At 42.8% G+C, this 110,394-nt stretch overlaps 33 protein-coding genes across 33 annotated transcripts; 15 read left to right on the forward strand and 18 right to left on the reverse strand.

Moving 5' to 3' along the window:
• Positions 1-621: 621 nt before the first annotated feature.
• EAF01_005684 (uncharacterized protein) lies at positions 622-1,849 on the forward strand (the record flags this gene model as incomplete). The annotated part of the gene is made up of 2 exons (XM_038913938.1): positions 622-637; positions 687-1,849. 2 exons carry the CDS (start codon positions 622-624, stop codon positions 1,847-1,849), a joined length of 1,179 nt encoding a protein of 392 aa, XP_038770387.1.
• A 3,351-nt stretch (positions 1,850-5,200) lies between these two features.
• EAF01_005685 (uncharacterized protein) lies at positions 5,201-5,957 on the forward strand (the record flags this gene model as incomplete). The annotated part of the gene is made up of 2 exons (XM_038913939.1): positions 5,201-5,308; positions 5,367-5,957. The coding sequence occupies 2 exons, from the start codon at positions 5,201-5,203 to the stop codon at positions 5,955-5,957; spliced, it is 699 nt and encodes a 232-aa protein (XP_038770388.1).
• A 4,333-nt stretch (positions 5,958-10,290) lies between these two features.
• On the forward strand, positions 10,291-10,608 carry EAF01_005686 (uncharacterized protein; the record flags this gene model as incomplete). Its single annotated transcript, XM_038913940.1, has 1 exon — positions 10,291-10,608. One exon carries the CDS (start codon positions 10,291-10,293, stop codon positions 10,606-10,608), a length of 318 nt encoding a protein of 105 aa, XP_038770389.1.
• A 60-nt stretch (positions 10,609-10,668) lies between these two features.
• Positions 10,669-11,253, forward strand: EAF01_005687 (uncharacterized protein; the record flags this gene model as incomplete). Its single annotated transcript, XM_038913941.1, has 1 exon — positions 10,669-11,253. The coding sequence occupies one exon, from the start codon at positions 10,669-10,671 to the stop codon at positions 11,251-11,253; it is 585 nt and encodes a 194-aa protein (XP_038770390.1).
• A 1,495-nt stretch (positions 11,254-12,748) lies between these two features.
• EAF01_005688 (uncharacterized protein) lies at positions 12,749-15,117 on the reverse strand (the record flags this gene model as incomplete). The annotated part of the gene is made up of 4 exons (XM_038913942.1): positions 12,749-12,948; positions 13,028-13,279; positions 13,402-14,673; positions 14,739-15,117. 4 exons carry the CDS (start codon positions 15,115-15,117, stop codon positions 12,749-12,751), a joined length of 2,103 nt encoding a protein of 700 aa, XP_038770391.1.
• Positions 15,118-16,905: 1,788 nt separating this feature from the next.
• EAF01_005689 (uncharacterized protein) lies at positions 16,906-21,159 on the reverse strand (the record flags this gene model as incomplete). Its single annotated transcript, XM_038913943.1, has 3 exons — positions 16,906-17,960; positions 18,007-20,861; positions 20,915-21,159. 3 exons carry the CDS (start codon positions 21,157-21,159, stop codon positions 16,906-16,908), a joined length of 4,155 nt encoding a protein of 1,384 aa, XP_038770392.1.
• A 9,510-nt stretch (positions 21,160-30,669) lies between these two features.
• On the reverse strand, positions 30,670-36,329 carry EAF01_005690 (uncharacterized protein; the record flags this gene model as incomplete). The annotated part of the gene is made up of 2 exons (XM_038913944.1): positions 30,670-30,722; positions 30,776-36,329. The coding sequence occupies 2 exons, from the start codon at positions 36,327-36,329 to the stop codon at positions 30,670-30,672; spliced, it is 5,607 nt and encodes a 1,868-aa protein (XP_038770393.1).
• Positions 36,330-43,209: 6,880 nt separating this feature from the next.
• On the reverse strand, positions 43,210-43,818 carry EAF01_005691 (uncharacterized protein; the record flags this gene model as incomplete). The annotated part of the gene is made up of 2 exons (XM_038913945.1): positions 43,210-43,502; positions 43,574-43,818. 2 exons carry the CDS (start codon positions 43,816-43,818, stop codon positions 43,229-43,231), a joined length of 519 nt encoding a protein of 172 aa, XP_038770394.1. The 3' UTR covers positions 43,210-43,228.
• A 416-nt stretch (positions 43,819-44,234) lies between these two features.
• On the reverse strand, positions 44,235-45,082 carry EAF01_005692 (uncharacterized protein; the record flags this gene model as incomplete). The annotated part of the gene is made up of 2 exons (XM_038913946.1): positions 44,235-44,645; positions 44,876-45,082. The coding sequence occupies 2 exons, from the start codon at positions 45,080-45,082 to the stop codon at positions 44,235-44,237; spliced, it is 618 nt and encodes a 205-aa protein (XP_038770395.1).
• An 820-nt stretch (positions 45,083-45,902) lies between these two features.
• EAF01_005693 (uncharacterized protein) lies at positions 45,903-47,024 on the reverse strand (the record flags this gene model as incomplete). The annotated part of the gene is made up of 1 exon (XM_038913947.1): positions 45,903-47,024. One exon carries the CDS (start codon positions 47,022-47,024, stop codon positions 45,903-45,905), a length of 1,122 nt encoding a protein of 373 aa, XP_038770396.1.
• Positions 47,025-47,027: 3 nt separating this feature from the next.
• Positions 47,028-47,501, reverse strand: EAF01_005694 (uncharacterized protein; the record flags this gene model as incomplete). The annotated part of the gene is made up of 1 exon (XM_038913948.1): positions 47,028-47,501. One exon carries the CDS (start codon positions 47,499-47,501, stop codon positions 47,028-47,030), a length of 474 nt encoding a protein of 157 aa, XP_038770397.1.
• Positions 47,502-47,673: 172 nt separating this feature from the next.
• Positions 47,674-48,345, forward strand: EAF01_005695 (uncharacterized protein; the record flags this gene model as incomplete). Its single annotated transcript, XM_038913949.1, has 4 exons — positions 47,674-47,717; positions 47,762-47,784; positions 47,834-47,923; positions 47,978-48,345. 4 exons carry the CDS (start codon positions 47,674-47,676, stop codon positions 48,343-48,345), a joined length of 525 nt encoding a protein of 174 aa, XP_038770398.1.
• Positions 48,346-49,272: 927 nt separating this feature from the next.
• EAF01_005696 (uncharacterized protein) lies at positions 49,273-50,171 on the reverse strand (the record flags this gene model as incomplete). The annotated part of the gene is made up of 3 exons (XM_038913950.1): positions 49,273-49,886; positions 49,945-50,089; positions 50,142-50,171. 3 exons carry the CDS (start codon positions 50,169-50,171, stop codon positions 49,273-49,275), a joined length of 789 nt encoding a protein of 262 aa, XP_038770399.1.
• A 384-nt stretch (positions 50,172-50,555) lies between these two features.
• EAF01_005697 (uncharacterized protein) lies at positions 50,556-51,485 on the forward strand (the record flags this gene model as incomplete). Its single annotated transcript, XM_038913951.1, has 3 exons — positions 50,556-50,580; positions 50,631-51,082; positions 51,135-51,485. 3 exons carry the CDS (start codon positions 50,556-50,558, stop codon positions 51,483-51,485), a joined length of 828 nt encoding a protein of 275 aa, XP_038770400.1.
• Positions 51,486-51,542: 57 nt separating this feature from the next.
• EAF01_005698 (uncharacterized protein) lies at positions 51,543-52,454 on the reverse strand (the record flags this gene model as incomplete). The annotated part of the gene is made up of 1 exon (XM_038913952.1): positions 51,543-52,454. The coding sequence occupies one exon, from the start codon at positions 52,452-52,454 to the stop codon at positions 51,543-51,545; it is 912 nt and encodes a 303-aa protein (XP_038770401.1).
• Positions 52,455-53,213: 759 nt separating this feature from the next.
• On the reverse strand, positions 53,214-53,738 carry EAF01_005699 (uncharacterized protein; the record flags this gene model as incomplete). Its single annotated transcript, XM_038913953.1, has 1 exon — positions 53,214-53,738. The coding sequence occupies one exon, from the start codon at positions 53,736-53,738 to the stop codon at positions 53,214-53,216; it is 525 nt and encodes a 174-aa protein (XP_038770402.1).
• Positions 53,739-57,635: 3,897 nt separating this feature from the next.
• Positions 57,636-58,621, reverse strand: EAF01_005700 (uncharacterized protein; the record flags this gene model as incomplete). The annotated part of the gene is made up of 2 exons (XM_038913954.1): positions 57,636-58,399; positions 58,453-58,621. The coding sequence occupies 2 exons, from the start codon at positions 58,619-58,621 to the stop codon at positions 57,636-57,638; spliced, it is 933 nt and encodes a 310-aa protein (XP_038770403.1).
• A 2,234-nt stretch (positions 58,622-60,855) lies between these two features.
• On the reverse strand, positions 60,856-62,157 carry EAF01_005701 (uncharacterized protein; the record flags this gene model as incomplete). The annotated part of the gene is made up of 3 exons (XM_038913955.1): positions 61,407-62,157; positions 61,213-61,325; positions 60,856-61,149 (listed from the first exon to the last, which is right to left on the reverse strand). Exons 1-3 carry the CDS (start codon positions 61,537-61,539, stop codon positions 60,856-60,858), a joined length of 540 nt encoding a protein of 179 aa, XP_038770404.1. The 5' UTR covers positions 61,540-62,157.
• A 1,539-nt stretch (positions 62,158-63,696) lies between these two features.
• Positions 63,697-65,971, forward strand: EAF01_005702 (uncharacterized protein; the record flags this gene model as incomplete). The annotated part of the gene is made up of 3 exons (XM_038913956.1): positions 63,697-63,844; positions 63,900-64,964; positions 65,102-65,971. 3 exons carry the CDS (start codon positions 63,697-63,699, stop codon positions 65,560-65,562), a joined length of 1,674 nt encoding a protein of 557 aa, XP_038770405.1. The 3' UTR covers positions 65,563-65,971.
• A 1,786-nt stretch (positions 65,972-67,757) lies between these two features.
• On the reverse strand, positions 67,758-70,103 carry EAF01_005703 (uncharacterized protein; the record flags this gene model as incomplete). The annotated part of the gene is made up of 10 exons (XM_038913957.1): positions 67,758-67,975; positions 68,026-68,052; positions 68,403-68,515; positions 68,570-68,676; positions 68,736-68,838; positions 68,895-69,147; positions 69,206-69,320; positions 69,367-69,602; positions 69,700-69,945; positions 69,992-70,103. The coding sequence occupies 10 exons, from the start codon at positions 70,101-70,103 to the stop codon at positions 67,758-67,760; spliced, it is 1,530 nt and encodes a 509-aa protein (XP_038770406.1).
• A 473-nt stretch (positions 70,104-70,576) lies between these two features.
• EAF01_005704 (uncharacterized protein) lies at positions 70,577-72,142 on the forward strand (the record flags this gene model as incomplete). Its single annotated transcript, XM_038913958.1, has 3 exons — positions 70,577-70,715; positions 70,770-71,585; positions 71,637-72,142. The coding sequence occupies 3 exons, from the start codon at positions 70,577-70,579 to the stop codon at positions 72,140-72,142; spliced, it is 1,461 nt and encodes a 486-aa protein (XP_038770407.1).
• Positions 72,143-72,650: 508 nt separating this feature from the next.
• EAF01_005705 (uncharacterized protein) lies at positions 72,651-75,048 on the reverse strand. Its single transcript, XM_038913959.1, has 4 exons — positions 74,914-75,048; positions 74,436-74,797; positions 73,127-74,347; positions 72,651-73,022 (listed from the first exon to the last, which is right to left on the reverse strand). The coding sequence occupies exons 1-3, from the start codon at positions 74,936-74,938 to the stop codon at positions 73,724-73,726; spliced, it is 1,011 nt and encodes a 336-aa protein (XP_038770408.1). The 5' UTR covers positions 74,939-75,048; the 3' UTR covers positions 72,651-73,022; positions 73,127-73,723.
• A 1,586-nt stretch (positions 75,049-76,634) lies between these two features.
• EAF01_005706 (uncharacterized protein) lies at positions 76,635-77,610 on the reverse strand (the record flags this gene model as incomplete). The annotated part of the gene is made up of 3 exons (XM_038913960.1): positions 76,635-77,183; positions 77,254-77,359; positions 77,468-77,610. 3 exons carry the CDS (start codon positions 77,608-77,610, stop codon positions 76,635-76,637), a joined length of 798 nt encoding a protein of 265 aa, XP_038770409.1.
• A 603-nt stretch (positions 77,611-78,213) lies between these two features.
• On the forward strand, positions 78,214-79,774 carry EAF01_005707 (uncharacterized protein; the record flags this gene model as incomplete). Its single annotated transcript, XM_038913961.1, has 5 exons — positions 78,214-78,330; positions 78,456-78,465; positions 78,521-78,571; positions 78,622-79,619; positions 79,673-79,774. The coding sequence occupies 5 exons, from the start codon at positions 78,214-78,216 to the stop codon at positions 79,772-79,774; spliced, it is 1,278 nt and encodes a 425-aa protein (XP_038770410.1).
• A 370-nt stretch (positions 79,775-80,144) lies between these two features.
• On the reverse strand, positions 80,145-81,230 carry EAF01_005708 (uncharacterized protein; the record flags this gene model as incomplete). The annotated part of the gene is made up of 2 exons (XM_038913962.1): positions 80,145-81,035; positions 81,087-81,230. The coding sequence occupies 2 exons, from the start codon at positions 81,228-81,230 to the stop codon at positions 80,145-80,147; spliced, it is 1,035 nt and encodes a 344-aa protein (XP_038770411.1).
• A 902-nt stretch (positions 81,231-82,132) lies between these two features.
• EAF01_005709 (uncharacterized protein) lies at positions 82,133-82,315 on the forward strand (the record flags this gene model as incomplete). The annotated part of the gene is made up of 1 exon (XM_038913963.1): positions 82,133-82,315. One exon carries the CDS (start codon positions 82,133-82,135, stop codon positions 82,313-82,315), a length of 183 nt encoding a protein of 60 aa, XP_038770412.1.
• Positions 82,316-84,292: 1,977 nt separating this feature from the next.
• Positions 84,293-85,213, forward strand: EAF01_005710 (uncharacterized protein; the record flags this gene model as incomplete). Its single annotated transcript, XM_038913964.1, has 2 exons — positions 84,293-84,393; positions 84,445-85,213. 2 exons carry the CDS (start codon positions 84,293-84,295, stop codon positions 85,211-85,213), a joined length of 870 nt encoding a protein of 289 aa, XP_038770413.1.
• A 516-nt stretch (positions 85,214-85,729) lies between these two features.
• Positions 85,730-87,844, forward strand: EAF01_005711 (uncharacterized protein; the record flags this gene model as incomplete). Its single annotated transcript, XM_038913965.1, has 1 exon — positions 85,730-87,844. One exon carries the CDS (start codon positions 85,730-85,732, stop codon positions 87,842-87,844), a length of 2,115 nt encoding a protein of 704 aa, XP_038770414.1.
• A 1,248-nt stretch (positions 87,845-89,092) lies between these two features.
• On the forward strand, positions 89,093-90,601 carry EAF01_005712 (uncharacterized protein; the record flags this gene model as incomplete). Its single annotated transcript, XM_038913966.1, has 1 exon — positions 89,093-90,601. One exon carries the CDS (start codon positions 89,093-89,095, stop codon positions 90,599-90,601), a length of 1,509 nt encoding a protein of 502 aa, XP_038770415.1.
• A 2,120-nt stretch (positions 90,602-92,721) lies between these two features.
• Positions 92,722-95,716, reverse strand: EAF01_005713 (uncharacterized protein). Its single transcript, XM_038913967.1, has 4 exons — positions 94,872-95,716; positions 94,581-94,781; positions 94,319-94,515; positions 92,722-94,263 (listed from the first exon to the last, which is right to left on the reverse strand). Exons 1-4 carry the CDS (start codon positions 94,921-94,923, stop codon positions 93,361-93,363), a joined length of 1,353 nt encoding a protein of 450 aa, XP_038770416.1. The 5' UTR covers positions 94,924-95,716; the 3' UTR covers positions 92,722-93,360.
• Positions 95,717-98,044: 2,328 nt separating this feature from the next.
• Positions 98,045-100,294, forward strand: EAF01_005714 (uncharacterized protein; the record flags this gene model as incomplete). Its single annotated transcript, XM_038913968.1, has 1 exon — positions 98,045-100,294. One exon carries the CDS (start codon positions 98,045-98,047, stop codon positions 100,292-100,294), a length of 2,250 nt encoding a protein of 749 aa, XP_038770417.1.
• A 199-nt stretch (positions 100,295-100,493) lies between these two features.
• Positions 100,494-102,551, reverse strand: EAF01_005715 (uncharacterized protein; the record flags this gene model as incomplete). Its single annotated transcript, XM_038913969.1, has 1 exon — positions 100,494-102,551. One exon carries the CDS (start codon positions 102,549-102,551, stop codon positions 100,494-100,496), a length of 2,058 nt encoding a protein of 685 aa, XP_038770418.1.
• Positions 102,552-103,535: 984 nt separating this feature from the next.
• On the forward strand, positions 103,536-107,901 carry EAF01_005716 (uncharacterized protein; the record flags this gene model as incomplete). The annotated part of the gene is made up of 4 exons (XM_038913970.1): positions 103,536-103,847; positions 103,913-103,982; positions 104,037-107,381; positions 107,438-107,901. 4 exons carry the CDS (start codon positions 103,536-103,538, stop codon positions 107,899-107,901), a joined length of 4,191 nt encoding a protein of 1,396 aa, XP_038770419.1.
• Positions 107,902-110,394: the final 2,493 nt, after the last annotated feature.

The following is a 110,394-nucleotide window of genomic DNA, read 5'->3' on the forward strand; positions in this document are numbered from 1 at the left end:
TCTTTGATTCCTAACCAACTACTCGTCGAACATGCAATGTGCTACTTATTACTAATGATAGATTGATCTCCATCAATTCAACCCAATCTCATCTACACCATCACTTTTCATCGCAAATGATCATCACGACTACCAGTTCGACCGTTCAATTCCCCTCATCGTCGGTCTAGATTCCAGTCGTCAATGTAGATGGAGTCGTAATCGACCTTGTTTACGACCGCAATAATAAGAGTTCGCTCAAACCAACATTCGTTTTAAATCTTGCCTGCTTTACTTTCCAGCTTCATTCATATCGCGACCGTATCGTATCGTCTCACCTCGTTCTTTCAGCGCCGGCCATCACCATTGGAGTATCGATCAATTCATCTTTACTTTTACGATTTTTTATTCCATTGCTCTCATAGCTTATACCCAATTCGACATTTTATTTTATTTTCCCACCACTCGCCTTTCTCGAGCCGGTTCTCTTCTGTTGTCTTTAACCAGCAACTATATACAAGCCAAGCCTTCAATTACCAACATCTTTCGATTTCCTCGATTTGTCCCAGACCAACCTTGACTGTTTCACTCTCAATTCATTCAACACGGCACGACAATTTATCGCAATTGGTATTGAAAGAGATGGCGTATTACGAATGTAGGTGAAATTCTTCGGGAGGTAACAATTTGTTGCTAATCAATTGCAGCATCCTTCCCTACTCTTTTTCGACGATGTGTTGAATGCGATGGAGCCAGTCCAGCATGTCCGAGCTGTGCCGAAAATGAGATTTGTTCTCTCGTCCCACCAACTTGTACAGCATGTCAACAGACAGTGTGTGTCGCTTCTTCTGCTGCACCTTCGACGACTGTTAGTTCGTCTTCATCATCGAAATCCAGTCCAAATGTAGGCGCTATTGCAGGAGGAGTTATCGGAGGAGTCTTAGCTGTCGCAGCGGTTACTTATCTCGTATGGAGGTTCTGCATCAAGACGAAGCGACAACAATTCGAGCAAGATGATTGGATAGAGAACCAAGAGCAAGCCAATGTAGAGAAAGATTTCGCGATGCGAAGAGATGCAAGGGCGTCTACTCATACCGTTGGATCAATTGCATCCACAGTGCTTACACGAGCATCGAACATCATTCAAATCGCATACATTCCAGGTGTCACCAACAGATCCAATCCATCCACTCCAGGTCTTCTTGTTCCTCCAGTTCCTCCGATCCCAATTGCTTTATCAAACTCATCTGGATCGCCAAGATATGAGCAAGAGCATTTCTTCATGCCAGGAGATCTACGTGACTCAACATACAGTGGAATTAGTGGTATTGGTGAACGAAACTCGTACGCACGAAATAGTGTGGCATCTACTATATATGGAAAACAAGCTATCGTCTCACCAGTTCCAGCTCAGACGGTCATTCGAGGAAAAGCAGCTGTTGTCAGTGTCAACAAAGCGGGAGGAAGTTCATCTGGTGGTAGCATCACACCTCCAGTTCCAAGCGTCGACTTTAAAAAATACTCTGAAAACCCACCTAGTCCAGCATTCTCTGTAGGTAGTACATTCTTGAATGCTGCTAGTGCTGCGACCATGACAAAACCACAAGTCATTCGAGTGAATTCTAGCTTGTCAAAAGCAACTTCACCCGAGCCTACAAAAGCGACAGGAGTCCCGTCATCATTATTTCCCCGAGACTCTAATGCTATCACTCTAATCGAAGATGGCACACCAATCACACCTCAAGGACCTTTTAGTGATCCTCCCGGCACAGGTCGAAAATCAGACACTAGTTTATCAGCCATGACACAAGATGCAACGAAAAAGTCGCCAGGGGATGTATTCTCAGACCAACATGAAGTAAAGGAATAGAGGGTCATCTTTGACAAGATGTATTTCATTTGGGAAGCGATTTTGACATAGGAGGTTACCTGTCTGGTTACGATTTGGTTTACTTGGTTTCTTTCACACCTCTATAAACTTGGAGGAGGGGCGGATCCCCATTTTGATGGTTCACAACTGGTGTGGTAGGGTGTTCAAGGGGGGTATTTTATGATTGGCAATGATCTTTTTTTTTTTTCTAGGGATATGTTCTTATATCATCCTATCTTGGTACCTGGTTACCTATTCTTAAAGATTTCATAGACGATCTCAATACCAATGAATCTATTCAACAATGTTATTGGATGTTACATGAGTGGGATAGCAGAATTTGTGCATGTGATAATGTATTGTAGTATGTACGAATAGTATATTCTTAAGAGAAAAGCGAGGGGTGGCTTGTATGTTGAGAATGATCTCTGGTGGCACTGCAGGAGGGGAAGAAGATGAAATGGTAATTCCTCAAAGAAGTCTGGGGATTTTAAAGCGGCAGATAGATAAATAGATGATTTGTTATGAATTCGCACCTACCTACCTACCTACCTACCTACCTACCTACCTACCTACCTACCTAGGTACCTAGGTACCTATATCAAATCATTGATAAAAGCATAGTATAGTATGGCATGGCATAACATCTTTATCTTGGTAACTAGGTTTACCTAGTAAACTGTAGAGTGCCTAGGTGATCAAATCCAAGGCATTGGGAAATGTTAATCTATGCGTGTGTTCATGCCATTCATCCGTCCCATTCTTTTATTCTTTGTGGAATTTCTAAGTTTAATTCGGCTTAGAAATTCAGCGATTCGCATTTCGCAATTCGCAAGATTGATGAGGGAGGGTTCTTTGGGATTTGGAAATTGGGGTTCTCGCTACCGGAGTTTTTTGGAGGAGAGGCAGAAAGAGAGAAAGAAAGGAACTAAATAAATACCGACAGTTGTAGGTTAAAAAATTGGGGGGGGATGGGTCAGTATGGTACTAAGTAAATGTTGTATTAGTATTGATCAGTACAATTATACCTAGGTATTAAGTGATTGGATACCTAACTAAATGACCGACGGAATGAATTGATCAATCAATGGAGGATTTAGATCAACATCAACCTCAACCTCAACCAGATCAACCCACATCAATCAATACCTAAATGATCAGAATAGGAAATGAGCTCTAGATGATCGCTGCCGTAATCTACGTATTCCTTCTCTGCGTGTGGAGGATATAGGAGGGGGAGGAGGGGGTGTAGTTGGAATCTGGAAGGTTTTTAGGAACTCGAGGATATAGTATGATAATATTGAATCTCTTCTCTGCCCGAGACTTGTATTCTATATTCTCCAGTAATGATATGATAGGATATCAGTAATCAAAACAGCATGTATCCAAAGTCGTATATAGGCTACCTATTAGACCTCTACTTTCTTCATCCCATCCCATCCCATCCTCTACACTTGCATATTCGACTTCATTCAGTTGTTGGGGTTGGGATTGGGATACTCGAGGATACCTTGGATTTTATGCTGAGAAATCCAATCCATCCATCCAATCCATCCATTCTCTGGTACCGGCAAGCAACAAGATTGCCTACCCAGTAATCAGATCATATCATATCGGCTTTTCCCACATATTCCCTACCTACTACCTAACTGTCTGCAGATCCGAATCGAAGTCCAAGTCGATTCGTCGGCAAATCAATAGACACGTACAGATTGATACATAGCTATTACCTACAGAGTATCTGGTACAGAGGATGAGAAATTCTAGAGCGTGGCTCAGTATTCACCTAGGTAGGTACCTAGCTTCATTGTGCATTATTGTCGGTAATAGTGGGGGGTGTGGAAGGGAAATGGGTTTGTGATGAGGATGGCGGAGTGAGTGAGGATCTACTGGGTAGGTATATATATGGATCTTTTAATGGGAGGGGATTATGATTCCGGTGGAATGAGAAGGAGAATTCTTTAGTGAGCTATAGTTATAACTAGCTAAGGGGAGTAAGGGGAGCGAGGAAGTCGTGAATAGCAGCAGTAAGAAAAGTACCTAGGTAGGAAAATAAAATGAAATCTAATGTCTAATATCTAATATCATCCCAACCCATCAATCTCGCAGTCTCGCAGTCTCGGCCATTATAAGTAGGTATCTCCAGCTACCTAGGTATCTGCAGACTCCAGACTCCAGACTACCTACATACATAATACAGTCTACATACCTACTCTCGAGCTACTCTTACGATGATCACTCCACTTCATTCAAAACGGAAGAGAACCCTTGATCAAAATCCAAACCAAAAACCAGCAATAAGAAAAACACCCATTGGCATTGGGAACAAAAGCACTGGAATTAGATAATTCCCTTCATTTTTATTCATCCAAGCAAAAGGAAACATACCCTATTCCTGTTCCCTTGATACGACCCGTAGCTTCCTATTCAACAAGAGAAATCAAAAGCAATCCTGTAAAAAAATAACGGTAGCGGCAAAAGAGGTCAACTAAGCTCAGCCTTCATATACCATCATCGTCGTCGTCAATGAATCAACCTGTGAAATTGTATGATTGAGTGTGTACTAGAGTGAAGTGTAAGAGTGTAAATATAATAGGATTGATTCGGGCCTCTTTCTCTACCTTGGCAGCTTGTGATTACTGCTTCTTACCTACTAGAGGGGGAGTGATAATATAAGATCTTAGGTACCTACTTCGTACTCTGTACTTCTCTTCATCTACTTAGGTCCCTGGCTGGTTTTCGACCCGATCAAAATCCATCAATCTATCAGACCCCATCACACCGGCGGTATTTGATATATACCCGAATAGGTATATATTGCACATAAACGCACATACATAATAAATACATCATATATTCCCACATAATACCATCCATGGTAATAAAGCGGAAAGACGTCCGAGCTTCTCTTTTTATGCCCAGTACCTACCAGACCAGACCAGAAAGGAATCTCCACTTGCAGCCCAGGACCAAAGTAAACCCATACCTACCCAAATCTATCTTTCCCACCGACAGTCAGACAGCACAGCACAGCAAAAAGAATTAAGGATCTTGCATCTTTTGACGAATAGTTTTCTTCTAAACTACACTCAACATACCAACAACCCACTTACCTTGCCTCCCTCATTTATTACTTCAACAGATCTAGTCTATGGTCCACAGTCTAACGTCCAAGGTCGAAATTCTACTGTCTACCGTCTACATCCTATTGTCTTTCACTCGATACCACTCAATAGTTCATAGTCCATAGTTCATAGTCTTGTCTCCTTCCCAATTCATACTTTGTTCTCGATATAACCTCGATACGTCACAAACGAAGGTCACAAAGAAGCCAAAGCTCCGTCTTCAGAGATGTCTTCCAAACAAATGGTCTTGTACAAATTGGTGGTACTTGGTGATGGAGGTGTGGGTAAAACTGCTTTGACAATCCAATTAACATTACAACATTTCGTCGAGACTGTAAGTTATCCCACCTGCCATTTCGTTTGATTGTTATCACATGCTTACTTTGCCATAGTACGATCCTACAATCGAAGATTCATACCGAAAACAAGTCGCAATAGACGGTCAATCATGCATGTTGGAAGTCCTCGATACGGCCGGTCAAGAAGAATATACTGCCTTGAGAGATCAATGGATTCGTGATGGTGAAGGTTTCGTTTTGGTTTACAGCATTTCATCGAGGTCATCCTTTACGCGCATTCAAAGATTTCACAATCAAATTCAACGAGTGAAGGAATCATCATCCTCCTCTCCCATATATCCCGGTTCCCCCATATCACCTATCTCGCCTTCGGAACCCGTACCGATCATGCTTGTGGGAAACAAATGCGACAGAGTTACGGAACGAGAGGTATCTACACAAGAAGGTCATGCATTGGCGCGAGAGTTGGGCTGCGAATTCGTTGAAGCATCAGCGAAGAATTGTGTTAATGTCGAAAAAGCATTCTATGATGTAGTACGACAACTTCGCAGACAACGTCAGCAGAGATCTTCAGCTTCAGGTACTGGAAAGAGTCCCCGTGCTAACACCATGGACAATGGAATGGTTCGAGATGAATCCAGAAAATATCGCCCCAAGAAGAAGGGACCTTGTGTTATTCTATGAGAAATTCCATCTCCTTACACTTCAAGATGTGTTTTGAGCTCAAAGCTTTTTTATTTTCGCATGGATTATCAACGACATTTACGACATTCCTTTGGCTCAATGCCTCTTTTTTTTTAACACCCGCAATTTATGAACCTCACTCTTCCCCCCTTTACGTTTTCAGCAAGACCTCTCTACCATCTTCCCTCGACAGCGTTTGCTCAATCAAATTCCTAGCTGGGTCGGCGAATGGAGTACCAAAAAGAGTGGCATACGGCGTTTTCATGAATATTTTTTTCTTGGAAAATAACCCCATTCGATCTCAATATCGACACCTTAGTCACATACGTCACTTCATATTATATTAGGAAAGAATTTCCTCTCGAATTTGTTAAATACGCTTTAAAACGATAACTTTACTTTTGGTGTCTATGGCGCAACGAAATCGAGATGGCGATTTATTTCCAAATGAGACGATCATCTTTTCCCCTAAATGCCATGTGCTTCTTTTGGATTTTGATCTTGATATGACCTTTTTTTACTCTTCTTACTCTTCTTCTTTCTGCTTTTTCACTCTCATCATTTATGACGAAAATGTTCCCCTTTTCCAATTTCAGTCATGTAACATGGAATTGTCATCTGTGCATATTTCAAAGGCTGGGCTTTCATGACGTTCATGTTATACTTGATGGTTTTGGTAGTTTTGGTTGTGATGGGAGTAAGCATTGATATTGCAATGTTTACGAAATCATGCTTGCTAACTAAAACTTTGGTTGCCTTGATTTCACTTTTTGGGAGCTGGGTGGTTGGTTTTTTGTCTTTTCAAAGGGATTGGGGTATTACTTGAGTCATTTATGTAATTTATTTTTCATGCTTCACTCAATCCTGGCAGATGCGAGGGATGTTGAAAGGAAGAGGGGATGAGATGGGGAGGAAATGAATTTGTGAATTGGTTGAGAGTGGATGGAGGGTGGAGAAATGGAGGATTGGAGCTGACAAATATACCGTACTGGGTGCGTGGGAAGATTCTTGAGTAGGATAGGGTTGGGTGGTGGAGTGTATTGTCTACACTAAACCTAGGATGGACTTGAGAATGGAATTCACTAATTAGTTACTGGCTACGTACAATGCGAATTGTGTAGTTGGGAATGATGGAATGGACAGATGGGATAGGATGGAGAATCAATGGAATTGAAATATTGAAAAAATTTAATAAGTTTAGTTGGTTTTTTTGGGTGATTTTGTGTGTTGTCGTGAGTGAGTGAGTATGAGTGTGAGTGTGAGTGAGAGGGCCTTCTTTCCTTCTTTCTTCCTTTGGAAAGTGGCTCTGTATTTGCTACTAGTATTAAATAAAGGATATATGCTAGTTAGTATAGTATATACCTATATATCTCTAGAATCTCCTCTAGGTTTCGTACTAGGGAGTTAAGTTAAGTCAAGGCGAATGTAGCGTGGCAGGAAGCAGGGTTGTGGGTAGTGTGGTAGTGTGTAAGTAAAGGGGTTATGAAGAGTGTTGTAGTGTGGTAGTGTGGTAGTATGGTAGGAAGTAGGGGTTATTTTGATATTTTATTATCATGTTTTTATTTTTATTTTGGTGGTGGTGAGAAAGTATGGGATTGGGGGTGAGGGGTGAGGGGTGAGGGGTGAGGGAGTAGGAGATTTGGGGATGTGAGAAGGTGGGAATTGAGAAATAAGGGAAAGGGAGATGGGATGAGGGAAATCATAGGAGTGGGAGTGGAAGTGAGAGTGGAAGTAGAAGTTGTGGGATCAGGAAGGGAAAGGATTTGGGAGATTATGGGAGTGGAAGATGGGATTATAGAAGTGGGAGTAGGAGATTTGGGGATGTGAGAAGGGTGGGAATTGAGGAATAAGGGAAAGGGAGATGGGATTGTAGGAGTGGGAGTGAGAGATGAGAGATAAGGTGGTTGATTGGTTTCTTGGGACGTGGATTTGGAGGCCAGGGAGTCTTTGAGGGGTTGGTATAGGGAAGATGGAAGAGGGATGTGGATGGAGTGGTATAGGGAGGTTAAGAAACTGGGAAGATAAACTAATTAGACGAAAGGGAGAAGGGATGAGGGAGAAGGTGGAAAATAGAAAGAAAAAGAGAGGGGTATGGATATGGATATGGTATTTAAGTAGTATGAGGAAGTTGGGGCATGGAGAAGTTGAAATATTGGAAAGTTATCGATGGGAGAAGGGTGGGTGCGATTTGAATATGGATATGATGTTTAGGTAGTATATGAAAGTTGAATCATTATGAAACTGAAAAATTTGGAGGTGGTAAGAAAAGAAGAGGGAGAGTGATATGATTGTGGATGTATAGGGAAGTTGGGATATTGGGAGGTGGGTTGTTGGAAGAGGGGGGAGGAGAAAGGGATGTGGTGGTTTACGGAACTTGAGATGCTGGGAAGAGGGAAGGGCATTAGGAAAGGGAAAAGAGAGATGAGATATATATATATATATATTATAGAGGGAAGTCCAGGGAGTGGGGGAGGAAAAGGAGAAGCGAGAAGAGATGTATGTATTTAGAGGAAAGTCCAAGGAGTGAGGAAGAAAAGGGATTAGGATATGATGGGTTAGGATTGGTCAGGATGGGGTGGAGTAAACCAGGGGAGAATGGGAAATTGAGAGAAGCGAGGTATAGAATGGTTTTGGGGGTCAAAAACGAGGAGTTATACATACACTCACTTGTGCGTTAGATTGGTACGTGTGGGAATGAAGGAGAAGAAGAGGGGATGAGAAGAGAGATGGGGAAGGAGGGGTAGGAAAGGTGATTTGTTCTATTGCATGGAGATGTATGTATCTATTTGGGTGTTTGGGTATTTGAGTGTTTGGGTATATTAAGCTGAACTGAGGCGAGTCGATTTGGATTGGATTAAACTTATCGATTATCAAACCCATCTGATCTGAACTGATCGGAACTGATCGGAACTGATCGGAACTGGTCTGAACTGAACTGAACTCCACAAGATGAGATTGTACTTTATAAAACAAAACCGAAGTAATTCGAGATCGATTGATCCAAAACAAATCAAATAAAAACGAATCGAATAGCATTACAGAGAGAGGTAGTTGTATAGTATATCAAAAAGAAGAGAGAAGAGATGAGGGGGGGGAAGATTTATTTATGATTTGATGTGTTCAATGTGTGGGTTTAAAGATTCAGGTTTGAGAGTAAAAGGTAGGGTCAGGATGAGGATGAGGATCGGTATATGATATGATATATATGAAAACAGTGGCTATGTATATGTATCTAGTCATATCCTTGGGAGATTGAATACAGCGGTAAAAGGGGACGAGAAATGAAGCATAGGCGTATGATGGAAAAGAGGGGAGAGAAGGGAAGCGAAGAGAGGAAAGAGCATTCGGTAGACTTCAGGAGAGATACTTCATTGTAATATAAAATAATAAAATGTAGTAGATTGATTAATAGGTATATGTATAAGGTGTTTGAGGCCTACTTACTATTACTATTGCTGTGTTGTATATATAGGTGTGTGAGAAGTGGAAAGTTATAATGGATGGTAAATAATGATTGCGGAATTTTAGACGATATGAATCTATACATCCACAAACTATATAGACACGAAAACCCGACCGCACTCCTCACTATCCCCAAAATCGACCGCGGGGTAATATTCACAATTCAGCTAGTTGAGTCTAGTTATTTTATGCTATTGAATATATCAATATCCGATATATCCAGGGATGTTTAGATTAGGTGTGTAGTAGCCATGCAAACAGCACTTTATCTAGATTTCTTGGACTCTCTCCATCCGTGCCGTGCCTTATGCGGTAGGGTTGTAGGACATCCACGGATGTATAGATATATACCTAATACGTGTTTCATAGAGTAAAACAGAATTTGCCGTGCCTCTTTCTTTTAGCCTCAATACGTTGTAATATGGTTTTTTCCCGCTTATGTTACACGTAGAAGACTCGGTACAATGTCTTCAAGAATCTTAGTTAAGACGCTAATACCAATCAAATAGGATATGATAGGAGAAGGGTATCATTCTTTCCTACCACGTAGAATCTATACCTCGCCTTTCGATTCTTACAAACGGTACCAATAGACCTATCATTTCTGCAAATTACTCAACAATTATAACAGTTTACAACTGTTGGCTTGTCTGAACCTTCAAGGGTCTTCCCGCTGAATGAAATGTCTCTTCCCTTCATCATCTTTGTTCACACTGTTCCATTCTTTGTCATTGCAAAGGTGAACAACATCGCCGAATCACTTTTATCAGAGTTCCCCAAGAATGTCTCTGATGCCATTCAATAATAACACTCTCTATGGGCCCACAGCGCTGAAGAAGATGCCGCATTTTACTCAGTATCTGGAATTGACATGACATCTGCTCAACCGGGGACACCGATCAAAGTGCAAGAAGATGTAAACTTGTCACAAAACTATACTCTTCCACCTAGTACTGCGGTATCACGATTCATCTATGTATCAGAGAGTCTGTCTGGAGAACATCGTCCTGTTTCTGGCTATGTCTTGTGGCCTTATTTGCCTGGTCTAGATGCGAACGGCGGAGACCAGATTGTCGCCTGGGCTCATAGTACATCAGGAACACAGTCTCGACTGCTCCATCCAGATTCAAAAATCTCTGGAACTATTCTATTGCTCCCTACCAATTGGTTCTTCAAGGTCAAGTCTTAGTAGCCACGGATTATGCAGGTTTGGGTGTAGACAAAGACCAGAATAACCAGTCGATTGCCCATGATTTTTTCGCTTCTTCTAGTGTATGAGTCGTTCGTTGTGCTTGGACATAGTCAAGGAGGGGTCGCTCCTTGGTGTGTCGCTCAAAAACATGCTGTATCGAACATTCCGGGTTATCTCGGTGCCATTGCCATCTCTCCCGCCACAAGTGTTCTCGATAACCCCGAGCCTTTTGGAAGCCTGATAGCTGCAAATATGGCTCCTGGAATTGCGGTGTTATACCCCGAATTCGATTACAATGAATTCTTTACATCTGAAGGCCTAGAGCTATTCAACAATATCATTAAGCTTGATTGCGCTTCCTCAATAACCATACCAATATTACTCACGCTTGATGGCAAGTTACTAAAACCAGACTGGGCATCCAATGAATGGCTTTTGGAATACGACAATCTGACAGCAAACGGAGGACGCAGGATTTCTGGACCTCTTCTCGTAATCCAAGGCGATAAGGATCCAATGGTCAACTCTAACAACACGATGAAAAACTTGAGGCTGCACTTGATCTCTCTCCCACATCTCACGTCCAACTTTTCCGTCTCCCAGGAACCTCACATACCCCTGCTATCACAGGCTCTCAAATAATATGGATGGATTGGATTGCAGATCGATTTGCGGGAGTTCAACTTCAACTTTGTGATGAGAGTTCAAGTTTTGCTAGTGTAGTTACTTCGGCTAGAAATTTGTCAAGCTACGTATCAGAACTTAATTGGTTTGCTGGGCTTGCAACAGAATCTTATCAAACGCCATAATTTTGCTCTTTATTCATCATTTCACTCTATTTATCGGTGTTCCTTTCTAATAACGAAATGTCTCAGCATTGATTTGCTGATATTCTCGGTAATGAGACTCATATAGTCGTCGATGTCTTGACTTGAGGCTTGAGTATTGAGGAATTCTTGATTGTGTTAGAAGTGTGGATGAAGGATTAATTATGTTTACTTTATAAAGCGACAATCACCGTGGCTAGGAAACGGGATAGAAGAAAATTTAATTATAATTTTATCAACTGCTCACAACTTCCAAAAGCAATATTTGAAATCCTAGGAATCTCCTCGTACTCGGCGCTTTATAACAAGATTTAGACCCTCTTTTTAGATAAAATGTTTGTCATTAGATCTATATTGAGTTCTGAATAACATCTACACACGAGGTGCACTAGCGCACTAGCATATTGTACATAACCCTCGTAGCTCTGAACCTAAGATAGGATGGACACAATAACAATCAATGCATTAGACCTAGTATGGAAACGGCATAATCACCACCGGGGTGATAACAGCCTTGATAGAACAGACCCTTCCTACCCTTTACAAAAACTTCTTCTGTAGGCGAAACCCCCCAAAAGGTTAAAAGAACTGAACTCCCAGCCGATAAATCTATCTAAAAACTAGTCCAAGGAAGGAAGGCGGATAAAAGAATCATTCTTCAACTGCAAGTGGTGAGATGGGATGGAAGAGAAGGAGTATAGAAACGATCTATATACAATCCTTTCTTCTACTACAGAAGGTACTGTAGAAACGTATGGGAGTTGTATCTTTCTTCGCTTTATAAAAATCTTTCTATTGTAGGCTAGGCTGTCATGTATACTATTTGTTATGTCTCCTCATAACTAAACATTGAACATCGAGTATTAATTACCTCCATCCATTCCATCAACTCTATCCCATCTCTCTCCCAATTCTCCACTTCCACATATTTATTATATAAACCCCCCAAATAAAGAGATGAATATTCCCCTCTCATCCTCTCTCATTTCATCGCATCCCCTCTCATACCTCCCTTAGATCAGTCTGTAAAGAGCCGAAGATTCGCTTAGGATTTGGTTTTAGGTTAGGGTTTCTCCTATTTTGTTTGCTGTGCTGTTAAGCATGTTTCTTCTAGATGAGAATGTTAATTAGTCACTATAGATAAATTTAGTAACTATACCATATCATACTATGCATAGTTCCCAGTAGCCATATAAACAGTTTCGTGAATTACATCTTGTATCCCCGATAAAAACGCCTATTAAAAACTACTCTCACTGTATCTCATCAATAAATACAACAATACAATAACACAACCATCAAGCCCAACTCTACAACTTCGCCCTCTCAATTTCCTTCTGTACCCCTCCATCCCCCCTCCCCTTCCTCTCAAAATACTGTCTAACCTTTCCCCTCGCAATCTCAATAACACTCTCATCTTCAATCGTCGCCGGAACATTAATACTCTTTCCTCCCTCCCCGCGATATTCATTTTCCAACAATTCTCTCAGAACTCTCCTTAAAGTTTTACCTAAAAACCCATCTCATTAGTCCCATCTCAAACCCACAACCCATCTTCTTTCCAAATTCAAGAACAAAAAAAAACTCACCACTCCTCGTCTTAGGAATCATATTTCTCCCCTGAATAATTCCCCCCAAATTAGCAATAGCTCCGATTTGTTTCCTCACTAGTCCCTGAATTTCTTTCTCCAGATCTGCATGAGGGATTGCGGATGCAGGATGTGTAGGCGTGGAAAGTGTGATGAATGCAAATGGCATATGGCCTTTGAGAGGATCAGGGATACCGACTACGCAGCATTCTGTTATCAGGGGATGAGTTGAGATTGCTTGTTCGATTGCACCTTTGTGGTATTAGCTTTGTTGATAGAAACATTTTAGGAGGAAGCGAATCAGATAATATGAAAGCAAAAAGAAAACAATTGAAAGAAGCAAGACGAACGATCGAAAGAAAAAAGAGACGAACCAGTACTGAATCGATGAGCTGCCACATTAATAATGTCATCACTGCGACTCATAACACTCACCCAGCCCCCTTCATCTATAACACCCGCATCTCCCGTATCAATCCATTTTCCATCAAACCGCTTCATATATCCCTTATAGAATCGCTCTTCATCATTCCACAGTGTTCTGAATCCCGTAGGCGCTAGGGGAATCCCAAGAACTATATTCCCCATCGTCCCACGGGGAACTTCCTTGCCAGTATCATCTACGATGCGGACATCGAATCCTGGGAGAGGTTTCCCAGCACTCCCAGGCTTAATGGGCAGAATCAGTGTGATTTCATGAGTAGAAGTACGTGATGATGCGCTTTGAGGTGACAGAGCAATTCCAGTCATAGGACTTCCTGATTCAGATGACCACCAATTATCAATTACACTAGCACCCTTTACCGCGTATTTTGTGAGAAGCTCTTGATACATGGTGACGATACTCAGTTCACTTCTTTCACCAGCAAGGAATAACGCACGGAAATTCTTGAGTCCACCTTTTTCTCCAATTTCCTTGAACAACTTATTTTCCGGATCATCGTGACGGATAGCTCGAAGTGCTGTTGGTGCCGTAAAGAGAGTATTGACTTTATATTCATCAATGATTCTCCAAAAAGTTCCCGCGTTTGGTGTTCCTACTGGTTTTCCTTCGAAAAGAACAGTCGTGGCACCAGCTAAGAGTGGTGCGTATAAGATATATGAGTGGCCAACTACCCACCCAATATCCGATGCGCAAAACATTACATCTCCAGGTCCATGAATACCAAATACATAACGTATAGATAGATTTAGTCCGACCGCGTGACCACCCGCTTCTCGTAATACACCTTTAGGTAAACCTGTTGTTCCAGATGTATAGATGATGTAGAGACCATCTGTACTCTTTATAGGTACACAATCTGCTTTCACTCCTCTGGAACCAGCACTTTTGACTAATCTTTGCCAATTCCTCTCTCCATTTTCCTTATTGGGATTATCCCATCGTAATTGTTCGCGTTGCCATATAATAGTTTTATTGGGTTTATGGGATGAGAGAGCAATGGCTTCTCGGATGAACGGTTGATATGATAGAGGAGGTTTGGTTCCATCGATTCCACAAGAGGCTGTGAGAATAGCTACTGGTTTAGAGGCTTCCATCCGTTGTGCTAAGCTTGCTGGAGCAAATCCCCCAAAAACGACAGCATGAATGGCACCGAGACGAGATATTGCGAGGGTACCAATGAGAGCTGCGGGAATCATGGGCACTGTAAATGATTAGCTACTGTTTCTTCAAATAATTCAATTCCATATGTATGTCCTTGAAACTTACTATAAACCAAAACAACATCCCCCACCCCCACCCCCTCCTCTCTCAAAACCCCCGCGAAAACTTCCACCTCCTTCAACAACTGTTTATAGCTAATTTTCTCCTTACATCCTGTGACAGGACTATCCCATATAATCGCCGTTTCATCTCCATTTCCCGCCAAAAAATGTCTATCCACACAATTATAACAAGTATTTATTTCTCCATCCCCAAACCATTCCCAATGTTTATGCGAAGTACCTGATTTGAGCGTCTTAGTTTTCTCAGTTATGATTTGAGTTGGTGGTTTATGCCAGTGTAATTGGGAAGCTTGTTTTGCCCAGAAGGTTTGAGGATCGGAGAGAGATTGATATTGCACTTCGTCTTGGGGATGAAGGGGCATTTTGATCTGCGGATTGATTGATTAGGTACTAAATCGATGGTATAGGGAATTGAGGGTGAATGGAGGCATACTGACGATTGAATGTATGATTGTCGTATTTCTGATCTCAAGCTACACAAACTTTGTCTCTTGTGTCTAGGTACACTCGTACGGTACCTTATAATACACTCTCAAATATTGTACGAATTTATCCCAGATATCTAAACCACTTTGAGCAATTCAAAGTCAATAGTCGCTGTATGGATCAGAAGTTCCAGTGTTTCCAGCAAATCCCCAAGTCAAGTATCAAGCATCAATTTTCAAGCTGAAAGAAAAAGAAAAAGATAGTGACATCAAAGTGACATCAGAAACAAAACAAAACCTACTTATCTCTCTCACACTCACCAGTACATACACCTAAATCTCACCTCCTACCTACCACGCACCTTCTCATTTCGGTATCGCAACGGATAGCATCGGACTGATGGCTATACCTCCAAATAGCTTAGTGAATATGCTGCTTATAGGGGAGAAGACTCCTAAGTAGGTAAATCAATGATCATTGCTCCGACTGAGATCTCGTAGATCCCCGCATCTAATAAGCTCTGAACTCTATTAGCCGAGTTAGCTTTCCCCAGTAATTTGTAAGCTCGGTCCAAGGCTTGTTTCTGGGTGAGTGGATGATGATGATGAGTCAGCAGTGATGTATTAGCTTACACTTACCTACTTTAGATGGTTTCCTAGCTCGAATCTACATATATATTCTTATAAGGATTCATTGCGAAGCTCTCCTTTCATTCTTTTAAGTAAAAATAAAGTGCTTACTCGGGCAAATATACAGGCTGCACTTTTAATTGCTAAATTGAATGAGAACCAACATTTCAGGTGGTATTCATCTTGGCGCTGTTCAACAAAAAAATGGCTTGAGACAAAACTGATTTTATGGGAGGCGAATCAAGAAATCACACAGTGGATCTATGCATTGTATTTCACATAGGAGAACAAGATCAATGTACATTTATTTTATGTAGAGATTGTATAATACTTCTCTCTATCGAGACTCTCACAATACCATCTCATGTGTATTGATCTATCTACTTTGTCCCCCACCTTCCTCCCACCATCCCCAGCACCTATTTTATCCTCTGTCATAACATTCCACTTCACCCCTCTTCACTGCTCTCCACACCTCTCTCCATATTCCAAGAAAATACATCCACCCACCCCTAACTTTTAGAATAGAACAGGGAGTACTGTAAGCATCCCAAGCAAAGCCGTAGCTAAAAAACAACGAAAGCCAAGAAAGGGGTATACGATTATCCTCCCACTTCAACACCAAGCGCAGAGGATATCCAACAAAAGTGTAGTTCCTATCAAAAACAGAAAAGACAAAAGTAGCTAAATACGAGAAAGTAAGAAAAGAGAAAAAAAGGAAAGCCTGCTGACTAGCAGAAAATTGTAGAATATACAAAAACGTTACTGGTAAATGCATCCCATCGATATCAATCGAGGTGATATCTGTTGTGTTGGCGCGAGCCTGTTGTTCCCACTTCTTTGACAAAAAAATCCCCAGCTCCAGAAATGGCCATTTCCTTCCTACCATAATCTCCTGATGCTCCTCAAGGTTCCAGCTGGTTTCCCTCCGCCAAGCCTTGTCAAAATCATCCCTTTCCACCCGATCCACCAGACCAGACCAAGCCGTTCCTACCCCGTCCTATCCCAAACTCAAGAAAATGTAATGAATGTATAGGTAGTATCGTTTAAAAAGATACAACCCGATAGTGTGATTTGCCTGTCTGAGTGACAAGATCAAAAATTGCTGAAAGGATCATCTCTAGAGTCTCTTCCATGTCTTTCCGATTTTTCTTCCAACTCATGATGGCCACATTCTTCTTCTCCAGCAGTTCTACTTCCGCTGTACCAATCTTCAATTGCTCTCCCACCAAAGCCACCTCGACTAACACCAAAAGATTCCTTATTTCTATTTCTTCTGCTTCCATCTCTGCTGCGTCGACGCTGCAAACTGATCATATCCATTTCGTCTTGTTCGTCGGGAAAATCATCAAATCTCCTAACACCTAGTGGAGAAATAAAAGCTTCCATTCGCATTGTTCCTACTGCATCGAAGAAGTTATTTACAACAACTCCTGGACGTGCACTGGCATCAGATGTACGAATAGATGAGCGACTACTAGGTCCATTGTATCCTGTCACCGAAGAAGGCTGAGAATAAGAGCTGTGATTCTCGGAGGAGCCTGTTGTTCTGTCACTCATACCTGCAGTGCTATTAGTTGGTACATGACCAGCACTGAAACCTCGGAAAGAGAGAGGAGGTGGTATATGTGAGCCAGTGTTACTGCGCTTCCTGCCATGACCACCCATTCCTCTTTCGGAAAAGCGGGGTACGACGGGTGCCTCTGCAGGGTCAGAGCGTACCGAGTGTGAATTCGTATGAAACGATTCATTGTCGCGAACGCTCGTGTTTGTATCGGTTTGTTGAGAAGATGAATAATTTGATGCAGGACCAGTACGATTAAAAGCATTTTTCCCCTTCGCAACCTTGATCGAGTCTCGAATTTTGTGTGTTTTTTGCATACGACCGGGCTTCTGGAAGTCGGGTAGTGGAGGAGCTTTGGCAGACAAGGTTTGTGCAGGATGGGGTGCGATAACATCGGGTACAGCCTGTGACGAATGTGCGAGGAAGGATAGAGCAGTAAGCCAGACATAATGTCGTTCTCGTGAAATAGCAGTAAACTTGAGGGCACGTGCTGGTGTAAGGATGAGGATCGAACGATTAAAAACTCCTCCAGATCCCTTCGGTGGTGCATTGTCATCTTTGACATCCAACACGGATTGAATTGTCACTATTAAAGTTAGTATAACTAGAGAACAGAATATTTCTTAACTTACATTTCCTTCCAGTTTTGCCCAACAATGCAGATCCAGATGTGGGCTGTTTACTGCTCCACATGACAGCTCGTTCATAAGGCGCGAGCCAAACCCATCGCCTGTGACGAGCGCCGTTGGTAGCATTATCCCCATCTTGATCAGACATTCCGAAGGACTTGCGTCTTCTAACGTACTTGAACATCCACTCTCCAACCATTGTCTGGGCAATAGCATCTACTACACTTGTGGCTTGGTTGGTACCTTGTGTATCAGTAATGACCGAGGATCCAGCAGTGTTCGTAGTAAACGCGGTGTTTGTGGTCGATGATTGCTGTCTATGCATCCTGTAACGACCGCTACCATTATCCCTCGAAAATCGCGGCGTCGTGATATCGTTATGTGGGAGCGGTGGCAAGCCAGGACTCTCGGGCTCTAGAGTTGGTGACATGGGTGGTGATCTGCTTTCGGAACGTCGTGGAGCACGCCTACCCCTCGTGATAGCAGCAGCGGATCGAACTTTTCTAACACTGCCACTTCGGCTAACACTACCAGATCGATAAGGCTTTGATCCTCTGCCGTGGCTGGGACTTCTATTACCATCGCTGGGTGCACTAGCAGCAGCTCCAGGTCTCCGAGAGCTTGCTCTAGTAGGTATCGGAAATGGGGGTGCAACCTCCTCGATCGCCCCAGAGCTACCAGGTCGGGGACGGTGAGCATTCACACCACTCTGAATAAGAGCTGAACGATGCAATTGAGCTGGTTTAGCCATTGAAATAATTGGTAAAGGATGGCCAAGAGTGCGAGCGGCTTTGTTGGACGTCCTAGGTGGCAACTCCAATATTTCGTCATCGAATTGATCATCTTCTTCATCATCTAGATTGGAAGGAATTTTGATAGATAAGATATTGGGGGTTTCTATCTTTTGTGGAATTGATCTGGAGACTTGTGACATGTTTTTATCATCCTTCTTTGTTGCGTTTGGAGCAGAAAGTGCGGTTCTGAAATCATTATCGCTAACATCACCATCATCAAATTCATCAACCTCATCAGAGCTTGCACCATCGAAGCCTGCGAAGAGACTACTGACGCGATGAGATCTTCTAATCTGTCCTCTGTCCTTTGCCAAAGGCCCATCGTCATTATTACCCGGATATGCATCTCTTGTCTCCATTAAAGGTGGCGATGATGGGAGCGTTGTTATACTGCGTTGACTGCTTTGGCGACGGGGATTCTTGGGAGGAAGTGTATCTGGAATTGGCGAGAACTGAAGACCATCGGGTTTCAGATCGGGCGATGGAGGGCTAGACGATATAATAGATGGGTGAAGATGAGCTGGAAGAGTATTCAAGCGTTGAGCGACCCTGATCTCTTCCGTTTGTACAGCCATCGATCTTGTTGAAGAGGGTGCTGAGATTGAAACCTGACAGCCTACATCTTTCGAGAATTGCGGCAACAAAGACTGCCGAGGGGTTGCTGGAGCTGAGGAAGGCGGATGCAATTGAATCAATGGAATGGGTATTTGTGGTGGAATACGTTTGGTGGATGTTGGTGGTGTTTCGCGGGATTCGGCTTCGGCTTCTGTCTGTGTGGACGCAGATGTCATCTTATTCTCCTCTTTAATAGGCATGAACTGAGAAGGTGGTGGTTGTGGAGCTCGGGTTGAGAAAACAGGTGTTCGCGGGGGGCTGAGAGGTTCATCGACAGTTTGTGATGCCGAAGATATCATAGGAGAACTCTTAGGAGGCTCGATGACCAAAGGAGGATTTGTATACACACGCTTCCTTCGCTGGTTCGCTCCAACTTCCCAGTCTTTACTCGATATCTCAACCGATGGCTCTTCCTCAAATTTGTGGGAAATCTCTGGCTCAGCTATCGCTGTTGGCTCAATAACAGAAACTATTTCAATTACTGGCGAAAGTTTTGGCGATGGTGGAGGGGAGTACTGAATGCCAGTGTCGACGTATTGAAATGTTGGTTTAGGTGCAACCTCATCATCCTCTGAAATACGTCCTTCTAACCTCTCGAGGACGGTTTGGTTGAGTAATGATTTACCTCGGGTAATGCTTCCAGGTCGCTTCATACTGTCGCCACTCTGGTTCCTACGGTGAGTGCGGAATAGGATACTTTCACGACTTTGAGTTCGGTGATGCTTCTCTGGGGATGACATGAGACTGTCACGTCCACCGTCATAATCAGTCTCGCTTTCGTCGAGATCTAATTCATCGGCAAGGCTCAAACCATTTCCTTTAGTGACCCCATATCCATTGGGCCCATTGAGCATCGAGAAGCGTAAACTGTTGGTTAAACTCATTGTTCGAACACTACCACCATCACTCTCGTTTCCAGTGTCTTTATCTTCTGGGTTGGTTACTTGTGGTTGGTTCCTTGAACGACTGGCTTCATATGCGGCGACCTCATCCAAGACTGTCTTAAGTCTGTTTTCAGAAACGTGAATCTTTACTTCCAACTTTCTCCTCTCTTCATCCCAATTGTCCTTGTCATTTGCCCAAAGATTTTGTACGCGATCCACTTCCTCATCTCGACTTTTGAGTTTCTTCTGAACGGTCTCCAATCGGCGGCGCATCTCTGAAGTAGTTTCGACTGCTTCATCTCGCTCCTTTGCTAATTCAGATAAAGCAGACGAGGTCCCACCTTCTAATAAAGCCAGTTGACGTTTCAAAGTACGACTTTCCTTTGACGTGTCTGCAAGACGATCTTGTAAAGATTCATGTTCTCCACGAGTATCATGAAGTGCCTCCTCCAAACTCTCAATCGTTCTGATTTTCTCTTCCTGGTCCCTACGTAAGGTTAAAATTTCAGCAACCAAATTAGCGTGCAAAGTCGGTGTAAATCGTCTTGGGTCGAGAATAGAAATCCTGTTTATCCTATCAGTATTCAACTTAGCACCGAGGATCATTTTGCTTCTTACGTTTCATCATTGGTAACGTCAAGAGAACAACTCATTCGCTTCTCTCCTTGAGGGAGCGGTGGTGGCGAAGAAGATGGCCCTGGAGATACCGATTTTTGTCTCGAAGAACGTCTTGAGCGGTTTGATCGATTTGAGCGAATAGATGGCGCTGGTGTTCTGTAAGGTGTATCTGTTGGAGGAGGGAGGTGGTATTGAGCTGCCACCGCAAACTCATCTTCAGTTTCCCATCCATTGTCCCTCATCATGATTGACGATGCGTTTGTCTATTCTTGGGAAGGAGAAAAGAACAAGACTTCGATCAAACTTGGACATCCATGAACCACCTTTGAATCTAGTGAATTACTGCATTAAGAAAACTGATGCTTTTTCGATGGTGTGTTTTCCAATATTCACTTGACTTGATCAAAGCTCGGGTAATCCTTGGGTATATTCACGAGATACTATAAGCTTTGTATGGAGTATGGGGAAACTCGAGATCCTTGTGGGGATAATTGAAATAGTTTCGAGACGGCGTAGCTTTCAAATTGTAAAGGGGTCGCTTTGATAAAATGTAATCAATTAGACGTGATGTTTGACCAGGTCCAGGATACCTTGTTTCGAGGCTATATGAAGCTTTAAATGGGACGAATCTTGAGAACTGCTCTTAATGTGCCCGAACTCAGCTTGCTTAAGTGAATACCTATGAAATGGAAAAAAAGCAAAGAAAAGTATAATTGTTTCCAAATAATGATACTAAATTGAAAATGGCCCATTAGTATGGATTGGAAGACAAAGTTGATCCAACGAATAAATCTTTCAACTCCCATATACCAAACGGACAAATCCTCGGCGCATACCTTTTTAAGACATCGATCAACATGCGTATATATCTGTTGCAATATGTTGATCAGGCATTTATTCCATAACAGTTGGTTCCGTCCCGTAGTTTCCTTGCTTCACTGCTTATGACAGAATTTTTAGGACTAGTAGTTCATGTCGAATACACTTCAGCCTCAGATGTTTGAGGTACGCCAGGTTTTGGGGCTTGAGACAAAAAAAAAGATGAAAGTAATGAGGGGCGACGTTGAATTTCTGGTGACTCTGGAGTTCTGTTGCTGGAGAAAGACATCAATTAGCATTGCTTCATGGCAATCGCATGTTTTCCAAGCTACCACTACATCTTCTCAGACATCTTGTTTCGAGAGCTCGGGTTGGTAGTATGGCTGCGGGATAGTACCAAGGTACAAGAAATACTCACACCGTATATCTGGTTGCGCGACGTCAAAAGTAAATGTGTAACGATGATGGAAAGTCTTCTGCTTCCACCTTTTCGGTTGTGTTCTTTTCCTCCAGTCCTATTGGAGTCGTCCCACTCTGAAACCAAACAGATACACGAGAGTCGGAGCAATAGAGACCTAACGATACTGCCGTATCGGTTTGAATCGAACCTCAAATATTGTATATACAAGCAAGAAGGAAAGTGAAGGAAGTGAAGATTCACGAGATTCAAGAACACACGGACTATACCCTACGCTTCAGTTATGGATATGGATATGCCCTGTGGATATTCAATCCATGGGTAGCAGCAACCGTCAAGGCACATACTTTCGTAGAAGTTTCGGAGCTCCATAGGTCAGAAAGTTAAGAATTTAGCCCAGGGCCAATCTGAAGGGACCCTTCAACTTGACTGAGGTTGATGGTCTTGACTCTTGCGTCCCCTGATTGATTGACTAGCTAGGATTGGTTCTTGAAAGGTTTGATGGGATCAAAATGTTATGCAAGGATTTCGATATAAAACTGCAAGTCAAGATGATTAGTAGATAGATCAGACTATGGATTAATATGGTTTAGTAGAATATGCATGGGATAGTGGCGGGGATTTCATATTGAGGAAATTGAAGTGGATATTTTGGTGAGGCGTCCAGTCAGGGGCTTGGAACATCATTTGCGCCGGAAATTTAGTCGTTACAACCAATTGAAAATTATAGATGCGATGTTTTCCGTCTCTTTTCTTTTGTTGCATCTTCTTTCCCTTTTCTTTGCTTTGTCCGGGTAGAACTGCAGAAAAGATCATTCAAGCCGAGGTGCAATAGAGCTTGGGTTCCAATGATATGCATTCTCGAGTGTAAACTTGCCCTGAGAAAATGCAAGATCTGTCTGTGTGGTAGAGGATACGGAGCACATTTCTCGACTACGTCTAGTCTCCCGTCTTCCGTTCACGTTTTCTTAATGTCAAAAGCATCTAGAACTCAGTACCTAGCGAGACAGTTGGCTTGAACGAGTATAAGATTTCCATGTTATTGCCTATTTAAAGGCATCTCATATTCATCTGGGTATGATTTGCCACTGGGTGTTGGGTACAGACAGGAATCGATATACCGGTACGAAGACTGAGTACTCGCTGCGTCGCTTTGATGCTTTGATCACCATCTCATCTGTCCAGAGGTAGGTAATTAGCAACTCCATTTGGTTTTCCACTTAGAAGATGTATTATTTATTTTTATTTCAATTATAGTGGGCATCGGGGATCTGTCACTGGGTATGTCATATCACCAAAAGAGATGGGAAAAACTCTAAGGAGATTGCGATACGAATTGGTTGTAGTTATAATACACACCACTTAGGAGTTCATGACATTCGTACCGAGTACTCCAGAGTAAAAGCTACACCATCTCGAATACAATGGAAGAATCTTGGAAGATATTCGGCATCAAGATTCCAAAACAATACGAACTGGAAGTAAATTGATAAGGGTACCAAACTCACCAAGCTGCAAATATTTTAACATCATCGATTGGTTGAGGATCAATAGGAATAATCTCATACCTGGCAAATTCATATCTACCGTCTTACCAACATAAGCCAATTATCATGTATACAACCCTCAAAGTCACAACCTTTACAGGCTTTCGGAGACCATCCGTCGACAAGGTTGACTGAGAGTATTGTTCGAGTACAAACCTAATTGTAAGCTCAATATCCAATCGATTGGTTGAGTTGGCAATTTCAATCAAAGGTCAACCCGTTGGACTTCCAGCCAGAATTCTGTATATCTACCAGTCAATTGTCTCTTTACCACTCTACCACTCTATCCATGTCGGTACTCACACAATGTCTTCCTATTTCACTCCTCCATAGGTGTAGCCATCAACACTTACAGGCTAAAAGAACAACCTTACCAGCACATCAAAAGTTCTTCAACCCAATATCACATACCAAAGACATATTGGGATTGAAAACCCGGTTAATATGTTGATCACAATTATAACTTACAGAGCCCAGCATCATAAAAGCAAATGGTCTTCACATAAAATTGTCTCTGCAGTCTAACACGAATAGGTCTTGGTCTAGTACGGAGACATACCTTTCATTTCTAATGGCCCTTCCCGGACAGTTTAGAATTGCTCCAAATGTGGTTTTTTCGTTACCAAAGCATCCAAAGTTTCGCATTCAACGGATAAGACTCGGAAACTTCCACTCTCCATATACCCGTGCTTGCTGCTAAGAAACCAGTTTAGTCCTTATGTAGTTTATCATTATGTGGCATGTGCATCTAGCTTCGGGGCTGCATTACCTTTTGGCACGAGGATGATATAATGAACTATAACGGCCCCGAGACTTGAGGATTCAAAATTCCAACTATCCTATCTTTCTTAACAATAAACTTTACAACGATATACATACATACAAGCTCCAAGGTAGTAAATCCTCAGTCCAAATAACAAACTCGTGGGGTATCGGGATTCCCGAGCGTACCCGCTATCTCTCTTTCAACCCCCCTATCGACATTTCATCAGACCCGGGCCTTTGGATCGCATCGATATGTCTAACCAAGTTTTTCGCAAGCTACTGCGTGTATTTCAAAGACAAAGACAATAGGTGGAGTCTTGAATCTCGATAGATGACCGCCAGCCTCAATCATTTCGATTCGAGAAGCCGGAAGACTCGAGACTTGCCTATATCCCTCTTAGTCTTCTAGGTTATTAATACTCCGTACATGTCTCTCCTTCTAACATCCACCTAGTAACGGTGTTACCAAACTTTGTCAAGTGAGGTTGAACCGTTCAATCTAGACAAATTAGATTTTTATTACACCCTTAGGAAATAATTTAGGGAGATAATTTATTGAGCCCTAGGCACAGGCTCGGAATATCTATCTTGGAAGTACCTATGTATTCCAAGTCACACTTCCATCACTGCACACAGCACAGAGCACGCACGACAGGCACAAGAAAATCTTTTCCCCGGCCGTGCAGCTTCAGGTACTGCATAGTGATGGTGTGATATGTTGGGCATCACATCCTGTAAGTAGGTATGCTGAAAACATGCGATTCCCCGGGGTGCATCAAGAGTGGAGTGCAGAGTATTATGTGGATTGATCGTATGGTATGGTACGAAAGTATATGTCAGCAAGCATGGCAATCTGAAGGTGAGTATTGTGACCATGATTTGTACAGTAGTATCTCGTAGACAAATCAAAAGCTTGAGATTAGGAAAACATAAACATGAAACACACTTGATTTTCTCGAATAGCTCTTTGACGGTTCAAGCACCAACCAATTTGGAACTTTGTTCATCTCTTTTATAACCAACGTTCAGCACTAAAGTCTAGGACAAGGTTTCATAAAATCCCTAGATTGACATGATGAAGTCTATTGTTTCTAACAATACCATCCATCCATGATCCATCCATGTGCCAACTGCCAAGGCACGTGCAAGGTTCTGGCTTACGTGCCATCAATGATCGTTATCAAAACTTCTCAAGATGTATATCACACATACCAGATCTTCCACATGCATTACTGTGCACCGACAATGCAATCTTGTGCTGGAAACTTATCCTCCTTTCATTCGCTATTCGTACGAACCAATGGACATACACAGACGGATGATGGATCTCGATTGCTTTTGTTGCGCTTTCTCTCCACCAGCTTCACGAATTAGTTGGTCCTTGGCTTGAGGTACAGAGATCTTGATTTTTGTCTTCTTGCTCCAATAGTTGACCGACACGAGGAAAGGATCTGAGAAGGAATTACAGAGTGGTTGGTTAAGCTTTCCTTTTCTTTCTTAAGTTTCCTGACCTTGGGAGGGAAATCCCGAACATGAAAAGAATGGATGAAACATCAGGAAGAATGTCTTTCATCCATCAAATCACCTCGTTCTATTCTCTTGGACTCTGCATCCAGACTTCGTACATTCGAATATCACCAAAACTGCCGGGTGTTTGGAATAGCGCTTGTGACGACACTCATTCATGTTTTGGTACATGCATGTCTTCATCTTGTATCACTTTCTTCAATGTCCATTACCTCCGTGGAGAGATCTTCAAGGACTTTCTTCAATATATCGCTCCAATAATCAAAAACAAAACATACCATAAATTACAACCTCGGAATCTCTTGCCTTCTCTTTTCAAAAGCAACTTACCACCATAACAGGGACCATTTCTTCCTCCCTTGCCCTCTTTATATGTGTACACCAACCAGCGGCTCCTCCGAAATTGAGGATAACCGTTTGAGTAACCGTGTCCGTGCAGCACGATAACTCCCAACTCCCGTTCGTTCGCTTCATGCAAATATATATTTCTCCACCTCGGCATTAGGGAAAGCGGTTGCCATGCAATACATCCACCAATACCTTTTCCTTGCACTCACACTAAAATTTTGTACCTGCTTCATTGCACTGTACCTGTATATTTCTGTGTTGAAGAACTCTGTGGTAGTATCTACAGTTGAAAGATATTAAGAGGGAAGTTCCTCCGAACGAGAATGAATTGCTTTTTTCTACCCTCAATGTAGCATTTTCCGATCAACCGGCCCGATAGACTATTAGGATTTAGATTAAAGTATCCTGGTTCTTCGAGCCTCAATTTGAGAACTCAACGTCACATTTACAACCACTGTTTCTCTCGGAGATTTCTTGCGGGTTGAGGGTAAGTCCGTGGGTGAATTTGTTGAGGGATACATCTAGGTACTTGTCCGATACAATGACGATACCAGACTATACATTATTACGGAGTCTTCAAAAAGCCACGTACCCGTAGGAGCGCAAGGTAAATCAAAGGTAGAGGTGTTGGAAGCACAAAGATCAAATTCTAGGATGCAAAATAGACAAGGTACGGGGACACCCGGTAGTACAAATGAGTTGGTTCAAGTGAATGAACTGGATACTCAGATGCATGTTCTGAAAAGTATCTCGTCACTGTCACACATACACATCAGCATGTGCCAGCTGTTCATCAGATTCCACCAAACATCATTGAGATTTTTAGGAGAAGTCGTTAGAATTTTGGAACGCAAGGTCGAGACCTGACATCCTTGGATTTTGGGACCTGTAAACCTCGTTTACATAGTCCTACTTCACCAAGGCAGAAAATTTGTCCTGCAAATTGCAACAGGTACTCTGCTCCTCTCATTACCACAGTCCAGGTGCTCAATCAAACCTTTATCTCCCGAAGGCCCTCCAATCATTTCCTCGGAGGCCAATTTTCCTCGATTCTCCACTCCACGCCGATAGTCCTGGAATCCCTTCTTCATCTCTCTCAACTACCGCTGCTAGATCCCAGCCAAGTTTTCAGCTCAAGCGCGATCCTTCATCACTGCAAACTTGGTAGTCTTCGAGCTGACCTCCCAACTTGCAATGCCAAATTCACCATGAAGAATTTCCCCCTTCATCTTCCTATCTTCCATCTTTGATTCAATGCTCAAGTGAAGCCTATAGTTACGCATACAATAATATCATTCATGACTTCTTTATAGAACGTGGGCTTGCACATTTCCGATTATTGGCTCCTTCACGAAGCCTTTGAGGCATTCACAGTGTAGTTTTTTGAGATTTATTAGATATACCTATACCTTCAAGTAGCCATGCCGGTGCAACTTTTGTCTTTCATAGTGGTATTCATTACAGATTGGTCTCATGTCTGTCGAATCATCATACCTGCTATCTTGCAGCACTCCTTAAATTAGATGGAGGGGATTCATCATAGTACTCTCTTCTCCCACCAGAATCGCAAAAGTCTTGAACATCCATGTACAGAAGTATATAATCCGGGGGAGATATCAAGTAAATTTTATAGTAGTCTACCTAGTTATATATATCATCAATCATAATTCTACTTTTCTATCCCGCAATCAGAGCCGCAGAATCATCACATCTTGACACTAGATTTCTATTCATGAGAGCTCCATTGTATGTCTCCCAAATCTCCCGCGTTTCATAGAAAAACATATAAGATAAGATAGCATAATAAAATAGCAAACCCTCTCCACATCCTATCCCATCCATTGTATCTACCTACTACTACCCCTCCGTCTCCCAGAAAATGGACGAGAGATATAGTCGAAAAGGTTTGTATATTTTTTGCTGGTATTCTACATACCATGTAGATTTGAAAACGGGCATTTAGTCCAACAAATCATAGATAGATATCCTCTTCCCCAAACTAACCTCCTCCTCTCATTTCTATATCAGCACACTTTTATTCTCGAACCCTTCAATTCATTCTTTAACCCTTCAACCCAATCTCCAAATCCATATCCAGCTCCCGCACAATCCTCACTGATCTCAATATCCTCCACATACCCATCTCACTCATTCCCTCCTATGATATCAACATATCTACGTGATATCATCTCCCATTTTATCAATTTGATCTCCTACATTATTATCTAACCTCTCCAGCTTCTATCTCATCACTACATCTTCATATTTATTTATTCATTCATTTATTCATCAAACTCAACTCCACTCCTCAATCTAATTTCCTAGTTCTTTATATCCCTTTCACCTTCCTCTATCTCCCTACCTATACAAATTATATTCTCGCTTAGAATTCGTTGTGAAATCGCGCATGCGGGGTGTTACTACGTTTTCGACATATTGGTTTGGGGATTTGAGGATGGAATTCGGGGGTGAAAATCGAGGGGGGGGGGGGGGTAGTGTTGGAAGGTGAAGGGGGTGATTTGGATATTGAACGTTAGATATTGGATATTAAATATTGGCTATTGAAGATAGTGAATTATTAACAAGAATTGGATAGAGGTCTTGAAGGCGGTTGAAGAAGTTTGCAGGGTGAAGAGGAAGAGTAGGGAATGAGGGAATGAGGAATATAAACATCATCATCATCATAATCAAAGGAATTTACCCGCGAGGAGTTTCCAGATAAATAGAGTGGAGATGTAGATATAAAGATCTAGAGGAAAATGTATGAAATTTTATTTTTATTCCTATTCTTGTTTGTACTATTCTCTTTTCAAACCACCATGATAAAACCAATAAGAATACTAATAAGCATAGAATAAGCCTCCTTTCTTAACCACATTCCCTCCATCCCAATTCCCCTCTTCTACACTCTCCACCTGTTTCATCCCGCCCCTCACTTTCCTCACCTCCTTCTCCTTAAGTCCTTAATCTAATAAAATCATCCTATCTTCTTCTAAACCTCAAATCTCAAATCTCAAATCTCTCCTCTCCCTCCTCTCCCTCCCCCCTCCCAATACAAACCCCACATGATCTCCCTTCCCCCCCTCTCCAAGGAAAAAAATATATATACCCCCGCATTCAAAACAGTTTTAAACAACCCATCTCCAAAAAACACCCCACATCCCAGAAACTACCAAACAAAAAAAAACCAATTTCCATTAACTAACCCTTTCCTTATAAACCTCCAAGTACTTGTATTTATATCTATATTTGTATTTATGTTTGAGAAACAAAATAAAACGAAACGAAACGAAGCAAAGGGAAGCGAAGGGTAGGGAAATACTTAAAAATACCTAGGAATAGTAATAGTAATAGTAATAGTAATAAATAGCGCTATAGTATATATGTACATCAGACAGGGAAGTGTTTGGTCAGGTTTTCAATTTGAAAAGAGAAGAAATGGTTCTTCATTTTGTAGGGAGTGAGTTGGGTGTTTCTACTACATTCAATACAAGATCCGGCTGTTTTCAAATGGAAGTATTGTCAAACTTTTTACTTTTGGTATATACGAAGAATAACTCATCCACAAACTTAAACTCATAAACAAATCTCACACTCACTCACAAAAGCATATAACAAAAAGATTAATAACACTGATAACCACCCTTTTCATGTCATATCATTTCACATCTATAATTATGTATGTATGTATGCAATTGAGCGCAGCTCAGCTCAGCTCAGCTCATCCACACCGATCCAAGTCCCCCCATGAATTCATATCCACTCCATCACATTCATTCCCCACCTCCACTCTCCCATCTATCCTATTGAGATCTCCCTTCCTCCCTTCCACTCCCACTCAAATCCTCATCCCTCCATATTAAATCTCCCTCTCAAAAGCTAAACACAAGAAGCATAAACACCACACACATACATCATTTCGGGAAAAAGTAAAGAGCAAGAAACTAAAAAAAAAACCAAGAGGTATCCATCCATTTTCATCATAATGTCATCATGTCTCTCCCTTTCATATTATGAAATCCCAAATCATATCATATCCATTGAGAGCGAAAATGCGCAAGCCCAATAAATCATCAAAGCACTCTGCTCCCATCACCATCATCATGATCTCCATCCATATTCCTCGTCCTCTCATCATCCCACCCCGTAAGAAATCCATTCCTCCATCCCCAATCCCCATCCATACCATTCAACCGAGTCCACCTTTTCGCAAAAGTATTATTATTTCGTATTGTTGTTATTTTGTTTTGTTCCTGTAATTGTAACGGGGGGTATTCTAAGTAATTCGCTAACACATCGCTCGCAACGCACGCCCAAATTTTTGTTTAAACTTAAAAAGTTTCTGACTCGCCACTATGATTGCTGGCAATACTACCAAATGTATCTATGGTTTAATTAGCACATATGACCCAGATGATATCGGATTGATTCACATACTTCTCTTAACATTTCTTCTGATAACTGTCTCATCCCTACTCAATTCTCCACCCTTACTAGTCACACTCATACTTCTTGGACCAGTAGGTTTTCTCGTTGGAACACCCAAAGCACCACTCAATCTTCTAGAAGCAGACTGAGGATTGGCATCCCCATTATCATCTTGCAAATGTTCATTACTCAAAGGACTTGGTTTGGCAGATTTGTTGCGAATGTTGAGTGGCTTTTCAGGAACTATTGGTTCCTTGGGAGGTCTGGCAGGAGCTTGACCTGAAGCAGAACGATCTGAATATCCACCATCAGAAATTGGGGAGAGTCTTCCATCAGTATTAGTTGTTGCTTGACTATAACGATGGTTTGCGTTAGGTGGTAAACGATTGATGCTAGTTGATGAACCCCAATTGATGGATGAAGGAGACATTGGTGGAGGTTGATCAAAGTTTTGAGCTTGTGATTCAAGATGAGTTTGGTAACGGTGTGTTGGACCTTGACGAGGTTGTGGATGTTGAAGGTTCAAGGAATTTCGATGAGCTTTATATTTTGGATCTTCGACACCTGGCAAGACACCAGGTAGAAGACTGAGAGGGATCTCCTCCTTCAAAAATTGTTGATGAAGTTGTTCTGAAGAGAAGCCAGAGTGTAATTTATCATCGGATCTAGCGAGTGATCTAACAGATCTGGGGGTCGCAGGTGATTCAACACGTGTAGGCTCAATGAACTTATCATGATCATAATCTCGCTCTCGGTCTTGATCAGTTTGTTCTTGTTCGGTTTGATATGTGCCAAGTCCAGAGTCCGATCTTGATGGAGGTGAATTGTAATGTTCAGGCTCCTTGCTACCGCTCTTACGACCACTATTTCGGAAACCCTTAAACACAGTTGATGCGGTAGTCTCAGACCATCGAGATACTTTAGGAATCCAACCAGAAGAACTACTTGACTTGTGTTTCTTGTTCTTATCCGTCTCAGTCCGAGGAGTATTATCATTGCTTAAAGAACCAGATGCCTTGTATTGTTGAGGAGGTGTGTCTAATGGCAGAGACTCTCCACGTTCGCGGAAAGTCTCACGAGTTGGAGTGAGAAGATCCGCATCATTCTCAAATTGGTTGTTAAGAACTTCCTGCTCGTGTGGACTAAGCTCATCCTCATCTTCATCCTCATCATCTTCAGGTACTGTGCTAATTCGATGATCCGAAAATTTACGTCCATCAAATCCTCGGTTTGTGTTGCGAGATTGGGAGGGTTGGATGGAAAGGGGTCCAGATTGACTTCCGTGGCTTGCAGTAGAAGTACCGGCATTACCCTCAGGTACATAACCACGATCTTGTTCAGAGCGTCCTTCAGGGAAATCATCGTAATCCAAAGTACCATTCTGAAGACCTTGAGCAACTTTCAGACCTTCAACATCACCAAGTAATTGAACAAGCATATCTTCAATCTTTCCAAGATCATTTGTACTTCTCTTGCTTAGACCTTTCAAAGCTCTGCGGAAAACATTTCTTCGCTTCGTAGGGAGATCTTCATACAACTCGGCGGATCTAATTGAGCGAGGTGCACTTTGAGGTAGAGGTCGTGGCCCATTGATGACTTTTTGAACCGACTTTTCGGTATTACCTTGTACTTCTGTGATAATGACATCTTCAGTATCGGCAAGCAATCTCTTCATATCCTCAAAGGAATTTCTCATTTCAGCAGCGGCTCGAACAAGGGTGACGAGAATTTCTGTATCACGAGCACTACGTTGAGCATCGCGAACAGTGAGATGATCCATCAAAGCAACGATATCCTTGGATTGAATGCGATCAATACCGTTACCAGTTGAACTGTCATATAATGGAGATCCCATTCCTTGTGACATACCACTAAGATGTCGAGAGTGGCCAGGATGGAATTGGTCACCGTTCAATGCATCTGTTGCATTCCCTAATTCATGATCCATGAAGTCCACTCCTTTTCCTTTGTTGACGTGCTGTTCTGGAGTCTGACCGCCAGCTGAACGAGCATTGGGAGCGGATGAGATGTATCCCTCATCCTTGTGTAAGCCGTTGGGACTACCAGCGTAGAGCTTGTCATTGTATGCTCGACTGGCATTTTGGAAACCAGCTTGATTCAAAAGCTCGCGATCAAGGCCGGTACCATTACCAAGAGCAGCAATTGGACTTGTATCTTCATAGGGATTTGTAACGAGAGTATCACGCTTTCTTTCTCCAGAAGTTCTTCCCCACTCATCCTCATGCTCACCACTGACCTCTCTGCTGTGGCCAGCCACAGCAGCAGAAACTCCTGCGCCAGTAGCGGCATCAATCAATGCAGCTTCTGCCTCATGAAGAGCAGATGCAGAGTCGGAGCTCTGAGTACGCTTAGCTTGTGGTGGAGTAACTTGATTTGGCCAGTGATCACGACTTCCTTGTTGAGTACTGCCAATGGGCCCTTGAATGATGGATGGGTTTGTTGTCACTTCCGATGCATCATCTCCATAACCAATCTCAGGCATTGGGTCATGCATATCTGGAAGACCACTTGCAGACATCTTAGGTTGATCAGTCAATTGACTGATTTCGCTCAGGTTGTCAATACTGTGGCGAGGAGAAGAAAGTTTTTGTCCGTCTGATGTACGATCCTTGAATGACTTCTGTAGTGGTGCTCCAGTGTCCTCTTTGCGTTCCTCATACTTGAGATTGTCTGCGTCATTATTGTTGTTCATTCTTTCACGGGCCTTGGCCAAAAGTGCTGCAGCTGCAGCTCCCAGCGCGCCAGCTCCCAGCTTCTCCTTGGTATTTGCCTTTGACATCTCAACCTTTCTTCCATTCTCATCGATATCATACTCCTTGTCATACTTCGTAGGGCTCTGTGATTTCGCAGGGCTGTCGCCACGGCTTGTGAAGTTTCTTTCCGACTCATCGTCAAAAGAATCGTATGAAGCCTTGCGATTAACCTGGCTACTGCTTCCGGGGTATGAATTAGTACCGGTGACTTCAGAAGCATTAACCAATGAAGCAACATGCGATTCGACTCCTATGGGTGTATTGACGAAATTTGGTTTCCCGCCGACACCCTGAATATTCTGACCAGTTGAGACATCTCGAGCATCAAAGCTGTCGTCGGTAAAGTTGGTCATTCGCTTGTTTTCAAGGCTCAATTCGGAGTCAAAATCGCGATTTCGATCATTCTCTTGATGCTGTTCTTCCCAGTATTGGACATCTCCATCTTGGGTAAGCTCTGAATCAGACAGTCCACCTGTTCGGACTTCCGAAAAGTCATGACGGTTTTGAATATTTTCAGAGGATTCAAGTGACTTCATGGACTGGTTGTGCTGAGCAGTCTTTGCCAATGAGGAGTATGACGCGGTGCTCTGAGTCAACCTGGAGTCTCGTTGATCTTGAGGTGGCCCGTCTTCATTTTCGGTATAGCCTGAGACACTCTGGATTGGACTCAGCCCACGTCTTTCGTGGCCGTAAGGAACGTATCTGAGTGGAGGAGGTACTTCCTGGGTGTTTTGGTAATAAGGATGTTGTGGCTCGGCTTCAAGCAGTTCTGAATCTTCATCATCAGGGGTATCCTGTTCGTTGTGATGATGAATTGCCGCCATACCAGCGCCCGCGGCAGCACCAGCAAGACCAGCTTTAACTGTATTCGACTGACCTCCGTTGTGTTCCTCTGAACCCATTGAATCGTCGAGACCGTGGTCGTAGAATTCCCGCATGGGTACCTTTCTTCCATTTTCATCCAATTCAAATTCCTGTCCACGTAACTGCTGGTCACTATTTTGACTATGAAGACTAAGGTTTCCACGGGAGAAGTTGGAATGCTGAGTACCCAAGCCGTGTTGCAGATTAATCGGTGTTCGATTTGGTGTTCGAGAAGCTGGCGAAGTAACGTCTTTTCGAGCAGTCACCTCTTGAACAGGAGTCACACGCTGTGAGCTAGCGGAGTGAGGCCTTTCAGACTCTGCTGATAAGATCGAGGTTCTGGTGATATCGGATGCGTTGATCGCGCTCATTAGTGGCATAGGAGGCGCCAGACTAAGACTATCTCTCTCTTCTGTAGGTGAAAGCTCGCCCCCTAAGCTGTTGCCACGGCTGTGATTTTTTCTCCTGCGTCGTCGTTCTTTCTTTTCATCAATTACCGATTCTTGTGATTGATGTTTCTGTAAAGCAGCTGCTGTCAAGGCACCCACCCCAGCGCCCAATGCGGCGGTTTCAAGACCTCGACTCTTCTTCTTCTTCACCTTTTCATTATGCACAACAGTTTCTTCCGATGCGCCCCGTTCGAAACTTCGTGGTGAGTCCGAATCCCTCGCCTGGTCTCTTCGGCTCTTCCCCGAGATAACCTCTCCATCATTAAGTGTAACCTTTGGCCCTCCTGAAATGCTGGATATACCACTTCCGACAGAACTGCGACGCTCTGTACGCTTACTTGATTCTCTCTTCAATGCTGATAGTTCGGGTAAGATCAGACGACGGATGGCATCTTCAACAGTCTCTAGTAACTTGGGATTGTTGATGGAAGAATTTTTGGAAGCTCCAGATCTAACGGAAAGTCTATCAGAATTGCGACTAATCTGGGAATCTAGAAGACCCGAATCGGCTCCGGACATTAAAGATTCTTCGGCTTGGCTTCGACTTGATCTTCTTCGTGGTGACTTGATCCCTTCTGTAAGCTTCTCACCACTAACACTTCGACTTCGACTTCTTCGTTGCTTTCTTCGATGTTCTGATCTGTCACCTCGAACCTTTGACATGGCTTTTTGTGCCACTATTCGTTCTCGGCTCAGACTTCGACTTCTTCGACGTGATGGCGTTCTTGATTTTTCCGATCCAGCACTAGGAGCCAGGCCGCTAGCCGCAGCGGCAACCAAAGGTTCTTCTCTAGTCAAGCTTCGGCTACGTCTTCGCTCCGGAGATCTTGTATGTCCATCGAGGAAACTATCGGCAGGCATTGATGAAATTTCTGAAGCATTATACAAAACACTTTTCGATCCTAACTCTGTGGGTATCAGCGGACTTCCATGTCTCATTATTTCAACTTCGATCGGTCTACCACCACTCCTGGAAGTGACGTTGGATTCTTCAGTCATCGATCTAAAGGAACTCATGCTGGCTTCGTCTTCTGGCGCAGATTTGTGGGTTTCCCTGTTGACATCCGATAAGGAGATACGCTGGGTATATGATGGCCTTCGGGAACCTTTTCTGGATTCCGTAATCTGAATGTGGTCGTGAGCTGACTTGCTTCGGTGTTTCGATGATGGTGTAACTTTGACACGAACCGATGGCCTTCGACTTCTATCTTCTTTTCCACCCTCAAAATACTCAATCAACAATGACGTTTGAGACTTGTTGTTTGATAAACTACTTAAACTATCGTGCTTCTTCTTCTTTCGAGTAGCTATGGTGACTGGAGCACCGTCATCAGGGATTGTGTATGTACTCTTGTCCGTAACTCTTGATCCAAGCTCAGTCGTCTCGTTTTCGTTCTCGGCGTCACTATCCGCAGTACTTGTTTCCGTTGGCGCAGGGAGAGGGGGAGCTCTTGATTTTCTCGAATCGACACCCATTATGATAACTCCTCACAATTCGAATAGACGAACGGAGGGATGCATCAGCGGTAAATATGGAATGGGGGGGGGTATCGAATGGTTTGTGTAATGTACAAGAAATGCCGGTAAGAAAATTGGAGAAAAAAGATGAATTGAGTTGATCTTTCGAATGCTGGTATCGAATGCTTGGTCCTCAGCCCCCCAGGATGCAGCTGAGGCTTTTCCCTTCTGCAGTTGTCACGCGAATTAAGAGGTAAAACGTAGGAAAAAATTAGAGAATGCGAAGATTAAAGCGCCCGAGAAACCAATCGACCTTCTGCGGGATATTATCCAGGCACCGAGGATAATTGCGAGTTGATGTGAAGCTCTATTATTATGGAGATAATTGGGGTTGATCTTTTCGAAATAGGCTGGATGGAAGGGAAGTTGTGCGTTGGCGATTTTTGTTTTATGCAGCTCGGATTGTTTGATACGTTCTGATCCAATCAAAAATTAGCTGGAAGAGATTAAATTTGGGGGTGAAGGATTTCTATGAACCAATTGAATGTTGACGCTGTTACCGTCGTACTCTGTACTTTGGATGATCGATCAATTCTCTCGGGATGTTTACTGTGAATTGATGTGATAGATGGGATAGTACCTTGTGTGTAGTGTGGTAGAAGCTGACGATGGAGAGATAGGTCGTAGGTATGTTAAGAAGACCAGGCCACAGTAGGTATGAGATAGGTAGTAAGGATCCTAGGATGATATGATTCAAACACAAGGCCAAGGATAGATGAGATGATGATGGTGTGTACGAGATATTTTGATTGCGATTGCGACCGAGTACCTATTACTATTAGAATTGGAGGCAGTGAGAAGAAGGAGAGGTAGAGATCGATGGTGAATTGTGATAGGTAGGGTAAGGTGTACTTCGTAGGTAGTTACAAGAGTTACCAAAGTTCAAAGTTCACGAGTCCATGATGATTTTTAATATTCCAACTATTATGAGGTTACCGCCTTTCTCTTCTCTCTCTTGAAGGGGTATCGAAGCTAATTATCTATGGATCTATCTAGCATTCTAGGTAGGTATAATTTTTTTGATAGATAGAGCTTTGACATTTTTGACGGGAAGAAGGTTCTTATCAATTGTCTACTTTGTAGGTAGTAATGGGATGAATAGATATAATTAATTGGGTATTGAATCAAAATAATCACCATCACAATAGTTATTTATTAACTTATACTTAATAATAATACTTCCGAAACTGCCTCAACCCAAACCCGTGAGAAACGGTGCCCAAAGCAATGTCAATATCATTTGGCTCGTGTTGAAGCAGACGGAAGCTTCTCTGATTGTCATTTTATACTTCCGTCTCTATTTATTAGTAGACATTACTAGCTAATCCCATCAAACCATAACCTTCCCTTCAATCCCTTCAATCCCTTCAATCCCTTACACTAACCTAAACCCCCAAATGCAAATCTCCAAATGCTATCACACAAGTATCACAACACTATCACAACATCAATTACCTCCCTCACAAGTATTATATAGCGGCTTGTGACAAGGCTCTCTCGCCACCTCCATATAATCCATACACACATACACCCAGTACTTCCCTACCTGACCTCTCATCTCCCAGTTCAATCCAGTCAAGTCAGCATTCGTCCCATGCAAGAATCCGAGGAAGTACAAAAACATCAACTGAGCTTCATTACCTACTTGATAATTACTACCTATCTAACCTTAACAAATGTTATTACCCCAAGCGACCATAAAAATATAAGGGGCACAACCAATAAATATATCCATCATATACAGACTAGTTAGTTATCACTATCTACCCAACCATTTCTCCTCCTCTCTGTGTGACCTTGTACGTACATACTTTCCTTTCTCATAATCATTACATTCACATCTATTCCTCTCTCACTCGTTGATTCTAATTCGTACCATCTACAATCAAGTACTACTCCGTACAACCCAACCATCCAAAGTAGCACGGTTGTATTCCCAACCCCCAAAATTTCCATCACAGCCATCGACATTATTCCAAGGCACATGCTTCTGATCTAGCTCCTACCCATCTCCCTCCTCCTTCTTAGTACAGTATCCCACACAAAATAATTCATAATTCATAATTCCACATCATCCGAATCCAAACGTCCCCCATCTCATTGGTCAGCAATCAATTGTGTCAATCGGACATGGATGACGGACCGTTGACCGTTGAAAGGATGGGAGCGTTTGATCTCTAATCATAGCGGCTGATAAGTGTCTGTTCGTTCACACATCACTTGTCAATGTCAGGAATCAGGATAGGATGTCGAGAAAGTTAGAATTTAGCTCGAATGAAGGACAGAAGTAAAAATCTGGTTTCTGTGACAACGAGGTTTATTTGACAGGGAGTTGTGATGAATGAAATGGCTGGGAATATTTTGACTGCACTTGGGAGTTTGGTTATGTTAGTTATCCATAGAATACTTATATACAGGTTTTAGACTAAGAGATGCGATTTTTATAAGCTATTGAAGTTATACCGCAATGTTTTACATTGTAGATATTTGATAGTAATAAGTAGTAGGTAGGTATATAAAAGGAGGTCACAATGGATTTCGTGGCTGGGATGTGATGCACAATAATTGTATTTTGAGGGGTTCATTCGTTTTCATCACTCAATACCAACGTATCAACCTATCATCAATAAAATCACACACTCAACCTACACACAAACCCGCATACTCAATAATCCCACGAAGCTATTCCCACCTTCTTTCTCTCCTCCCTTCTTCCCATTCATCCACTCATCATAGATCTCTACCTCGTTACCCCGCACTACCGTGATTTTTATTGATGGAGTTCGCATCTCATCTCATCTCATCTCATCCCATCCCATGTACCGCACTGCTATTGTATCATCTAATTTCCTCGGAGAATAAGTTACTTAAATTACATGACATCATCTCGAAACTTTGTTTTTTGGTCGATCGAGCCTTTTCTCTTGCAATTTGTACAGTTTTGAGGTAGAGAGGGATACCGGTATCTCGAGTTTATTGTGGTTAGGTAGGTAGGTCAGTGTTCGAGTTTAGGAGGGGAAAGTTGGGATGAATAGCTAGGTACCTACTCAATGGTGGGATCTTGGGAGTGGTTGATGAAATGAGAAAGGGGTGTGATTGTTTGTTTATGTTTATGTCTGTGTTTAGATTTATAGCTAGGTGAATGAATGAATGAATGAATAGTCGTGGTGAATAGATATACTCATATTTATCATCATCGAATCTCCCTAAAGTTCAAAAAATCAGATATCCGAGACTCAAAGCTTCTATCCACATAATAGCAGAATCTGCATACTCTCATATTCTCACAATTGTGAAAGCCGCACCCCTGAAACGAGTTCAAGCTCGCCCATCTATGGTTATTTTACTTTCGATACTCTCTCTGTGTCTCTTTATACTGTAATCTGATATCAGATATCGAGCATTGAAGTCCCGGGATTGGGTAGGAACTTGATAGGGGACACACTCTAGATACTTAGATTCCCAATATTCTTATATAAAGAAGACTACATATCATTCAAATAGTAACAAAGTCTGCTACCCAATTGAAATCATGAAGGTTTTGTGCCTCTCTTAAAAAATGGCATATTGATATTATCTTGTATTCGCACTAGCTTTTTGGTTCCTCTCAGAGAAGGGGTGTTGTAACGCGTGTGCGCAACAAAGATGGCAATGCAAGGAATGATTTCGAGAATGACAATAATCAATAAGTATTGTAACAACAACCATCTCTATCCCAAATTCATAGCCCATAGAATCAACGCTTATCTGAAGCTATAATGATCAAGCAATTGATCGACCGATACATGTAACGTACGTGACCACCAAAACTCCTGCAATTCTGTATCAAGCTCCCCTACACAATATTTCACTCTTACATCAAAGAACAAAAGCGCCCCATTAAATACTCTTCCCGGAGCCCCAAATATCCTAGTGGATTTCCTTAGCTTCGAAAGGTACATGGATCGATTCAAAGAAAAAATTGCTCTACCTATGGCTAGGTATCAACGTACAAATCAGATGTAGAAGCTAGCCATTTACTTAACCACAAGAATCAAGGACCAACTTCGATCTAATGTTCGACATGCAGGACGTAAACCAGAGAGAAATGGTAATCAGGCCGTTGTTTCGATTCTGTGGTAGCGTCACGTCGTCTTTACGAACTTGAAAGGCAGTGGGAAGATTATGAGACAGCTTTGATCTTATTCTCATGATTCACTTGTCTTCTTTTTCTTTCTGTTGTGAATAGACTTTTGTTGTCGATTACTTTGAGATTTAGGTTTCATGACGAGAATTTGGAAGTTGATTGATTGATTGGTAGTATATGTGAAGGAAGTAAATCGAGATGGAAACGCAAACATTGGGGCTGTGGTTGTATGGATATTCGTCAAGGTTCGCACGCACGGGGGATTGAAGATATTGATCAGTGATTAGTCGCCTGTAGAACAATGTATGTCTGATGGCTTGTTTTCGTAAGATTGAAGTTTCTACAAGATGAGGAGTTTATATATTGCGAGGATGACGCGGTGGCTATGAGCGGGATAGATTGGAGAGGAATGCGGGTTCAATATCTGGATCATGGATATCTGTTTCGTTTCGATACATACACTTTAGTGACAAATGAATTCTCAAAAACGTCTATAAAAGCACTCTATTCATTCTCTAACACATCTCTTCCAGAATCTCAAGATGATACTTAGACGCTTACAAAGTTCTTAGGTGGATTATCCTCAACTACACAAACCCTTCTTTCTGTAGGAGTGAAGGTATAAAATAAAAATATGGATACTTATCACATACTCATTGAATCGGCATGTTAAGGAACGTACTTTTTGCTGTCGAGAGATGTGTGTTATGACGACAATAGATGTATATGCATGGTCAATCAATACATTGACGACAAAATACCATAGCAGCAACAACGGGCGCATCGAAAGTCTCTGGCCAAACAAACTCCCATCCTCCGCACACATTTACGAATCTACTTCCTAAACTTCCCGTTTCATCTAGTTACCTAAACCTTAATGCGGATGTATAGGACACGAGATTCTGTCTTCTACAGATCAAAACTTATCAGTGGCTCGGGTACTTATATATCTTCACCTGCCAAAATACAACAAATTAACAGATTTTTCCCCTCGTAATTAACCACAAAGATGCATCGAAGTCGCATGTTCTGAGAGATGGAGTCGCATGCATACACGAGCACATGAAAAAGAACCGATTCTCACCTATAAATTTACTTCGTTTGTAAACCTCTTTCTGATTATTTGATTAGAGGTCCAGAGGTATGACGATCAAGGTGCTTGGGTGCTCGTGGGTATTTATCTACATTATGATTTGGTGAACTTGTAATGGATGCCCGTTTGCATTGGAAATAGACGGTTCGAATTTGGCACACATATTATAATTACAATCTCGAGACTGAACTGACTACAAAGCGACGGTGAGAATGACGAATATTCTATAACAACAACAAATTAGACGACAATAATAATTCTCTTAACTTCCTTTTTTTCAAAAATAGGAGCGGAGGTTGTGAAGGCATGTTGGGTTTATATTGAGATCGTATGATGATAGACCGGAGTATTAATAAGTCTCTCATATCAAATTCCTCGCCCTTAAGTGGAATTTTGAGACGGTATTTGTTGTTTGATGTTGTGTTCGTGCAATAATTTTTTTTTTCACATACTCCTACAATACTTTTTCTACAGATCAAACACCTTTACTATCTTTCCAGCCTACAAATCTCTATAAAAGAGTTCAGGAATATATCGTAGCATTATAACGATAGTTCGATGGGATGCTTGGAGAAAGATGGAATGGTTTGTCAGCTAAGAAAACATATCATTCGAATACTTCAAGCAGACGCGGTTTAGGAAGTGAATGGGAGGATGTGATATTAGATATAGATTGTGGAAGATTACAACGAAGATAGCTTCTCGGTATTCCCGAATATCAAATCGTTTGAAACATACGACTAACATTTTGAACGTGATGTCTTGACAAATCTTAATCTTATTTGAAGCGAAAAGAAAATCAGAAAGGTGGATTCATATCCCTTCTCGGAATATGGAGCTTGACTCCCGATTGCTAAGATACAATGTGGAGTATATACATATCCGAGAGATTAAAGGTTATAGTGAAGGATCTTGATTTAGCGTACAATGGAAATGAATTGTCGTTTATAAGATGACTCCTGGAGGGACTTGCTTCTAAGTGTAGCTAAAAAAAAATCAATAACGAACGCTCAAGGTTCGGCATGGTAGGTGCGTCACGATATTTCTAACTTCTAAGGTTTATGCGACGAAGAAAACTTCTCTATGGCACGAATATAGGCAGTTGATGAAATTCGTGGAGGAATGCATTACTAGTTGAGAGATCAAGATCGACAGCGTTGGGCTTCACTGAGAATACTACAAGGTGATAGCCATAGATCGAAACTTCGACAGCAAAAACGATAACCAAGATGGAAAGCAAACGGCGATATAGACGAGAGATGAGACTTCTGGCTACCTTTACTTTTGAACTTACTTTTTCCTGTAGATTAGTCTTTGTGCTTGCGGGAGGGGACATCTTATTGATTTGATGAGCGAGTTGGTGTGATTAGGCATAGGTATATAGTGGACTGGTGATGGTAGTTTCACTTGGATTCGCTTATGGATTTCTCGTTACTGTAGTTGGGTAGGCAGTCTCGGGATTTATTCGATGGAAGCGACAGCAGATACACTTTAGGAATTTAGAAAATGGCAATATAAAAAGATAGCATGAAGTTTCCACGTGCGAAGCAAATGAAAATAAAATTAACTAAGTTTGATTTTTTAGCCTTTGCTTGAGCTAAATTGAGTAGGAGCTTAGCTTGGGTTTAGGTCATCGCATTAACGGGTGGGGCTATCGGCGCCAGCCTTGGGAAATAAAGTCAACTTCTTCCTCATCTCAACCTGCCATCTAAGCCCAATTATTTTCATAGCCCAAACAACTGAGAAAGCACTGATCCATCCAACAGTGGCTAGTATCGTAAATAACCATCCATCTCCAATAGCTTGTAGCAAAGGTTGCGCAATTACTGATCCAACACAGCTGAAAATTGTCCGCACAAATGTGCTCACTGCTACACCACTTGAACTTCGCTTAGGGAGAAACTCTGTGAGCCTATTTGTGGATTAGTTAAGGAATCTCGCAATGGCTTATTGATGTCATGATTCATGAAGGAGGATACTGACATAGTAGTTACAGTGGAATAAATAATCATAGTTCCAAACCCAAAGAAGAAATTCGCAATCAAAGGGACAATCCAATGAACTCCCTTCTCTGCAGTCCATCCAAACCATAAAAGGCCAGCAGGATTAATAGCAGCAGCAAGCAAAACATTTTCTCTCATGCGATCTTCTGGTCGCAGAATAAGTTTTCCAGATTCATCAATCGACCTGCAGCACGAGCTTCTCGATGCATGATAGCATCCGACCATGTTCCTCCCACAAAGCCTGCAACAATGTAGCCTACTGAGCCTGGGATATATGTCAGCCCGACTACTACCCCGAAGATATTGTATGGCTCTTCTCCGAATGTCTTCTGTATGGCAATGTTCAATATGTATAAGGATCCAAAAGTTATGCTGCCGATGTAGACTGTGACTGAAACGGCTGGAAATCGAAGATAGCCCAATATCTTTAGTGGATCAATCATGAACTTTTTTTAAACTGACTACCACCTTTTTCATTGTTCGTTGCAGGGATTTTGAAGTTGGCAGAGGAGACTTGGGTTAATGAGATGGCATGTTCCCATCAGGAGTTCCTCGACGACTGGGGCTCGTCTTGCGAGTGTCTCTAGGAGGCAGAATAACAACAGAATCAACAATACTCCTCCGAATATAGTCTAGAACCATTAGGTACTTCGCCAGCCCCATTTCTCTGCTACTGCTCCACCAATAATTAGAGCTAGAAGCGGTCCCAACATAGGACCAAGGAAGAATATCCCCATCACACGTCCACGCTCCTTTGATTCCCAAATATCCGCAATGGTTCCTGCACCCATAGCCAAAACAGAGGTAGCTGCACCACCTCCCAACACTATCATTACGATCAGCATTGCCATGGAAGTGGATATTGCTGCGATAGCACTCCATAACGTGAAAAACGCGAAATACATCAAGTACATTGTCCGACGACCAAATATCTCCGAAAAAGCGGACCACCAGAGTGGAAATATCGACATGGCTAAAAGATACATAGCCACGGCGAGATTGGTGAGAGTTTTAGAAGCATGGAAAGTCTTCCGATAATTCAATGATTGCAGCTGTGTGGAGGGTTAGCACTTGTATCAGCACAAATCTTGACAATGGAGCGATAGGAAAGAAATGAGGACTCACGAAAGAATATAGCACTCCTCAGCGGTGCTGCAGCACCTACCACCGCAACAATGAATGTTATCAACCATTTGGTACTATTTTTGTAGCTTGGTGGATTTTCGACTTCTGATACAATGGTCAATAGCCTAAATAGTCCTCGTCATTTTGATCGTGGTACTGCCATGGGCGTAGGGGCATGCTCTAATGCCGTGTTAAATCCTTCGCTCAGGACAATTTCTTGACGTACAGGATTTGAACTGGTGGACTCATTCAGAGATTCAAACTCTTTGTTTGAATCTACATCTTGAGTAGCTGTGCTTCTTGTGTCTTGAGTCTCTTGAGTGACTGCCCGGTTGGCCTCCACCTTCTCTTCATCTGCCACCATTTTCTTGTACACAACACCGAACGAGTATGTATTGTTGAAATAATGTTTCTAGTCGAAGTTGTAGGATTGAGACGATATTGGTAGATGTCTAATGAACATCCAAATTGTTCATCGATTTTTTTTGCGAGTGACGAAGACTGAAAAAAAGGCGTAGATAGAGCGAGTTCAAGGGGCCAGAGAAGTAAAACTTATTTTATATGTCCGCACATTAATGGATCCTCAGAGTTAAAGGTCTCGGCGGGGACGGGATAACTCTACGCCGCAGAGCCAAAGCACCGATAAGTTTGCAGCTTACGAAACTTGGAGGCCTTTCCGTTGAGAGATATTTTAATCTCGGAAGCTCCGATGATGTCGTCGGCTCGAGCTCGGAAGCTATTCCGACGTTATCCAATCTTCATTCGGAAGATCATCCTTCGCCTTCGAGTCCCTCCGTCTCGGTCTTTGAGTTTAGCCCAAGATTACCAGGGGTAATGTGCTTTTTTGATATAAGAAGCATTCTTCAGCAGTTTGTAAAAGTTACCCTAACTCATCATAACACAACATCTCCAAATATTCATCCCGTCAAGTTCTCAAACTTCCTGCAATAACGTATTCATTAGTTCAAAATATGGAAAACGTTCTTGTTATCAGAGCCACTGGCAACATCGGTGTCGTAGCAGTACTTGGAGCGCTGCAATCTAAGCGTCATGTACTTGCAATACTGAGGAACTAGGCCTCTGCGGACAAATTAAGTCAACTACCCCACTTTCCGACCACCCCCTGTTTCCGACCACCTAAAAAATTCATATTATCTACACTTAAAACTTTAATAACTCAATAACTATTGAACTTCAATGAAATCGCCTGTAGAATCACTTTCTATAGCACTAGAGCTATCATCTACCTCATCTTCACGATCTCCAGCTTCAATTTGTGTACGCCTTATAGCTCTAATCCCTGCGAACTTCGAATTTGGAGATACCACAACCTTTCGCCTTTTTCTAGGTAATGCTTCATCTAATTGATATTCTAGCTTTCTAATCTTATTCTCTGCCTCTAAGAGTTCATAATCCTTAGCATCGAATCCTTTTATAATCTTGCGAAATAGTAATCTTCGTGTTGGCAAATCGATCTCCTTCTCTTGAATCATTATATCTCTATATTTTCTGATATCGGCTCCTTTTTGAGGGGTTTTCCATTGAATAAACGATGAATATATATTCCATTGAAGAATAGGATCATCATCAGATTCAGGATTAAGTGATAAAACCTCTCTATTGCTATTTTCAAGCAAAAGTCGACTCATAAGAGGTTTAGCCATATTTTTGGGCCAAAGACCACTAGCTTGCCACCCAGACTTGATATTTTGAATAGTTAAACCTTCTATTCTAGCCTTCTGATAGCAAGAAAGGAAATTGCGCTTTCCAATTGGTGAGGAATCGGATAATAGACTTAATTTATTAAGTTCGATTCGATATGCACTTTTTAGGGGTGAGAACACAGATAAATCGAGTGGTTGTAGTACGTGTGACGTATGTGGTGGGAGAAATAAGAGATATATGTTGTTATTAAAGCATTCTAACATAAATGCTGTAGTTTCATGGCTTCCGTGTCCGTCCAAAATGAGGAGTCTTGAATTTTCCGGCTGAATAGGGGTAGTTTGAGGGATATAGATCTTTTTCAGCCATTCTAAAGCTGTAGCATCTGTAGTCCATCCATTTTCTGTAGCGGTAAAGTTCCAACCCTTGAATAGAGTCAAATCTGTTGGAAACCATTGTTGTTGAACTGATTTTCCCTTATATATTACAAGGGGAGTAATGCTTTTTCCATTGGCTGAAATGCATTCTATAAAAGAGGTCCAAATTCGAGATCCAGGTTGCTTTTTTTGAATAAATCTTCGATCAGTGCTTCCTACTACTAGTCCGTTAAGACCCTGACCCTCCATTATACCTGCTTCATCCATATTCTATCTGTTGGCCGGCTTAATAGCCTTGATTTCAGGGATTGCGAGGTTCCGGAACCACTTCTTAATAATATCAGATGTAGCACCTGAAACTCGTGCAGAATCGATTTGATGTTGCTTCTTAGTTCCAATATTAGGATGCCTTCGAAAAAAGCTATGTATCCATTTCTTTCCAAGTGAGGGATCCTCCCCTCGTACAATAAGGAGGTGCTCTGCCATCTCTCTGATTTGACGATGTGTAGGGCTAGTACCAAGAGCTTCCTGTACTAATATCCATTCTGCTAGTCGATTCTCCTGAATTGGAGATAACTTTTGAAGTATTTGGGCGCCTTTTTGATGCGAAACTCCACCATATATTCGATCGTGAAGTGTGATACGTGGAACACCATAATCCAAGCTAGCTCTTCGTATGCTTGCTCCATTTGTAATCGCTCTAAGAGCCTCTGCGATATCTTCTTCGGTATATCTATTCTTCATATCACAATTATAATAATATCAAAATTTCAAATCAATTGATTAAAGCATTGTTGAGTTATTCAAAGTATAAATTTTATAATTACTCAAAGCGGTGTGGTTTTTGAGGTGGTCGAAAAGAGGGGGTGGTCGGAAAGTGGGGTAGTTGACTTATTTAAACATTTGGAAACAAAGAATGGCATCACAACTGTCGAGGCCGACATCATCTCAGAAGGAGGAGTACATACCGTGGTGAATGAAGTTCGCGATGGGAAACTGCCAAGTTTTCAGCATGTTTACTCTGCTGGTAAGATCATAATATGCTTGGGTTTGTCCTTTAATAACTGTCAATGAAGCTGGAGGTGCATACGGTGCAACGTCATTGACTGAACTAAGCCTCAAAGAATTGCGTCAAATCTTGAGTGTCAACTTTGAATCAAACTTTTGTAAGATCTCTATAGTTGTAGCAGCAACATCAATATGGCCGCTAACTTCCAAAGTCGCTTACCGTGCAACCATCCCATATCTACTAGAGCAAGAGAAAGCAACTAGCTTTACACTCTGCACCGGAGTACAGGGTGATATCGCAGTTCGCGCAGCACCCGCTCTCTTACAAGGTCCCCTTTTCTCGATGGCAAACGTAGCCTGCCGTGACAATACTGATACGACCGTTCGCTTCAACGAAATGTACCTTAATTGTCGAGTTGAAGTTGATTCATCAGCGGCTCAGACAGGAGCAATGACATCGTCTAATTTTGCTCGTGCTTATACGGAACTGCTTTCTAGACTGGAAATCAAAAGTTCTCGCATCATTGTATCCACACATGATGATTTGAAGGATTTGAAGCACAAGAAGAAGATTGCTTAGTGTAACTTCTAAGAATCACTTTGTTCACTTAGTAGAGTCAATAGATCTCAAAAAGAGTTCCTAGCAAACGAAGTCAATATGACTACAAAATCAAACTTCAAACTCTCCTAACACCACCGCATCACTATCCCATCTACAAGCTAGATAGGTACCCAATGTCACGAACCAAGAATAAGCCGCGCAAAGGAAAAGAAAAACTATACCCCAACCCACATGCCATCCAATACCCTCTAGCAGACAACCCAGAGATTACACCTACCTATACCGTACCGTACATACTTATTCCCAGAAAAGACCAAGCCAATCAATCAATCTCCTCGTTTCCGATGTATTTGTTACTTTCTACTCAACACTCAAACAGAACATAGTATATATCAACAAATTCCCGAGCCAGTATTCAATCAGAGTTCTTTGGTTCGAGACTTTCTATTCGATATTCAGAGATTTTAGAATGGTAATGGATATCCGCAGTGAAAAGTGTCTCCTCATATTATGCTATTTTAACCATCTCAAGATAGCGATCAGGTGCGGATATCAACCCAGCGGTATGCATTTCGAATATGTAGATGTGGAATAGCTCAAGGGAGAAACGAGAGAGAGAGATGATGGATGCGTTCATAAGGGTTGGTGGGTAGCGAATAGAGATCTATCTGGTAGTCTTGACTTGTTTTTGAGACATGGAACTAGCGGGGTAGGATCTTCTCATTTACTCGAACAATAGAGACCTTTGTTTTGTATATCTGCATTGTTTAGAATTTGACTCTGTCCAATATTGATACTCAAAATTTCAACCCATTACATTGTACGAAAACACGCGATATTGTATCCCTTCCAATAGACAAAAATATGCTTACATTTCTAATATAGCGTATTATACTTCCAAGATAATAAATGTACAATGATAAATCCCCCCCACCCGCACAAAAATCACAACTTACTCCCCACCAAACTCCCTCCATCCAGCGGGATCGTCGCTCCATTAACATAACTTCCCGCCTTGCTAGCCAAGAACAAACAAGCACCCGCAACATCCTCCTTACTCCCAATTCTCCCCAACGGAATCCCACTTACAATCTCGTCTTTAGAATTCTTGAGCGTAGCTGCCATCATTTTACTTTCGAATGGTCCACATGCAAGTACATTACTCGTGATATTTCTCTTTCCCAAATGATTCGCAAGAACTCGGCTTAATTGATGTAATCCTGCTTTACTTGCCGAGTATGAAAAAGTTTCGAGAGATGGGACGCGGATTCCGTCTACGGAACCGATATTGATGATGCGTGCTGGATCTTCAGGGGTAGAAGCTGCTTCCATAAGAGGAGTGAGAGCTTGGGTAAGAGTAAAGACTCTTGTGAGATTAAGAGTCAACACTCTCGTCCACGCTGCATCTGGGAATTCCGCATAAGGAGCTCTCCAATTGCTTCCCGAGTTATTGACCAAAATGTGTAATTTCGATTCTTTCTTTTGTAATTCATCGACCATGCGTTTGCAATCTTCGAGTTTGTAAAAGTCGGCTGGGATGGCGTGTGCGGAACCTTTGCCTGTACGAAAAGAGAATTAGCTTGGTCGTGTCGCATCAATTGGGAGATATTGACGTACCTAACGCATTCAATTCGTTGCAGGCTTCTTCGCAGGCTTTAACATCGCGGGATGAGATGTAGACTTTGGCTCCATTTGTGACGAAGCCTTCGGATATCATTCGTCCGATTCCCTTTGCGCCGCCGGTAACAAGAACGACTTTGTCCTATTTATTTTGTGAGTTTATGGATTACTGAAGGGAGAGCTTGATTGATTACCTTGACGTTGAAGAGGTTTGCGGCATCCATGATTATTGAATTCCTTTGAAATGTTGTTATGTGAAAGAATAAGGTATGAAATAATTCGAGGTTGATGATGAAGTAGATCGAAGGTACCATATCAATTATCCGGGGGTTGCCTGAGCCTCGGCTCGATTTAGGACCAGGGGTACCTAACCTTTGCTTACTTATTAGCGCCACAATAGCCACAAATGCCCCCACCAAAGGCTCCCGAGGTCCAGCTATACAAGCTCTCAAGGTCTGTGCTCTCGTCATTGTTTTTTCTTGATGTAAACATCTGATCGAGCGGAAAACTTATTCACTGCACGTCGTAGTTTTCTGTTAAAGAGACTTACATAAGACGATATCATTGAAATTCAATAAAGAAAAAGATTGAAAGAAAGAGCAATAAACATGACATCAGAACTCAGTTTGTCCGGTAAGCCGAACTTTCATATAACAGAAAATGAAATGGTACTGAACAATCAGAAACGCGTGCTCTTCTTAAGGCCCAATTCGAAGGTCAAGACCCAGCTCACCATGGCGAGAAATGGGATCAGCTTTGGAAAAACAAAGTGACTCCATGGGACAATGATTCACCTAATCCAGCACTGATTGATATCCTCAATGAACGGGAAGATCTAGCTTCGAAGAAAGCTGATGGCTCAAGAAAGAAAGCCTTAGTAGCAGGATGTGGAAAGGGATATGACGTTTTGCTATTGAGTGCTATGGGCTATGATGCTTATGGGCTGGATATTTCCGAGACTGGTTTGCAGGGTGCTAGAGTCACCGAAAAGGAGAAAGATGGGAAAGGACTGTATGAACCAAAAGACGGAATCGAGAAAGGAAATGTTACGTGGATAGCCGGAGACTTCTTCAAAGATGATTTCTTGTCAGTCATCAATGGAGAGAAAAACTTTGATTTGATCTATGATTACACGGTATGTAATTCTCTGAGTTTATTATTGTCCAGAATACTAAATCTTGAGAAAGTTTGGTTGTGCATTACCTCCTAGTTTAAGGCCTGCATGGTCTAAACGGTATTATGAGCTTCTATCTCCCGAAGGAAGACTCATCTGTCTTGAATTTCCCACTACTAAATCTCCATCAATTGGTGGACCGCCATGGGCTATGCCTCCAAGAATTTATGAAGGTCATTTGTCTCGTCCAGGGGAAGTATTGCCATATAATGAGGAGGACTATGAGTTAGAAGTTGGGAAACTTGGCCTACCACACAAGAATGGCCTTCGACGTATTGCACACTTTCACCCCAAAAGAACCAACAGGGGTGGATATGATGCAGATGGCAAGATAAATGATTGGGTCAGTGTTTGGTCGCACTAAATAGAGTCCCGCCTATAATTAGAATAAGAACTCAAGTGCTCCTTAGTTATGATGTTTTTATGGTGCTCTTCGAAGAGAGTTATAATGTTCGCCCAATCCGAATCCATGTCGATAGTATGCTAGATGAATCGTCTCGGGTTTGTCTGTTCCAGGCTCAATCTTCTGGGCAGTTCCATTTTGTAACACGCAAATCTCGACGTTGTATGTCTTTGCGAGCGCAAGAAGCTCCAGATGACCACCCCATTCAGCAGTATCTCTAATCTTGTGCACATAATTCTCGAGAGGTTCGTCTAAGAATGGAACAAAATCATCTGGATGTCCTTCGATGTATGTTGCGGCTGCTTTGCGGACCACTTTGTAGCGCTGATCATCCTTCAATCCTTCTGCTTCGGCACCAAGAGGTATTCCAGCTTGTGATAATTGATCGGCTATGGCAGAGAAAAGGCAATGTCCATCTGGTCTAATTTGTTTCTCCTGTAAGCTTCTTGAAGTGAATTCCTCCTGCATTCGTTTTCTTTCTACTTCTTTCTCATCAGGCATATTCGCGGCTTCTTTCTTGGCTTCCTCTATAGCAGCTTCTTGTTCTGCTGCTCTTCGGGCAAGCCTTTCTTTTTGTCGATTGCGTTTTTTAGGCTGTCCTGACTCAGATTGTACTGGTTCCGTAATTGAGGATTTCTCCAAAGAGTCGGTAATATTGTTGACACCATTTACGTCAGTCGCATTGGCAGAAGCTTCTGAAGCTTCCTCGTCAAGTTCTGGAACATCATCGATATCGGGAACAGCATCCCCATCCAAGGATGCTATCTCTTGAGCTTGCCGTTCCTTCAGTTGTCGTTCCAGTTCCTCACATTCGTTGTTCACACCTTTGCGAGTCTTCTTCGATGCGCCTTTCTTCTTTTGTGTTATACGTCCTTGCAAATCTTTTTGTTCTTTACGATGCCGACTTTGCATATCTTCGAAGCTCTCCATCTTGATCTGGGGGGGGGGGGGTTTGGCGGTAGATGTTGTGTTGTGGTGAAAATGAGGGGCAGACCTGATAAGTATCGAGACTGGCTCGGTGAGTTTATGAGACACCACCACTATTCAGCCAGCATATAAAAAAGTACGATTTGACACGACCGGAAATAAGGTCCAGGAAAGTGCTCTTATTCCCGGTCGATGTAATTTTTAGTAAATTTGTCCCAAAAACTAGTGGTGTAAAGTTAGAAAATGAACAATTTTTCAGACGTGCAACAAAACGAAAGTTTGGTCATTTAGCCACGTGATATGGGATTTGATTGGTGCAGATAGGAGAGCGATGACGTAAGGGTACTACCATCAATTTGGTCCAATTGATCAGAAATCACCACCAAATGAAAACAATCCTACACAATGATTTCTTTCCATTTGTCTCTATACTTTATTACTTTGTTCAAGCTACTTGCAAGGCGGGTTGTCACTTCGTTAAGTTCGATATTTCGAAAGCAATTGAGAGACTGATGCCATTACATTTCCGCCCGGTTCATACCTCTTCAAGTAACTCATGCTCTAGCAAGTGTTGTAATCTTACCACCACATCCCACCACTTTGAAGCGAAGTCCATGTTCTCATTCTGATACTGACACGTCGGAGAGTACCCCGCCACAACAATAGCATGTAGCTTACATAGAACCAAATCCACCCCCTTTCAAATTTCCACAGAAACGAATCAAACCAGGTGTCTGTCGCCCTATCCAATCCAAAGTCATCCTACGCACTTGGAAACTCCATGAAACCTTCCGTCGCACCCTCAGCGCCAATTGCAACAGCAAAAAGAGTAACCCCTTCAGTCTTGCTCACGTTTTTCCATGCATGCCATCCCGCCCGTTGAATAACCACATCTCCCTTTTTGAAAATCTTCTTCTCCCCGCTGTTCACCGAGTACTCCACTTCTCCCTCCGCTACATGTACATAATCAAGCGTACGTGTACGATGCATAAACCCCTCGGTTCCATTAGGATTAGGATCGAAGTGCAAAAACGCAGCTGCGCTACCACCAGCTGAAGGAAAGGTGACTATTTTCTCTTGCTTGGTGATTTCTTGATGTGCTTTTAGGTCGGTGTCATCGGTGAGTGAGGGTGTAGAGGCTGCAGAATAGGCGTACATTGATGTCAACCCGGGATGTGTCGACTTCGTTACAAATGAGGTGGAATCAACAAAGGTGGTGATTTTCCCATCAGGAGAATTGGTGGTAATGTAACATTTGTTATCAAATTTTGGGGCGTGTGAAGACATGTTGAGTTGATCTTCCTAGAAATGTTTGAAGATATCCAGAACAAAGGTGTGCTTCAATGGGAGATTATTTTGATATCGTGCGCTTATGAGTAAACAGGTAGGAGACGGTGGTGATATATGTAAGAATACAACAGTCAATGAGCCGATGTGCTATGGTGGGCCTACCGTGTATTTGTTTTGTAGTTGCTAACCTAACTTTGTAAACCACTCATTGTAACGATTGGTGGATTTTGATGCTAAATCCGTCGACATATTACCCTTAATACCGTCGAATTGCTGAGAGATTCGTACTTACGGTATTGATTGGACTGTTGGTAATATGTTCATTTTGCTTCTAATCGTAGAGGAGAGCGTTGGCAAGTGAGAGCATACATCTGCAATACCTTCGCCAATCAACGAAGCTTTATATAGAGGATTTCGATATCCACAGCCGTAGTCATGGCGAATTAAGAGATCAAATTCTCAAGATTACATGGCAGCGTCTTCTCAAAAGAGATAGTTTCCAGAAAGGCCAAACAAACATGCCATCTGACAGACGAAAGATCCGTCAACGGAGCTATGATGGCTTACCCGAGCCATCCAATGTTACAACGAACGATCTCACTGAAAAATGACCAGTGCGGGGTAAACAATTACCACTCTTTCCACTCTTTCCACTCTTATATTGATGAATCCATTCTTTGACAATCGGGAATCCTTCATTCGCCTAAACGACACGAAAGTCTCGGAAGAAATAAAAGCCCTCAATACTATTGGCAAGACTGTCTAGACTCTATACTAGTGTCAGTTGTAGGATTCGCAGGATTTCACATAGGCAGCTAATTCGTGCCTCGCATCTCACTGTTCTTTCTCATGAATCTTTGTACACGTCCTCACTAGTGTGTAGATAGAAGAGGTGAGAGTGGGTTATGGTCACAGCAATGTGCGAGAAGAGGCAAGCGTGTCATAAGCTCAATTGATTATCGAATCAATATTTATAGCAATCCCCGGGCGAACCTACACAGGTTGTATTCTAACTTGGATGGAAGATAGATGAAGTTCGAGAGAAATGTGCGTGTGGTGCTTAATCAGCATTGAACTATGACACGACTACAAAGTTCTTGTACGGACTCTGCCCAAATGCAAAGATTTTCTACATTTCCCTCTCGATTTTCAAATCGCCACAATTGATGAAAGTTGAGGTACAATGTTGAGACGCACGCTCCGTAGTTCATCGGCCAAGATTTTTGGCATAACACTGAGTTTGTGTTTAGAGTGGTAAGAATAGCTGACTTTGGCAGATAAAAGTACATGGCAATTCAGCTTCATTCTGCCAGCGCAATGTCATGTGCATTAATGGGTTTCATCTCAGGGACTGCTCCGATTGATCGATGAAGGCTGAAATATGATATAGGCCTCCAATTCCTCCCTGTATATCATCGGGGTTCTGCTCTGACGAAGTCGTCCGTGGCATTGCTTCTGGCTAATGGATCTAGTTTCGAGGCCATCAAAAGGCCAGAGCTTTTCCAATTTCTGGCACGGAGAATTTTCACACACAAAACTTTCATCTCATATGCCAACTAGTTTTTTTTTTATTCGGGTTGCTACAACTGGCTCTTCCGGGGTCATGCCTCAGATCAACATAATCCGCTGCTATTGCTTTTTTAAATTTTTGTTGGAGTCCGCTTGCTGGAGACTTATCCACATATTGGTCTTGCTTCTCCTGAACATTTGTTGCATCTTCCAACTTTTCATATCTATTGTTATATTTTGAGTAGACGCAGGCTCTGGTGTGTCCTGGTATAGCTTCATTTTTGGCACTGCATGTTTCTTCTGTGCTTTGACGCGGCTTGTAGTTCATTCGCATCAAAATCAAGGAAATTATCGACAGATTTTGGGCCGGCATCGCTTGAGGGAAATCACACAAGGCACTTGATATTGAAACGGTCTCTTGTCCCTAGTAGCAATCAAGGATTGACGATGCGTAACAGTGACGGCTACGCAATGAGAACGCTCAGAAGTAAGGAGTGGCTCAGATCATTCTCGCGAAAATCTCAAAACATTGGACAATTCTAGAGAATGATGCGAGAAAATAGCGGTTACGCTATATAAGATCTAAAGAGTCATCGCAGTAGGCTTTGCGAAGTTGCCATGAGGGAGGAATCGAGATTCAGTGTAAATATGGAAGGGCTTGTAGATTTTTAGTTGGACAGTTTACGGTTCTCCGACAACTTAATTGTATGCACATCACCATGTGTGAGATTCTGAATATGGCAGCTCATGTCGCGGATCATTCTCTATTGCATCGCCTTTATTATATTATCTATAGCCTCTCATTATGTTACGTCATTTTATTTTCCCACGAAAGATACCGGCAGTTACAATCTGCGCGGCACAGTGCCTACTCACTTGCTTCCCGCAAAAGTTTCTCCTTCATATCTTAACTATCTAGACTAAATTTCTCTTTATAATTAAATACTATTCCCACTTGTGCGATCCAAAGGCTCGCAATGGCAGCCATAGGATTTCCCTTGAACTCTAAGACTGTCATCCTGCCTTCTGGCACGACTTGTCTTGTGCCTATGTTTACATTCTCAAGACCGACTTTTGCAAATCCACTATTCTCTTTTTCCATGGTTTTCCGTCTAAACCCTATGACTGGCTTCATCAAATCCCCTACTTCGCTTCTAAAAGATATTGCATCACTGCGCCCGACCTACTAGGCTACGGCGGTACTGATAACCCGACACGCTAGAGCCTTATATTTTCAAAACCATGGCTGCAGACATTGCTGAGCTACTCAATCACGAAAACATTGAGAAAGTCGATGCGGTAGGCCATGATTTTGGCAGCCTTTTCTTGTCGCAACTGATCAATTATCATCCTACCAGATTTCATTCAAGTACCTTTTCGGCAGTTCCATATGCCCCGCCAGGAATGCGATTTGATTTGTACCTGGTAAGGCAGGTGACAGAGCAAGAATGAAGGTTCGAAAGACTCGGGTATGTGCGGTTTTTCTTTGAAGAGGATTTTTGGAAATTGATGGATGAACATGTATGTGTAATCTCTACATTTGGTTTCAAGCTCATCAAGTTTGAGGTTCGAAGTTACACAAACTGACATAGTTAAGGCTGACAGCTTTTACTCCCTCATGTATGGCTCCGAGGAAGACACAACCAAGAGATTTTACGCCCTCGGTGCCCTCCCTGCCTCCTTAAAAGAGAACCACATAGCTCCACCCCCAACTTGGCAAATTCCCCTCCATGTCTCCAATCGTTCTCAGATATTCTCAGATTCCAGTTTCCGTGGCCCGAGAAATTGGTACCGTTGTCGTTATGGACAAGGTCTAGGTATCGAAAAGGAAAAAGAGGATAAACTTGACCCACGAATCCCATGCCGTGCACTTTTTATTGAGCAGTATCACAAGAGCGTTGTGAGGATGGAGAGTGTGTCAAAGCATATGGAGTTGTTTGCGAAAGATTTTCTGTTACAGAGGTGGGTTCTACAGGCCATAGGGTGCACTTTGAAGCGAAGGGTCAGATTAATGAGTTTTTGGAAGAGTTTTTCGAGGGGAAATTGAAGTGAAGAGTTCGCTGGAGAGAATTGAAGTATATTCTGTTATGGAATAAAAGTTTGAAAGCGATTCGGAGAATGATTTGAGTCAAAACTCGAAAATCGAGATTTGTTTTATGTTTTATGTTTTATTTGTTCTTTTGATTGTTCTATTCTATGCTTGGTTCTCCATCACTTAACAAATGAAATTCATGGTGATGTATTTCATAAATGAATGTTGTTCCTTTCCTATACCACTTCTTCCGAGCTCCAATGTTTGCAATGTCCAAACTCCAAAATAAATTCACTAATCCATATCCAAATCAGAAATCTAACCCTTTCCCCGAATATAATCCTTTTCCCTCCCTAGAACTCCATCATACCATTCCGACTTAATCTCTTTCTCTGCCAAGCCTTCAACCCGGCAAAGTAAGGAAGGGAAGTATCAGCTCCGTCACTAGCGTAGAAAGTTTCGAATGCAGCAATCTCACTAGGATGAATATAGTGAAAGAGCAACATCAAGTTAAGCATCAATGCTCCATCGAAAATAATCAGGAACGCCTCATGACTTCTAATGAGTCCAGTGGTACCTGTCAAGTTCTCCACCAAGCGGATCAAAGATCGAATGGCAATAAAAGCAGAGGCGATGTACATAGCTACGAGATGTCTCTTGTATGGAATACCTGCACGAGGAGACTTTGGTTCCACGGTTGCAGAAATGCGTTCTGTAGGGTTCTGCGAAATGTTGTATTGGAATTTCGCGGCTGTGAAGACGAAGATGACGAGGAAGACTAATTGTTCGCCGAGACCCATCATGACAAGTCTGTTACCGAGTCTAATCCAACTAATGGGCAAAGTAGTCGTGAGACGAAAGATGGAACCGACGATGAGGATGATAACGGAGAAACAATCGAAGAAGAGAAAAATCTTTGGGAATCTGCTGAGACGGATTGGAGATTGTGATTCGCCGCCCACGGCTTTGACGAGGTGCTCATAGTACATGTAGACTGCTGCTGCTATGATGGTTGGCGATACGAGAATACAAGTGTATTGAATGCAGAAAGGGATAACTGAAAATTTTGGTGTTTCGAAGTGTGAAATTAAGCGGCATGCATAACCGATTGCTTCGACTATCGATGCATGTTAGTACTGCAACTTTATCCCCGGGTCTTCAGCGACTTACGTAAACCACTCACTGCAATGGGGATGAAAAACTTGGTCTTTGTTCGCGAAATTTGACATGTGTGTAGAAGTGTTGTCTGGACGAAAATTGCGGCGAACATAGCTGAGACTGCCATAACTGGTACATAGCAGTAGTATGGACATGAATCCAGGGTTGCTGTGGCTACCATGATTGCGTTTATTTTTGTAATTTGAGTAGGAATCTGGGGAAGTGGAGATCGATTTGAAATTTATAATGAGGAATGTAGATGTTAGATGGATAGAATAGTATGATAAGATGTGTTGTGAAGATGTATTTACCCGAGAGAAGACCTCTCATCTATATAGTAAAACATGAAATCTATCATAATAGCAGTCGCACATTATGTTGGAATTTCGAAAAGACCGTCTTATGTCGAAACACAACAATATTTCCTGGCGTCCCATATCTAGAATCAGAATAGCACATTTGGGCACAACAGTGAAAAGTTTAAGCATCTCTTGAACCAATCAAATCACTTCGCATAACGCATAGCGAAGTTTAATAGGGGCATTTAGAATAGTGCTTAGCTTAAATAGCCCAAAGTGGGGTCTTCCAGAACCCTGAACACGCAAATGCGAAAGTTTAAATTCAATTAGCGTGTACCGCAGCGATCCTCTAAAGATTCTGTCAAGTTTCATAGGGCTTAATGGAATTCGATCGACAGCTGTCAATTCGAAACTCCGATTCCTAACCTCCGACTTTCATCTTATCATAGATACATTCCTGTCGATGATCAAGTGGCTTGGTTTTGTTGATGAAATGAGGGGAAAAGAATTTTGCAAACCTGGCAATGTGTAGACAGGACGTTACAAAGGAGTAGTTGGGTACACGGAACTTTCCAGATTCTAGTGCAGAGCTTTGTCAAGCATTGGTTGCAAGGAGATGTGCCTGTAGTTCCGGATAAAAGAACAATCCCCAACGCTCCCCGATATATGGCTGGTGGATCTACCCTATAGCCCGCCTTTACATTTGCTTTCTATAATTCAAGAAGTTCGACAAAACCAGAGACCCAGTCCTAGGTCTTTACGACGATCTAAGCTGAGGGCACCCGGTGAGCTTATCTTTGCTGCGCTTCCTTTTGGTGGGCTTCTATTTCTCCGTGTCACGGCGGCAAGAACTCAAAAAACAACTATGTGATCCATTGCTTGTTATCAACACTTTTGGATATCTATATAGGAGAACTGCGGATGGCTTATCTTGTGGGGTCTACTCAATCTCGACGTCTCAAATGTTCGAATTCAAGACGGCCATTTGGTACTTCTTCTTCTTCGTCCTCCCAACCTGGACAACCCTACAAACTTGCATGCAATTCTTCGGATCGATAATCAATCTATGTAACAGCAGGCGCTCCTATCATATCAGAGGTAATTGTGATTCCAACGAAGCAAATGTTTACGGTTGATCTCGAAACACCCTGTCGATCTTTCGATCGATATCCGCGGTGGGATAGAGGCCTCTACCGGACAGTCTTCATGAAGTGTTGCAATGATAAATGTATCTTCATCAACACCTTGATTGAGAGTTGGTCGTTTTGTTGAAGTTGCGATGGCCGTGAGTTTTGTTAGCATAGAAAGACAAGATCACTAGTTTGATGATCAATCAAAGCTGCACCATACAATAGCCATGGGCCACACACTCACATGGTCTAGTTGGCCAATTCAGTATCCCCATTTGTTATGAGCGTTCAGTATTATAGGTGTGCCGTTCTTATTCCAGCTATTAAATCCACAACTAATATCTTGGAAGCTGTTCAGAAGAAAACTCCTCAAGTATACCAGATTATGTTTACCTCGTCTTTTGCCTCAATTGTAGATCTGGACAAGATGTCGAGATCTGGCGATATATACAGCGAAAATGATTGTCATTTGACAACCGATGTTTTTGCAGTGAATACCCAAACACCAATCGAACTATGTATCGAAAGCGTTTGCTAAGAAGGCAACATGGGATTTGTGGAAGGAAACAAGCCCAACTTCAGTCTGTCTATCTTCTATCCCCTCATGGCATACGGTCCCGGGATGCAGATTGTCATCGCTTGATAACCGCAATGCTTCCTCGCAGATATCCATCACTCCGAAAGATCGGGGAACATTGCCCAAGATACCAATTTCTTTGGCTGCTCTAAAAACCATGATGTTGGAAAACTCATAATCGCGCTTGTCTAAATCACATCCCCTGTAGCGTAGGCTTCAAAACGATAGGATATACTGGCTTTGTTTTAACTTCTGAAGTTCACAATATGCTAACTAGCTTTCTGCTAGCTACTCTACTTGAGCTGAACATTCATTCCTGTTTGCGAACTGTGCGATAGTATCAACGGCAGATCTCCGCACGGTTGCTACGAATTCAAGAGAATGAACTTGATAATTTGACCCGACCGTCCTATGGGCCAAGCTTCATAACAGGACATTTCAAATCACTTCTACTCTTCTTCGCTAACATCTGATCTACCTGCCAGGGTGTCAGTGGATTCCCTTCTTCAAATTCTCCTCCAACTGGCCTATAATTAATATAAAACTTAGATGGTCCCAATTCATGCAGCAACCTGTTCCATTCTCCACTTGCGTTTTCTTTTCCAAGCTGATTGACAATTTCATGAGAGCTCTGAATCAGTGTTTTTGATAGAGACTGCGGCCGTTGTCTGATGCCTGAAGGTTGCAGAGGACTTAGCATGTTCTGCAGAGCTTTCAAGATATAACAGAAAGCAAGAAAGAGAAATCAATGTTGTATCTTGCTTACCTCGATGAATCCTTCTAATTTTAACTCATCTGCCATGTTGGTGCCCCGGTCCTTCAGAAGTGTGTCTACACCTTTTCCTCTGTACTTTGGATGCACTAATGTTTGATTCAGAGCTACACAAGAATGGTTAGGTTACGACGATTCCAACAAGGCGATGCAGACTACACAGCAGAATTAGGGAAAGATTGGCTTACCCATATGAGGTCTATTCATCCATTGTTGTCGAGGTGTATAAAACTGTCTCACAAACTCGGTTGCAAGATTCCTACCTTCTCCTTCCAGCCACCAAGTTGTAACTATCTTACGGAGCTCGTTGGGCCACGGCATCTCTGTAAATATGAGCCGGTGAATTTATTTGCCATTAGCACAATGAAGGTATCAGTGGATAGGGGGAGAATTACCTAACAAGCACCGATAACTGTACTATTACCCTGATCGACTGCGTAAATCCAATGGCTAACACCCTCCTTGGGTGCCAAATGAGTCTTCCATGCTCTTTCCTTGTTGGCCAAGACAGCCGCCTCGCGATCTTGAGCTGTAGGACCATGTACTGGATGGAAAAGTTGGAAAGAAGATATGTAGGGCTCGTGCCAGGCAATCCAAGCTAAATCGAAAATTGCGTCTGATTAGGCGCGAGTTGTGGCTTCGTGAAGTGTGTATCTTAGGGGCATTTTGCATACATATGGGACTCTAAAAGAAGATTCTGCGTTAGGAACCCAGCAATAATGAGGAAAGGCCCTGCTCTGTCTTTGAGGAACATGATTTCTGGGGATACATATTTAGTAATATAACTTTCGTCTTATGAGGCACCAACAAGATGAAAGATCACTCTGATCAATCAGGATCAGCAAATGAATCAAGATTCTAAAACTGTTATCTTGTTGGGCCTATTTTGAGGTTGGTCTTGGTGCGGGGAAGACTATTTCCGGCTTATGACTATGCATGCATGTTGGTGACTCGGTAAGTAGCCCCGTATATAGCTAGGTACATACTCTATATCGCAATATGGCCCTCGAACTGTCGCTGAAGCCATGAGCAAATTACTAGCTATCGGAATTTTTGTGCAAAACTCATAAGCTAATCATCGTCCATAGTCTTTTGTCTCCGCATTCTGGCAAAGGCTGTATTATATAATGCTCGAAAAAGCTTATTTGAGCCCTGCTTGGGAGGACTTAGCCCTCTCATTTAAGAACAACCCTCGCTCAGACATTCAATCAGGAATGCCAAGGAATATTTGTAAACACATCATACTATCGCCCTTGAGTTTACTGGCCGCAGAAGTATACACATTGAGACAGCATTCATTAGGGCATTTCTAGAAGTTTCAGTTTGGAAAATTATTTATACAGAAAAGGAGGGGCGTCGCTAGGGCTAACCTTACGGTCGCAAACCCAATATTCACGACACAACTAACTAACCTTTGACGCGACCCCTACTTTAACGATATCAGAACATGACATCAAGGGGTGATCGCCCATATTAGATTTGTCAAACCAAAGCATTTTGATGGGTATCAAAATCGGGGCTAGGCTGATCACAACAAGACAAGGTAACGTTAATTCTTTCCAATTTGACATCAAATGTTCTTTTTGGCTTGGCAAAAAAATCGAGAAATATTTCCGCATCTCAAGAACCAATCTTTCTTCACTTAATTCTTAACCATGAGGGCGAAAGCCCTTTGCAGGGTAGAATCTTGCCCCTGCATGCTTACCGGTGTATTCCGATTTACTGAATGAAACCACCAATCGAGCCAGTAAACATAAAAATCCCATGTCTCCTTGAAACTAGGCATTTGATTGGTCCACAGAGATATTTTAATTCTATAATTATACAACGAGTGACTTTGTACTACTTAACATAATATTCGATCTGCATCTAACAAAACTAGCAACCTGCCCTTAAAAAAGTTGCATTCTGTCACTATTCGTCCCAAAAAGGCGTCATACATCGATGAGATTTCCGCCCATTCACCGCTATCCTCCGTCGTAAAGGGCTTTCTTCGATCGGACGGCATGTCATTTCATACCACAATTTAAATTTCGAAAAAGGCATCTCATCTCTAACAGATGTTTCAAGATAGACGAATCAATTAGAATGAATCCCGATTCCGCCTCCTGACATAAGCGTTCTTCGAATCCAAGCCAATGACTACCGTGTATCACAACCCATCAATGCCGACTACAGGCAGATAATCATGAAGCGAGGGTTCTTCGAAAGTGCGTCATGTTTCGAAAGTTTGCAAAGAGTAGCCCTTCCGGATTTTTGCCCTACGAGCTGCAAAGATGTGAGTACAAAGTGACTTATCAATATTATATATATATAGCGGCAGTCAATCACGAGTTTAAGCTCAGAATTGATGCGTTTCTTTCAAAATATCATTGTGAACTTTATATAAGGCCAGCATTGTATCTATATATCGCCATCCCTCACTACAGAACAAACGACCTCGATACCAGCCACGCTAGCCGTTACGATTATACTACCATGAGGGATGATCAAGAGGCTAAGTTGAAGCGATGGGCCTTACATAACCTGGGCAGGCCCCAGAATGACTTTATGGCCTATATGGTGGCCGAGACAGGTCTACAGCAAGAGCAGATAAATCATTGGTGGGACAATCACGAGAATTTTCGTAAGTATAACGTCTTTTTACTGGTACAAAAATGGCATCTAATAGTGATTAGTAGTTCTCAATCTCCAAACTACTTCTAAAGAAGTAGGGCAGTCCTTTGAGATTAACAAAAATGGTTCTGGAAACCACAATCTCGAGTGTGCATACCCCAACATGTCAGACTCGACACCCATCCCAATTGACAACAACGTGATTGGCTTCGAAATAGCCCCCAATGATGGCTCTTCTTCCGAACAACCACGGTATGATTCTTATAGGCCCTTCTCGACACATTCGATGGATTACCAACACTATGCAAATCGGTTCGGTCAGTCCCCGCAACAAGGTCCGGATCACTCGGATAGGATGTCATTCTCCGATACCGATTCATTACCGTCGATGCTATCAGGCTATGGGAGTAATAGCGCTTCGAACAGATCATCCGGACGCACTTGTGGCACTACATCGACGCTCTTCTCCGTAGACGAAACCCAGGAAACAGACCCAAATAACGCAACCCCGAGCTCCCAGCACTATCATACCATGCAGCCGATGGAACTTGCTCCGGCTTCCGAATCGCAATACAAGTCAGTTGATGGTCTCAGTGCAAGTCAGGATACTACTCGAAACCACATCTTGGAATCTACACTCCAACCACCCACAAGCCTGCGACACGATTCAAGCACAAATCTTGATTCCAAGAAACTACCAGATATACCTCAGAATTTTACAAGATATGATTGTACAAGATGCGGTATGATATTCGGACGCAAAGGTGCCAAAGGCGACTGGAAAAGACACGAAGAGACAAAGTGCCAGCAACAGAAATCGTGGCACTGTATGATTGAAGAGTCCGCTGCTCAGATGCTTGATACTTGGTCTTGCACATTATGCAAACATCCTAATCGAAATCGCAATGAGATGTGGTATCATCTCATTCAGGAACACAACCTTGCAAATTGCTTGGGTAAACCTTTGTGTGAAAGGAGTTCTCCTAGGAAGGACAAGTTAAGGGTTCATTTGAAGCAGTATCATGCTTTGTCGGAAGATTCAACTGCATGGGAGGCGTGGTATGAACAGTTGCCCGAAAGGAAGGCTTGGGGCTGTGGCTTCTGTGGTGATTGTCTCTTAACTTGGGATGGTAAGTCACATCTTCATATCCATCTACGATTGTGTTGTTTTTTGGGTTTTTCTGTTGTTTGATGTGGAAATGATCTGATCGATGACATGGATGTCAAAAAATTTGGGCTCATGAAAACTCTTACTAACCTCAAGTAGCAAGAATGGCCCACGTTTCCGAGCACTACCAAAAGCAATGTCTTCAAAAACCACAATGGTCATTGACGAATGAAATCAAAGGCTTGCTGAAACAATCCGGAAATTGGGATGTACTGACTCCTTGGAACACGAAAGTTGGTCACAATGAGAAATTTTATTTATGGTCAGACGATGACGCTCTGGTTTTGCAGCGCAAATTAGAGTATCACGAGGGTACGCCACAGAGTCTGGTCGAAGAAGCAGCAAGAATAGCTGCAAGATATTCTCACAACTCTGCACCCAAAGTCTGGCCTCTCCATGAATCTAATGCAGTAAGACGAGCAGGAGATTTGTTGACCAAGCCTCTGAGAAAGAGTCCTCCTAAAAGGCGTGGCGGCATTTTCTATCTGGAACCTTCTGTGGGACATGGCAAGCGCGCAGATTATGGAACACGAGGAAATAATTACGGTGGAATGATTTAATGGTCGGGGGGTCTGAATGGTATAAACGTACGCAAGAGCAATAGTATGTGGGAGCTGGCTATCCACATTCTAGAGTGTTTTTGATTCATCAATCGATGTCTGTATGAAAACTCGAGTGTGTTTCAGGAACTCACGCCGGGGAATGAGCGTGGCCTGGTGCTGAACGCTAGAGAGGAATTCATCATTTGCTCGGATATTCAATTAATCTAGACAGTGAGAAGCAATGGAGCCAAAATAGAGAGATTTCGGGCTGAAAAAGACTGTAACATCGAAGTGGTAATCGAAAGTCTCCTGAAATCAGTTTTCCGGCGGGGTCCCTGGTGGACAACAAGATTAGACAAGAATTGTGGGAATACAGCATTGGAGTTATTGAATTAAGATAGACTTAAAAGACGAAAAAATACTTCAGGGAAGTTTTCAACAATGTCAATAATTTACTTTCTTTCTATCTCTTTCGAAAAAGCAGAAACCTTAGTGTATCAGTGAGGTCTTACAATGATGGCTCTGATCAGTCAGAGAAAATGATAGAAGTGATGTGAGGTTGTTGAAGATTGGAGAGATTCTGCTTTATCGCCCACAATGCTTATTGTAAATGGATCACACCACACTCTCGATGATACATTTCACCAGGCATGTCCCCGGGTTTCTATGGACATGTAATCAGGTCTCTACTTTATTCTTATCCAGGATCGAGGCAGCTCTGATATTGGTTCCTATCAACTTCATCTTCAAACTTAGAAGATAGTGGTGAATGCTGTACTTCTACAAGTTATGAGAGAGCATCACAAACATTCTTAAAGTATATGAGATGACCGTATCACGACAGCCTTTCAAGATAATAATGAGAAGATTGGGATAATTGCTTCTCGCTAAAATCTCTATGTTCAACCATCAAAATTCGGATCCTCCTGCCGCAAAAATTTCCCTAGAGAATGAAAACTTGTGACTTCGGGCATGGCATATCGAGCGAATGAAGTATCTGATCAGATACTCGCTTTCTCCATTTCGCATGACTCTTATCTCCACTGAGCACTACTAAACTCAAGCTTCGATATTCGGATATACAACTGGCAAAAACCTGATCACAATTCCACCTTAGAGATTTATCCTAGTTCAGCTATCTAGATTTTGTTGTAGGTGTTTGGAGTGCTACTGCAGATTCTACTGGATATTTTCAATAGAAGTAATTGGGAACCCCCATCCTTCGCGAAATACTTGTCCATTCAGAACATCGGTTTGTCAAATTTGGAGAATTTGCGGGAAAGCTTGTTTTTTTGTTAAGGTAATGGTAGTTGATTTAGTGAAGATATAATGGACATGGAAATTTTGAAGAGTGAATGGATAGTATCTGAGTCCATGAAGGAAAATATAATGATAGGGTTTTCGTGCGTGAAAGTCAAAATCTCTTTGCCATTAGAAATTAGGGTGATATTTATTGTCTGTAATCCTTCTCACACCGTATGCAAAACCATGGATGATTGAGCAACGCGGCTAGTTCTAGAGATTGTACAATGACGGATGCACTAGTGTTCAACCTAAAGGAATAGCTAATTAGATGCCAGGCGCGGGAAGTTTGAAAAGCGTGCGATGAACATGATCTAATATTTTGAATGATTGAATCCCAGAATAGAAAACTTCGTGGTGCAGCGGCTCGGATTGCTATAAGCCTCGCATATGAAAGACATGAACATTGAAAAGAGACAAATTTCGAAGAGAATGCATGCTGTCTCCAAAGGCATTTGATGAGAAGGAGAAGTCTATGAATCTGAAAACATCCATTGATCTTGTGAAGCATCAACAAGAGAACGCTCTGCAGTCCCTAGTTGCTTTTTGAACTTCAATCCTTAATTTTGTTTGATAAGCAACTTAATAATAGTGTCTTTGAAGTCTCAGTCTGCTTTTCACGGGCTGGAGGCTGAAGTTCTCACATATAAGCAGATCTTCCATTATCACGACCTGAGAAATCAAATTTTCTGTAAAATAATTTCATTTTGTGATATCCAACGCAGGACCACTTTTTCGCCCCGGTATTGAAAATCAGTCATCCTAAAGCGGACTGAAATAGAAGCTTCGATTTCGAGTAGATTGTTTCCTTTTTGAGGAGTAATAAAAGGAAAGCAGAACGAATAGTCGCGTTAGTAAGAAGACAACATTTCTGAATGATCGAGACTTTGCTGATGGAATTTCCTGCAATTTCAACGATCGAAGTTCATGGTCGACTTGCATATCTCCTTTCCACCAATAAGACACTTGAACGTGAGATTATCGCCCTTATTGCCAAATACGATTTGCTGCTGAAAGGGAAGCCTCTGCACCCGGCGGCCGAGTCGAGCATTGAATTGCGCCTCAGTATTTTCACCCAAATTCAAGCTACTATCTAGAGTTGTCTGAATTTCTCCAACTTTCTCGACTCCTATACCGTGTTAGCCTATGATTTTGGTTTTAGCTTAATGATTCACAAACCAGGGTCAGAAAGATATTCGGGAGGTTCTGCTGAAACACGAGCGTAAAGTATACTCTTGAGTATTATTGTTTCATGAGGTATATATTGCCTGCTACAAACAATAATTCTAGAAGTGTCCTTGGTTATTTCGTCCCCCTGCCACATTTCGTTGGTTAGTATGAAAGTTGGGATGAAGCAAGAAGCCTCTATGGTGTTGCTATGAAATTATATTGATCATCGGGGGTTTTGGCCTGATAGCTGCCTAGTGTACAGGTTTCAAAGAAATATATGGGGCTTGTTGAGTGACTTGCCTTAAGAATCAGCCATTCCATTCGTCCACTACATATCTTCAAATTTTCCCATGGGTCAATGTAAGAATCAATCTCTGAGTCTATACCTTCTCGGAAAACCTTACCCAAACAAACACCATAATGACGACGGACTTGCTTCACCCGAGGCGCAATTCCTTCTAGCCCACGTAAGGCAGCGCCACGCACAACAGCAGACTGTCTGAAGAAAGTTAGCATAACTACAGATCAGCATTGCATGTAGATCCTGGCTCACGGGTGTAAAGGACAAATCAAAGTCATGTTCCCGTTTCGCTTGCACCATGCCTTCAACTTCTTGTTAAGGTATGGGGACTCGGCAAAACCTCCGACGAGGATAATACGCTAAGGAAATGTGAGTGTCTTTACAACCTCAAATGCATTCATTTGACATGGAACCATACATTAATTTTCGCATTTTGAGTGTCCCTTGCCGCATTCACTTGCTGGTTTACCAAGCTTGTAATCTCTGTGATGACAGGATCAAAAAGGGCTTGCATATCTTGGCTGAGGGAACCGTGTTAGCACATCAAATTCTCGCGAACATGAACAGAGAACCCAACTGTTGAAGATATATTACGCGATCCTCCACATCATAGTGTTCAGAGTTCGGGACGTCAAGATTGAGAGGACCCAACTCCCCAGTCTCTTTATCATCGTTGCGTCCGAAGTCCCGTTTCAACATTTCGAATGAAGCCATAAATCTGCTACCTGGGCCTTTTTGACCAACAGATAGATCGCCATATGCTAACCCAAAGCGATTAGATAGCAGAGTATGAAGGTTGCGGTCGATGTATGTTGATCCGCACTTTCCACCTAAAAAAAATATAAGTTAGGATAAACAGGTACATTGCGGGACGTGAACATAACCTACCGATACCAACACATAGCTCAACAAAAGTAAGGACTGGTTCCACTTGGATGATTTTATATGTTGTGATGTCAACAGTTCCCCCACCACAATCACAGATTAGTATGTTTTCATCACACTACAGTCGTTAGTATCTACCATCGATTTAGTGACCTGACACATACCACAATAGGGTTCATTGCACCTGGAATGGAATATTCCTTCAAAGTCGCAATTGCAGCGGCTTCTGGCTCGGCAATCGTGTAAATATTGTCTCCTGGCCTGTTCCCAAATCCAGCATTCTTAGCAGCTTTCAGGGTGGCATCTTTTGCTTCGTCTGACCATACAGCAGGTAGTGTTACCCAGCATTCTATAGGGGTGTTTTCAAAGGTCAGGTCAGTCATTTGTCGCCTCAATTTTTCTGAAACATATTTGTATATCTCATGCAGAAAGTCCTCACAGACGCCTGCCGCATCACGAAATGGGGGGTAACTGCAACATTCCAGCACCAGTCATACCCGCGAGTGATGGATCGTCGTGCTTCCTCGAAGCAGCATTCTTGTCGAGCAAGAGTTTAGTCCATGAGTATGACACAAGTTTGGAGTTGACTTCGAATCCCCACTTATTGTTTGTTAGTTTCGGATTTTCCTGACTATATGCGATTCTCGTAGGAGTTTTCCACGATACATGAGGATCTCCAGGCCAAGGGGACATAATCGTGATGTTTTCCAAGCCAACTTTGTCAGAGGTCACGTAACTAACGCCTGCAATATTGTTAGAAGTGAACACCGCACAATTTGACTTGCCCACCTGAAAAGGTTGTACCATAATCAATCCCAATGATAATTTTGTGGCTTTCTCCTTTCGGAATGACCGAATCTCTGGCCCTTTTCAGGCATTTACGACCCTTTGTACCACTCATGATAATGGCCGTGACTGATAAGGTTTGGAATTAATTCTGGTCAACTATGAGGTTGTTTGCGGTACTCCAGCTGTATGAAGTCTTGAAGAATTAGAAAATGGAAATAGAACAAGTCTACTTTGCATGTAATTGTCAAAAGTTGACCCCGCTTTAATTCACTTTCTTTTTAAGCAAACGGGTACATGGGCACGTGGGAAGCAAACAATTGTCAATTTATCAGGTAATTTCAGATCACGCAAATAGAAATAGGGAACATTATTGCATTTCCTCATCATTTGTCTCCTCCTCTTCTAAGGCGAATCCCTTCCAAAGCTGGCAAAGAGCACCTGAGGATGACTCGCAAATATCGAAACAAAAGATCTACAATTTTTCAAAGGACAGGGAATCAAAAATCGAAGCACGAAAACCCTTCGATGGAGAAGCACCCATCGCGCGCAACAAGCAAATTCGAGGCCAAGCCCCGTTCATTCAAAATGGAAGGAAGAGTTTCGATGGATATACAACAAGCCTCCCTTGAACAAGACACCAGCAGATGCAAGAATGAAATGATTTCAGGACCTACGGAAAGGGTTGAGCAGAGGATACAAAGTAATGCGCGATACATGAAAAGAGGTACTCGCTCACAATTTTATTAAGGATATGGCTAATACAATCTCTATGAGACAGAAGATCAGCCATATATCACTGCTGGAACAGCTGAAGTGACTCGCCCCTCCTTAAATTCTACACGATCTACAGCGACATCGAACGGTGAAGAGTGGCGCGGAAAGCGCGATAATCCTGTCAGTGCAGAGCAATCTTTCAAGCGTTTACAATCACACGAAAATAGGATGCAAGATACACCGAGTATTGCAGAACGAGACGAAAGTGCCAGATGGAGAGAACAATGTACAAAACTGCAAGAAGACAAAAGGAAAATTGAAAGATCTTTCAACAGATATGTGAATGACATGGATCGGCATTTGGACAATATGGACGAGGACACACGCAGATTACAAGCCAAAATCGAACAACTCGAGTCTGACAAGTTAGCAATCGAAGAAAAGCATAATGCGTTTATCCAAAAGCAACAGGAAGTAACATTTAGTCAAATGACAACCTCACACTGGAGGCCTGCCGAAGATAGGAAAGTTATGGGAGACTTTGATAGGCTCAAGAGAGATATGCGAAGCTGGGCGAAGAAAGCAGGAATTCTAAACGACATGGCTTCTGTTCTGAGCCCGCTTGATGATAGCGCTAGTGCAGCTTTGAGGGGTACGTTGGAACGTGTGGTCCAGTTTCGGGATGATAATACACTTCCCAACGGTTTGGTTAGATCGAAAAAGACACCGGGACTGCTTCTGAATGCTCTTCTTTCCCATGGTATCTATACAACCTTGTTTCGAAGCCCCTTCTTTTTTGCGGAAAGAATCATCGAAGGCCAATCTTCAAGGCTAGATTGCCGTGATGGACTAGAAGAAGTATACGATTATGGTATTCTTTGTAAGTGAATTATACAACGACTCGAGAGAATCAGACTAATCTCTTTATAAGCAAACGAAGAAAATGCTCATCTTTGGCGATCCCAGACTTTGAGACTCCTATTTCCCCCGATAGAGACTGACATCTCAAATGGAGAAGTAGCTTTACATGAGATAACGAAGGAAGCGATAGCGGAAGTAGCAAATCAACAAGCTTCAAAATTTCTAGCAGGGCCAGCTCGTTATCTCATCGCCAATGAAGCTCGGGAGAAGATTTACACTATACATCGCGAGGCAGCCACAATGTCGTACAATTTATGGACAAGAAGGACCAGAATGAAGTGTTATACTTTACAGAGCTTGAATCGTCCCACTTTCGATCCTGATGACAAACATCTGCTTTCGCATTCTTCGGTAGATTACGAAAGTCACGAAGACCGACTGATAGGAAAGCCAATTGATGTGATTGTGCACCCACTCGTGATGGTCTATGGGACAGACGATGGAGAGAATTATCAACAGGGACGTGTATGGGCGCCTGCAGAAGTATGGCTTGATAGCAAATCCCCATCTGCATAACCGTCTCTTGAATAGCTTCTTCATAAGTTCGATTGTACTTTTATACGCAGAATTAAATGCTAGGGAAGAAGCATCTGCGTAATAGCTTTACTATGATATCTATTGCACTTGCCGATACATAAGCATTGCTCAGGGCGTATTGAGGCAGGCGCCATATCCATGAAGGCTGGGAGAAAACAAGCAAAACAATATTAGACATCAAGATTCTAGCGAATATCCCAAAGAATGTCCCCAAAAGCGTTGATATTACAATTGCGATAGTCTATAGCTTAAGCAAAATGCAAGGATTTCATAAATCCTGTTCGTTGAATGTTGCGTGTGAGATCCCGTGCAGACTGAATGAGGCGTGAGGTCTGAGAGAACAGATTTTAACCTTGTGGCATTGAGACAAATCCGATCCGAAGTTTGGCCGATCGAGATCCGATCTTGCGTGGAAGGGGGTGGAAATTCTCGGATGTACTCCATGCTCTGCATTGTGTTTGCATCGAGAGGTTTTCTGCCGGAAACACAAACGTGGTTACAAAGTCTTTCTCTATAACGGCTAAATCATATTTGAGTTACGTAGTTTCTTTGAACCCCACAGAATCCAAGTATGATGTTGAGCTTACCCGGCAAGAGCAACCCTCGTAAGGTTATTACTGTTCGCGAGTGAGACCAGCTGGCTGTTGCAACAACGAAAACACAGTACCCCTCTGGATATATATATATATATGAACTCATCATATGCCGTGTCTTTTGTCCCATCAACGCACTTACTGCTACAGTTCGCACTACGAAACCGAGTAAGCAGACCCAATCGGTCTGTCTATAATATCACACTGAAAAATATTATGGCTTTCTATCTTCCACAAGGTCAAGGCATCTTGCCATACTGGCTGCTCTTCGTGAGTTATTCTTCCCGTCTTTAATCTCAACACTATAATCCAAAAACCTTCCAAAACAGACCAACAATTCTACTACCCTATCCACTCCCCCAACTAACACCCACAGAACGCCATCATCAGTTTCTACAACTCCGCCCAATGTTTTCTTTCCCTCTCGGCCACCCAAACCCTTTTTTTCGGTCCACATTCCACCATCACCTCTTCCACTTCCACCTCCTCTAAAACCTCCTCTCCATCTCCCCATCAAGCAAGTGCCCTCTTTGCCCGTACCTTCGGCTGCTACACTCTTGTGAGCGGTATGCTCCGTTTGATAACCGCTTATAATCTTTCCTCTCCTGAACTATATTTCCTTACCCTATGGGCTTATATGGTAATAGCAGGCTTTTGGGGATTGGAATGGTTGTATTTCGGGACTGTGGCTTTTGGGCCTGCGTTATGCGCGAGTATTGTTATAGATGGGGGAGGGGTGATTATGATGTTGTGGGGATGGGGTAAATATTAGGGTCTGAGGTTTTGGGAGTCGGGAATGTGATGTGAACTGCGAGTAAACGGAAGAAAGCTTAGTTTTGTGATTTGTGATTATATGTGTTGATTTTTTGAGAAAAGGAACGGTATACTGGTGCAAAAGATGCCTCTTGTGTTTATAATCAGATGAATCTACAAGTTGAGCGCTAGTATACACTGCATTTCAGTCCCCCTAAGAAATTGTACAGATGATCTTCCCCTTACTGGTGTTCTTCTCCATTTCCTTATGGGCCTCAACCACCTTTTCCCACGGGAAAACCTTATCCACAAAAATCTTGAACGTACCATCCTCAAATTTAGGAAGGTATTCTTCCAACTTATCTCTCAATTTACCCTGATAATCCACATCTCTACTCCTCAACGTACTTCCTTCAAATCTAACTCTCTTAAAAATAAATGCACCCATATCAACACCACTTGGTAATTTCGTCCCACTCATTACTCCCAAAAGCACCACTCTTGCATCTTTTGCTGCTACATCTAGATCTCCCTGGAAATAGTTCGCTCCTACAAAATCAACAATAATATCAACACCCTTGCCATCTGTAGCAGCGGTAATCTCCTTCGCCCAATCTTGTGTTTTGTAGTTGAAGCCTGCTGTTGCTCCTAATGTGTTAACGCAGAAATCGATCTTTTCTTGTGACCCAGCTGTCACATAGATAGCTGATGCACCGGAGTTCTTGGCGAGTTGAATACCGGCGATGGAGACGGATGATGCGCCTGCGTGCCAGAGAATGGATTTTCCTTGGGAAAATTCGCCGACGAGATACATAGCTTGAGTAGCTGTGATCCATGTCTATTTTGATTGTGTTAACTCAATCAACTCAATCAACTCATAAACTATTTCTATAAAAAAATGGTCTAAATGATGGATAGTCTCATACCTCAGGAATACCAGCCGCCTCTTCCCAACTCAAATGATCCGGCTTCTTTAGAAGCATATGCGTGTTCACAGCGAGGTACTCCGCATATGCACCTCCATACGCCAAACCAAAAACCTCATCTCCGACATTAAATCCCTCCTTAATATCTGTGCCTAAACTTTCAATCGTACCAGAAAATTCCACACCAAGAGTTTTGGGAGCTTGTGGTGGAACAGGATAGAGGCCTTCACGTTGGAGAAGATCCATACGGTTAAGACCGAAAGCTTTGACTTTGACGATAGCTTCGCCCGATTGAGCGGTAGGCTTGGGAGTCAAATCATTTATGAAAAGAGCATCGGCATGCCCTTTGCCATCTTTGATATCTGGGGAGTTATGTTAGCTAATGTTGCTTTCATAGGTGCGTGAAAGCGTTTAGCTGATGGAAACGGCAAGAATGAGAGCTTGGGTTTCTAGTGCATCAAATCGAAAAGCTATATACCAACTGCTCGCATAGTTTCAGGCATTATGGTATCTATTTTATTGCAGAAAATGACTAGGGATGTATTCTAAGATGGGAACAATTTTATCTTAGAAGAAGATCATTGCCAAGGGGCATTTTGATCTTTATATTGTGCTGTGGTGGGGCCGCCCTATGACGATAGCGGGGTATCTAAAATTCCTGCTTACAAAACATGTTAAAATAGTGACGACGGGTACCCGAAATTCGGTATTTGTACCAGGTGATTATTAAGTCCGATTTCGCGTACCCCCTTTTTTTCTTAGGTAGCGAAAGACTCTGGAAGTACAAGCTTTCTGTTGTCAGTGTCAATCACAAGGATTATGTATATGACTCGCTGATATCTAACATTCAACAGCAGAAGATAGCTCATCTATGCATCCCTTGGTCGTTTCGAGAATACGTCATCGCACAGTACACTCATATATCAATACATCTATAAGCTTCACACATCATATCCTCTATACCGGGCCTCAAAGTCGAACATCATTCAAACGTCAAGTAAAGTGCAACTCCTGTTCTGATTCCCAGTACACCCAAATTATTTTACAATTCCCTCCAAAATTACCTCAAACAGACCGGCCGATGAGTCGAGATGGCCGCTCTTCTTCGACTAATTTGATGTATTGAAACATTTGGATGAAGCGAGCGCCTCTTAGTATGCTTGTTTATTCACATTGGGTTTGAGACATCAAAATATCTCATGCCATGATATCCAAGCAAAAGAATTAGTATTCAGGGAGAATAGCAAGTAGCAATAGAATCTGACTTCGGATGGAGAACATGAGAGCGTAATATGGGATGGTCAGTATGTATGATATGTATAATTGAGTTGTCATGGAATGCTCGAAAGTGGCAGCGCTGCCATTGTCTACCTTGGGAAGAACGGGATGTTTTTATATTGGGTTCACGCGGATTAAGGATCACTAAAAGGTATGAATGAAAATGTATTTAGTTTTAAAAGAGAGTGTGTTATTATGAAATGACTAACTTACCTTTAATCGCTCTCGCCTCTCCCACTAGAGAGATAGAATTTATAGAAAAAACGGCCTGCAAGATTTAATCGTTCGGTAAACGAGTACCAGACTGTGACTTGGCACACTTGAGCTCCGTCGTCACACATTCGGCGCTTGTGAGACAGAACTTCCTCACGAGCGGTGCACCTCTCAAACTTACGTTTTCGATTAGGTTGGAAAGTGACTTCGATGTTCATGCGTTTAAATCGAGTGGCAAGCTCGTTGACCTCGTGGGCCTGCTGGTCTTGCATTGTTGCTTCTATATAGTTTGACATATTGATGCAGGGGTTGTTGTTATGAAGGTTTGAATCTTGTGATTTACATGAGGAAAGAAAAGAGATATCAAGGAGGGATGGAGTTTTATACTTGAAATTTGTATCATGTTTACAGCGAGTTTGAGGGTGAAAACAATGCATTGATTATGTGTGCTAAAGTATTCTTTGTTGTGTGATAAAGAACCCTTCAGAAGTCTGGGATTGTTCCCTATCTTCTTTGTCGTATCTATCTTCGTTAAGAGTATCCTTCAACATTGAATTTCTCTGTCTTCGATCTTCCCTCGTTCAAGGAAACCAACGAAAGAATCGTCTCATTGAGTTGAATTGAACGTTCTGAATCAGGTCCATGGAAGGTATCCAAGCATGCAAAAGCTGATCACATCTCCATTACAACTACAATGACCTGAATTGGCTACTTCCCGGCCGTTGAGTTTTCCTTTGCAAATGAAGGCAAAGAGTCCATAACTGTAGCCACGGCCCACTTAAGAGTCGTGGTCATATCAATGTCCAAACCTCCATCCTGGCATTTCAGACCTAGCTCACTAATCACATCTTCTTTTAATTTCCCCTCAACATCATCACCTTCGAACATCCATTTGTGATCCTCAACGTAATTTGGCCAGACAATCTTATCAACGTATCCTGGTGGATCTTCCCAGAATCCTTCGAGAGTTACATAGCCACTACGAGCTTCCCTTCGACCTTTTGCCTTTTCATAACTAACACGGAGGAAAAGTTTCAGATCGATCTGGGATTGAAGTTCGGCCAAGGATTTGGAATAGAGAAGAAACCCATCAAAAATGCAAAGACGCATGGGAGAATCTGTGTCTGATAAGATTCCATATCCTGGCTGCCCAGGTTCTGTCCATGTCTTGACTTTAGATTTTAATGCTTCGATATCTTCATCTGACACGGGACATTCTCCAATAGAATTTTTGTCTTCTTTGGAATCGAGATTAGGCTATGAAGAGTGAGGACTCGTTCTGCAAGATTCGCAACTAGCAAAACACAGTTGAAAGATAATGACTGACAGGAAATGTGCCTTCTTTGCGTATATGCTCAAGAGACTTGACCATTTCTGGTATATCCAAAGCTTCTGCGCAATCCCAATCTACTAGATCATGCTTCTTAGGGAGTCTAGTTATCATTAGTAGGGGGTACATTGAAAAGTACTTCGCAAATCAGACACTACGTCGCAAAACAGGATACATATCAAAAGCAATACAGGCAAAAATCCAAACTCACTCTTCTTCAGGTCTATAGAAGTCATCTTCGTGAAGAACGAAAGTATGTGGAAAGATATCACGGAGAAGTCGACTAAGTGTTGTCTTACCACTAGATGAACACCCACTGATCCCAAGTACTACAGCTCTCTTGGAATCTCTCATGGTAAGAAATTCACGGTTCCTATGTCCAAGACGGACTATCATCAACTGTCGCTGTCGATTTTGAGGGTGCTTCTCGATGTGAGGCCGTTGAAGGAGGGGTTTGAACACTGGGTAATCATAGTCAGCACCGTTTATTTTGTCTCGACGCTGTGACCAATTCGATAACGAATCTTTCCGATCTCACATCATATTTTGGTGGATCAATGTCTTGACTGCCTCTTCAGAAGTGATCTGAGATTGGGAAATATTCCCTCAAAAGCTGTATGTAACAGTGATATAAATGCATATGAAAGTGCCGAATTATGGGCCTGAGTACATTACCGTCCATTGCCAATAAATTATATCTTCAAATTTTACTCTTATTCGTGCGCATCTTCAATTACAAGACAATCCGAACTTATGCCAGTCCGCTCAATCCCCAAACACCCATGCACACGCCAATCGGAAGCTTGTGGGTAGTTTCTGGGGCAGCTGTTCTCGAGACGAAAGTATTTGCTTGGCCTCGCCTGTTTCTTCAAGCAACCTTGCTGTCAGATTCATTTAATTGAATTGATATTCCCTCTTTTACCCAAACATCCTTTTTCCCAATTGTCAACTTTCAAGATGCTTTCTACCTTCAGATTAGCCAGCAGGCAAGCCATTACCCGTGGTGTTGCTTCCAGAAGTAGCATTGCCATCAGACAAGCTTCCACATGGGCAGATGTTCCTCAAGGTCCTCCAGTACGTATTTCTAGTCAATGGCACTACTTTAGACACTTCAGGCTAATTTAATACAGGATGTAAGTTATTGGCTATTCTAATTCGATAGAGAAGTAGTTTTCTAATTGTGCCATCGTTTGTGACAGGCCATTTTAGGTATGAGTCAATAATGGGATCATTTCTTTGATATGAAAATCTAACAAAAATACAGGTATTACCGAGGCCTTCAAGGCAGATAGTTTCAAGGAGAAGATCAACCTAGGTTCGCAACTCCGCACTGCTTTCAGCATAATTCCACTAACTTTTCTCTAGGTGTTGGCGCATACAGAGATGACGCAGGCCAACCTTACGTCCTCCCATCCGTCCGAACCGCAGAAGATAAGGTCGTACAAGCAAAGCTCAACAAAGAATATGCGGGTATTACTGGTGTTCCAGATTTCACCAAGGCAGCTGCTGTTCTTGCATACGGCGAGGGATCGAGTGCCCTTGATCGTTTAGTCATTACACAATCCATCTCCGGAACTGGAGCTCTCCGAATTGGAGGTGCTTTCCTCCAACGATTCTACCCTGGCGCAAAGAAGATCTACATCCCAACTCCATCGTGGGCAAACCACGCTGCAGTATTCAAGGATTCGGGTCTCGAGGTTGAGAAATATAGATACTATAACAAGGACACAATCGGCCTCGATTTCGAGGGCATGATTGCAGACATCAAGGCTGCACCAAAGGGAAGCGCTTTCTTGCTCCACGCATGTGCGCACAACCCCACTGGTGTTGACCCAACTGTCGAGCAATGGAAGGAGATCAGCGATGCTGTCAAGGCTGGTGGACACTATGCTTTCTTCGACATGGCCTACCAAGGATTCGCCTCCGGTGATACCGACAAGGACGCTTTCCCCATTCGTCACTTCATTGAGCAAGGCCACAACCCATGTCTTGCCCAGTCTTTCGCTAAGAACATGGGATTGTACGGTGAGCGTGTTGGTGCATTCTCCATTGTCTGCGCCGATGCCGCGGAGAAGAAGCGTGTTGATTCACAAATCAAGATTCTTGTCCGCCCTCTTTACTCCAACCCTCCCGTTCACGGTGCCCGTATTGCTTCCGCCATTCTCAACGACAAGGCTTTGAACAAGCAATGGCTTGCTGAGGTCAAGGGAATGGCTGATCGTATTATCACCATGAGAGCTTTGTTAAAGAAGGAACTCGAGAACTTGGGCTCAAAGCACGACTGGTCTCACATCACTAGCCAAATTGGCATGTTCGCATACACTGGTTTAACCCCTGAGCAAATGGATAAACTGGCTACTGAAGTAAGTTTTGTTCTGGACCGATTTAGTAGAAATGGCGCTAATCATAAACTTAGCACTCCGTATATGCTACCAAGGATGGTAGAATTTCTGTTGCAGGTATCACTACAGCAAACGTCAAGAGATTGGCTGCTGCTATCCATGCTGTCAAGCCATAGATCGGTTATATAATTTTAATCCCAAAATTCAATATAGCACGGTGTGGTAAAAAATATCCTTGAGATTCCAGAGCTCAGTCCAGAAGAATAGATAGATACAACATATACCATTGAAAGAAATAAAAATTCTTCCCTCCATCAATTGCTCCATCTGTTTGAATTGTTATCGAATGTAATCAATTTAATCACAATATTCCCAGGCATTACACCCCCAATAGAAATATCGTATCTTTCAGCTCTCTCAATACAACACCCACTCTCATCTGATTTATTTAAGCCCTAAATTCATCACATCTTTCCGTCTGATCATCAAAATCGTAAAATCATAAATCGTCCTATCCTTCTCTTTCTCTGTCATTGATCCACGCAATTAACTTCCCCTCAACCTCTCCACATCCCTTTTCACCTCCTGTAGCTCCTCCTTGAGTTCCCCATATACCCTCGCAATCTCCCTCATCTGCCTTTCCTTCCTCTCGTCCTCCCTACCCACCCCATATCCCCACAAATCCCTCTCTTTCAATTTCCCCCTCTCCTTCAACCTCTCCCTGCCCCCACGCAATTCTCGCATATAATTTTGTAAAGCCTCAGTTGTCCGTTCGTCGTATATGATTTTCTCTCCGTGTACATACTTGAGTTGTAATTCGTGGGAAATAGTCTGGGATTGGAGGGAGAGGAGAGAGATTTTGGAAATGGTATGTCTTGTAATTGGACCATGTTTTGAACGCTCGAGGAGTTGAATTATAAGGGCTGTGGCGCGGTGGTATAGGGTTAGAAGCTGCCTGGTAGTGTTGGTTAGGGTTGTGCGGGCGAGAGCCAGAGAATGGGATTGCGTGAGGAGAGTGGATTGCAGAGTTAAGACGCTGGGGAGGAGATTGGGGATTTGGCGGTGCAAGAAAGAAGCGTTTGTTGTTGGGGAAAGAATTCGCGAAAGGGAGAGGGCGGTGCTGAGGAGGTTGGTGCTGAGGAGGGCACTCAGTTGCGCAAGGTGGGTTGGGAGGGAATGGTATGTCGGTGTGGATTCTAAGAGGGTAATATCGCGTTTGGAGAGGGAGCTTGAGGGGAGAGAGAGCTTTGCCGTGAGGAGAATAACCAGCTCGATGAGGTCATCTGGTAATTCGGCAGCCTTTCTTGGGGGCGCGGGTTGAGAAGTTCGGGTTCGAGGTTTGGCGGGAATGGGAGGCGGAGGTGAGAGATCCAGGGACGACAGAGAAGATATTAGGATCTGCGATTTTGCGGCTTCTATTCTGGCAGCTTTTAGTGCCTAGGTGTGTATATTAGTAATTGTAGAAGATTGTAGAGCGGGGGGAGCTACCCCAGAGACTGCATCCCGCTCTTTCTGAGCTGGATGATTCTTAGTAGAACCATTAGGATTTAAAATATCGGTCGAGAGCTTTTTGTACAAATCTGCAAACTTAGGGTTTACCTGTAGAATGGACTGTTCGACGGGAGGTAACATGTCGCCGTTGATGTTAGAATTGGTGGTCGAGTTGTACCAGATTTGCCAACACTACACTCCAAAAGTTTTGTAGCAAGTCTAGCCAAAATCAAAATTCCCAAACTTGGCAAAATCAAAGACTTTGTCGCAGATTTCGAACCAGGGAGATTTCAGGACTCCGAAATCAAATGTCTTGAGGAACCTGGAAGAATATTTGTCGAAATCTCCGAGGGTGCGTTTTTGGCAGTCTTCAGTTTATTTTGACAAGGATGATGGGAGTTGTGCATTTCTGACGAGGCTAATGTGGATCTAATCGGGTTAGATCATCATGCTATTACCTTGCTCTTGCCAGACTTTGTAGTTCTGTCATATTTGACATCAGACGAATTTGAACTCACCAGCATTACTCATATAAAGACAAACAAAATCCTATCTGGACCTTATTAGGTATACACTTTTACTCCCAATTCAATGCCCAACACAGTCTACCTGCTATCTTCCATTCTCAATTGGGCAGATTCAAACTCTGTTAAACTTTTCTTTGCTCCTCCTGTTTGCCAACTTGAACCCAAATTTGATCTCAAATTACCCCAATTCGATCCAAGCTTTATTGTTTAACCAGCTGTCAATCCCCTGAAATTCGGTACATCGGAGGTTATCAATAAGGAATGATTCTTTCTGGCCAAACTTCTTCAGGCCTCAAGAAATTCTTTCTCCCTTGCTCGACCTTGCGTCCGAGCTTCGTGGTATGGTGTATGAAGCAATCGTCGGCGTTCAGAGCGGCAAGCGTCTAGCTCTTTCCATTCAATGGGATATCCCTTTTTTGAAAGACCACTGCGCGGAGAGAACTATTGTGCCCAGGGAAGACTAAGAGTTCTGGTTGAAGTCTTTCAATTTTACTTCAACTTGCAAACAAATCAGACATGAAGTTCAGAGATTATTCCAAAGACAGAACGAGCTTGGATTCGAAGGCCTCAACCATTCAATACGATGTGGACCAGGATAAATTAAAGTCACTTTCACACGAGGGTATCATGCCGGCCGGCAGTCATTCGCCGGGAAATGATAATTATGCTGACTTAAATTGTGATGAAGCTCTTATTTGAAATGGACTTGGCTTCGATCTCAGGAGTATCACAGAGAATCATCCAGTCGGTTTCGTCGGAATAAATTTCCGAATCGATGGTAATATCTCTGAAGATGTCATGATTATGCAGACTCACGGGCCGCCATGAGCAAGACATCAAAGACGTTGGTACTTGCGAAGCAGAAACTTGTTGAGGCCAGCGGTTAATGAAGCATGTGGTATTGATGCGATGCAGAAGATGACTGTTCATAGTTGTTGGAAAGTTACAGAACAAATTGGGATTTCCGGATGGTGCTATAGAACTACCACAAGCAGTTCTGAAGTTCTGACAGGGTCCCTACTTTGCGCTATTGAAAACCTTAAACCGGTTGGAATATCCATGGACATTGAGGTTAGATCTACCGACTGGGATAATCTCATAGTCATGTGAGTTTCAATGCTTTGGAAGTTTGTACCCTGTAGTCCATGGATACTTCTCTGTATGGCAGCATTGTAATATTGCCTAAAAAGCTAGTTAGGTAATCTTCTAGGAAGTTGCTCCCTTAAGACACTAGCTTTCTAACATCAGCATATATCAAAATCTAAAACTGTGTCTACCAACTCAAAAGAACCGCTTGGTGTGAGTCAAGCTGGGCAATGTTTTACTTATTGAAATCTCAACTCTTTATCACAGCAGGGTCTCGCCACCAGAATATTCCCTCCAAACATGATTGAATGAGTATTTGTTACATTTCCCCTTTGTGCTTCATCAACTAACTTGCTACAGAGAAGAGTTGGTTTGGAGGAAGTTTTCCCGTCATACTGTTTCACTCATCGTGACTCAACAAATCAGGGACACAATCAATTAGTATTTTTTATCCTATGAGTTGTTACAATATTTCTCTCTATCGCTAGGACATATAAAATGCACACATTTGTTCCAGTAGATAGTACATATATTACATTAGGTATATTTCTATGCTACTCTCTAGATTTCTCTTACTTAATATTGAATTGCCAGTTACTCACGAGGAAATTTGTTGAATGCTCACACCCTGTGAATAGAATCTTCATTAGCACTTCAAAACAGGAAATACGAAAGGATTAAAGTCAGAACTTCATGGACGAAGCGAATGTCTCATTCATTTGTATGGAGTTGTTTTTGACGACGCCTCCAAATTACCAACAATTGCACACATGATTCGAATCATCATCTCCAGATTGAGATAACAGGTTCTTGGAGGTTCAGCCGCACAGCGGATCTAAGGAAATGCCACGACGAATATGAGTTTTCGCCGAACATGTGGGGGACTGTTAGACGCCACATCTCACCAGTTTCCATAAGACAGTAAAATCTGCACACAGTGAACCGATATTTACGTGCGTAGAAGCGGCCGCCGTAAGTTGTTATCTTGACTTCATTGCTTATTTTAACGACAATCATAATATTTTCGGGGAGTTTAGGGCAGCGAATTCAGAAGGAATAAGGTGCTAGTGTAAGCCTCCTCAAACCTCTTTTCTACACAAGCCTTAAATATATAAGGTTATTTCTCAGCAAAGATGGGCTGCTGAACTTGCGAGTTCGGACTTTTAAAAGATCTGAATCCTTCCGATCATCAATCTCCACAAAATACTTATTTAGGTTAGTGCTTCTAGATTGATTGGCCTGTTCGTAAACCACATCCTCAAAGCCACATAATGCTTGGGGTTGGATTTCAAAACGGCGGTGATGTTGCTGGGATTGGGGTGATCTTTTGCAGTTGATGGATGTCTGTGCTGTACGAGTACGTGAATAATGTGGATCTTGTAAGCATAGCTTGGGATGGACTACAAATACACTTTTTGAAGTAGAGTTTGTTCATTTTATTTTTTGTATATGTATTGATGCTCGCATAGTCTTTAGATAGGGTTCCTCGTATGTTTTTGGGTTTTGGTTCTTTGATTTATCTGTACTTGTTTAAGATTTTCCTGTGACTCGTATTCTTTCCCTAGTTGTACATACCAACATCTAGCGAAAATGAGCTTCAATACCAAAGTCCCCCAAGGACTATTAGGTAGCGAGATCAAGAGAAAAATGGTTGCCTCTCCAGATCTAGATGAGAAGCCATCTATAGCATAGTAAGTCTCCTATTTCTCCTGATTAAAAGATCTAAACTAACATACACAAAGTAAATCCCCAGACTTCGACCCAACCCAAGCACCAGCGTATCTGATGGATCCATATTCCAAAGAAATAGATTCCCAGGACACCATGTCAATCAATCAAACACTCACCCCTACCCCCTCGTTTCCCATCACCAAACTCGTCATTCCCACCAAAACAGATTCCTTAGCCTCCGGCTTTCCTTTTCATCAACGTCTCTACGATTACCGTGTTTCTCATGATGAATGGCATCTCTTCACCCATGAAATTGTCAGAGCAGCTAGTCTCACTATTCAGGAAGATTGGGTAGCATGGACCGCCGGTATTTCCACTGGTGTATTGAGTACCGGACTGCTCGTCTTCGGTGGTCCTTTTGCAGGGTATTATACCGGAAGATCGGTTCACAGAAAGAAAGTAGTTGAAAAAGTCAGGGATGGATTAATGCATGAAGGGAGTTTGAGAGCCACGCTACATAAATGGAATGATCAGTCGTTCAGAGGTAGGGGTTTTCAGGCGTGGTTGGAACTACCCTCTGCTAAAGGCGAGATCAATGGAGAGAATGAGGGGGAAGAGACGAACAAAAAGTCTAGTAAGAAGGAGAAGGAGTTGAAGAAGAAGGAACAGAGAAGGTTCAAGATAATTATTATCCCTAATGATTCGCCGATGGGTATGTTGATGAGTAGCCAACAGTCGACTTGGAGTTTGGGGGATGTGGAGTCGATTCAAAGGAGTGGGATTGCGGAGGCGCCTGATACTGAACAAAGACAGCCAGCGGTCGCGGAACTTCCATCATAATGGGTGAATCTCATGAGGTGCTTTGCTAATTTCTGGTGTTTGGGGGGTCGAAGGCGTCTTAATGTCCTATATTCACTTTTGTTGTGGTGCAAGCAAGCCGGAAAAGCAGAATTCCTCATAATGGGTGAATTTTACGAGATGCATTGCTCATTTTTAGCTTTGAGGAGTCAGTGGCGTAGTAAATTGGTTCGGTATTTACTGTAATTGTGGTACAGCAAGCAATTTCATATTCGGTTTTCAAATCATCAACTCACCCCGCAATTCATCTACATCAACCGTTAGCGCTCCTTCCCCCCAATCAACTTCTTTCCTTCTTGGGAACTTGATTCACTCCCTCGACTTTTTATCCTTATATACAGTCGTTACGTAACGACTCTGCATTCGAAAGTATTTCCTCTCCTCTACAACAATTTCCATGCAGCAACTCCCAAGCTCCTCAACTTTGATAGCATCTTACTCTCGGATTCAAACTTCGAGTTCTCAGCACCTATCTCCAACCATACCACATGCGACATTATGGCCTCCAAGAAGGATACACTCTATCCCAAAATCTCTGGTAAGCCCAAAAATTTACTCGTAGAATTCTCAAAATACCAGAGAACCTTAAAGACTCGACGTGCTGGGAGTATTTCTGTCACCGGAACAGTAAAACTTCATGGAACTCATGGAGATATTCGCATCACAGCAGACGACACTATTTACATACAGACTCGAAATTTGGATGTTCTTACACCGGCTCTCGACAGCTTGAAATTCCTTGATTTCATTCAGCCAGCTCGAGTGGAAATCATCGCCTTGAAAAGGCAGTTCCATGCTCTTTTCCAAAAGCTGAACCCTAAAGCCAAGATCAACGATGAACATCCTCTCATCATCGCTGGCGAGTGGATCGGCCCCAGGATCCAGAAAGACATCGCAGTCAGTGCACTGCCAGAGCGATATTTCGTCATCATTTCTGTTTCCATCAACAACGAATGGCAGCCAGATGAACCATATTCAGACATTGAAAACGAGTCTGTTAACATTGTAAATATTTCTCGGGGAGGATTTTACCACGAAACCATCGAATTGAGGAACCCGGAACCAGCATTCGCAAAGATGCAAGCTCTGGCCGATGAAGTGGAGAAAGAGTGTCCATTTGCGAAGACTTTTGGCCTCATTGGCCTTGGTGAGGGCATTGTCTGGAAACCTGCTGCACCTCTTTGCCATGATGCAAAATATTGGCTCAAGTTAAAGGGTCCAATTTCCATGGGAATCGTAGAGGCTGGACCGGCAGCTCGCATGCCACAGCGAAGCCAATTTATCGCTCCTGTCTTCGCGGCTCCAACTCCCTCTCCTGCTGCAGCGAAGAGATCTATACCGAATCGAAACATAGGCAACGCGACATCGCAACGAAATGTCGTTGGTACATCGATATTCTCAACGTCATTTTCCTCAGTTACAGCGAGCAGAGCTTCCAGCAAGCCACCAGGCAACCCACTTTTTTTAGAAGGTTCGTGTCCGAATTTTTTTCCATCGCTGCCAGCTCCGCCTTCTGTTGCCGCGAGCCATACATTTAATCAGACATTGGACACCACAACGCCACCGGAAGCTTCCGGGTTGGAGGGTTCTCCAATGGCATCTACATATATACCACTGAGGATTAAGGAGACTGTAGGCGAAAGTCCGGGGGATTCCAGACTTGATGAAACTGGTGCTTCATCGCCTTCGTTGCCAAGACAGGTCAGCGACGTGTCGTCAGAAATTCAAGGTTCTAGGCCAGGGTCATTGATGGCTGGAAAGACTGAGGAGAGGGAATTGCAAAGTCCGGGAACAGTCGGAAATGTTACACGCATGCCAACAGCATCGAGGAATGTTACTTCCATTTCGCCAGAAAAAGCAAGACTTCTCAAGACTCTCAAATCGGCACGGGTGACACCTGAAATGTTCAGACAGGCCAGATCGGAGATCATGAGCCTTTTCCAGATGAGCAGCCCTGCGAAGTTGCCAACCGTGCCCGAGAGAGAATTCGAGCATTCGCCGGAGGTCTCAAAGTCTGGTGAGAGTGTGTTCCCTTCTTCATCTGTCTCCAAAGAAATCGCATATGAATCATTAGACGATGAGGATCAGGAAAAAGGCGGATGGCCTATGCCATCATTCATCAGGAAAGCTCGCAGAAAACAGGCCAAGAATGCTGGTATCGTTCCTTTGATCGGAGTCACCGACGAGATTAAGGCCATCGAAACAAAGCATGCGCAGCTAGATCTAGTGTCATTGAAGGTCGAAGATGGTAATGAAGGGCCCTCTGAAATCACCAAACCGGCTTGCGCACCACTGGTTCTCAAGGAGATTGAGGGGCCAGAAGTAATAGCGGCCAGAGACTTCGCAAACGAAGTAATTTGGGAGAGAAGATTAGAGCAAGGATGGCAATATCTCATCGAGAAGGGAGAACGTACCGAGAGACAGAACGCAGAAAAGTTTTTAAACTGGTTGTGGGAAGACATGGCCGTAGAGGAGGAAGCAGAGATCGAAGAGCTCGAAATCAATGTGGTTCTTCTGAAGAAAGAGATTTTTAGAATCGGCAGAGATTGGTTCTTCGAGCATTTGGCTTTCGAGGAGCAGAATGAGAACTGGAGTGTTGGAGCAGCGCGTTGAATATTAAGGAACTTTAAATTGTAACATAATACCGGGTGGAACTTATTTATGAGCTTGATATAGAAATTTACATTCTTGCATACCCATATTCGACTTTCTGATGCTCTTGATATCTTTTGGAGTAATTGTGCATGCGTGACCACTGTTACAATGTTGTCAGAATGTAAAAAGACAATTGGCATCAATCCTCAGGCTCGAGGGCGTCTCTGTAGACGACTGTCTCCCAGAGAGACACTGGTCCATTGGATTGATTCGGCACTAGCCGTTGCTTAATAGTATGCCGATCATAGGTACAGCAGGTATATATTCAAATGTCAACACCATCCCGAACGATCTGCGTCGAATTCCTGCCATCAATTTGGTATACTGCTGGGTTTCACGATACTACCACTGATAGTATGGACCCTCATTGAGCCGTTTATCTGCCATGCAATCCAATCGATCGAAGCCAAGTAACAAATTCTGTTCCCATTGAAATGTGGTGGGTGTACACGTGACTTTGAGTTCCTAAAAAAGTTTTGTTGCACATCTTAAAAAAAAGTTGCAAATTTGCGAAGTTCATCGTTGATTTTAGCTCTAAAACTTGTAGAAAATACATCGACCGGGAATAATAACACCTCAGGAAATTATTTCCGAAGTCCTGATCTCCGTGTTGTGAGGATAATTGGTCTGTGCTCAATATCAATTCTCCTCTTCCCCACGAACTGTTTTCATCAGATCATTCTCAACTCTGAGACCTTCACTTGATATATGATATGCTCGATTACTGTTATTCGATGTCGAGGTTTGTATGAGGATTGATGTTACAAGCGTAATCAATATGGCGTTGATTCTACCGTGAAATATTACTCGACGTCCTCCACGACGAACGCGTTGCTACGACTATGGCACCAAACATATGAAGTTCGCAGCTAGCAAGTTCTTCGGCGTGAAATACAAACACGATATAAACATGGTCGAAAATCTTGAGGAACTCAAAGAATAACACTCGATTTCTTTATACTTGTGGTAATTAGTGTCTACCCATGTATTGTTCCTTTCTCCACTCAATAATGACTTCTTTTTCCTTTCTTTATTCCTAGCTTGGACCACAAACGGTCTTCTTTCAAGACTTGTTCGTGAACTTTGGTAAACTCGTCCTTGAAAGAAGTCAATCTAATACAGTTTCAAGCGGGAATTGGACCTTTTTCTTCAAGCATCTCGTATGTACGATTCACAATAAGACATTTGTGCCAAATTCCTTCCAAGATGGCTGGTCTTGAAAATCAATACGAGGTTATCTCGACCACCGAGTATTTAGGCACCACAGTTGAGGTTCTTGAAGGAGATATGTTGAAATATCCGGTCGAGGTGATTGTCAATGCTGCGAATGTTGGGCTGAAGAGGGGAGGCGGTATTGATGGAGCGATTCATGCCGCAGCTGGTCCAGAACTTCAAACTGAAATGGACAAGCTATTTCCACATCCAGGACAAGTGGGCAACGCTTATGGAACGACTCATTCTTGGAATATCGGATCTTGCGATTATATTATCCATGCTATTGGTCCGAACTGGAATGTAGCAAACCAGCGAGACGGAACACTCTTGTTGACCGCTTTTCGGAAAAGTCTAGACCTTGCGATGGAAAACAAGCTGAGATGCATTGCATTTCCAGGAATTTCGATGGGAATTTTTGCAATGCCAAAAGATTTAGCCGGGTTAATGATAATGACCGCCATTAGAACATGGATCACAGAGCACCAGGGAGAAATGGATCGCATTAGTATATTGCTACTTGGGTATTCGCGAGACGAGATAGTAGAGACGCAGTTGCACGAAATCACTCGATATATGCCAGATACGGGTTCTAATCTGGATAAAAAAGTACCCGCAGCTTTCAGAAAAGAGCCTCCTGCTACTACAGCACCAGCACTTCTTCCAATCACAACGACCGGTAGGCCTCTACCTAATCCGAAAATTCCCAGCCCCTTCTCTGAAGATTCAGGTCAAGTTGAGACTCCAGATCCTATAACTGACCAATCACGTTCACCAACACCTCCTCCAGCTACGACAACGAGTGAATTTCCTATTGTCACTACATCTGGTGAAGCTCCTCCATTATCACCATCTGGATCTCCTCCACCTGGACCTCGTCCGCCTGGAGACCCAGCTGTACCTCCCCCAAGACCTGAAGGCGCGCGTGCTGAAACTCCAAGCGATTCCGAAGATGAACCACCCAACTATCTCCTCAAATTTTACCAACCAATGTCACACATGTGGATGGGAAGAGATCGTTATTACGCGCTGTTAGAAGCAGGAATCGACCCCGAAACCTTCCACGAAGGAATGATCATTCCTGATCCCGAAGAAGATCCCAATGTAGATCCTCTCATTGGCGAAGAAAGAGATTTCTGGAAGGAATATAACGCTGAGAGACTTCGTCGTGGAAGAGAAATTAGTGAAGCTTTAGGATTACCACTGACGGCTGCAGAAAAGGCGGATGAGATTGCCGTGGACTTGAAAATCGCTAAGGAGAAAAGTGTATCTGACACACAAGAACTTATGAGAACAAAAACTGCAGTTCGCGATGAAATAATTCTAAAAGAGGGAACAACTAACTGTACTGCTCTTACAGAAAGAGGATTCCCATGTCTTTTTCGTGGCTATACTGCGGTATGGCGCACGCATAATGTCCCGGATCGGTGTACTTTACATCAGGATCTGGAAAATTTTCCGCGAGCCAGAAGGGAGAGTCAAAGTGAGGGAGGAGGGTCTTGATGTGTTAGGGCTACTGAGGGTTTAGTTAGAGGAGAGGTTCTCATTCATAGCTTGGATTTGACCATTTGTTTGGATAGACGAATAGTCATATTGGTTTCATATCAGTTCTTGTGTCGTTTCCTTTCTTATCTTCCTCAACTCCCGTAGGAGAAGATGAATTGTAATTCTAAGATTCAAGTTAGACAGTGTTTCTGCGAGGCCAAAATCACAAATCTCTGCAACAATAATCAGTATCATGCGAGTGCGGAGATCATCTAGATTCCTTAGGATGCAAACCATGAGACATCGAGTGATGCAGAATGGCAAGTAACATGAAAATCTTTTCTCATTACCTGTCTAGTAAGGCCAACTTCTTACTTGAAAGACGATCACATGAAATTCCCAAGGACTATTCCCTTCGAGTGTTGTGTGTGTAATTTCCTGTACTAAAACTACTATGTAAACTCACATCAATTGTGAGCATTAGCAGACACACAATATGAAATCAAGAAATTTCAATAAAAACCACTCAATCTAAGTCTATTTACATCAAATCCCTTCTATCTACATTTTCCAACTAATTACCAAATCCCCCAACCCAAACTATCCATCACACAAACCCACATCCGCATACCTACAGAATGTCACTCACCCTCTCTCACAGAACCATCTCCCCATCCCCATCCCACTCTCACCCTAACTCAAACCAAACTAAACTAAACTAAATCTCGTACATGCAGGTACAACGTACGAATAAAGCTGCATGTACCCCCTGCTCTGCCTGCTCTGTACTAATCCCAATCCCCCTCGCTTAAACTTCCTCGCACAAAACCTTGAAACTCCACTCCACAATCACCCCAAAAAACCCCACTCTACCAAAACCCACAAACTCTTCACAATTCAAAATCAAACTCTTCCAAATTCCAATTCCAAAAAGATCCCCCCGACGGATTAAAGTACTGCATCCGCGGACCCTTCTCCATTTTCCTGCACACATGCACCGTTACATACACTACGGTATCCACATGTCATTCATTTATTTTACTTTCTAGATCTAGATCGCTCATGCGGGTTTAGTTTGACGCTATGAGTCTACGACATTCGGTCTTCATCTCGAGACCTATTGGTTGATTCTTTTTGTGTCCGCTTGGGATGCTCGGTGCAAGCATGCGCCTGTGTGTTCGTATTTGTATTTGTATGTATGATATATGTATATGTTATATGTTATATAAGTACGTATTATGAATCATAAGTGGGAGAGGAAGAAAAAATATCTCCGGCGTAGTACCGTTGATTCGGGAGAGAAGTTTTGAGGGCATGGATATCGAGAAAGTTCTTTGGGTTCGGGATACACGGAATGTTTTCATAGTTTATACGAGCACTATCTTCTGTATCGCATTATGTATTCTCTTCCAACCTTTCCTCTAACGTATTACATCTATCTCCTTTCCGCCCCAAACTTCGTAACCATCCATCTCCTAAAATTTAAACAATATCTAGAAACAGATACAGGAGAAAAATCTCTTCCTCCCCAACAAGGACACAAAATTCGAAGACAATATCCACTAACCACCTCTATCTACACTGACCGCACCACTCCACTCCACTCCACTCCACTCCATACAACAACAACATCAAGCTGCTCCAGAGCTAACCCCCCTCTCCACAATTTCCCTGAACAACAAACTCGTTCATGAATCATGGAGAAAGCCGTCCCATCCATTTCATTACACAGGCTAAATACCTCACTCCCCACTCCCTACCCCCCCTTTTCCAGAACCCAGCCCCTACCGAAAAATTTTCTCTCCAACATCTCCTCTCCCCTAAAGCCCTAGCTAGTTATACTCAAAAGCGCACCAGCCCACTAGCTAACTGACCAATCAACACACCTCCAAAAACTCAAAGATTTCTCCCCTTTCTACAACATCACGTAAAACGTAAGCGAAGCATGTGATTGACATCGTCTGATCTAGCATTCTATGTAGTACAAAACTTCATGAATGACATGACCTATGACACAATAGTATCGAAATAACATGACATGATACGAAAGGGCAACCTGATGCAAGTGAGACTTCTGTGTTGTCTTCACGTGAATATACACTCTATACGGACAGCAGAATACTTGGAAAAGAGGACATTGAATCAACATCTTTCATTCAATTGTATTATACTAACCTACCTCCATCGCGTTGAATGTCACAGTCTGCAACTGTGACATCCAACATCCCCTGGATACACTGGTACAAAAGCACACATACCAACAACTCCCTTGACTTCAATCCAACAAAATCCACCAACTAAACCCCACCAAACCTATCAGAACATGCACCAATTCTTATCCCCAATTCCATTGTTTCTTCTCAAACCATTGAATCTATCCACACATTCGGCCATTGCGGACTCCCAATATCTCCGCACTTCTTTAAAATTCTAAAGTATTAGGCCGTCAAAGTAGGACCATTGACGCATTTGTCCCATTAATTGCATAATCACATCTCGCAGTCTAACACGTGCCTCCCATACTAAACACCCAAATGCCAAACGAATCAACCACCAAATTGCGCCCGCTAGAGACAGAGTAAAGCAAAAAGTACAAGAGACACATAGAAAAAACTAAAATTGAGAGACAAATGACTTGCAAAGCAATGGTACTGGTATGTACGATACCTTGAGGATGTAAGCCAGTTTATCTCTGCAACGTTGAGCGCTCGCCATCCTGGATAGTTTCTACCGGCGGGTCTTCAGTAGTTTGTTAGCTAGAGATCGTAATGAGAGGCTTAGTTCCCAATTACCATAATCAAGAGCACAATACTCCCAATCAACAAAAGAGCAGTTACAATAAGCACAACTCCTCGGTGCACCCAGCCAAGCTTTTCATTGCGACATGCCATGCAAATTAATCCACCGGTAGCCAGAGCAAATCCTAACAAGGCACCCGTGAGTGCACCCAAGTCAACCTCCGTCCTTAATTTATGTCGACCTGTTGCAAGGAGAAGCGTGGATGCAGCTTCAGATAGTATGGAAAAGAAAAAGCAAGCAATCATTGTAAATAACAAAGTTTGTTCTTGGAATCGACTCAGTCGCTGATCCGCCACGCTGGGAAAAGTTGCATAATGAGCAACATATCCGTTCGGGAAATCCGCCGAGGAGGCATACGCTTCATCTTCGACATCGGTTATCGAACCATTGGCTGTTCCGCTTGGACTTCGTTGAAAGTACCCTCTATCTCGATTTCCCAATAACGGCTCACGTTCACGATCTTTTGTTGAACCAGGAGGCATAAACCAACCCCTGACTTTTCCCATTCCTTGTTTTGTTCGTCGAATCGCACTTGCTACAACTTCTGCGCCAGGGAATGTCAATTCTGCATTAGGATCCGTATATATATAGTATGGCTCGTCCTGATCGACATCACTCCCGTTGTCGTATTCGTTCCAATATGTTTGTCGAGGCGGCGATCGCTGCAATGTTTGTGATTGGGCACGGCCGAGACTGTCTCTCCTCGAACCCATACTAGGAGTAGACGGCCCGCTCGTCATTGGCGTAGAAGCTCGGATAAGCGTAATGAGATCGTTATATTGAGAATGTGAGGAACTAAAATCTTGTCTTGTGAAGCTTTTTGGATTCCCCAGTACCTCAACTTCGAATCGTTCCTTGAGTGTTCGAGATCCGGTCCATTTCTAACGACATCAAATAAGTTTTTGCATTATCGAGTTTACACGTAATCGTCCATACCGTATATTTCTTCAATAATTTGTAGAATGCGACACGCTGGGCTTCAACAAATCGATCCAATCTCGCAAGATCATCCCCGCAACTCTCAATCTGCATGTTGTACTTGGAAAACTTGTTCATCCTCTTCCTCGTCATCTGCCCATTGGAGCTTTCTGCACATCTTGCAAGTAGTCGCAGGACGATAGTTGATAGATATTCTGTTGTTTAATCATTATTAGTATGTATTAACCGGTATACAGTCTCAAATTGACCCTCTACATACGAAGTCTGCGACCAATCTCTTCACTCTTGCTCTTAACAAACAGTTCGACCCGATCGTGTTGGTTTGATAACTCTGTAAAGAATTCATTCTCGAATGCGACCAAAGAAGTATCGACATGGCCCGGAATAGTGATCGATTTTCCCGAATCTCTTGTGGTATTATGCTTTATCGAATTCTTCAATTCATCATAATCAAGGTTGTCTAATCGCAGAGCGAGAAAGCCGTGTCAGTACAGATCTGTGTCATGATTTTCGCTATCACACCAATAAAACGAGAATGTTTCACACTCACATGGCGCCCATTGTGGCACAGAGTCCGACTGGAATTGCTGACCGTACTTCATTCCCACAATGTAATCGTCTTGGAAAGCTGCTCAAGCAATTGTTTCCCTTTTATAAGGTAATGGATTAGAGGTGTTTAGGATTCCTTTGTTCCTGACCAACTTTCATGTGCGGGTAACAGCGATCCTGGTGGAGAAAGTTGGAAATTTAATACGCAATAATATCCGCGATTGCAAAAGAAAGGTACAAAGTACAATTAATGTTCAGGAGAGTGGGGATACGAGGATCCAGACCAAGCTGTGCAAAAAATCCGCTTTGAAACCTGATGCGTCGGTAATCTATAGGAAAGACACCCGAGACGGATAAAAAGTCGAGAAATGATAAGCTTTATGAGGTTGACAGTGCCAAGAGTCCCGGGAAAAGCTGATTGCAGCAAATGAAGCAAGCAGCGCAGCAACAAGGTCAAGCAAGTCCTGCTTCACGAGAGATATATATGGTGGAAGTTGTATGAAAGCAGGCGGGTGAGAGTAGTTGGAGCTGATAGTTGTTTCTTTCAATAGCATTGAGACATTGATCATTTAGAATGAGCTTGAGATACGGATCAGACGATATCTTTCTTCTAGTGTTAGCTGCTACCAATACGGGTAGGGCAGCAAAGATGGCAAAGATAGCAGCGATAAACTAGAGTTTGAGGGCAATGGGTGACTGTTTCTGATGTGAAATACTGTAATCCTGTAGAATACGAATCTTTCAAGGAAAACTGGACTTAACATCAAAAACTTGACTTTGGAGGAAATCATCAACCGGACATCCGCGGAGTCTTTTCTCCTGCTCCTGCTCCATGAGGTCCCCTTCTTGTCTTTCCGTTATCCTTTCCTTCCCCTTCCTTACTTCTCTACAAGAGGCTGGCTCGGTGGATGTCTGATGTCTCCATATCAGCGATAGCATGCATATGCACATGGAAGGTCTACGGAGCATGTACTCTATGTACCCACAGGGTTGGTTTCAATTCTGTTCCTTGATTGGTGCGCAGATATCCAACGAATTAAACTCCAAGATGCAGCGGTAGTTATTATCTCCCACTGTACGCCCCGTATCGTGATACGTACACTGTACAGCTGCACCGAACGAAGGGTTCAATGATATCCAATGCCGTGTTACTTCCCAGGTAGGTATCAATAGTGGTAATTGAAATGAAGTACTACCGAAAAGAAATATTCCTTGCAAGTGAAGAAGAAAAGTCTGTTTATTATTTTGATTTTCACACAACCTTGTTATCAATTACCAATGAGCTTGTCGAGTTGACAGGAAGTACATTTTGCGATTGCAATAGCTTGACCGGTTGGTCTAGATGTTCAATTGGAAAAGTCAATCACAATTCTGAATGTATTTGATATATGCAACGCTAAGATAGACAACTGGTTTTAGATTTTGCACACCTGCAATAGCATCACGATCAATAGTGCACAATGGCTATCACCTACCTAACAAGTACGGAGTGCCGGTAGGTATCAAGTTTCAACATAGATGGATCATCGTTGGATCAATGCTGGATGCCAATGATTGGATACGAGATAAAAGTAACTTTAGTTTGAGAGTTATCGATTATCTCAGAATTCTCAGATCTCAGGTCCTACCAGTCTTCCCTTATTATCCGAATACCTAGGAAATCAGAACCATCAACTCTTCCCATCTCATCATAGAAACAGATCGTACAAAGTGTTATCAGATTTTACTGTGGCAATTGGCTTCTCAATACTTCACAAATTCCACCCAGCATTGAAACAAGGGAGTAAGGATGACATAGATTCAATGTCATTGGTAGACATTCATCCGTATGTATGCATGCAATGCACCAGTTTTCATTTTAGCCAGTGGCCCCGAGTCATAAGCGAGCACGCTTTTTAGGAAGTACACATCTGGATTCGAATGACATGCTGTTGGCTCATTTTCGATGTATTGGAGAGTGGGTTTCTTACAACAGGAAACTTGTGTGAATACTACATGTCGTCTTTAGTACAAGTTCCGCGCCCCCGGTATCTCTGGGTGTCTACTGTTACTAGGCTGATCCCCTCCAGACCCCCAAAAGCCTCTGGCAATCTCTTCTCGCATTCTCATTCACGAAATATCGTTCGACTATCAAGATGCTATTTAACCGGCAGATCCCCTCTTTTTCAGCAAATTTGATCGCCCCTCAACATGTTGTGATATCACCTCGGGGTCGTGAAACTAGAAAATCAGGATAAGAGACCAAATTGGGCGATAATTGGAGACGACGACGTCAATGTCCTCCCTCTCACCCACAGAGGATTTCGGCCACCCATTCATAAGAAGAGGGGTCAATGTGAAATTAAAAAAAGCATCAAGTCATACGGTTGACAAATTTTATCGAGAAGCAACATCTAGAGTTTGTTCTTGACGCATAAAATCCCCACACCTTTCAAGATTTTGTAATTTCACATGAAATATATTCTTTTGGGCGACATGCATGTTCAATGTTTGAAGGTTTCGTCTGAAATCCCGCCGTGAATGTTGTACAATGGGTCCGTCTAGAAGCAGTAATAGTGCACGCGAGTGGGTTTCAAACCCTTCAACGTCGTACTATGCTATTGCACTAGAATGTTAAATATGTGCTACGTGCCTTCATCAACACATCCGTTGTGTTACGGTCGTACATAGTCAGCCATTTATCGATATGCACACTATGGAGTATCCGATTTCGCATGCAACATGAGGCACGATAAATTGAGTAATGAGGTGCGGAAGGTATTGATTAGAAATGATACATGCAGGTTATTGCATATTTTCCAGCCGACGGAACTGCGGCAAATAGGCCAGAAATGTAGCAGAAATGGAGCAGAAATGCAAATTATGAGATGATAAACGAGGGAAGCTTCTGGGAATGCATTGAGCCTTGTGAATCAACTTTGACAATGAAATATCTCCCTCTTTCGATCACTTGATCAAGAAATGGATGGGTGAGCATGAGACTTCTGCTTCGGCAACATGAAGCTCAAAATTTGTCGATGAAAAGGGGAGGTATCCTGGAATATCAAGCAGATTGCAATGAAGTACTCGATGCTGGGAGATTTTGATTAACATCACGTGATTGTTATCGGAGATTGGGAGAATACGCTAGTCTTATCGTAAAAAAAAACTTCAAAACTGTCAAACAGTAAAAGAATGAGGGAGCCAACGATGGAGATAGCAGGCAGTATCACCTCCTCGGCGACATCAACTTCACACACCATGACTGCCTCCCCGCCCAAAAAAGGCTCAACTACTAAATTAACTCAAAATGGCACTAATGGATCAAGTTCAATTGAGGATTTAATAGCTGCGCTTGCCTCGACCAATCGTCATACTTTCATTGCGCCTTCATCGAAAATACTCACTACCAGCTCGGTATTCTCCAAGGAGACATTGGATAGATTTGCAGGAAAAATAGGAGATGAGCAAGCTACAAGATTGAAGGAGCAGAGAAAAAAGAGGAAGAGGGGCGATAGAGATGAGGCTGAGGAAGAAGTGCTGAAGATTAGAAAAATACATACCCAAGGATTTGAGGCTCAGCAAGTTTTCGAACAGGCCAAGAGAGTTGTTGACGCGCTGAAAGGGGAGGTAGCACGAGGTCTCGAAGAGCTCGGAATTGGTGGAGATGAGAGTGAAGAAAGTGAAGATGGGGGAGAGGAGGGATCCGATATGATGGAATTTGACGAGGATGGATTCGCAATTGGTTCAGACATTGAAGGCGAGGGAGGGGATAAGGATCTCCAAGACATGGAGGAGGAATTCCATACGGATTCGGAGGACGAAAACGATGGTCAAGATGACGGGGAGGCTTTCGAAGGCTTTGGAGAGGAGGATGAAGAAAACGAAGAGGATGACGAGGACGACGAAGCTGGTGTATTTGTTGAGGATCCAAACAAACTCAACGATGGCTTCTTCTCAATCGACGAATTCAATAAACAAACAGAATTTCTCGAAAGGCAGGATGCCTCAGCAGATCCTTATACTGGAGAAGCGAGCGACGAAGAGGACATTGACTGGGGCACCGATCCAATGTCTCTGCCAATAAAAGCAAATAAAGGCTCTAAACGTGCGAAAGCTATGGATGTTTCGGACGGAGAAGATGACGAAGAAGAGGATGGACCAACATTTGGCAACATGGATTTAAATGCACCTGAAGGAGATAGTGACGACGATGATGATATGGATTTGGACGAAGCCGCTGATGTAGCAGATGACAACACAAATGACATTCTTTACAAAGATTTCTTCGAACCTCCACCAAGAAAAATAGGCAAAGGAGAACGACAAGCAAACTACCTCGAAAGACAAGCTAAAAAAGCAGCCAAAAAAGCACCCGAAGAGGATGAGGCTGCCATAGAACGAGCTATGGCTGACGTCCGACGCGATCTATTTGACGACGAAGACGACGCCAATTCGGAAGACGCCCTCTCAGATCTCGACCCCGCAGACCCTAAATCCCGTCGTTCAGCCCACGAACGTCGCCAAGCCAAAATCAGCGAAGAAATCCGTCGTCTCGAGGCCGCATCCGTCGCAAAACGTGACTGGACACTAGCAGGAGAAGCAAAGGCACTCGATCGACCCATGAACTCCCTCTTGGAAGAAGACCTCGATTTTGAACGTACCGGCAAACCTGTCCCCGTCATCACAGCCGAAGTAAGCGAAAGCATCGAAGAACTCATCAAGAGACGTATCCTCGCCCAAGAATTCGACGAAGTCATTCGCCGTCGTCCTGATTCGCTCACCCCTGCCAATACCCGCCGCGGCCTCTTCGAACTCGACGATTCGAAAAATAAACAAAGTCTCGCGGAAATCTACGAGGAGGAACATGTCAAAAACACAAACCCAGATACTTACGTCAGCGCTACGGATGAAAAACTCCAGGCCCAAGAAAAAGAAGTCGAAAATCTCTGGAAAGATATCTGTGCTAAACTCGACGCTCTCAGTTCCTGGCACTACAAACCCAAGCCCGCAGCACCGAGTCTCACTGTCGTGGGCGATGTCGCTACAATCAGTATGGAAGATGCTCAGCCATCTACAGCTTCTGGTATCGCGGGAGCGGAATCAAGATTGGCGCCTCAGGAAATTTATAAGGCTGGACAGGTGGTCGAGGGCATGAAGAAAGACAATAAGGAGATTACACGGGGTGGCGCACCTGTGGCGCGAGAGGAAATGAGCAGAGAGGAGAAGTTGAGGAGGAGGAGGAGAGAGAAGGAGAGGATCAAGAAGACGGGTGAGGGCGGGAAGGTGCTGAGTAAGAAGGCGAAGGAGAAGAAGGATGTGGTGGGTGAGTTGAAGAGGGGTGGTGTCAAAGTTATTGGAAAGAGAGGCGAGATGAGGGACGTAGAGGGGAAGAAAATTATGGCAAGTGAGGTTGTTACTGGTGGTGGTGGGTTTAAGTTGTAGATTCAAGTTAGCGGGTGTGTGATACATACATCAATTGTGTTGGGGATGTAATATCGATAACTTTGTAGTTGAATATCAGACAAATTGCGATTGTCACTCAGAAATGGCATAAAACGAACGTATTGTAACCCAAAAAGCATGGCCATGTGACAGATATGCAAGTACACTGATTTCGCTCAATATTACAAATCTTCTTTATCTACCTCTTCGCCGTTCCGCTCCCCAACTTCTCCATCTCTTCCAATTGCTTCCCCTCCAAACCTGCCGGTCTCTCAAGCTCCACATAACCTCCCATTTTCACATCACCTTTCACCTCTCCCATAGCCACAGCCCTATCTCCAATCACCTCTCCCCCACTCTTTCTCTCCCACCCCCTCGCTTCTACACTCAACGGTCTCCACCAAGAGTCTTCCTCTCCTTGTCCACCCCTAGCATGCCACCTCCCGCCACACATCTCCCACAACCTACTCGCCGCTCTCTTATACGCAAACCTCTCATCCTCACCCGTGAAACTTTCCGTCCTCGCAAAATCCACTCCTTTCCTCTTTCCAATCTCATTTCCCGCCCCGGGAACCGATGCAAAATCCGCATCTTCATCGGGATCATACCCGGTTTTGACGCTAGCAGTATCGGTATATGTAGAAACATTCGGTCTAAAGGGCGATGTTTGATCTTGGTAGATTTCGGCGAGGGTTTCGGGGTATACTGCATCTTGAGGATTTTCGGACTCGGATTCAGAATCTGAGGAAGGAGACAGATTAGTTTCGGGGAAGAAAAGAGCATCTGGGCCAGTGGCGGCGCGAATTATGAGTTTACATCGGGCTTCGTAGAGGGCGTCGAGGAGGGTAATAAGGCGTCTTGCTTCATTCTTTTGGAGGAGGGTTAAAATTGGCACTTCGTCGATGATGAACGTGTGGAAAGTGGAGGCCATAGTTATGTAGTCTGCAGGACCAAAAGCACCTCCACAGAGAGTGGGAAAGTCCCAGTAGGTTATACCGTTAAGATGGCGGGCGACGGGGACTGTACGGCCGTAAACTAAGAGTGTGGTTGATTGCCATGGAATTGGATTCGGAGAGGACGGAAGAGCTGATTTTACCACTTTCTCCCAGGTATCATCACTATCTGAAGCGAGAAGATACTTTTTAGGAGTATTGGCCTTCAAAATATTCTGGGTGGTACTGTCATATTCTTTTTCATGAGTACTTTGCTCATATCCAAGTCCACGATTACCGGGTGCAAGTTTTTCAAGTCCTGTAAACCCCTCTATCATTTCCTCTCTCATTATCTCAGACATCTTCGCTGTTTCATCATCCACATCCTCAATTTCTCTTCGTCTCCAATCTCTACCGCCCTTTCCCATGTCCCAAATTTCACACCTGGCTTTCAGAACTCCAACAAATCCCGAAAACTCATACCCACTAGAAAACATGTCGAGTTTCTGTGGCTTAGCTAAGCCTAGCCAATTCTTCACAAGTCCCCCCCTACCAGGCACGGCATAATCCATGCCACTGGCCTTTTCAAGTTCTTCTGGCATACGATTTGAAGATGCAATGAGCACACCACCCAATTGAAAGAATGGTGTGAGAAGATTGCTCAAGATCTTACTCGCAGCTCGATCTGGTAACTGAAACTCGTCCAGAAAGAGTATAGGCGATTTTTCAATCATGTCTTTTGCTAGCCAGAGTAGCGAATAGTCTTCAGAGTCTAAATTTCCATGCTTGGAACGAGACTGTCTCAATTGTTCCAGGCGTGAAAATGTTTCTAACATGAACGTATTGAAATGCCATCTCCTTTTCTTGTCGTTTGGTAGACTATCGGCTAGCATATCCAACAACATTGACTTTCCAGTCCCAACTTCACCATGAAGTAATATCCCTTGAGGAAAATCCAGATTCATTGCTGCTTCATGACTCGTAAGAACTCTGGTCATTGCAAGTGTATCTTGCCGTTCTTTTCTTCTGAAAAGATGGGCAAATAGTGGATTGTTCCTTAGAGGATGACCAGGAACTGCTACCGTCCGACCATCCTCATTGTTCTGACCATCATTGACGGCCTGACTGATTGCTTTGAGTCGAGCTGCATATTCCGATTGAGGTTTATAATCCTTCAATCGTAGATATAGCTTTTGCAAATGTAGAGCTATACGATGTTGAGCTGGGTCGGGGTCAATCACTTTAGTCGCCAGCAGAGCACGATATAATATGAGAGGATTGGTTATGGTTAGCCCTGTGGATTGAGGGAGGTTTGTTGGTGGCATTTGGAACTTTCATGGTTCGAAATGAAAGCAAACCGACGGATGTCCGTGATAAATTGACGAGGGGTTGAAAATGGAAGCGTCATCGCCGGCATTAAATCGGACGTTCACTTTCTTAGCCTTGCTTCTGTGGCTGGAGTGTGGCTTTGTACCTATCTCAGCCTGCCCAGGTGCCCAGGTGTACCTCTAACTGTACGTGTGCCTCAGCCTTGTACCCTTACAGCCTTGCATACCTAGCATTATTATTTTCGCGTTTCTGTTGCATGTTTCTGCTGAAATGTTGAATGTGGTCTGATAATTGACGTTGGAAATAGCAGCTTATCCCTAAGAACTATCTGGCACTATTGGAAGAGCAAGTCCGAAAGATAGACAGTCATAATTGGATCAGCTTAAGATGCCAATGCCGCACAAAATCAGGTTCTCTCTCTGTGAGGTCTGCAGGTGGCTGCAGGTGGTTTGCTGACGACGTGCTTCTGTCTCACTGTCACTAGTCCATTGAGAAATGAATATATTTAAAGGCATGCGCATAAATGGTGAAGAACACTGAATTTAATTGACCCAAATGATTGTCAAATCTCTATTGATTGAATCTGTGTTTCATCCAATCCTTTCCAGAAGACATCAGAACATAGCTAGAGCTCCTCACTGCTGGCCTAGCACAAATAGCCAAAGTTAAGCCTGAGCCTTGAGGTGTGGTCAGAGCTCAAGGATTATAACGCGTGCTTCCAAGGTTTCCACCAGTCGCCTTTATTTTCTTTTGGTACCTGTAGCCGTATTCAATTGGTTTTTGATTTTTGATTTTTGATCCGTCTATGATTTATTTATTTTGGAGCACTTGGTTCGAAACTTTATTATCAGAAGCTTTTAAAACAAAACAAACAATAACGAGCCACGAACAATCGCTTTCCACGAGTTATGCCAACAACATCATCGATCTTTCTTACACTGTAATATCCATAACTTAATTCTCATCGACAAGTTCAAGAAATGTTTTCGCCTACAGTCAACGCTGGCGCTCCTGCTCCAGTAAGGAGTAAGAGGAGACGTCCACGCCCTCATTCGAATGAGAATTCATTAGCACAACCAAAAAGCAAGAGAGTGAGAAGCTCATACGATGATCAGACTTTTGCGCCAAATGGTACACCTGAAATGGAGGAAGCAAAAAACAACAAAGTAGCTACTTTGACGAGGCGCGAAAGTCCAAAGGAGATACCAGGTCAAAGACGAGAAATCGTTGTGCGAGGAAAAAAGTCGAAAGGAACAGATAGGACTGGGAAAGGGGATGGCAGTGTGGTTCTTGTGAGTTGTCCAATCTCGCATTGTATTGCGACTTTTGGAGACTGATAACTTACGTTTTCGGACAGACCAAAAATGATACTTATACAGTCAGTAAACTGCCAGCGCTCCCAGATCAAATTCGCGCAGATATCACAGGTAGTTACAACTCTTTCAGTGAACTGTAAGTTCATCACTAAATTTATGCTATAGCTCGTCAGCACGGCGCCATATATTCAGACAGCGGTTATACACTTGCTCTCACCCATTCCCATGCATTCGTCTGGCCCTACGCTATCAACATCCCTTCCCCCGAAACATTTACATTCGCGTTACCTTATAGCCATAAACATATAACCGACCCTCTTCCTCTTGGTTCGCTGGTTTCGCCCTCTGCGTCATCCTCGGAGCCTGGTCTTGTCGTTGTTATACCTACTGGTAAAATCACATATTGGGAGTCTATTGCGAGCGCCGCTACGCTTGATCTTATCAAATTAAAAAGCAATGGAGTTGGATCGACTATACCAGGCATGCTTTCCGGAGAAACCGTTGTGCAACTTCTGAATGCGGAAACAGCCGGGTTTGTTCTGGCATTCAGTACCGGGCGATTGGCATATCTACGAGTCAGGGATGGACATGGAAGACCCGAAGTATCTGTTCAATTCTTGAGAGGATCAAGCGGACCATTGGCAGGAGGTTTATTTGGTAGTCTCAGAAATGTACTTTCTAGTACAGCATGGCGTGGAGACATTGCCGCCGTTCGCGCCGGCCCACAGGAGCATGTAGGAGACAGAAATGTGGTTGTCGCAACAGGAAAGGGGAGAGTACAACTTTGGAACCTCCAAAGAGATGGGCAGAATGCTCTTCACGGAGAAGCTGAAGGACGGGAAGCAATTGTTCTGGAAATGAAAAAGGCAGAGCCTATCCTATTCGACCTCTCGATAGAAACCTTCGAAGTTCTCGATTTCACCTTTATGCCACCAACACCAGAGGACCGCGACAGTGAAGGAGATCGCTTACTTTTGCTAACATCCCTCTCCAATCGATACACCAGTCACTACACTCTTGTTGATGTTGTACTTAGGCGGGATCAATTGATTGTGGAAGATGTTCGACTACTCAAATCTTATACCACTCCGGTCAACAAACATGCGATTTCGAAAGCACGAATTTATCTACCAAATCCCGGCCTAGTTGCATATGTTGTCTTTGACCGTGCTGTCGTTATTGTTTCAAGGGCAAAACAAGTTGAATCGCCCGACTCCCAGCTTCGCTCTGAAAACCATACACTTTCGCCTTCGTTTGAAGATGTGGTAGACTTTAGGGAGGACACCAATGTTGAGATTGTCGGATCCGGCTTGGAAGAACCCCAAAATATTCCACATGGAATTGAAGAAGCAAAATCATTCAAATACAAAGCAAAGCACCCGGCTACTATTCTTCTCGTTCGGGGTGGGGGTGTGATTCGTGTGGCAGCTACCGACGTTGATAAACTCGCATCCAACAAAGGACAGCAAGTCACTGCGAAAAGCAAGCTGGAACAAGCTGTGTTTTTTGGTACAATGGCGCAAAATCCTTTAAGCTTCGCGGGAAGATCAGAATTTCAGTTTCCTCCTGAAGAAGTTGGAGCTGCAGCTCTGGAATTGAGTTTAGAGATCGTGGCATCTAGGACTCCTTTTATTCCCTCGGTGTCTGCGTCGCTCGAACAACATCTTAAGAGACGAGCGACAGCTCTCCATGATCTTGCTAAGCATCTCAAAGCTACTGGCGTGGAAATTGATAGGCTCACACGATGGAAGTTACTTTGGGATGCAGAGAGAATGTCGGCGGCAACAATTATCTGGCAGCGGTATGACGCTCTTGTTCGAGAAATGCCAGACGACCAAAAGCGTGGGCTTCTCCCGGAACTCGTAGATCACATTCACGAAGATCTTAAGACTGAGCCTGTTGCTGAAAGAGGCGAAGTCGATCGCGTCCGACACTTCTTTATTCACGATGTTTGTAGATTGGAAACGGCGGTACCATGGGCATTTCAGATATTCAAGTATGCCTGGACGAATGGCCAAGTTCCTCCTGCTTCAGTGACGGAGACGCTCAGTCAATCTAATGATGTGATGATTAGTGCATTGGAGGGTGCGTTTGACTTTCGAATGAATAATTTGAGGCTGTATGGATTACAATCGGAAACAATTTCACATGGGATATTAGAAGAAGGCTACGAGGGACTTCCGGAATTTTGGACCTCGACTTTCTATATTGCAGAAAATATTCGAAAGCAAACAAACCTTGTCACTACGCTACTCAGAAACTATTGGAACAAGCCTGTTGCTGAAGACAGCCCCGATCCTACCACCCTCGAGAAAGTTCGACTAGAGCATCCGAATCTTATCGATGTTGCCATCCGATCCAATGTAGAAAGGATACGATGGGTATCGGCTCAAGACTCACCACAACTTCAAATGCAAGCAGAAGGACTCCAAACCCTACAGTTCAATGCACAAGATGAACAGTTACAGCGTCTTGCAGATACCTTCAGTCTCCCTGATGAAGCAATGAACTTGGCGGAAAAATACGAAATTCTACAAACCTTGGCAACTGTGCTGATGTATGAGGTCGGTATTTGTGCCGATAGGCTTCGCATTCCGGGCATTGACGAAGAAGACTACAAACATCTTAAAAAGCGAGAGCAAGACCTTCGTGATCGGATGGACAAGTCTTTTGCAAACTTCGGTGCGAGTTGGGCTGCTGCTCTATATGAGTACTACATTGGCACGGGAGAACTACAACAGATGCTCGATGATTATCAAAATCAGCGAGCATTCCTCACTGCTTTTCTACGTGACAAACCGGAGTATGCTAAGATCGGTTGGATTCATGAGATCACTCGAGAAAGGAATTACGATGAGGCCGCGAGAATGCTTCTTGAACTTGGATTAGATCGAGAGCGTGATGTTTGGAGCAAAAAGGTCGAACTTAGTATCGGCAAGCTTTCACGCATGGCAGGTCGAAATTATAGTCAGGCCAACGGACTCCTAATTCCTGATGGAGGCGAATCAGAACTTGTCAGAGCAAATCAAGAGCTTGGATTGCTCAAGATTCAAGATCTGATTTACAAGTATATATACCCTACCATCAGTACAGCCATTGATGATAACGCTGAAGTCCAACTTGCTTTAGAGACTCATGGCAACAAGAGTTTGAAGCGACAATTTTCTTTCATGAACCTTCTTGAAAGTAGCATCACTCATCTGGTCAAGCATGAAACAATGGATGCATTCTGTTTGGTTGATTTACTTACCCTCATGGGTGATAATTTCAGAGCCATGGAGCAAGATGACTTTAGCATGAGCAGATTCTATTGGGCTCTTGAAGCTATTCGTTTAGGTGTCACAAATAAAGAAGAAAAGTTGCTTATGCAGCGTGTTATTTGGAGACGATGTCTCTTGAGGGATGACTGGGCTGCGATGAATAATACAGAAGCTAAAGACGATCAGCTTGTAGAAGATCAGTTAAAGACAACAGCTTTGTATTGGACACTCAAAGCCTGCTTCAAAAATCGTAAGTACCATCATTTGACACCATATTGAATTACAGACTACTGACATTTTCAATAGGTATCTTCGAAAAGGATCTCACTATTAAGCCACTAACTCCTGAAGAAGTCATTGGTGCATGCACAGAAGAATTAGAACAACGTTGGTCTCGGATTGACGCCAGTATGCGCGAACGCATGATGCAAGACTATCAAATTGAAGACGATGCATTAACACAATTTATCGATACGGCTAGAATAGATGAGTGGCATCAACAAGCAGTAGAACTTGCCAAACAAGATTTTAGAGACGAAGTTGGAGCAGAAACTTCAGCTGGATCAGTCATGGATAGAGAGGCTGCTCGGACTCTAGAAGAATTGGAGAGGAGTATAGCAGATAATGAAAAGGGAAAGGCAGAAGGAATGCTCTTGTCGAAACCAAGACACAGGGCAAAGATAGGATATGATGGGAGAGGGAGCGTGAGTGGGAGTAGGACTGGAAGTAGACGACCGGGAAGCTTTAGAAGCTCACTTAAGTTGTATTGAGGGATTTGAGGAATAGAGAAATGGGTGAATGATATATTGGCGTTATTTTTGTAAGATTCATTGATAAAGATGAAGATATTCATTTTGTTAGGTTAGTGCTGTAGGGTTGATTTAGCACTGGGACTCTGTCACTTGTGCGAAGTGGATTGATTGATTGTGTGGAGTTTTATGGTCGGAATGGGGGAGGGGGGTTTGATTCTCTTTGAGCAGAATTTCAAGAAAAATTGTAGGGATGAAGATTGGATGGTGGGATCGACGGATGGATCGATAGATCAATGAATTAAATGGATAGATAGCTTGACTTTAATACCGACCTGCCTGCCTGCCTACATGTATATGATGATAAGAAAGTGATGACCTGCCGAATCGATTGATGAACTGGGAGGATCGAAAATCCATCTGGTTAGATTCACTTGGTTATGGATATCTTGGATCGTGGCGCATCGTCTCGTGTGTGTGTGGTATCTTATATACCCTGGTTTGTGTGACGCTTACTCATCAATCGTTAATCGTTAATCGTTAATCAAGCAAGCTGTGATATCGCATGGCATTGGCATGGTATCGGAGATCGTATCCCAAAGTGTGCAGGTACGAGGTCCTCCGTATAGAAATGGATGGATGGATAGATGGATAGATGGATGAATGGGTGGGGATTTCAAGTACGATGTAGGAGAGGAATGTGGGGCTAGAGACGCGAGAGGAGAGAGAAGCTTGAAGCTTGAAGCTTGAAGCGATCGGTCAAGGATGAATGGATGGATGGATGGATGGATGGATGGATGGATGGATGGATGGATGGATGGATGGATGGAGATAGAGATGGATAAGTGGAGTTATTTTTTTCTTTCTTTTCAGGGGTGGAAATTTGAAAGGGGGAATGGGGTTTGGGTGGGAATGAGATGGGAGATGGGGGATTGAGAGTTGAGGTTTGGGAAGAGAAGAGAAGAGGGGGAGGGAAGGGAAGGGAAGGGGGGTAGAGGGAATTGGAGGAGTGTGAGGGAGTGGTGATGGAATGAGAGAGGAAGGGATTGGGGGAGGAGATGTGATGATGGATGGGTTTGGGGAGGGAGTTGATAGATTGGAGATAGGTATATAGGTAATGAATGAATGATGGATTTTTAGGTTATTATGCCTTGAGAGTTTTTTGTGATATGTGAAGTGGATGGATGGTTTTTGATTTTGTAGGGTTGGGGAAGGCGGGATGGAGAGGAGGGAGTAGAGAGGAGGGAGTAGTAGAGAGGAGGGAGAGAGGAGATCTGGTTCTGATGGATGGGATGGGATGGAATTTATCTATAGTATATGTATTAGCTTAGAGGAGGGGAATAGGGAGATTGAGGACGAGGAGTTTTGAGAGGGGAATGGGGTATTTGGGGAGAGAAATTAAAATTGAGAATTGAGGATTGAGAATTGAAGATTGGGGATCATAGGATAAGGTTGAGGTCTAGAAAACAAGGATAATTGAATTGGAGATAGTTAGTAGGAATAAGAATTTGAATGGATTACTAGGCAGATACCTAGGGGTAGGTAGATACGAATAGTGAACTTGCTGTAATATATTAGCATTAATAGATGGGAAAGTTAAGTTAACTTTGTTTGGTGAGTATGGGCTATTAAAGAGGATGGATTTGAGTATGGATTTAGATGTGAGAAATAGATAGATAGATAAATAGGTTTAGAGAGTTTGGAAAGGAGTAAAGTGTATTGCTACTGTTTATTCTTTATTATATTTATATTTATATTAGCGTTTGATATTGATACTTGATATTGAATATTTGATTCTTATTAGATATCGAGATTTCCAAGGGAAAAGTAGATTGAGGTTAGGGAGGATTACCTTTTATATATATATATATGTTATGTTATGTTATGTTATGTAGATTTTTGATTTTGATCTGGATTTTGATCTGAACAGAGCTGGATAGAGATATAAGTTTCAGATCAGATGATGGAGATGGAGATGGAGATGAGAGTGGAGGTGGAGAGATGGAGGAAGGGGAGATGGTCTGTTTGATTGGTGTATGGTTAATATGTAGGTATTTACCTATGAAGTAATAGGATATATGATGTATGATGTTTGAATTTGGAGGTTGAAGAATGAAAATTGTATGCGGTGAAAACTAGAGGTCGAGATCCCTATTTGAATTCTGCAGCTTTTGTTAATTATAATTGGCTTCTATGAATATCTACCTCCGTACCTATCTCCGTACCTACCTATGAAGGACTAGGTGTGAAGGACTAGGTATGTATATATGTAGGTACCCCCGTCGGCAGGTAAGCAGACGCTCTAATAATAAAAAAGGTACCGGTATCCGGCTTGGGAGTTGGGAGTTGGGAGCTGGTGAAAGATTCCACCAATGAATGGAGAGGAATGGGAAGAGAGAGAGAGAGAGAGAGATACTTGTTAGGGAATGGGATGAGATGGGACAGATTAGAATAGGGTCATTGGGGTGAGTAGGTAGATGATAAAGGTATACTACTTACCATACTTACCTACAT

The sequence above is a fragment of the Botrytis porri genome, assembly GCF_014898465.1.
Source record: "Botrytis porri strain MUCL 3234 chromosome Unknown BPOR_007, whole genome shotgun sequence".
NCBI classification, from domain to species: domain Eukaryota; kingdom Fungi; phylum Ascomycota; class Leotiomycetes; order Helotiales; family Sclerotiniaceae; genus Botrytis; species Botrytis porri.

Coding starts and splice junctions, on each gene's coding strand:
- EAF01_005705 (XM_038913959.1), bottom strand. CDS start 74,938: ATGCCTGAAACTATGCGAGCAGTTG. Junction 74,798..74,913: donor TGAAACTATGCGAGCAGTTG/GTATATAGCTTT, acceptor ATAACTCCCCAG/ATATCAAAGATGGCAAAGGG. Junction 74,348..74,435: donor AGGCGGCTGGTATTCCTGAG/GTATGAGACTAT, acceptor CAATCAAAATAG/ACATGGATCACAGCTACTCA.
- EAF01_005713 (XM_038913967.1), bottom strand. CDS start 94,923: ATGAAGTACGGTCAGCAATTCCAGTCGGACTCTGTGCCACAATGGGCG. Junction 94,516..94,580: donor AGAGATTGGTCGCAGACTTC/GTATGTAGAGGG, acceptor ATTAAACAACAG/AATATCTATCAACTATCGTC. Junction 94,264..94,318: donor AATTATTGAAGAAATATACG/GTATGGACGATT, acceptor TGATGTCGTTAG/AAATGGACCGGATCTCGAAC.